The sequence below is a fragment of the Venturia canescens genome, chromosome 1 (assembly GCF_019457755.1).
Source record: "Venturia canescens isolate UGA chromosome 1, ASM1945775v1, whole genome shotgun sequence".
NCBI lineage: Eukaryota > Metazoa > Arthropoda > Insecta > Hymenoptera > Ichneumonidae > Venturia > Venturia canescens.
In genome coordinates, this window is record NC_057421.1 from 20,560,052 (window position 1) to 20,704,230 (window position 144,179).

The 144,179-nt window shown below is 39.1% G+C and overlaps 3 protein-coding genes and 2 long non-coding RNA genes across 8 annotated transcripts; 2 read left to right on the forward strand and 3 right to left on the reverse strand.

Annotated features, from left to right (window-relative positions):
* Positions 1-17,467: 17,467 nt before the first annotated feature.
* On the reverse strand, positions 17,468-21,871 carry LOC122419246 (uncharacterized). 2 transcript variants are annotated; one of them, XR_006262858.1, is made up of 3 exons: positions 20,564-21,871; positions 20,448-20,488; positions 17,468-20,254 (listed from the first exon to the last, which is right to left on the reverse strand). It is a non-coding gene; the product is annotated as an uncharacterized lncRNA (long non-coding RNA). The 2 variants fall into 2 exon arrangements; XR_006262857.1 differs by having other exon boundaries at positions 20,448-21,871.
* Positions 21,872-22,693: 822 nt separating this feature from the next.
* Bsg (immunoglobulin domain-containing protein Bsg) lies at positions 22,694-73,243 on the forward strand. 2 transcript variants are annotated; one of them, XM_043433652.1, is made up of 5 exons: positions 22,694-23,274; positions 32,380-32,637; positions 65,347-65,607; positions 66,257-66,701; positions 71,494-73,243. In XM_043433652.1, exons 1-5 carry the CDS (start codon positions 23,202-23,204, stop codon positions 71,537-71,539), a joined length of 1,083 nt encoding a protein of 360 aa, XP_043289587.1. In that variant the 5' UTR covers positions 22,694-23,201; the 3' UTR covers positions 71,540-73,243. The 2 variants fall into 2 exon arrangements, with proteins under 2 accessions (XP_043289587.1, XP_043289588.1); XM_043433653.1 differs by lacking the exon at positions 32,380-32,637 and having other exon boundaries at positions 22,732-23,274.
* On the forward strand, positions 66,712-69,687 carry LOC122419248 (uncharacterized). The gene is made up of 2 exons (XR_006262859.1): positions 66,712-68,704; positions 68,814-69,687. It is a non-coding gene; the product is annotated as an uncharacterized lncRNA (long non-coding RNA).
* Positions 73,244-74,698: 1,455 nt separating the features above from the next.
* Positions 74,699-114,163, reverse strand: nahoda. 2 transcript variants are annotated; one of them, XR_006262856.1, is made up of 17 exons: positions 113,773-114,163; positions 109,424-110,073; positions 98,098-98,168; positions 90,503-90,600; positions 90,102-90,225; positions 89,767-89,998; positions 87,648-88,220; positions 87,449-87,493; positions 85,462-86,001; positions 84,379-84,822; positions 83,870-84,012; positions 83,507-83,584; positions 83,049-83,391; positions 80,412-80,810; positions 79,532-79,704; positions 78,140-78,473; positions 77,124-77,258 (listed from the first exon to the last, which is right to left on the reverse strand). XR_006262856.1 is itself a non-coding variant. In XM_043433651.1 (16 exons), the coding sequence occupies exons 2-16, from the start codon at positions 109,578-109,580 to the stop codon at positions 76,692-76,694; spliced, it is 3,987 nt and encodes a 1,328-aa protein (XP_043289586.1). In that variant the 5' UTR covers positions 109,581-110,073; positions 113,773-114,163; the 3' UTR covers positions 74,699-76,691. The 2 variants fall into 2 exon arrangements, 1 of the variants encoding a protein (XP_043289586.1); XM_043433651.1 differs by lacking the exon at positions 78,140-78,473 and having other exon boundaries at positions 74,699-77,258.
* A 23,966-nt stretch (positions 114,164-138,129) lies between these two features.
* LOC122419142 (uncharacterized) lies at positions 138,130-143,121 on the reverse strand. The gene is made up of 3 exons (XM_043433446.1): positions 142,815-143,121; positions 142,004-142,144; positions 138,130-138,705 (listed from the first exon to the last, which is right to left on the reverse strand). Exons 1-3 carry the CDS (start codon positions 143,064-143,066, stop codon positions 138,295-138,297), a joined length of 804 nt encoding a protein of 267 aa, XP_043289381.1. The 5' UTR covers positions 143,067-143,121; the 3' UTR covers positions 138,130-138,294.
* Positions 143,122-144,179: the final 1,058 nt, after the last annotated feature.

The window sequence follows — 144,179 nt, forward strand, 5'->3', positions numbered from 1 at the left end:
GAACGGTATACGAGCGAATAGCGTTGGAGATTTGAACAATCGTGTCATTGGTCATTCATCGTTAATCAAACGTAGTAAATCGGAGAATAGACGATGACAAACGAATTATGAGGATGACGTCTGGGTAAAACCCCTGCAGCCGGAAAGCTATTCCCAAATAAGGCTCCTTCGATGGATTTATGGAAAATATTTGATTTAAAATGATCGAGAAAAGCGCAAAATTCCATTAATGGTCTTCTATATTTAAAGAAGTTCGTATTTTTATTTTATCCCCGTGTCAACGAGGTTGTGATAAAGTTTATTGATCATGCATATTACGTTATGTACGTTTAGCAATAAAAAGCGAACGAGTTACCACCAATGTTGTTAAAATGAAGCAGTTTTCCTTCAAGGAACTTCATAATTTCTGAAATCCAATAAAAATTTGATTAAGATTCAGTGATTAAGTTGAAGAAATTATGAAAATTGATCTGGAGCACGACTAAACTCACACGAGAAGAGACTTTCTGCGAGACTCTTGTGAGACGATGATGTATTGGTCTTGCTCCAGTTTAAAAATTTGAGAATTTATTGATGAGACATAACTATAGAATTGAGGTAATCGATATGATGCTTTTGAGGAAGAATTTCATTACGAGATTCATTTAATTCGAAAAAAACACGAGCGAGCAATCAAATAGAGAATAGAGCTTATCACACACAAATACAATAAGATTGCTCCAATATAAATGTGAATAATAAAGAAAGGATTAAGTAAATGGAAAAATGTGATGCATTAACTCATCATCATCACTCGTTCATTCGACCACACAGATGTAAATTTCATGACGTCAAGAAACATTGTCATTCTTTCAGAGTTTAAGTACAATTTTTAGGGTGAAGACGTAATTACAACACATTTTCACCGTTCGTCGGAGAAAAATTGTCTCCAAATGAACAAACTTCTTCACTTCGTTTGTTCCTTTTTTTTCTCGCTTCTATCTATATTTTTCTTCCGAATTAGTCAAAGGCAGTGTGACTATCTTCACTGTCAACACCAATCGATAATGTTAATGATCAATTCGAAGAATGAACCATTTATCAAAAAACAAGTTTCTTTATTTTATAACATCTTGTAAAAAAATGTTTTTTTTTTTTTTTTTTAATAAAAATAATATCGCTGAAAACTATATAAATTACCGGCTAAGCTGCCACCATCCGTGCGAAAGTTAAATAGCTGTTTCTAACTTTTTCGTTCAACATATCTTTTGATAAATAAAGAAAAGTACAAAGTCATTCTCATAATTAATTCGTCTGAAAGCTTGCACTGGAGAAAAGATAAAAAATATTTTACAGTTGAACACTTTACGAGGTTTTTACATTCCGAAAATCCCCTCGATCGCTTGGCCAGTAGAGGAGTAGATATTTAAATAAAACAACACTAGACTCGCGCACTATCTCTCTAATTAAATATCAAAACTGACGTCAATGAGCTTCGTTGCTATTAATCCAAATGGAACTCGATTCTGGCACTATCGCTATAATTATTCCATGACCCAATGCCACGACCTGCATATAACCCTTCACTCTAGAAGCAGCAAGTCAAAATCATTCAGAAATATTATAGATCAGCTGTCACATCCATGCATGAATGACAGTTTCAATATCAAAAGCTCCAGCAGCGGCTCGACGGCGAAGATGAAAAACGAAAAATAGAGGAAAAAACAAGCCAGTGAAAATCCTGCCGTACTTTTATACACTCGAGAGTCAAGGTTTTGACTTTCTTATTTTTTTAACCACTCTTACGAATGTATAGGGTCGAGTGAAGAATCTAACTGGACAGGCTCCTTTTTAATTACTTTTTTCTGCCCAGTCAGCCTTTCTGCTAGTCAATCCATCAGGCAAAAGTCAAGATATTAGAATTCGTGGATTAAAGTCGGCTCTTTTCGGATTTCTCCGTTTCAATTTGAGAGAAAAATGATGGAAAAAAAAATTTTTTTGGCGACGAATTAATTGGAAATGATTTTCAAGATACTCTAAACTACAGAATACGGAGGCATGGCTTTCTGGAGAAAAAGAATGTGACACGTGAACTCTCAACATTTTCCGAAACTGCAAATTTCGATGAAGACTCTCGATTTTTTCGAAAAAATTAAAAAACGATTGGAATCGCGGTGCATGGATAAAACCTGACTTGTAGCGACTGCGTCTCTGGCTTATTCGGACAGCTTTCGAAATTCACTTCTCTCGAGTCTCTACCGCGACTCTCAATCGTAAATTGTACGGGTCTCGGTGAGCGAGCTTTTTGAATCAACGTCACAACCCTTTTTAATTGCGTGTCAGGATGATACGAAGAGAAAAGAGAAGGGAGCTGAAAGAGACAAAAGGCTATTCGTCGCAACGAACAGAATACTTTTTTCTGGAGCATGCAAGTACAGCGAACTGCGAGTGAAAAGCTTCACCCTATAGAAATGCGATGTGAAAAAAGACGCGAAGTTGAGTGGAAGCTATTCGTGTTCGAAATATGCGCATACGCTTATTCATTTTCCGCATGTTCCCCAATCACGTTTGCGAAAGTCACTTCTTTTTATTCAGAATGTCCTTTGAAGGTCTCAAAGTTTTTGTGGTTCGAGTTTACTTCCTCCGTGATTAGGAATCTCATTATTTTCGCAATTCTGAGCATCCATTGTCACGAGCAGTTCGATCTTTCTCGGTGAACGTTTTACTTTTTGTTCCTTATCATTTTCTCTGTCTCTCCCTTCATTTCCGGGCTGAACATCTGCTGGTGTTTGCGCAACACTTGGGTACAATCTCTGCGATTGTGTACACGTGGCTTGGAAAATCTTAATCTCGATACACCAAGAAGGGGCGACCTATGTATGTAGATCAGTAGGAGTTTCATTATCCCAGTGGGCTGGAGTGAACGACACAAACAAGCACCGAACTTAGCTCGAGCATCAGAGGAGAGTGAGAAACGAAAAAAAGTGAGATGCGAACTGCCACTATATCTCTCTGGCTAGGAAATTCTTCAAAAGGAAATAAAAGAGGGGAAACGAAAGCTAGGATAAAAGGCAAGAAGCCAAGTGATGAAAACCCGGTTGGCACATAATGAGAATATTCGCGAGGTGCAAAGCGCACAATAAGGCTTTGAAGCTCTATGATATGCTTGTTATAGTAGTTCGAATAAGGAGCTATGTATACGGCTCGTTAGGGTTGAAGATCAGTTAAAATGACCAAACAATATAAATGAGAATGAACGGAAATATCTAACCAAGGTTGCACATAAAGAAAACAAAATGCTTTCATTACGAGAAGAAAAGAACAATGGCCGTGTAAAGATGTCTGCTTCGTCTCGCGAATACGTTGTTCACGAAAACATAATTATTCCTTCAATGGCTAAAATTAACAACAAACGATGGACAAAAAAAGGAAAAATCCTAAACTGGAGTAGCGAGCACGCACACACAACCTTTTTTACCTCTAATTTGATCTTTTTCGCTAGGTTGCTGATAGAACGAGTCGAAACATGTGGGTCAAACATAACTTTTGTACCAGAAGCTCAGTGAGTACGATAATTTGAAATATGCTCACATTGAAAGTGAGGACCGGTTGGTATCTTCCCACCATGAGTGCGAGAGAGACGACTGCAAATTCCGCAATTGCAATTTCGCGACAAGGTTTCATTGATTACAAAAATACCCTACCAGCCCTTTTTGCCATAATCCTGCGTGGGTTCACAAATCTTTTTTTTGTGCTCGGTCAAACTGGGTCGGAGAATTTCGATTTGAAAAATTCAAGATGAAGATGAGGGCTGATGCAAACTCTTGACCACAGAATTCCCAGTAGAAAACTCCTTAAGGTTACCAGAGAAGGAAAATTATGATTCGTGTAAGTGATAATCCATGTAAAATAATTTCATTCGGGACCAGAATAAGGTCAGCGAGCTTTTTACTCAGCAGACGTTACAATATCCGCAGCAAGAGTTAACAAGCTGATGATCGGTTGGTTGGAACCTCCAAGAAGTTTGTCACATAAAATCGTATGATCGTGAAAAATGACTCTGTCGATAGATTCCTCTCCGGTTATTAGTGCATTCACTCTTTTGTTTGAAACGACCTACAAGCAACTTAGATATCGAAATTGAATTCACTATCTTAGAGCATGCTTTACATTGTCCCTGTTTGCGTACTCAACGAAAATTCGATATTCGAATAGTGGTTGATGGAAAATTCACTCCCCAGTGAATTGCAGTCTCGGATTCTACTCGCGTTTTCCATCTATCCCACTGTATTAGTTTGCTTCAGTTAAAGCCTTGCTACGTTCGTATATAGGACGATAGAACTGCCTGTAACTCTGCTTCAGTCCTTTGAATATTCACCGTTTCACTGATGGAATTCCAGTGCGGGGCCCACAGTGAGTGAGACCTCGCAAGAGGCTTTAAGGACGGGGATTGATTGGTCTTCCTAGGGATGTGTTTATCCCGCCAGGTAACGGCTTATACTGTTCTCTCCTCGTTAACATCATTCGGCAGACACGATAGTGCCGCGACCCTTCCGATGCGGCGGCCCCCCGCCGTAGCAGGGCACAGCGAACTCCCACACCTCTTGTACAGTCGACCATCGCACCGGATGTAATAACTAAAGCAGTTTAACGCTTACGCTTTATTGAGGCGCATAATACACTTCTGTGTAAGCCCTGCCGTATACGTCGAGATCAGAACCTCTGACAGTGAAACGTTTACCGATAACGACTCGTGCCATGTACAGAACATTCATAAGATACGATTATCGTCCATATTCAAGACTTTCGAAAATTCCACCGACAAAAACTTCCGAGTTTGCCACATAAATAGTTGAACGGGAATATCAACGCGGTATCAGCTCCAGAACTTTCAATATTTTTCCTAGTATCTCTGACTTTATTTACAGATATTGATAAAAACGAGTTTACTTTTGAGGTATTCACATTTTCGGTAACTGCAAATGAGCTATCGCGGAAGCATACATTAGTTTAAAATACACAATTCAGGGTTGAGAGGCCATAAGAGATTTTGCTCGATAATTCTCGTATTCAGATTCATTCGATATCAACCGGTATGAAAACCAGCGTTCCTGCGGAACTCGGCAAATAGAAACTCAGCGAATGAAATATAACAGTTTATTCAAAACAGCGAGGATTAATGTGGCTGTTGGAGAACCCTTCCAAAACCGTGCGTTATTTTTTTTCCATCAACTTTGCGCAATGAAAATACCAAAAGTTGAAGGTTGCTGCTGTTGTTGCAAGGGTAGTTATACGCGTGCTTGATTTTCTCCACGTGAATTTGAGGAAATTCGTTTCATTTTATTATTTATATTTCTTTCTGCGACTGAATCGTTTTGCTACCTTGGGTTTATGATAGGCACTACAATATAAAGAGTAGAAGGAAAAACTGCCAAATTAAGGAAGATTTATGGCTTTCCTCGTAGTTTTTCTAATAATTTTCTTTTATTATTTCCACAGTAGGAAGGTCAGGAAGATGGGAACAACGAACACAGGTGGCCACTTTTATATTTGTATGTTAAGAGCACATAACCTTGCCCTGCTGCCGACGTCTTACATCGCAATAGAAAAATGTCCGGCACTAGGTATCCTGTTTCTTCACAGAAAATTTCTTATGCCCTGTGCAAAAATGACAATGAAAAGAACTGTGGAAACATCGCATAATAATGAATTGTTTTCTTCATTTTGGGTTGGGATAAGAATTCAAAAAAACATTCATTTTCGAAAAATAAAATCCTCCGCGCGGCGAAATCCTTCCTGAAAACTTGGCTGCACAGTAAGATTTCCCGATGTTTCCGGACATCAATTCGAGTATCGTTCCAGCAATATCGAGATCGGAAGTGAATCGGGAATAAATTTTCCAGTAGCGCGAAACTTGGAAGTGCCACCGTGAGCAGTGGAGTTATCGCAGAGTTTGCTCCTCTTGATCCTATACAATTGGACTCTGGTTTATGAAATTCCGGATCGTGAAAACAGCTCACTTCATCTGGATTTGTGCGGACGTGCAGACCATTTTTTATCTGAAGTATGCACCATGGGATTTCAGTCTTTGTGTAAACTAATCGTTGATAACTACTAATCCGAAATATGCACAACGGGATTCCACCCCTTTAGTTGCACCCTAAATAATCGATATCTGCTGTTTGGATATTGAAATCGACAATCAGCGACCATTATTTAGATAACGAAATTGTGTTCATTGATACGTGAACATGTCATCAGAACAAGCTCCCTGCTACGGGATTTCGCCATGATTCAGTCACCCGCTGATGTTTTTTTATCCCTTTGTAAATTATTACTGATTGGAAGAAGCACGTTTCCCAGTAAATGGAGTTTTGTTCATTTTCACAAATTCTATGGAACGAAAAATATACCAAACGGCTCTAATAATTGTCATTGGAGGGTCATCTGTAACTCTCCCATCGTGATATATAGAAACAGGGCTGCTCATATGTACCATGAATACGCGTGTGTCAACAACATCAGTGAAAAACTGAGTTATGTGTCGACAAGTAGTTCTTCACGCTGTCCCATCCATCCACGTGATGGAATTGACTGAAGATTGTCAACATCACAAATTTTTATCGTTGACGTGTAAAAATATGGTCACCGGAGTACAAAATTACTGGGGGCGATGAGGGATATAAAATGTCATGAATCAGTGTCATAACGATTTTGAAGTGTTATGCGATCTTCTGGTTTCACTGTTTTCAATCCTGCTTGCTAAACAGAAAGCCAATTTATCGTATCTTCCATTTTCGCAACATCGTCATAAAGTTTCATCGTGTACGAATAATTTGTTTGCAAGTACACAGTAGATTTTCAGATTCTGTGGATGTAACATTAGCGAATGAAGTTTAATGAAAATACAGCAATCGAATCAGTACCGAAAGAGTAATCAGAGTAAATTTGTTCTGAATAACTAAGTTATGATTTAAGGGTTATTACAAGTTGACTTTTCAATGTTATTGCTACTCCGCAGTTGAAACGGAGTTAACTTTCTCTCGCTTTGGTTCTAACGTGCCTGAACGTCATGAACTGAAGGCGAATGTTTTGAGAAATGAGCCTCTTTTTGAATTTTTTACAAGAAAATTCGTTTTTTCAAAACAAAATAAAATTTCAGTTCTACGTGGAATATTATTAAAAAAATATGTGCATTGCATGTTAGACTCGGAATATCATTGCCCCAAAGTAATTAAAAATATTCGAGGAAACCTTAGCGCGTAATGAGCAGCTTGCGTGTTGGTTTGGTCGAGAATAATCAAAAGATTAGTTTCCCCGTTTGTAGTTTTATCCTCGTTGGAGTGGACATTTATTTTATGCAGTAAAATTAATGCTAGCTGAGGAAATAAAGGAGTGCAATGACCTTCGATGAGAAGAGGGATCTCGCAAGAAGGATTTTTGTAAAATTATTTACTTATTTTTTGTCAGTATACTCCAGAGCTTTTTCACGACTGTGATGCAATGGGAGGACGAATAATTTAATCACTGATTTGAAATCGATTTATTCAGAGAGCCAGTGGAAACGGCATTGCATCTAATAAAGCACTGGATACATAAAACGTTGTATACTGAAACTGTTTTGCTGAGCAGATGATCATTATCACCGGTAATTAATGAGTTATGAGGTTGGAGTAGATAATGTCGAATTGCCCGCACAATTTCGAGCGGTGTGACCCAGCACTTTGGCCACTTTGTTTGCGAATGAAACAAAACCGTTTTAAAACTCGTATAGAACAGTGACCGGCAGATGCTCCGAGCTCCAAAGCTGATCAAAGTTCTTTTCAACAGGAAACGTTGAATTCTCTCAATGCCACAAAAATAGTTCCCAACCGAGCGTAGCTTCCGACCTACAAAGCCGCCTCAAACGAATTGAGAGCGATTTGTAAATAAAATGCTTGCTCGGTGCAGTTCTATTAGCATGGGTCGACAGAGAAAGTTTCATTGTACCAGAATCGTTACGCCGCTTTAGACTAAAGCAGTGCTCATTAGTGCCATAGCAAATTTCCTTTGATTTCCAAGAATATTATGATCAATCGAGTGTCCACAGAATCCGTGTGACGAATAATTTCGTCAAGGGAGTATCATCGTAAACATTTGAGATGACTCGAGATCCTTGCTGCCGCATTTGCTTTTGATGTTCCAGTAACGTTGCCCGCCGACGCTGGAGACGCTTCCGCATCTCAAGATATGGCTCATATTTCCTTGTATAACTGGAATACCTTAAATTTGTCAATAGCTCAACGTTGGAGCGTTGCGACGTCGTATTTGAATAGGACTGAGCCACTTATATTATGTAATAGTAGAACACGCTTGATAGCTCGCTACAGGACTTGTTTATCGTTGCATCATCCGACACAGAGTGTGTGGTAGCCTCGACACGGTTCTATCGGGAAGCCCAAACGTATGAGGAACGGAGATTCAATCAGTATTACACAGTAATTGTTTGTCGAATACACCGGTAGCTATAACGTCGCTATTTGTCAGCAAATGAAGAAAGGTGGGCAAGTAACCATTATCCCCGTTATTGAGAGCACCTGTGTTACAACAGCACTAGTGTGGACCGACTCGTGAGCACCGCAAACGAATTAAAATTAATCATATCGAAAGCTCATGAAAACCAATGTTTCGACTCGAATTATGCAGTTGATGGCAAGTGACGACAGCAGGCTTTTCTCTACAATTTTTCCGTCACTTGCACTCCCTGATTTAAGGTATTTGTACCTTAAAATAAAAGGCCAATGCCTAGACATTGGCATACATAAAAACAGCTTTTCGAAAAAGGAACAGGATGTCGATTTGCGTGCTTCCAAAGAGCAGCAAAACGAAATGAAAAATATGACAATCACGTGGTTGAGAAATGGTGAATTTAAGCCACTTATATTTAGCCACGATTAACTAGCTCGGTTGTATTATTCGTAAAGTCCCATTGTGGATGATTAAATGGAGTCTGAAACGTTGAACCAAATGCTCACTTCAACTAAAATCCTCCAATTGCTTTGCGCTACTTTTTGCCACGATTCCTCCTCCTATCTCGTTACAAACGCGTTACAGTGGTTATACGTCAGTTCTCATCAGGTTGTAATTAATTTTTTCGAATGGTCTATACGTCAGTTTTTCAATGATGGCATCACGTGCTTCCTCATTCTTTATGTAGCATGGTTTTTGTGACACTGCGGTGATGCTCTCGTGGGAATAGCAACTATACCACGACACTGCAAAAACCGAATAGCAGGACACTGATTGCTTGATTTTTCTTCTTCAAATGAACGAGTTCTTTCGTAAAGCGAACATTTAAATCAAGAAAAAACGAGGGGAGAAACTGAAAGCAGAGGAACGACTGATGCAGAATGGAAGAGACACTGCAAAGGCGATGGTAAATTCGTGGACTCATTGCCAAAGTTTTTTCTCGTTATTCCAAGCGTGCAACACTCATCAAAGCTAATAATTATCTTTCACTAGCCAATCGGACATCCAACCACGTAACGCTTCAACATTGTAAAGCTAAACTGTGCGAATCTACTTTTAACGTATTTTGTGACACTCGCGAAGCTCGGGTGCTTCAGAGGCATATTCCCAAACATCATGCCACTCAGATATTTACCTACTGCTCTCGAGCCTCTCTCTCTTATTCAGTTGATGAACACACTCATAGATACGTACACTTTTGTATCAACGTTAGTCTACTAGAACTGCGATACGAGTGAGTAGTGAAGAGGGCGAGTCACTGAAATGAAACTTCTTTATTTTCTCGCTGGTGAATTGCACACGAGGATTTACTGCACCCAGTGCTAAAGTACATAGAGCACCCGGGACACGTACTACGTGTCCACTGTACGTATGTGAATTTCGTGTGTGCGGAAGTGGAAAATCCGTCGACGAGCTCAACTCTCACGGCAAGGGACGGGAAAACTCGAAAGAGCTGCTCGAAACTAGAGCCGAGCACTCGTGCGTGATGAATTGAGAATTTAGCGTAGTGCAGGGAGAAAGAAAGCAAAAGAGGAATAGACATTGAAAGTGACGGAAAGAGACAGGGGGAGAGAGAGAGAGAGAGAGAGAGAGAGAGAGAAAAAACGTGAAGTGTACATTTGAACATGAGCGGTAGAGAGCACGTGTGCGAATTTTTTTATGTATCTTCCCATGTGAGCCGAGAATGACGACGCCTCTTTTACATTTTAATGGTCAAACCTTATTTCCCTTTTACTGACAAATTTTTAAATACTGCACCGCATGATTCAATTCGAGACGAAGTAGCACTATGGCTCCAAACTTCAAAGCCTGTTTTTGTACCACACAGAATTTTCACATTCACAACTAGAATACGAGATGGACAAATTTATTATCCCTACACTCCAATTCAATTGGGTGTAAAGCCATTGCAAAGTGGCCCTTGTTAACCCTCCGGCGCGCAGTCGACGCTTTGCCGCCACTCGATTCCACTCAACGTGCAGAGGACATTTGTGCCCCATCTATTTTTCCTCTATTCACAAGCTGTGTTGAGAAAAATCTCTGAAAGTTCCTCATGCAGATGCCATTCGGACTATTCCATAAACCCTCAAATTCCAAATGTTACCATGAGACTCACGAATGTCGATGAAAGTTCACTGTGTTCTAAGACAATTCAATCGAAATGGGTATATACATAAAATAGAAGGGTTAAGTTAAAATTGGAATTGTAAAGAACTGTGTGAATGGATGGAAAAGTCATTCAAAGCCGTTGAAAATGCGGGTGAAATTTGAGCGCACTCACCATTTGACAAATTAGGCGCCTAATTGCTTACTTGCTTCTCTCAAACCTTTGACTCGAAATTAACTTGGCTGTATAACGGAACACGCTATGACGTTATGCGTCGGGTCAAGAGAAAGGTACAGGTAGCAAAGCGAAGATGAAAAGCGCGGAGTGAGAGAGCCCCGGTTAGATCAAAGGGAGGAAAGCGACCGGGACCGTGAATTATATATGAACGTAGAAAAACTTTCGTTGTATAAGTTCTATAGTTTACAAAGTTGGAAAACATTTCTAAACTCGAACTCGACCAGCAGTATTGACACGAGGGTACTTGAAATTATTATCCTAGAATAACTAGAGGCATTCACTGTGATGTGTTCGAGTTCAACGATCCGAATTTATACAATTTTCGTTTCATCGAACCTTCGAAATGGTTCATTACGCCAGTAAAGCATACGATATTGAAGTGATTTTAGACAATTTTTCTCAGGACTGTAACTTTCACGATCTGCAACGTTCCACGATAATTCGATATTGTTCGTTAGAAAAGAAAAAAAGAGTGCAAAGTTTTTACAGTTAGTATTCATTTGCATAAAAGAAATATTGCGGAAAACTATTTTGGAGAAATCGAAAAAATCTTAATTTTTTACGACTTTTGTTAACTTCCTGAAAAATAGTGTCGCGTTCATTCGATGAAATAGGTTATTTTAAATAACTTAATCGTATCAATTGTTTTGAGGTTTTAAATACCATTGAGTGGAAAAGTTTGGATTAATTGAAATCGGGCATCTGGGAACGTTTCAACAGAGAAAATTGAATGGGATATGATCCTTATATTAATACTCTGCTCAGCAACTCTCAGCTCATAATAATTTTTAATCAGTTCCGTTTATTCAACACAAGCACCGATTAAACATAATTGGAACATACATATCCGAATTATCCATGAATGGATTGAAAAGAATGAAATAACTTTTAATGAAAATTGCTACAAATTGCGAGTATGCTGCGACGAAACAATTCGAGAATTATGTTCGACTTGCATATAGATTTTCGAAAAATCGAATGTTACTGAAACTAAATAATTACGAATGCATAGAGTCGCTGTCGATAAAATAGTGCTTAACACCCTGCTGAATACGGATACAAATATTGGTAATCGAATTATTCGTATGAAAGAGTCGTATATCTGCTCACGTAGAACGTACAACAGTTGCGATCAGATGTATTCGTGGAAAACGCACATTATACGGATCTGTGGTTGAGATAGATATGGGGAGGGAAAAAAGAATGAAAGAAGTGAATGCGAGGGGGAGAGAGATGGAGAAAATCGAGTTAGCGTAGAAAGAGCGAAGGTGCGAGTAACAACGACGCTCGTTTCGTTTCGAGAAAAATCTCTCGTGTCTTTTTTTCGCTGATGTTCTCTCGTGGGTACAAGATCGGCAGAATCTGTACTATGTCTATGTTTAAATGGGTGAGTTCGTGTTTTGTTCTCGTATGTTCTTCTTTTCTGCGCCAGGATTCTCAGTGAGACAAAGAGAGAGGTGAAAAAAGAATGAAAAGTAAAAGAAATAAAGGGGGAGGGCGAGAGGGAGAGAGAGAAGCGGGAGTGAGGCGGTTCGCGGGACATCGCGACGCCGTAACACCGGGCGTCGTGGCGCCGCACCGCCACTACTGGATGGTCGTTCTACCAGCATCCGGGCGTCGCACGTCTCCGTTTTCGTATCCTTCTCCTCCCCACCTAGATATATCGATTGCCCCTTCTCCCCCACTCACCCTGTTTCCCATATTCTCATCTCTCTTCCCACGTCTTCTCCTCCCACTTATACATTTTATGTACACGTAAGTACACACAGACTAACACCAGCATGAACTCGTGTACAGAAGGCGAGGGTAGCGTACTCCTCATTTTAATATTATACAGGGTCGATGACTCCACTGACACATCATGTTTCGTGTCTTCGGTGAGAATCGAAAACGGCAATTGCATTTCCACGTCCTTAAACAGGACTCGTGGATAAAATGTACTACGTCATGTTTGCAAACAATTAACAACTTTGTTTCTTCCGTATATTAAGTTACTGCGAATGTTTTTTTACATGGCTAATTAACAGGTTTGCTTTTTCCAGGCTTCTTTTTGCTCCAACCACATTTCGAGAACCAAATGTTCAACAGCAAGTTAACGCGTCGCTACTCCTTTCGAAAATTTGTAATAAAAAAGTATACTCCGGATGTAACGAATTGTCATTTTTAACTGGATAGGTTTTTCTCTACTTTTATGGTACAATTTCATTCAGTGGAAAGTAGGGAAACAGAGTTCTTAAATGTTATTCTCATATAAAAGACATTACAAAAAAATTAAACAACTTGATACATTGAATTGTGAAAACTACTTGCTTCAAAATATTCCCCTTACGCACTAACGAATTTTGGCACAACGCAAATTAGCCGGTCGCCATTTATTTCCTTTCGAAATAAAAAACTACTGATACAGCTTCAAAGATGAAGATGCATGTCTTTGCTGTAACGATGAAAAAATAGAATCAGTGAGACACATACTATCCGAATGTACGTTACGTCAGAATCAACGCGATAAATACCTTTCAGGTATAAAATTTGAATATCCGTCAGGACCTGAATTACTGCTAACAGAATATATCAAAATCTTATTTGCCTATGTATCCCTAAGCTGTAAAAACAGGACATTTGTGCTGGGGTACTAAAAGTTAAACTGCAAGTAAGCCGAGAATCAAAGTACAAATGTATTTTTATTTTTGTTAATTTTTAATCGTAATCGTAAGCTTAACCCTAATCACTCACTTGGGGTCTAAACGACCCCATTTGTTTTGTGTAGTTCTAACGTTTTCCAGCAAGCGACACTGTAGAATATTGTGCAACACTGTGCAACACAATGTCGTATGGTGCCCGTGCTATTTCCCTGTTGTTGGAACGCATTGTGTAACACAGTGTTGCTCTGTGACGCTTGCTGAAAAATGTTCCTAAATAAGTGTGAGTGATTAGGATTAAGCTAATATAAAACAAAATATGTAAAACATTGGAAAAATGTGATAGAACCTCTTAGTGTGTAACTGTGTCGTATAATTTGGGAATTTGTAGTAGGCTAAACGCCTTAATGCAAATAACCTCATTGCATTACAGTTCTTAAATATTTCTATTCTCACATAGACGTCCATGTCCGGCCTCTGTATTCGGTTACAGTAAACAAACAGTTCGTTACAGAACTCTCAACAATATTGTCAAATTAACACTTGCTTAAAAAGTAGAATCGTCTGCGAGATATTTTAAATGAGAATGACGATGAATCGCAAAACTGCAGATCCACTATTGTGACCAGCTAACTTGTGCAGGTCGTCAAACTCCTTTTTTTCTCTCTCTCTCTCTCTTTCTGTACATGTATAAATTTGTAAACAAATGTACTACAAATAGTTGAGAAAGCTAATAAACATCAATCAATCGATAAATCAATAAAATCACAAGATTCTCTCCTCTGTATTGGCAGAAAATCGTAGGGAAAATATTACTTTTTTTATAGTGAAAAAATAAACACAAAAAGTTTGCTAGCGTTGGGAAAATATGTCATGAATTCATTGATGAATTATAAATCTAGCCTTCGTGATCGTTACGTAGCACACGTTTGCTAATTGGGAAGGGCTCGGCATTAAGAAAAAAGAAAAAATCATCGCTTCATATTTATTTCTGCTTTGATTGCATGTTTTAACGCGTTGTCGAGGTTTCGATATTTCGTTTAATTAATTACTCTCGTTTCTGCGGTTTAATATATGCCCTTGCTTTCAGGGTCATTTCCTTTAATTTCACCGCAGTCGAATCAATTTGGAACTAACTCATTTTCCTCTGTGCGACAAAGCAATTTTGTATTATCAGTGAAATAATATATAATTTTCAATACTACAAGATTGCTTTTCGATTATAATTATGATGATAAAAATGCTTCGCGTGAGCAGGAAGAACATCGATCGTTTTCAAAATTAATAAAATGTCCTAAATTCTAAACAGCCGAGGGTATTTTTGACATTTTATCCAGAGATGTGACAGCGTCTCGAGACCGGGTACTAAAATATAATAAAATCATAAACTTCGTCACAAAAATAATAAAAATGTTCTACGATCAAATCCAAAATTTCTACTCCTAAGAGAGGGTAGTTTTTGAAAAAAAAATCGTAATGTCTTCTCGAGCGTCCCGTTAAGGTTATTCACTCATCCATCTCAATAATTTGTATTTTCAGTTTGAGAAAAAAGCGTGAAAAATCTTTGACACAGTCACAATTCGATTATTATCACTAATTTCTCCGATAAATTCGGTACACATGGAATAACACAAATCGAGCTTATTCACACTGGACGTGCGTATTACCAACGCGCGAAATTAACTTTTTCCTTGTTCCTTACGAATTCGGCTCTCCACTCATTTTTTTGTTCACCAGAAAGTGAGAGTAAGCCGCGCACTGAAATTCTCCAATCCATCTCTCATTTTAATCCGCGTAAAAAACTTACAAAACAGTGTTATTTACACTCCATAAGTGACCGCTACACGTAGATCAATAAAAAAAAGTTTTCGGGAGTTCTAGTCCCATATGGGGCCGAGCGTGGCCTACGGCAAAACTTTTTCGACGGCTGCTACCCGAAAACTAAAGCGGCGATCGTCCGACGTTGGAGAGCCACTTCCAAGGAGAGGTCCGAAGCTTACCCAGTCAACCGGATGCCTCAATTGGACAACGAAAACCCACAGTTTTCTAACTTGAAAGTGGAGAGTGAAGTCGTTCGGAGTTGGTGCGTGACCAGCGAGGGTCGCGGTTGCAAAAACCCATGCGTCCGGACACACCATTTTCGTCTTCATTCAATTTTCACAACTAAATTGTTGAGTGGCAGAGAGCGCATGGGTTCGGGTAAAATTCGCATGATTTGCGCGAGGCATAAGCACAACGGTACACAAAAATAAAATGGAATTTGTGTAGCTTGGAGCGAATGTGGCAACGTTGCTTTCCTACGACGTCTGCTCTCGTGCATACACGTTTGTATCTGTTCACTTAGCCTGAATACCTATCAAAAGTTCAGACGTGGCGGTAGAGTTTGTTTGAATTAGCTTGCTCGGATCCTCCAAGATTGCGATCCAACCGAAAGCCAAAAGGGGCGAAGAAACGAAGCAAAATACATCGAGGAATATCGTGTATGCGAAATTTTATGATTTCATCGTTCAATACTGATTCGCCTCGAGCAGGAAACAATGGCGGAAAAAAATACTCAATCACGATTCAAGCAGCATTTATAAATGAGCCAAATGAGATGAAAATTTCACATCCAAAATTCATATCAAGCCAATTTATCCAATATTCGTGACGCATCAAATTATCGAAGTGAATCTTGTAACGTGAATAATAATATGAAAAATAACACGGACCACAGCCGGGTTTTGAATGAATATTAACTGGAAATCAGGGGTGGGGTTCAATATGTCGAATAACTGAATTGTAGAACGGTCGATATTTCGAAATTTAAAAAGTTGTGATATCAGTTTGGAGAAAAATAAGTAATTCGAAATTCTTATTCCCGATCGACTATTCAGCAGATTGCGTGTTTAATCAAAAATTCCTTCTTTGAATTCGTGTTTACCCAAAAATATATATTTCAATAGTTTTCATTTCGAATGCAATTTTAACAGACCATCCGAATGTCAAAAGTTCATATTTTCGAATTCAAAATGGAGAGTAATTATTTTACAGACAGACTAGAATATAGAGTAGCAAAAAATCGAAAGTAAATTTTTCGAGCCTATAAAACTTACGTAAAATAAATAAAAGCCTATAAAACATATGCGGAATAGCGATAGCTCGAAAAGGCGATGTTTAAAATTAGAGATCACCGGTCTGAGTAAGTGAGTGAGTGAGACGCGTGTATTTGGAGCTCCACTGCATTTATTTATTTTGATCGATCGACTTTCTAACGTTTCGCTATTTTGACTGTTTGACTTTTTGGTGTTTCAGTATTTCAACCTCAGTTATATTTGGTCTTTCGTTATTATATTTTCAAAATTGTGAATTTTCACAGTATCGCTGACTGTAGTAATTTATGAATCGAAAGAGTGATAGTCGAATTTTCGAAAAATCGATACTTTAGTCATCGTCCATATTATCATTCGAAGTTTATAAACTCAAAATTTTAGTCATTCCAACATTTGATCCCCACCCGAAATCAGGTTTCGTCGAAATATTGTAATATTTGTTGCACGCGTACATTCAACAAAGAACCCTCGTATAGCCAACAAAATTTCGATTGTTTCAACCCAGTTTCATTTCGAAATAACGAAATTCCGTTTTAATATACGGAATTTCGTGAGCATAACGAAGTATAAATACGTTCAACAAATCATTTGTATCAATATTTCAACCAAATTCGGTTTCCAATGTGTTATGCCAATGGTTGCACTTGCATCCGTTCTATTCGATAAGAATTAGTTTAGGAAAGCGTTCTCCCGCTTTTGTATCTGGTCCGCAAAAGTAGCCGTGAGTGATACACATTTGTGTTAAGGTAGATATTTTATAAGCTTGCGAATTTGGCCTCAAACACTCCTTCAACTTGGTACGATCTCGAGAGACGTAGTCGACAAGAGTCGAAGTTCAGAACGAGCAAAACTTGTAAATGTTTCATGAGTAGATTAAGAAAAAAATAAAAATAAATTGAATTTTGTTAATTTTAAAAAGAATCGAGTGAATTTTTATTTTATAATAAAAACACGTAACATGACAGTACACATCAAACGAACTGCCAAAGAGCTTTATTGCAAAATCGACCCCACGGAGCTGTGGATCAGTCTTTCGATTTTTCAATGTTTTCACCCATCGAGCTGACGATGGAATAACACTCTTAATGCATTCTTAACATATTAGAACTTGTAATTTAAACACCTTTACTTGAAATGCCGAGGGTGAACGTGAGAGAGAAAATGGACGTGTGCCCACAGGCACATAGACACGTACTCGGATAGCAGAGATTGTAAAACTGTTATCTCTGGCATGATTTTTGGAATAATTTTCTCGGAAACTAAACGAAGAGGCATGGAGCCACGTCGAACATGTATGGAGCACACACAGAATCAAAGGAAACTCTCTGGCATGCATTACTGCCGAATATTATGATAAGCAAAGTTTGCCATGCGGCAATGAAAAAAGAACGAGAGCGTTTTTTTGTTCAGTCCGTCGAGCGTAAAATCCGTAGCCCTGTGAAACGATGTGGTAACGAGCATAAAGAAAATCAAAATTTTAAAAAGAACATGCGAGAGCTCCGAGCGTACGAAGGAAAAATTATCCCTTCGAGCACTCCCACGGAGCATCGAAGGTTTGCCAGTTTTTAAAGTATATCTGTACGTGGATTCGTATGAAAAAACGGTCTCTTCGAATTTACGAGGAGTCGACGCTGCTCCTCAACGTATCGGACACTTTGACAAATTGATTCCTCACATCACACATCTCCCATCCACCCTGCTCTTCCCATCGAAGCCCTACACCGTCACGTTCGTATACAGATATGTACGTTTCCTACAAAAGTCTATTTTCTCGTTTCATGCCCGTTGTGCATCGCCTCGTTCCAAGCGCGATATTCCCCTCGATAAAGTCCTAGAGTCCCGTCTTTCTCGCATGCGACACATGTAACGTTACGATGCATGAAGCTCGCTCGCGCTGCACTAGGCAAGATTGAGCGAATGAAACATTGGCAAATTGAATTCTCTAACGCGTCCTGAAATAGACGAAGATCTGGCAACTTTTCAATTTTCTTTGCCCTTTACATAAACGAAAAGCTTCATTCTTTTCGAGAACCGGCGTGTATTGTATTGCACGAAAACTTCACACGAACGCTTTCGGAATTTACGTCATTCTGAAGTCACAGCTGTGCCTCTCCCCGAACGAACTTGACCACATATTTCTGCGCTAAATTTCTCATTCATTCAAAATTCTCTCAAGCTTCGAGGGACCAATTTGCTTGAATCTCGAATTTATGCTGTAGAACAGCTTTCTTTCGGTGCACTTCTCGATACGTTACGAATTCTTCGAATTTACTTGGAAACGCACACTTTTTCGATCGAGTCAAGATTCTCCAGTTTCAAGTAAGAATTTACTGTCGTGGAGCAAAACTGCTAACAATTTTGATTGGGAAACCGTTCGACTTCGCGCTGTATTTCCAGGAAAGTGTTTTGTACGTTTCTGAATATCATTGCAAGAAAATGTTTCGCTGTCTCTTTACTTTTCTTAAGTTTTCTATTTCCTTTTCTTGATATTTTCGCTCGTGTACTTCACTGCTCCATATATTTTTCACGAAACTTAAAAATTCTTGATTCATACGCACTTTTCAGGGATCAAAAGTACGAAAAATATATGAATTTTATCAAAATTATACACTCGACGAATATTCTCAATCCGCTTATAATTTCATTGGTTATTTGCTGGAAATATTTAACCAATGAAAAAGAGTTTAGAGAAGTTTAAAAAAGCACTGTAGAAGTGGAAATAATTTTCTGGATTGAGGCCACAAGAAATTCTAGTGGAATGAAAAAAAAACCAGTTTTTTAAGGGGCTTTTCTACAGATTTGTCCACGCAACATGCGTGCACCTTTTTTACGACTAAAATATATGCGTTCCACGAAAAAATGTTCTATACAAAAGTTGCATGGTTTAAAAGGTTCTTTTGGTGCATTTATTTTTTTTATAGACGCCTCGAAGATTTGGAGGTCAACTTTGTTTCGTCAAATGAAAGCTATATTTTTTATAGCTTTATATTCTAAAATATCGAATTCTGAGTAAAAAAGTATAGACCTTCATTAGCCCCAAAGTTGATAGCTAACGAGTAATTTAACTTTATTGCTCTGAGTCATGAATCACGAAAAAAAGATTCCGATAATGGAGAATAAAGAAATGCCAGCCCACTTTTTCCATCGTTGTACGCCCGGCTTGTATCTGCGTCGAAAATATTCAATTTGGGTGATTCGTTTTGCTTTGAGTGACCAGTTCGTACCTTTGAGTACGGCGAGCACAGACACTCGGGTGAGGAGCTTTTCAACTGTGATGCAATGAAGCAGCTGCTGGTGCACCCTGGTTACAGGGAAGCATCGACCGCGTAGCGTGAACCTTTCACGGAAGACGACGAAAGTCGTAGACCGACTATAGTTAAGAACAGTGAGGTAATTTGCGAGTATGGATTTATGGGAGCTCGGGGTCTCGAGTCTCTCAACCGTAGTAGAAAGAGGTGGAAAATTTTGAAATTTTTATTCCTCGTTGGCCGGGTCTCGAATCCGAAGCTGCGACATCGTACGACGAGCTTTGCCGAGTTGATCAGTCGCTTTCCATCAAATTGAAAAGTATCGATCTTTCGAAATACTCAGGCACTTCGAAAGCTGTCAAGGGCCGTCCATATCTGCCCGAAATACATTCGTCAGCTGATACTCATCGGGGAGATAATTTTCAGGTCTCGTTTCTGGATGCCCTGCAATTGAACATTAAAAGATCGTTAGAAGGCGTTAGAATGACGTTTCGGAACGTTCGTACACTCATTTTCGTAGAGGCTGTTTTAAAAACGCGTTTTTACCATCGCCCTGTCATCAGCTCTAACGAAAATAGCGCAATGGAAGCTCGAGAAAAAAAAAGCGAATAAACTGAAAGCGTGCACATTAATTTACCCGCATTTTATGACCTCCGCCAAATGACTTCGTTCATGAAACTGAAAACAAAATGAGAACGCTGCTTCGTTCGCACACCGAGCATTGGGACGGAAGCAAAATAATTAAGTACGTACTACAATTGGAACGCTCTAGGAATTTATGTGTCATTACGTCCCCTTCGAGCAAAGAATATCCCCCGCGTGCAGGCTATAAAATTTACTTTAGAGCTGAAGTCACGGCCAGCGCCATCGCTCGGTGATTCTCGATAACAATCGACGCAAGCTTCAACTCTAATCGAAATATTAACGCAGATAACGGAGCCCAAAACATGAGTTCCCACCCAACTGTAAGCCTCTGAACGTCGTATGAGAATCGTAAAGCGACTGACAAATGAAACGTCAAAAACAACGAATTTTAGTTACAGAAAATACAAAAGTTCGGGGGACTCGTACGAAGAATAACGAAAAAAAAATCTATTTCTAACCACGAGTAAAATATCGGTAGCATGACAGTTCGTTCAACAAAATAATGGCTCGAGTGCAATTATTTCTGAAAATGGGCAACGTCAACAAAAAATTTACTGGTTCGACTTGAACGGGAAATCACATTCGCATTATTCGATGAATTACTGATCGAAAGTTGGCTCAAGATGTTTACGGATATTTGCATACGTTTGTGTATGACACGAAACAAACGCCTTGTGGCGCCGGAGTCGCTCGAAGCCGCGCATGACTGAGGCCTCTCGTCGTAGTTTTCCTCTCGGCTTGCGCACTTTTCGTGTTTTACGTAAGATTCACGTGATACCCGCCAGATCCGCAGGGACGTGTGCTACGACAATGAGCCCTGTGTGCAATATTGACAATTCTTTCCCGCGCGGTATTGAAGCGTGTAAATTGTTGTTTCGATTTGTGCAACGGCAGATACAATTTTAGAATGGACTGCGATTGTAGGCAGCTGTTTGTTATATTTGATGATTAATATTTTTTCAAACGCTCAATTTGTTCGATCCTTCGTGAGGAATCTCCAAAATCTGTTTATTTGAAACATCGTGAACTTAATCGTACTCAAGATAACCGCGTGTGAAGCATATAAAATAAGAGACGAATTCACAAGCAATTTTTTGAACGTTATTGCGTTTATGCGTGAACACGAAAATTGCATTACGGAAATTGGTTTTAGTCGATTTCGTATTAAAGAAGATAAAAATTCGTAAAAGTTTGAAATTTCATATTTGTATTCATTCGGTGGCGATATTTTTGAGGACGATTGATGAACGATAACGAAAATATAATATCATAACCTGTTCCGATGTATTGAATTTCTTACCTAATTACATCAACGTTTTCTCGGTTAATTTACCAAAGAAATCGTAGCTCACATCATGTTTATAGGTGTCGACAAAGTTTATGATTTCAAGGTTCATTCTATACTCGTAAATTATTTCTGATTTACTTATCTGTAAAGTATATTTATGGACAAGAAGAAAAACTGAAGGAACAGATGACGCGCTTGCGCGCGTCGGTTGCTCAAGCGGACGACGCCCGAAGCTGTGAATTCCACGTTCCACTTGAAAATTTAATTCCTCTTGTTTCACTCGTCAGGACTCCATGCTCGAAAAATAAATCGCGAACAAATTGCGTTATCACAAATTGAAGTTAAAGCGAGTGGCAAGATAAAGAAATGTTGATTACATAGAGAACACTAAAGATAATAATAAATAAAAAAAATGATATCGAAGACATAAAATCGCACCGAAGAGCAGAAAATCTGTCGGCCATTTAACGTACATCGTTCCTGTGTTCGTGTTATTTTAACCACTCTGTGTATGTGTGTGAGTGTTTTGTGTTTTATGGAAACACATACAACGGCGAAAAAACTCGAGAAAGGGCGAGATAGACAAGGAGAGAGAAATATTGAGATAAGAGAATAGTAAAAATCGAGTTATAGAAAAGAAAAAAATTCGGGAGGCTTGGAAGTGGAATATCTGATGGTCTTTTGTTATTCGTTGAAAAAATGCAACAATAATACGCTCGAAATACACATATATAAGGATAGAGATATTTGTCGACTTTTATCTCGTTTTGGCTGAACACAACTGCGGCATAAATAACAATCGAACCGTATTACATTTCGATAAGAATATAGAAAATTTGATGTCATAGAACGATAACAAATTTTTTGTTCGTAGTAGTGTCGTATAAAACACCTAATTGATAGCGAATGAGCATTAGTGGGGTTAGGATCGTGCGAAAGCGAGAGCACTGAAAGGCGAGTGAGAACGAATGATAGCGAATGACGTATAGCGGCGACTCTGCGGGGGGAGAAAAAGAAAGAGCGAGAGAGAGAGAGAGAGAGCAAAGAGCTCGTGCCGAAGTCCCAGTGAGCCTCAACGGGTCTCTAATATCCACACGGGTGAAAAGATCGTCCAAGTCGACTTCGTATAATCTCGCATTTAACGGAAACTCGAGGCGCCCGAAACAAATCGATTCTAGTCCCTTTTTTTTCTTCGTTTGTCCCATTTTCATCGTGAGTTCGTGAAATTTTTCTCGAGTGTCGTGTATTTTAGTGTACGTGTGTTTATTGTGCGAAGTTTGAGAAACAAAGAGGCTGAGTTTCAAGTCCACTCACAACGAGAACAGTGGAATAAGAAAAAAAACACGATTTTGGTCAGACACAGTAACGAAAGAGAGAGCGAGAGAAAGAGAGATACATACAGATAGAGAAGAAAATAAAGGTTCGCAAAGACCTTCGGGAGTATACGAAGAAGCCGAGATGGAGAGCCAGGCCGCTTTCGTACTCGTCGCTTTTCTATATTTAGCGAGCCCCCTTGCCACCGTCCAGGCAGGTGAGTCCAAAGAAAAATGTTATACCAAGAAAACCTGCCTTTTTTCCTTTCCGTATTCTTCGAGTACCATTATGTATGCTGTATTTTCCTGCCTCGCGATTTTCCAACCTCTTCCTCCGCTCGATTTCCTTCGTGAGGAAAAACGATGAAAAAATAAGCTCAAGGCCACGAAAGATTTCGAAGAAAAAATGCTGCAGCGACCATTGGAAAAAGGTTATGGCCGTTCTGACTCATCGTCGACGTATTGGCGTTGAGGTCTCACTCCTTTGCAATAAATTTTCTCATTTTGCCTTTTTCTTAACATTCTTTAACATTGGACAAAACAATTTTTTCCTTCAGTATCTAGGATTCTCATTTAAAATATTTACACCGAAATTGTAGCATCTATAACCTTAATCCCCGTAGTGCAGATCAAAATTCATTTCACAAATGATTGTTCCATCATTGTTGCAATTTTAAAAGGTGATTTAGAGTTTTGGAATCTGAGCACTCTTTTCAAACATCAAATCAGGCTGTTTACAATGCTTAGAGTCAGTGCCATACTTCAAATGATCTTGTGAACCTTTCAAGCGAACAAAGAACAGTGTTTTATTCCCAAATAAGAATAAGTGTTTATAAATTAATATAGATGCTGCTTTTAACACATTGATAATGTTGACGTTTCGAAAATGAACACAAACTCATGGGAAAATGTATCTGGGATATGAAATTGGAGGTTAAGGGAGCAATTGAATTACAAAATTGTTGAAACGGAAGCGGCTAAGTTTCATTAATTAAGACAAATGGTTGATGACGTAGAGGAGATGTTATTGACATAGTGAACAAGACTTGACCATTTAAATGCCTGACGCCGGAGGGCGTGCTGTTACGATTGAAGGAAAATTTCTTTCGTTCAGTGATCCAAGGTTTCCTTCGTAATGTTCCCCTCAGCTACTTTTCTGCAACTAGATACAATCTTTTTCAAAGACTTTGAAATATATTGCACAAATTACTATTGACAAGTGCATAAAAAAAGCTCACTACAGGAAAAGTTGGGGCAGTATTTTGAAAAAGAATGTCGATTTGTAGTTTGAGGCGTTAATCATTGACCGTGTCGCATAGAAAAAGAAGCTACTTCCATGTGGCTAATTATAATTTCTTAAAAAAGTGATATCGGGTTGTAAAGTTTGCAATTTCGTGCCAACCTCTTCAATTGACTTTACATTGATTTCACGGAAGTACCAGTTGTTGAATTCTGTCGACGAAGCATCCGACGCTCGCAAATACAGTTTGTGCTAACGTACTTCCTCGATACAGTTCAAAATTCTTTTTTCCAAGGCATAATTCACGTAATGATTTTTCACTAAAAGTAGAAGAGAAGGACCGAGAGAACAAATCTGAGGCGCTCTCAAAATTTGGAATCGACATAATTTTCTCTCGCATTTGATTGTTGTATCTTGTAAAAATATTTCGAATTACCATGGCTGATTGACCAGGTATAAATTTCAGGCTGTATTGAATAAAGAATGGAAATTTTACTGCTGTCAAATTTTCTTTTCTGGTGTACGCTGAGCCACGAGCCGCTTTCAGAAATTGCTGGGCGACAAATCACAGATTCAATACTGAATAATGTTTTATTGATTTTAGAGTCAGTCAAATAGAGTCCGATAAGTGTATTTAATACAAAATCAATACAACGGACATGTGACTCTCCTGCATCTATTTTTTTGTTGGATTTGTACTAAGAAAATAGCAATCCATGGCAAAACGCTGATAACGGTTATGAAAAACTTTATCATTATTCCTTGAACATTTGCTGTAACAGTGAATAATTTTAAATGTTTATTGACCTCTTCAAAATTTCTGGGGACACTGATAATTTCATTTAGTTTGTCTAAATCGTGAGTGTGGGTTCACTGCTCAAGAATGTTTGGCCTACAAAACAAAATGTAAAAAAATACGAAGAGTTGAGTTCTAAAAATGGTTGATTGTTTGAAAACACGTACGAAATAATAATTTCCGTGAATTTAGCTCAGTTGTAAAGGTTCATTTGTAACGATATACGAAAGTTGATAGTTCTGTGTTTTGAGAACACGTGCTGTAGATAAAGTCGCACCTCGTGACTGTCAGTCGAGCTATAAATGATAGTAATAACAATAATGTCGAAATCTCATACTAAATTCTCTAGTGTTCAGAGTTATGAGAAACCGGAAGATATTTCGAAGCTACAGTCCCGTACGAAAGTTTCATCGATGGATGGTGGAGAGTTTTCGAGTAGTTTCAGGTCAAGTGTAAAAATGTTGCCATTTACTTTAAATTTACACAGAAATTTCTTCGAGTCTTACAAATGGATGGGCTCTTTGAATTTAGAGTCGAGTGTCTCAACGATTTTTATGAAATAAACTATCAAAGAATTTAACGAAATAATGTTAAAAATTTGTTTGAACCTGTGTTCAATGCTTAAGAAATTGGTGAACATAATTAATCAATTATTGACTCAATTATCGAAAAAACCATCAAATTCTTCGCCCGTCGACAAACTTTTCGTTGCAAGTTTTCTACAGCAGTCGGTAAAGTTGGAATTTTCCTTGAAACCGATGGAGTTATACCGAAACTTTGAAAATGAAGCTCTCTATGACAAGCGAACAATTTTAATGGATTCTACGTAATGTAAATGCTTTTATCAAATTTTATCTCAAGTACAGTTATCTCGTAAATAGAACATTCGGCGATGGCACAATCCTTCAAATTTCGTTTCGTCGAAAGGGATTTCTCGATCTTGATGGATTCGTGGAAATTTTTATTTCATTTTTCTATTAATCAATGCCCTTAAAAATCACCATTACTCAATAGTTGAGTGATTTATACTTCATAATAAATTACAATTTTAATATTAAAACAATCCAATGGTCGCAGCTGTTATCATATGAACAAAAAAGTAAAATAAAATATTTAACGTCGAACATTCTGATAAATATCGTATATTGGAAAATATTAATGTTTTTACGATCGTTATTTCCACTCCACGAATTCTTCTCGTCTCCTTTTCATTATTGCTGACCAAATATTCCTGCAAAACCCACAAATCTGCTTCATCGTTATGAAATATTTAACGTGTATCCATTTTTCCTGTAAATCCCCGTAATAATCCAGACATTATGCTGACAGTTTTAATAAATCCTGCATGACGCTGAAGTTTGCAACGTTGGAGTCCAACGAAATGATCTAAAAAACCCTCCAATAATTTCAGTAATTCTCTAATTTCGTTCTCTGCCGAATTAGCAATTCGTAGTTTTTCAACCTGTATCTTTACTTGGTGAAATAAAAAATTGGTGAATTACAAATGTTTTTTTCGTTCATTCCGTTGTACTCCAACGTTGCGAACTTCAGCGTCGTTCCAGTTCCAGCTCATGTAATTACCAAGGTATTTTCCCCCTTTTCCATTGCTTTTTCCAATGACTATTTTCTTTTCAATTAAAAAATAAAAATTCTTCGTTTTCATTTTCATTTTCATTTGTGTCAATTAACTTTGTGTTGCACGCTTTTGTTTGTACAAATTTTCGTGTAATATCGTGCTCGGTCTTCCACAACTGACTGAAAACGTTTCGACGGAAAGAGAAATTTTCGTTACGTTATTTACCCGGAATCGCCGATTATTTCTGGTTTTTTGTTTCTTTTTTTTTCTTTTTTTTTCTTTTTTTTTCCAATAATCCCCGGTATATATTCATGTAGATATTTGAAAGGAAGCTAAAAGTGGGAAACCGAACATCGTGAAAATGAGAAGAACTCTCTCGTTCGCTTATTCTCGTATGGAATTTCTGGGCCAGATAGAATTCGTTCGTTTTATAATCTAATCAACATCGGGGGCAGCCTTCCTTTCCAGACAAACACGTTACTTGACATTGTGTGAGTGTCGCTCGCGTGTTCTTGTATGTGTGTTGACTGTGTGGCTTCGTGTGTTTTAATGGGTTCTAGGAGGTATTAGAAAACCACGTGGTTCTGGTACAACGCACAAGTCGTTCAACATCAAATCGATCTATTTTCGAAGCTTGCATATCCTCTGGGACTTCGTGTCTAATTTTGTCGATCTGTGAGACTCTCAAAGCTCCTTATTTCATTTGCCCTAAATATTGCTTCGAAGACATTGAGATTTCTGTTCTTCTTTTTTTTTTTTTTTTTTTTTCATTTTTTTTTTTTCATTTTGAAAATGCTTCCGGACGGACTCTGCGTCGATAACTACGACGAATTCGGCTTTTTTGCGATCGTTTTTTCACAAGTACACGAAAGAAGAAACAGAACCGGGAAGGTAAAAATGATGTTACTTAACCTTCTGTACATCGAAATAAAAGTAAAGAACGATTTTTTATAGCGAACGAGTGTGATACTCGATAGACTAAAAACTGAATGTAAAAATGGACGTTTAGAGGAGAAACGTGACACTAAAAAGGAGAAACCATTCGACACGACGGAGGTCAGAATTTCATGGCTTTGGCATGGAGTGCCCCATAAATAGGTAGAAGTACCCACGGGTCGATATTTACAACAGAGAGATTTCTTCCAAGCCCTCACCTTCGACGCTAATCGATAGTGTCAACTTGCGTTCTATCGAATGCCAAACATTTTCTCTCCGCGGTAACGAAATCTGTGAAAGTTCGTTGAACGAATTTACGATAAAATCAATAAAAATCGAGTTAGCTTGCGTCCGCGATCTTTCATGGCAGAAACGTCGTAATATTTTTTCATCCCTGGGAAATCCGTTTGAGAAAATATGCTTATTTTCTACGCCAAGGGTCGCGTCGTGGTCTTGGATATTTTCACGCTCTTTTCATCACTGCTTTCATTTCACTGGTCGTCGATTTTATTTGATCAACCGTTGAAACGCGGCTGTTTTCTTCAATGCGTCGACCCAGTTCTCTCTCCTTTGTACCAGTACAATCGATTACAGAGCTGCGAGAAAATAATCGTATAATTGTTCTCCCACTATAAATTCCTCTCCCGGTCACGAGCGCACAGCAAGAGAGAGAGAGAGAGAGAGAGAGAGAGAGAGAGAGAGAGAGAATGAGCCACGTTGAAGGAAACCTTCATCGAGTACAAAGTCTCAAGCCGAGGCCCACGTGACTCGTGAGAGAGCTCGTTGGATAGACAGATGGATAAAGAACATAATTGTCGTCATTTTGAAATGTCCGCTATAGTTATCTCGTTTGACACGTTACAACGGAGCTAATGGTTGTTGCGTTCGTCATCAAGCGTGTACTTTTGTGTCGTCCGTCACTCTCTTAATTTGTTTCTGTACCCTGCGATATTGTTTGTGTAGTTTGAAAAAAATATAAGTACAGTCGAATCTAAAAATTGGAAGAAATTTCAAAAATGACTTTTCTTCCAGAATCATTATTTTTTTGAAGATTATCGACCCTTTCACGATGCATTTTCTCACTCATAGAGACTCAAAACGTGAAAAAAAATGATTATGTCACGTAAGCACGAGTTGAAAGTTTTCCGACATTCGCAATTATGCTATTTCGTGTGCGACGTCATCGAACTCCAAAGTGATTGAGAAACCTTTGAAACTGAAGATTCAAATTGATGTTGCCTCTAATAAAAAATCGGTCAGCTCACCGATCAAGCCACAAATCTCGATTCCGATTGATCAGCTCGGTCTTAAATGGCTCACGACTTCGAGCCCTTGTTTTTCAATCGAAGAAATTGCAAACCGAAAGAAATGATGATTGCAAACCAGAGTTTTGGCAAGATAATCTCATTTTTGAAAATCCCTACTTTTGGAGATCGAAATCCAGTTTTTCGTTAGTCCGCGTTATAAAATTTCAGATTGCAGAAGAATCTTGCTCTATTGGGGCGTGTTTGTGTGTGCGTGGATGGATATTTAAATGTCAAAGTCGTTTGTCATCGTCGTGATCCGTTCGAAGTTTGTATTCAATGGTCCATTGATGTGCCACGCGATTCGGTTGAGCAAAGTGACGTTTCGATCGCGAAGAAAAATTATTTTTCCAAATGTTTCTGCTGCACTGTGAATTTTCTCGGTGGCGAATGAAGTTAATCGACGAATAAAAAACTAGCAACACAAAACGATATAAAATAATAAGAATAAATTTAAATGAAGAAAACGACAGTGAAAAAGATCGTTGAAAATATAATTATTTCTCCAAGTTCAAAATAATTGGAGTGCTGAACGTCTGAGCTCAATTTAATCGTGGCGAACAAATTGTATTCGTAATGAAAGTCTTCGCGAATCTGCATAACATCTGCGTTGGTAATTTGGTTAAACAATTGTTCGTGTGCTGTACGATCTTCGCTCTTTTTTCCTGAGCAGGGGCGGCGTCGTGAGCTTTTCACCTCGTTCAAACTTTTCGACCAGAACATTCGCGAAGCTCCCTCTTCTCGGAGGAGAAAACATTTATTGACCGTCGTTAGCGATTTTTTCTTGCTCCCTTGGCATTACTCGTTGATGGTTATTTCTCGTTTTTTCCCCCTTTTCTTTTCTTTTTTTTTTTTTAATTATTTTTTTTTATTTTCCTTTTCGTCGGAACGCGCCGACTCGAGAGTCTCACGACCTCGAATCGATCGACTTATTATTCGACAAGCCCTTGCGTGTTGGGAGGGGCCGCGTACAATGTTATATATATATATAACTATGTAATCGTATGTATGGGATATTTAACGACAAATTGACGTAACCCTGACTGAAGCTACGGCTAATTCGAATTTTAGAAAGTCACTTTAACTTACTCGTTTATAAAAGGCTCTCAAGTTTTATATCGCGTCACACTTTTTTGTCAAATCTTTTCAAATACGGATCGCTCCGATGGTTTCGAATTAAAACCTGCTCCGTGTTATAATAATTATTTGAAAAAATCTCTATTGGATGCACACGCATCATGATCTTGGTATCCGAGTGACAATAATACACTGGCAATTAGTAAGCAACGTAACTCGTTTTACTTGCCATATTCATTTAATGAATATTTCAGCCTCGTTTCTTGTACGACGCAATTGCAACTATGATCGACTATAATGTAATAGGGAAGACGATACGATCGAGGATACGATTTTGTTTTATTTACCGCCGAGACAAATCACGTACGTCATTTTTCTGTAAATATTTATTGGAAAAAAAATTATTTTCGTTTTTACGTATATTTTCATTGAACATTCCCACTCCCCGAGCCCTTTAGCCCCCCGTAATGCTGAGCTTTGAATATTAAACAGTTTGGTGCGCCAGAAACGAAGGAATTTTCGTAATTCTCATTTGGAGGAATATTTTTATTTCTCTCTGTCATAAAACGATTATTACTTTTTTTTTTACATTTTCATTTGGGCCGTACTGGCATAATAATGTAACAGAGATAAACGATTGAGATTGAGCTGACTTTGACCGGTTGTGTGGACAAAGATTGGCGTCGTTTTATCGAATAATTCGAAGCTAAGAATAAAGAGTTTATTGATTCATGCGACTCTTGAATCAGGTTTCCTGAATTCTTGTTTCGAAGGCTTCGTGAATTGTTGTCTGTGCTGATGATTCTCAACACGAGTATAAATTTGCGTAAAAGTGAATGAATATGAAGCAACGGAGCTGAAAACGTTCTTTTTTTTTTTATTATTTTTTTTTATTAATGCCCCTGCTGATTTGCAGTATTTTACGTTTTGTACATTTTTTCGTAATTCATGTTCTGTAAAGTACTGCAAATTACTATGCTTCTCCGTTCCTATCTACGCTTCTGGACGTACTACTAAAAAAAAAAACTCTTTAATATCACATTTCGCATGCTCTTTGACGCGGTTTTTTTATGCTATACCGCCGAATACAAGCGTTTGTTATGACATTTTTCTCGCCCTTTTCTAACATCTCATATAAAGTTTTAAAAACGTCGAAAAACATGAAAATTTAACAATACGAAAGTAATTCTAAAGCAACTCAGAGAAGCATTAAGGGGTTGCATCTAGTTAGTGGCGGAAAAAAGGTGTGTTTTTGTGATTTTTTTTTTGGAAAATGATTGCAGGTTTCGAACTGTTTTTTTTTCTTCATAATAAAGGGTATATTTTTGATTATGTTTCGTAATTTTTTTATTGTAAAAAGGTCACAAATATAGCAGACATAATATGTATCCCGAAGCGCTGTTAAAAAAAGACGTTCCGCAGTGACCACTGTAACTTTTCCACCGATCATTTGAAATCAAAAAACCAAATGAATCAAGTTTTTGTATTGTATCATCTAGTCTTTGATGGAAGGATTTGAAAAATGATCAATTTTTGAAAAAATGGTTGGCGATCGAAAGTAAAAGTCTAGATTTCCGGTCGAAAAATTACTTCATTTTCCTTGATATAAAAAAAAAAAAGTATGTATCGAAAAAAAAATCCTTCGATCAAGGACTGCCTACTGATATTAAAAAAAGTATGCAAAATTTCAAGTAAACCGGTTCACTCGCTTTTTAGATATCGCGGTCACCCCGGTTTCCTTTATACCTGGGTGGCGCGGGCCACAGACCGTAAACAGTAAAAATGGCCGTAACTCGCTCAATTTTGAACGGATTGACATAAAATTTTCAGAGAATATTGTTGAAATGTTATACTTTAAGAATCCGTGGGAAACGAAAAGCCAATTTTTTCGAAAATTCTGACTAGACGTAACCCCTTAAAGAAATTGCCTTCGCCGAATTGGATTGAGGATTTTAAATGAAAATAAATGTCTACAAATCCAACGAGACGACTCACATGTAGGAAAAATGCTCGCTAATACCTCGATCTAATCTCCGCTAATTTATACTTAATCTAAGAATTCAACCAAAAGATCATCCGAGAACGAAATCTTTTTCGTATCTTCTTTTTGCTCATTTTTTGCTCCGCTTTTCTCCATCTTGCTTTTTTCTACATTTGCTGTACATATATACATACATTCGTATGTATATGCCTCGCATTAAAGGCTCTACGTGAGCCATTTTTCTCTCAATCTTTCGCCTGTACATTTCGTACATCCGCTTGCGTCCAAGGTGCCAGATAAATAACGAATAAAAAGATATTTGTTAAAATAAGGAAAAATGTAATAATTTTATTCGACGAAAGACCTTAACATCATCATCAACAACAAAAAAAACCTTGTTTTCGATGACAAAGTGCGTTACACGGGACCAACAAGCGTTAATGAGGGCCAACCATGGACCATCGAATGCACCGGTCACAAACTAGGTGAAAAATTCAACTGGACAAGAAACGGTGTACGCCTCGAAGTATCGAATAGTGAACTATCCGCACTTAGCAAACTAGACAAGGGACTGAGCCAACTCATTACCGAACACGCCATCGATATACACGAAGGATACTACAAATGCATATCCGGCGGCAACGAGTCGTTTCATCTCACAGTTAAAAGCGGTTCGTAGTAGATCAAGCAAAAACAATATTATTCAAAAGTATCTATTGCGAGATCCGAGTACGTTAGCTTTATTTTTATCTATCGAATAATATTCTCCTTTCATTTTATAAAGCTCGGTTGTCGATTATTTAGTATGTTTAATATCCCAATTTAAATTTTTTCGATATAATATTTATTATTACGTTCAATACTCCGAAATTTGAGTTCCTTCGTTCATAGATCGTGGAGTATCGAACCTTTTATTTCTTTCATATTAGACTGTACGTAAATTTGGAATGCCTTACGATTGACCATTTGTTTTACGATCACTGTATTTCTGGAGAAATCACAATTGTAGATGACGTTGAAGTTTGCAACGTTGGAGTCCAACGAAATGACTGAAAAAAAACCTCCGATAATTTCAGTGATTCTCCAATTTCGTTCTCTGACGAATTTTCAATTCGTAGTTTTTCAAGCTGCACCGATACTTCGTGAAGTGAAAAATTGGTCAATTGAAAATGTTTTTTTTTGTTCATTTCGTTGAACTCCAACGTTGCAAACTTATTCAGCGTCGTAATTGTAGAATTGTTTGAATGATTTTTTGTGAGGAGATTATTTGGCGTATAAAAACTGTTGATATTTGAAATTTGAATGAATTTTGTAAGAAATTAATAATATGTAGGAAAAAATGACCTGGAGAGTATATATTTCCAATGGTGTACTCGAATAAATTTAGATATTTTGTGGTGGATTTGATGCGTGAGGAGTAATGATTGATTTGTTTGAAAACTGTAAACATCAAATTTTATCCTTGATGCTGTAGATTTCGGAAAAGCAAAAACTTGGAGAAATTAGCGATCCAAGCCTAACTTATGTGCGCGAAAACGCGTTGAATATCCTTCAAATACAGTTTGTTTTATTTCAGCATCGTTTTTTTTTAAGTTTACTGACAATTTTTTCGTTTACTATTTCCATAGCTGCGTGCATAGTTTGTGGAGAAAAAAGTCAAAGAAATCATTTGAAGCGCAGGGGTTGTAAGATAAATCGTCAAAGTTATTTAAGCAAACTTTCTTTTCTCATTCAGATTGTATATCTTTTTTCTTCGACTCTTCTTTTCAAATGATGCAAAATCTGCTGCAATTTTATTTCCTACTTTCCTGTCGTCTTGCTCTCTTTTTCTCCGTCTTGTTTTCTCTTACTCTCTCACCTTAAAGCCTGCCGAGTTTATCGCTATTACACACAAATGCCTACGTAGCAGACTCCGAAGTTGCCCATTTTCTCTTAGCCTGCTGCTTGCTCCAGTTTTGTGAATTGCAGACCTGGCTACTTTGGTATTCGAGCTCCGATGATACATAGACATACACACGAAGAGACCAGCTCTCATTGTTACGACCTGAACAATACTATGTATACACAATATCCATGTGACATTACAATGCCACATGAAGATAACTGTATACATCAATCGTGAGAAATCGTAAGGGCGTACATTCGATTTATCCCAGAGTTAAATTTCCTCTCCGTTGAGCCCTTTCGTTGCAATCCACATTCAAACGTATATGACGTATGTACGGAGATCTGCTCCATACAACGTACGTTCGAGACTGTCTCGATGTATTTGGGGCATGTATGTAAATAGGAAAAATGCACGCGACATCGAGCATTGTTTGAAGCAATGGATTTGTTTTTATTATTTTCAATTTTAGTGTTTGTGATTACAATAAATTACACAAATTGTTTTTAATTCTTTTTTTTATATGCATCATTTTTTAAATTGAGTTCTCAAGGTGTTTGTAATGCTTACGATTAACCTGGAGACGAAAAATTATCTCATGGTCTTCGGTATGCAAAAACAACGTTTATTTGGGAGTTATTCGATTTGAGTGAAATTCGATAGTAAGTCCCGATCCTGTGGGCTTTCGTCGTCGCAATTCAGCGAGTTTATCTTTTGGGCATTTAAGGGAGACCGGGGCTAGTTGGCCAACGGGACAAATTGACTAATAAACATTCAAACTAAAAAATCCAGGAATGTAAACTTACGCCCGGTTGATATAATCGTTCATTGTAACCTCTTTTCCATTCATGTGTCCCAACGCGTCGGAGCGACACATTGTTTAAGAACAGTGAAAAATTTTCATAAATCCGGGTACAAAACCAAATTTTGACGTCAATCTCCTGCTGCCTCGAATTTTTTCCAATTATTACAATGATCCTCTACGTAAAAGTTCAAATATTGAACTATAATTGTGCACAGTATTTTTTTTCTATTATTGCTATAATTTGCCGGTAGAATGTTTTGTTGCTAAAAAAAAGCAGTGTGGGGTAAGTAGGCCAACAGTGGTACGGGGTTGGCTAGCACATGTGTCGACACGTGTACATGAGTGCTTTAAATGGGTCCACTCAAGGTATGCCAGTAAAAATATGATATTCTATGTGTGTAAAAACTGCGATTCTGATTTTGATGACTAGGATGAGGATCAAATATTCCTTTTTCTCTCACACTTATGGACAAAAATGATCTTTACATTCACCACGACGCTGAAGTTTCCAACGTTGGAGTCCAACGAAATGAACGAAAAAAACGTTTGTAATTCACCAATTTTTTATTTCACGAATCGTTGGTGCAGCTTGAAAAACTACGAATCGCAAATTTGGCCGGGAACAAAATAGAAGAATTACTGGAATTATTGGAGAGTTTTTTCGATCATTTCGTTGGACTCCAACGTTGGAAACTTCAACGTCATACATTCACTTGTGTCAACATTTTTTATTCGTTGTTCGAATCATCAAATAAATAATATTGATAACTATCCGTTTTTACTAATTTCACTAATACGTATTGATTATTTATTAGGTAAAAATAGCACCATAGTCAACTTGCCCTAATGCTTGTGTCAACTTGCCCCGACGGTGCTGGGGTCGGTTGACACAAAAACGGTTCGTCAAAAAAGCAATTCCATAACTCGTTTCGTTATGACGCTGAAGTTTCCAACGTTGGAGTCCAACGAAATGATCGAAAAAAACTCTCCAATAATTCCAGTAATTCTCCTATTTTGTTCCCTGCCAAATTTGCGATTCGCTGTTTTTCAAGCTGCACCAACGATTCGTGAAATAAAAAATTGGTGAATTTCAAACGTTTTTTTCATTCATTTCGTTGGACTCCAACGTTGGAAACTTCAGCGTTGTCGTTTCGTTTTAAATATAAAAATTCAAATTTTCATGTGAGACGGAGGGAGGTTGCTTCTATCCGAAACTACCATTTGGTTTTTGAAATCGTTTTTAGTTCTTTGTTCCGAACAAGCGGTAATTTAAAAAGTTGGCCAATCAGCCCCAATGTCCCCTAAATATATTTTCTAATTTTTCTCTCACATATTTTCGGTTCTGATACAATTTTTAGCGCTCTGTGGCCGGTTGACACGAGCTCTGATAACTTCATAGTTTTTTGTATGTTTGTCGTCAGCCTTAAGATCGTAAATTTTATGGTGGTTGAATTGGAATTACTTAACTAAAAAACAACGCTCTAGAGCCGTGGTGCGAGGATTTTATCAGTTGATTCTTTCATTATTATTCAACGGAAAGTTTTTTCTTTTTCAACGTTTGTGTGAAAATTCAATACACTGCTGTTTTCCTCGAACACATGCGGTTTTTTTGTTCATTCAATTTAATTACGCACGAAGTGAATTAAAAGTGAACAGTTTACTGTTCCGGTGTAATAATAAACGGGAGACGATGTGACATACTTGGGATTCTCATTGGGCAAAGTGTAAATCTTAATAACAGTCAAATGAAATCTACTCTCTAAATTCCACATTCGAAATGATGCTTCCTTTTGTATTGCTGCCACCGTAATTTTCATTTTTAATTCTCTCCACGTAACACGGTGAAATGTATTCATGCACAATTCTTCGAGGACTATTCGCGTGATCTAAAACATTTGTTTTTATAGTTCAGTCCATTGGTTAAAAATATATTCGTTCTAAAGTTCGAGATCAGGGGTCCACTTCGCAACGATCAAACAAATTGGCTCTACAAAGTCTCATTCGCTTTGTATAATAAGATTCTTTGTATTTGATTGTAGAAATTTACATTCGAAATTCTTCCAGAGAACATGTAAACTTCCTCTTATGTAGTAACTTTGTCTCGGTGCTGTAACATCGAAGGAAGCTTGCTCCATAACTTTTACGGAGGAATATTCAATTCAAATTTTCAGAGTAAACTAAAAAAATTCTGCTCCAAACGATAATAGTAATTTGAATACTTTTCAATGACTCGAAATCAAGCCAGGTAAAGTTGATGAAAAAAAATGTTTTATGCTCCACTCGTTTTTTGTTGTTTCTTTAGAATTTTTTTTTCCATAAATTGAAAAAAAATTGTTAATCAGAGGACGATTTAAAGTGTCCATGCCCTCGGATATTGCGTTCATTCTTGAAAGGAAAAAAAATATTCGGAACGATCATTTTTGCAAATAAAAATTCCATTTCATAAGTTTATTTTGTTCAGAGAAAGATTGTCGTTTCGTTAGTCATTGTTCGGTGCCTGCGTGTGTTTTCAACGAGCAATAATCACACATTCCGGTTGAATATAACAATCATAAAAGAGATTCGCATTTACAGAAGGTATTATAGGAGAATTAAGAGTGAAACATTTAACATTACTGCCAATGTTTTTTGACGAATCCGAAATGCGTGTAAAGAACAATAACGATATTCCGCTTGTCCAGAGATAAAATAATCGAAGCATGTCGACATTCGGTAGCATTGTCGACATGAAAAATAGAGGAAAAATAAAAATTGTTTACAGACGAACGATTTACGATGAGTCGAATTCAATGCACGCATGCATTTTTGTACGACAACGAACGATATTTTTGGAATAATTTAGCTTTTTGTTTGTACAAATAAAAGGAACGGTTGAGTGGGAAAAATGGGGCGAAATTTCTCGTAGGTATGCACACGTATTCCCACTAGCTATGTGTAACGAGCTGAATCCAATGATGTCGTATTTCCGATGCTCCGTTCTCGTGGACGCACAACCCTTGGTTAACCAGCATCGTCGATTGTTCTACCCATTTCCCTCTCTCATACTTGAACATATGCACAATACCAAATACATGTTACTTCGTCCGTATATGAATACACCAGCGAGCTCGATATACAAGCTTCTATGCATTTTCCAGCCTCTTATGCCACGTATACTGCATTGGCATTTTTACAGGGTGAGCCACAAAGATTGTTGATATTTTGAAAATCTTCGAATTCGGACGACACGAGAGAAAACATTCCTCAGAAATTTTCCGGTTTTTTTATTCCGTCTTTTAACATTTCGTTTTCAATCAAATATTTTATGTACTTTTTATGTGAAATCGATAGCTTTGAAATGCAATATTTTTCCAATGTCAAAATTAGATTCGATGCAACACACTTTTTCGAATTTCTCCTAACGAAGGAAATTGTTCATGATAAAGTGACGTTCGGTGGATATTTGATGTTTAAAATTCTATAAAACTGAACGAAGATTCGAATAAGATACGACAAGAATCATATATTTGAAAAGAAAGAATTGTTTTCACCTCCTTGTCGAGGTCCAAGATTGACACAACTCTGAGATGTTTGCTCCGAAATGATTCATTTATGAGATAAAATGCAGTGAAAAGTGGAACAACGTTCGAGAATATAATACCGGAATTCTAAGGTATTATCTTGCAAACTCATTTCGAAACCTTATTGAAAAGAGAAACAAAAATTGTTGATCATTTTCCAAATATGCGAGAATATATTCCATAAATTCGAGCAATTTTTCTAGATTTTTTTTCGCTGTCGATAACTTTCCTACATTTTTATTCATTAAAATTTTTTAAACCTTCAGAGAAATAATAAAACCAAGCAATTTTCGTTTTTATAATCTGTCAAAAGTTTGTCAAATTTTTTAAAAAACGATTTTGTCATGGCACCAAAATTTCGAATATTGCAAAAATCCTCAGTCATAAAAAAACTAAAGTTCTGTTTGAATGAACAGAATTTTGGTACCAGGGACTGGAAACTTTCGTTTAATACAACCAAAAAAATATTTTATTATATCAACGAATGATTATGCCTGAAATTATTGTGCTACCCTGTATACATTTTTAGCTTTACATATCCCAGACGAATATATAGATGTGTTTGATAAATGTATTCCATGGATACGTAATTACTTAGCTATGAATTTTCCGGCCGTTCCCAGTTTCACATATGTATGAATATACACACGTATTTTCATACATGAATGCGTAAATAGTGTAAAGCATGACGTTATACCGTCTGGGAATGAATGACGTTTTTATTTTCGTTTCTGCTTCGAAAAAAGGGAAAAAAGTTTTTCTTTTTTTTTCATCCTCGCACTGTCTTTCGTTATTACGCCATTTTTTCTCCTTTCCACCTCAGCGTAGACGCCTGTGAGTACCATAAAAGAGTCTTCCGAAAGCTCTCGTCGGAGATCTCTCGGCTGTTCTTTTACGAGGCGAGTTTTCTTCCTCCCTTTCGTTTTATTCTCTTTAGTTTGAGTCTTTTTCTTCTCTCTTTTCTCATGTTTAGCCCTCTCGAAGTCTTTATCTCGATCTAGTTTCCTTCCTCGTTAGTTCTTTTTTCTTTTCCCTTCACCACTGAAAACTGTAATTTCCGTGGCTAAATTGTACATCGCCCAGGAAAACTCTGTATGCATGAATACACATTAAGATTCTCTCTGTATCGGTATAAATATATCCGGAAGTAGCGTTACTTTTTTCGTGCTTTTATAAACGTACATATTTTTCCATTTTATTATACCGCCTTCTTATTTTTGAAATATTTTTTTCTTCACTCGCTTTATCACTCGCTTTATTACTATCTTTAGGAGATTTCGACACTCTGAAGTGATATCAGTTCTTACTGAAACCCTCGGATTTATCGATCGTTCTTCGATTAGATTAGCATTCCGACGATATGTGATGGTTTTCGACTCTCTCTTTACGCCTATTTTTTCTCCCCTGTGATTTTGAGCACTCTCGTGTGCACACGAGAACTTTTATCGTCCATAATAATCTCGACGTACTCGTTATTAATCCTCCTACTTATTGTATGTGCAAGCTGATGGATCGTTTTATTGTCCACTATTCTATCACGTCGGTCTGATAATATCGAAGTGATTTTTCATTTATTTTTTTGGTTCAAAGAATTTTCAGCTGTACTTCAAGAATTGGAGATCAGAATGACGCTGAAGTTTGCAACGTTCGAGTCCAACGAAATGATTTTAAAAAACGCTTCAATAATTTCATAAATTCTTTAATTACGTCCCCTGTCAAATTTACAATTCGTAGTTTTTCAACCCTGCCCCGATGTTTCGTGAAATAAAGAATTGGTGAATTACAAATCTTCTTTTCGTTCATCTCGTTGGGCTCCAACGTTGCAAACTTCATAGTCGTAGATCAGACGAATTGTGGTCGGTTATCAATCACCTTTTTACAGCTGCTTGAAAGTGATTAGTAACGGCTGAACGTCGAAAAATGTGTGAAAAAGATTCTATCGTTTCTTGGTGTCACGAAATAATGAAACATTATGGAGCGATATTTTAAAAGTACTATTTGAAAATACATAATGAGAGTCTAGACCGACAGGACAATAAGAGTAAAAATACACGGACCCACAACGTATTTCAAAGCGCTGTGATTCATTGTGAAAATATCGATCGTAGTAGCGACTCGTCTTCGACATGATGGCATACGTTAAAGTTGTTATGTCTCATTTGTAGCGGGGAGTAATTAAAAAATTTGAGTATATTTGGAAAATCAATAGCATGTTCTAATAACACAATTACATGAATGCGGGTGTTCTTTCGAGCTCAAATCATCGTGGAATTCATTTGAACTTGCGTCCAAACGGATCGAAAATTTCGAGATTTCTCGTCTGGAGAATCGGTAAAGAGGGCGTGAAGACTTGAAAAGGCGAAAAGGAAAAAAACATGATACGATTTGGGCCAAACAAATGGAACGATCGAATAGAAATTTTCTTCACAACTGCTTTTCTAAAATGCTTTTCCACAACTGATAACAGAAATGTTTCGAACTCACTCGCCCAATTCGTCGAACGCTCGAATTCAATTTGCACACGTAGCCGAAATATTGAAAGAAAAAAAAACTAGTAGAAAAATTTTTGCTATGAATGGCCTTGGAATTTGGAATCGTGAAATATTTTTGAAAGCAATCCTGGTTCGTACTCAATTATTCGAGAGTAATTTTAGATTACACAGTCCCTCAATAATTCGTGACCTCTTGACTCGATTGAACGGTTTGATTTTTTGTGATGAAACATTTCGACCGAGTCCAGACACGAAATACTGTGGAACAGGAACTTCGTTTTTCCAATAATTTAGGCGTCGATTTCTCGGCATGCTGGTATGACGCTGAAGTTTGCAACGTTGGAGTCCAACGAAATGAACGAATAAAAAAATTGTAACTCTCGAATGTTTCATTTCACAGACACTCGTGCAGGTTTCTTCAAAACTACGAATCGCATATTAGTGAAGTAACAAAATAGGAGAATTGAAAATGGTTTTTTCCGCGTTCGTTTCGTTGGACTCCAACGTTGCAAATTTCAGCGTTACATGCCGCTTGGTTTTTTTGAACATTTTCTACATTAAATCAGGTATTTCAACTTCGGAAATATCCTTATTTTCCATCGATAGATTTTCCATTTTCCCAAAAACCTTCGTTCTCAAGTCTGCTACGATGAAACGTTATTCTGTACTTCGAGGTTGTTTTAGCGGTTGCATTTTTTTGTAAGGTAAAACGAAGAAGGAAAAACGGCTGAAATATTCGAATGGCTAAGCTCGAGGGAAAGCTCTCGAGCCCAAACATCGTCCCAGTTCTAGAATTTGAGGAGTGTCCAATTTTCTGCTCAAACCTGAAAACAGAAAACTAGATCTGAGCTGGGAAACGTGACAATGAACGAAAGAGAATTGCAGCGTGGAATATGCATTGTTTCTCGTTCGAGATAAATATCACATTTGGCAATTATTTTTCCTCTTTTTATTTTCGGTTTTTGTGTTGTGCGCCCGGTACAAGCCATCCGGAGGCGAAACCTCAGGGCGTACCAGGCTGGTAACGAAGAAAGAAAGGGAAAGAATAGCACCACGAGGCGAGAGAGAGAGAGAGAGAGAGAGAGAGAGAGACAGAGACAGAAAGACAGCCAGAGAAAGGACAGAAATGGAGTTAAATTTCAGCAAAACCCGGATCTCGTGGGCGAGCAGGGTGCGACTAGGCGAATGAGGAAATGGAAAGGAGGCTTTCGGGGATATGTAGTGAGAGCAAGAGCCGAGAAGAGAGGTCACCGTTAAGTGTCTCTTCCAGCTCGCAGCTTTACCACACATACACACACACACATATACATTTTCATACTTTCAGATCTGTGTATCTATATACGTATAAATATATAACTAGTGGGTCATATTTTACTCGAAAATGGAAGGATTAGAGAGATTTATGGTGGATCGTCCGAGAGCTCCCTGTGATAGTTCGCTCTCTCTCTCTCTCTCTTTCTCTCTCCTCCTCCTCCTCCTCCTCCTCTTCCTCAGCTTTTTCCACTTTGCATCCTCCCTGCGGTCTGTGGCGTCACGATATAGCGTTACCGAAAAAGTGAGATTCGTTTCCTCGAGGTCCGTTACACTACGTCGACGTGCATATATCGCGATAGAAAACGCGAAAGGAACAAGCAGTGCTGGAGTCCAGTATAAACCTAGAAATTCAGAGAAAGCGAGGAGGAGGAGGAGAAGGAGGGCGAGGGGGGGGGGGGGGGGGGGGGTAAGGGTTGAGTGGTGAGTGGAAGAAAGAGCCAGCCCTCACCATTATCTCGTTATCTCTCGGTGGATGATGGTACCAGACTCAAACGATTGCCTGACCTCTTCTCACTGGAGCACTAATATGGCGCCAGAGGCAGATCGAACATGGACCAACACACTTCAACAGTTTTCAATGGATTATAAACTGTGTGAGGGTGCATGTGCAGGTACGAAGACGGACGCTTTAGTTCGAGCGTTTGATAAAACAGGAAGATTCTCTTCGTACTCTTCTCCCCCTTTCATGTTCTGTCTCGATTCGTTGAAATTTGAAAGGGAAAAGGAAATCTCTTGAGACTCTCTCCCGACGAGCTAAGGGTCTTCATCCTTTTTCGCTTGAATCCACGCCCATCTCCTCACTGAATTTACCCATTTTCACGAAATTGTGAATTAGCCGAAGTTCGCACAAGTTTTTACGACGATGTGAGAGAATTTTTAAGCCGGCTCTACTCGCTTCATTTCTTCCACTCACTTCTCATCATTTACTGCTACAACGTACTGCTTTACATACACTTACACATCCAACGATCGGTGCAATTGGAAGATTACGCATTTATCTTCACCGACTAACGCTCCGGAAACTTCTGGATTTCTTAGAGTCTCCCAAAACTCACTCACTTGAAGCCCCCTCGAAACTTCACGCGTTGGTAGACGTTAATGCCACCCTCAAGTCTGCTCGCATATATACCGATCCCAGAGAATCTCTTTCTGAAGCAACTCGGTAGCGAATTTGGAAGAAAAATAAAAGCGGTGAAAAAATTATTGGAAAAACACGATCGATAGAAGCCAACAAGTGAGAAAATTATTGCTTCGGTGAATGACGAATGATTACGCTGAACTCGTTTTCGAGTAATTTCGCTGGATAATATACCACCGTCTATTGAACTATAAGATGATATTTCTCTGGCCGTGACGACCGTTCGTCATATTTTTTCATTGCGATCATTGCTCGTCGTGTCTTTTTAGCTGGCACAAAAAACTAAATTTTTGTGTTTTGCGTTCGAGGATGAGCTTGGTTATGAAAAGAGTTTCAAAGGCTGAGGAAAAAAGGCAAACTTCAAAAACTCAAGAGGTCACGAAACAAAAAAAATAATAATGTGGAAATAAAAGAGTGAAGAGTCCTTCAACTTTTCTCTAAAGTCGGTCGAAACTCCAACGATATTGAATTTTCATGGATTTTTTTAACCGTCGTTCGCACTGTTAACTGTTATTATTTATACTCTGATAAGTAACAACAAAAGTGGTTGGACGTGATTTCCGGCAGGTGGCCGTAAAAAAGTTTCGAAATATGAAAAACATGTTGGCGAAGTAAAGAGAGTTGAGCAGCGCGGAAGAGGATAGAGGAGGAATAGAAAGGGTAAAAACGAGAGGAGAGAAAAAAATGTGAAAACAAATCCACGGAGAAATATGACGAAGCTAAAGGTGAGAGGGAACGAGAGAGGGAAGAGAAGAGGTTTGTTAGCGTGCGAACTTGGTGAACAGTGGCAGCAATTCGCGAACTGTTTACTTCGATTCGCCGCTCCCGGGCTACTGCAACGTCAGGTGGCAATAAATTATGGTAGAAAATTAAAACCGTTAAATCCATCCTCCATCCTGTGTGCACTATTTCGTTTATTTTCAGCCATGAAAACGGGAAGGCACACTCAGATTATAGACAGGATTTCGCACCGAGACTCGACAATAACAGACCGAGAATAATACACTTTTATTAACTTCTAATGATGTATGACACAAAAAGTCATTTCCCTGCTGATTTTAGTGTCATAATTGGCAAAAAACTCTCGGACTAGTGGATCGAATAATTGTCGATAAAAAAATTGCTCTATAGTTTCTCATTCACGAGTTCAAATAAATTTAAAAGCCTCGACTTTCCTTGGGGGGGAAGAGCGAATAAGTACAATTGTTTGCTCCTTTATGTACCACGATCTATCACTTTATCTGTTCGTTCAAAAATATCTGACATTGAAAAATAGATGCTGCGAGCGATATCTGTAGCTCGTGCGAAATAATTTCTCAAACTGATTACTCAGTTGACACATCGAATAAAAATTGGAATGATTGACGAGGAGTGAAAATCGTTTTGAAAATCACTCGCCGAGGACGATTTTGTGAAATACTTTTATGACAGACACAAAAATCACTTTTCTATTAACTCGAACACGGTAGGACTGACAAGAAATTCTGATTTTCCAAACTCCGAGCTTCCACAGCTGACGACTTTTTCATGAACAAGATTCCCTTCTATTTCTATACTCGCAATAACGAGTATTCGTGAGACTTTGATAGAGTTAAAACAGCATTTTCTGTAGCGATCAATAAAGTATCAATTTTTGAGAGTATCGACAAAGCTTTTTCAACAGAGTTCTGAAAAAAAAGATGAAAAGGTGTTGAAGGTTTGGAAAAAGAAAGATGGAAGAAATATGACAACAAAAACTCGTTATACAGTCGCAATTCATTTTGTCGGTGCACCGGGTGAAAATTGCCTCGCGTAAAATTAAACGTATCAGGCGAGACGCAGTAGCTGCTCGATCGAGTGTACCCGGCTCGTTCATGAAAAGCCTTTCACTCGAGGAAGGGCTTGTAAATTAAAGCTTTCAAGAACGGAAAAGAGAGATGAGTAAGAGGAAAATATTATCGGCTGGGGCTCCGCATGTATACCCGGAGAGTAGATTCGATCAAAGTTTTCTCCCGGAAAAGTCCGTTGTGGGAAATAACGATCCTGTTGACAGCAAGATCCTGAACAAAAGCAAGTGCGCGTTAAACTTAGCGAGAGTCTTTTTGAATAAACGAACAAAAAAGTTGCACGTTGAGTAAAAAAAACGGTGTAAATTTGAGGAGTTTCTTGAAACAACAAATTAGTGTGTGGACTGTGTGGATTGGCGTTTTATGTGGGGCATTATTGTACACGAAGCGCCTGTGTATGTGCTTTATGTAGTTTGACGTCGTGGGCTTCCCATCCCCGAGCTTGTCTGGCCAAAACAATTTCATTTTCTTTTTTTTTCGTTGCTACCGACCACATACCATCCTCTCATCGCGACCGAGTCCCGTGTATGCGTTATATCCGCTGGTCGTTCCTCCTGGCCCGTGTGTGCCTCCGTATACGTGTTTGTGTATGGTGCTCGTGCGAAGCTCTCAACGTCGCCCCAAGGGCTGTAAATTACCGTGGCAAAATTAAATTCTGCGAGGCAAGTTTCGGTTAAATACAGTATAAGCGAGAGAGAGAGCAGGAGATGAGATAGAGGGGCAAGCGATTTTGAGTACGTGTGTGTTACGTACGCGCATAAACGTCCGCTCGTGAGTTCGAGAGAGAAAATAGGATAAAAATATGAAGGAAAGCAGCCTCGCGTACATCCGCGCGTCGCGAAATACACAAAGTGTGCCAGCTTGCGCCGCTGGAAGGGTTGCTACATACGTTTCCTCGTTTTATCTTTCTTTCTCGGATTTTTACCCTCACGCCGCGAGGGCAAGGAATGACTGCACGGAAATCCGGATAGAAACGCTTGGAAGCTGCCATCCCCGCGTCACAGCGAGAAACTAAAAATAATCAGGCTTTGCGCGAGTGCGTTTGCGTGCGTATCACTGTGTATATAAACGCATCCAGCATGTGGGCCAGCACTGACCATTTTTTAATCAAGATTTACGCTCCTGAATATAAACACATTAAAATACCGTTTCGAGGCTTCTCCAAAATTCTCTCAGTCTCGTCGTTTCATCTTATTAATGGATACTCGGAAAGAAAACCTGCTCAATCGACTCGTTGCATAGGGCGGAATCATTTTTTTGATCTCGCTAAACAATCCAGCGCTTGGTCGGCTAATTTGTTTATCCGATTGCAGAACATTTAATCGTCGCAAAACAGTGTTTTTCAAGTTACTCAATAAGTTGAGCGTTTTTCCCAAGCACGAGACTGAATCGTTAATTATTACCCCTCAATTATTCGCTCTTCATCGCCTGCTCCTCGGTCCCTTATACTTGATTGATTTCACTCGATCTATTTCTCCTCCATCTATGTGTGAGCGCCGCGCAAGCTCTATATAGAGGTGATTAGTGGATCAGTCTAAATTGCTACGCGCCAGCGAATCCGCTGGTTCGTTGGAAACGTAGTTAACTAATCGCAAGAAAAGCGAGGGAGCAGAGAGAGAGGGAGAGAGAGACGAGCCAATGTGAGTGTGAAAGACGAAGATTGTGGAAGTTAAGTTGAGAAGCGAAGGCTGAGGGATGGCGACCAGTCGACTGTGAATTAGTTTACGAGCGACGACGATATTCCTCGGACTCTAATTAATCAGGCATTCGTTTGTGTCGATTCATGAACCTGCAAATTTTTCTTTTTTCAATGTTGATTCGTTTTTTTCTGGTACACCGTTATGAAACTAAGGAAATTGGATTTAGTCGGCGCAGACAGAAAAAGTATCAGCTTCGAATAGATCGCGATGAGCGTCAAAAATGTTCTCAATATTTCGAGTACACGCGTTCCAATAAATCCTACACTTGTCACTTTTCGACGAGACATTATTTTTAATGTTATAGAATAATTCAAATAAGAACTCGAAGAACAATTTTTAATGTTGTTTGATGAAAACAATTCTAATCTTTTTTTTTATGGATTTGATTTTACGTCACATCCGCTTTTCTCTCGATTTTATTCTATCTCTCCCGCGATCTGTTGGTCTCCATGGTAACCAAACGTCATTCATCTCTATTACATACATATATAGTTTTAGAAAATTTCAAGTGTTCGTTGAAGTCCTATCGGAAAAAAAATGGTAACGAACTTCCTCGTTAGGTTGACTAACGAGCTGTCCATTAAATTTTCATCATTTTTTATTTCCCTGACACATTTATTGGATTCATTTAGAAATTCAGAGAATGAAAAAAAAAAAAATTTTTTTTAAAACAAATTTCATTATATACTACAACAACATACTGTGCTTTCGTAATTGTGTCTATTCAAAAAACCAAGCGCTGCTACGATTTAATTGCTGTCACTTTTAACTCGTTTCTCTTTCGCTCCGTCGGTTTGGATAGCCTCGAAGCATAAGATAAATGGTTATTTTTAATTGAATTATTTTGCGAATCGTTATTTTTGTCTATAAATTTAAAAGCATTGTCAAAACGAGCATTGGACACGACCGATCGACCGAATAATAGTATCGACATTGTGAATTAACTGTGGGACAACCTTATCATCGTGATTAAAGTGAAATTGAGGGATATTCAAACGTCACTTCGATTTTCGTTCGTAATCACAAGTTGGAAGAAGTTTCTTCGCGTTTTCTTGTCTATCACTTCAACAGGAAGGAATAAAAAATTCTTTGAAATCGCCACGATAAACAGTCCAGTCAACTTTGCGGCGCGCTAGAGGTCGTAATTTTGGTCGAAAATAAAAAATAAAAAAGCTGAATTGTAGGTCTGAACGCGCTCTACGTGTTGGATAATAAACATGTTTTCGATATCCAGCACGAGAAAAGAGAATATAGCAAAAAACTAATTCCACTACCTAAATTTTTGACTTTTTCGATCTATATCTCAATAACCATGTACGATAGGTAAAAAATGTATGGGACTTCAATTGTAGAGCGTAAACAGACCAACAAAAAAGTATCCTATCAAAATTTTCGTATCTCAACGGAGAACCGAGTTATTGTAAGAAAACTGAACATAACCCTTTTTCAAGATGGCGAAAATGCACATCGGACGTCCTGGTCGTCAATTTCAACTTAAGCTTTTCTAGCCCCCTCCTCCCCCACGTCATATCCAAAATTTAGCCTTCTCGGTCCACTTGCATTTCCAAATGTATATAATGACTGGACTAAAAATCCTTCTAGAATACCAAAATTACGGTTCAATGTTGCATGACGTTGACGATGTTTTTCAGCAGTCCAAGCATCTTCAGATAACAGTGAACGAGGAATGTTTATCATTTATCGAGAAAAGATATCGATCTTCGCTTTTTTCTGCTGCTACAATGTCATTATACTATAGGTGTGCTGATATTCTGTATGATCGTATCGAATGAAACTTGTTCATGGAATTTCATGATTTGAATTTGAAAAGTAATTTAAAAGAAAACGAAGGTTATTCGGTGTTCTCGATCCGACCTCACCTTTTTCGTCTTGAAGTGAATATATCAATCGTATTTTTTTCTCTTCTCTCTTTCACCTCTTTGCCTTCTTCATCTCACTTCCTTCTTCCTCCGGTATTTTCTCTGGTTCGCAAAGTAGTGAAAACTATGTGACCTGTCTCGCGTGCCAAGAATAACTGGACAGTTGATGTACTCGTGGAAGAGCGTGACCGGAGAATCGAAATTCGCCGCACACTGAATTTCGACCATCAGAACCGAGAAATCTTCATGTCGAGTTCGTTTTCGTACCATCGACCACACAGTTCACTCGAGCTTGCTCTCCCTCCTTCTCTCCGCCTCCGCCCTCCCTCCGCTCGTACTTTAAACAGAGTAAAAAGGTCGTGGATCACTGTCGTTCGATCAGGAGGACGTACTGGCAAGCTTGAGTCTGCGTAGGGATCCGGTTCCCGGAGAAAACGTGGATGCAAGTCCCACGACCGGTTTATCTTCCTCCTGGAAGAAGTTCTCTATACACGTTTCTTCTTCTTCTTTTTACCTCTCTCTTTTTAATTCCTCCTTTTTGAACTGTCGTTCTTCTCGGTTTGAGGCAAAAGTCGATATGAAATCCCAAATAGATTGAGGTCTCGACTGAACTTTGGAGAAAACCAATTTATCCTTGTGACAGAGAGAAGAAAAAACCCCCGGTACAATTGATAATTCTGTTATACGCCTGAAGTTAGTCTTTTACACAATCTTCTCGATGTATCTTTAGCTCGGATCCGAGGCAAAAACCAGGCTCGGACGTTCAGAGCGAAAGACAAAAAAGATAAGAGAGTATGATTCATTGGGTTACATGAATCATTACGTTTCTTTCGGAGCTTCTATCCTCCGAAGTAAGGTCTCACGGGTTTTCTCTATTAGGCATTAGGTCTCTCCGTCTAGCTTTCGCTCGCTCCGTTTTCCACAGGCTTGAAAAAAGTATCTGGTTACGCTCACCATCACGAACGAATACGTATATATCCAATTGTTATATCACATGGATGTGTATATGTATAAATTGAGCACGTGCAAGAACAGTTTGACTTCTATATGCACAGGGCCAGGGGAGGGGGGGCTCGGGAGTGCCTGACCCTTTGCCAGATCTCGATAGTCGAAGCGAACAGCCAGAAACTCGACCGCACCGAGATCGATAGCCACGACGTTGTACGTGCGGTCGGAGGTCAAATCAGAAACTCTCGCCGTGACTGCTCTGTACACAAAACATATGTATCAAACTCGAAATTTCCACTGATAGCTCACCCGTCTTTGCAAATCTCCGATTGTCCTTCCATCATCGAGCCTTTGGTAGCCACCGATCGATCGAGCCTGATGGAGACTCCTCTATTTCCGGCACAATCACATTTTAACTGTGCCGGGATCCCTCCCCGTGTCCACAGGCAAACTATTGCCATTGGGGGATACTTTTTTTTATTGGAGATAATGAAGACTATTCATGAGACAGGACGAGGACGGGGATTGCAATATTGAAATTATTGGAGGCTGGACTTGCTCTATTGATTATTATTATTATTATAATGCGGATAATCAATTGTTCTCCACTCCAATCTAACGCTCAATTGAAACGTTGGTTGTCGGTAGGACTGGAGCAAAGTCCTCGTGTCTCACGTCGTATATAAGCAGCTTTTCATCGTACTTGTAAAACAGCATAACCTGCGTTAGTCACTTGGCTAAAATGATGCTGAATTTTGCAACGCTGGAGTCCAACGAAATGGTGTAAAAAAACCTCCAATAATTCTAACCATTCTCCAATTTCGTTCCCTGCCGAATTTGCAATTCGTAGTTTTTCAAGCTCCACCGATACTTCGTGAAATAAACAATTGGTGTATTAGAAATGTTATTTTCGTTCGTTTCGTTGGATTCCAACGCTGCAAGCGTCGTTTGGCTAAATCGTTTTCTATGTTCCGAAGAAAATCTGAAGACTTGGCTTAATAACATGGAGCGTTACGAGTATCTGGGTCAACCCATCTCATAATTTATGAGGCATCAAGTGCACTTCCGCGCTCTTGATTTACGCTGCTGCATCTCACGAGAGAATTTGCGCAGCACAATCACAGGAACAAAACCTGGAGCTTTAACATTGAAACGAAAGTAATACCTACTTCAATATACACCCCGCGTGAACGGGGAAGAATTGCGCGGCGGCACAGACTCTGTGTATTTATAGAAAATAAGAATGGGGAAAAGGAACTTCAAAGCCCCTTGAACAGTTACAAAAGTATGCATACAGTTACCACTGCACTGGGTGCTGTTTTTCACATGGATATGTATGTAAGCTGCGAGAATGAGGAAAGGAGTTAGAGCGACAGCAAGGGAAAGAAGGAAACGGATGAAAAAAGGGCATAAACAAAAACGGAGAGAAGGTGAAACAAATGGAGAACAGAGTTTTGCATTATTCCAGTTGCCAAAGTCCGACATTAGCCTCTCTCTTTTTCCCCACTCGATCCCTTTGTTTCTCGTCCTCTCGCGCACACTTGCCTATTTCGTGCACTTGTCTTGTTACTCCAACGAGCTTTTTACCCATTACCACCGATGGAAAAATTCGCTCAAGGGCTCAGTGCGGAAGAGATCCCCGGTGCACTTGCGCTAAAGTTTTTTTCACCCTCTTCGAGCGTGTCCGCCACAGCTTCTTAATCCAGAAATCCTCGTGAGTTCTCTTCGCGTATTTCTCCTCGTGGGACATTTGTTTTTTTTCCCCGTCCCCTCCCCTTCCTCCCTGTTCGCGTTGGGTCTATCTTGCTTCCGTCTTCCATATTCCGACTGGTGCGTTCTCAGCTTTTGTGGAGTGGAAGAGCGCACCGGGCGTACGAGTTTTCCATTGAAGCTCAGAAAACTGAGTTGTTTTCGTACTCGTATCTCTCGCTTCTCGTAATTGCCGATTCAGGAAAGTTTTGCGACCGCATTCTTGCGGCCTCCGGATTTTTTTCTATAGCTCCACAGCTCTTCCTTCGTTTCAATTTTTTTCTCCTTTTCTCTTCATTTCCGTTTCTCTTCCTTTTTATTTTTTTTCATCGCCTCTGCTCGCTGTGCATTTTACCGTGGACGTTTTTCTTTTATCGTTTTGCTTCGAGCGGCATGAACGAATAGAAAAGTTTTTTTAAGAAAAACTTTTTAAGACGAATGTATTAAGTCGACGGTTTGGTTGGCTTGTATAATTTTCTCTGAATCTTGCAGTCTACTCAAGTCTCTTTATTACTCCGGGTGTTTTCGTCATTTCGCTATTCTCACCTCATCGATCGAGGGGGCCCTCGATACATCGCTGCTCTTCTTGGGTTATTTGTCTCGTGGAAGAGCGTCGAGGTGACTCGAAGCCCGCTATATCGCTAAGGGTTTTCATAAACTCGAATCTCCGGAGCTTTCGGTATTTCACTATTCGGAATCGAGCACGAAAATGAACCGCGCAAATAGCCGATCGTATATACATGTATTCATCGATATCTGAAGCAAACTTGTCATCAAAAAGAGAAGAGGATCTTTCTGAGCGTACCCTTTTATACACACAGGCTCTGATGCTCCCCGCTCTGCGGCACACGTAACTGACTTGTTTGCTTCGTCTGCTTCGCTCCTCCTTCTTTCTCCTCTTCCCGTATCGGTTTGCTTGATTGCCGATTCAGAGAACTTTCTCGGTGCACTTGTGGACCGTACTAAACAGCCATGTGCTCATATATGACTGATTTATATAATACTTGTACCTCAACTTTATATGGGTATAAAATGAGGACTTGGGCAATGGTGTGCCAAGCAATTCGCTTCTGACTCTCGGCACGGTGGAAGGAAACTTTGATTTCTCCCACTCCCACGACGCGTATTTCTCTTCCGTGAATTCCCCAACTTTCGAATTCGCGAAATAGCCGACGGCGCGGAAATTGAACTGATGTTTTATTCAAATGATGAAAATGAAGTCAAAAATGACCATGTTTCAGTTTATTTAGGGTTACGTAACAAGTTCGATAATTAGAAAAAACTGTCGAATGAATTACGATCGTTAGGATTTTACAGAAACAGGTCTCCAGACCCAAATTGGTTTTGACAACAATTTTTTTATATCATCGACGTCAATTGATCTTCGATTTTCGGAGGCGGATATTTCTAGGAAGTTGATTGTACCTAGGCTTTTATAAATAAAAAAAGATTGAATATAAACAATCGTCGATTAGAGCAGAATGCACGTGCAAGCTTCTTAGCTGGAAAACTTGTGATAAAATATGACAGATGTAGTGACTAAAAAATTGTTCCCCCGAGCGAAAATGCATTAAAACTTTGGTTCGCGGTGCATTTTGACTCTGCAGTTTGTCAGATCGAACGTACGAAATGTCATAATTCGCAGCGCAGAGTGAGGTGTAAGGAAAGATAGTTGAAGGAACCGCAGCAAATTTACATTTATATTTTAACCAGTACGAAGAAATAATACGCAGTGGATTTTAATTTGGAGGTGGGGAGCCAGCGCACAGTTTCGCGGACCTTTCGAGGGCGATATGGCTCGAGAGATTTTCCCTGGAACGCGGCGGTTGCCAACTGAGGCTACCCACGGACCATGAGATTTCGTGGCAGTGCGGAGCGGGATAATAATATATATGGAAATGTCCTCGCACACAGTTCCATGTAACGTTACTAACGGACTCGCATACACGCTGACAAAAACGTTCATTTCCAACACACGGTAGGTACAGGCTAGATGCAATACGAGAGATCCCCTCACTTTTATCTATATTACTCCCTATGACACATGACTCGATCTGGACATTACCGACGTATAACTATGGACGCGTCTGAACTTTCTTTCATGCACGAAGGCGAGATGGATGTTCCAACGTAATGTGTATAGGAACTATTAAGCGGTGGATGCGTCCAACGATACAAATAAAGTATCACGCTGCTTGTACATACAAAAGTGATACTTTATTGTAGCTCCAAATGCACGAGAAAAAATGCCCACGTACGAAAGAAGGATAGACGGAGACAGGAAGACAAAAAACCGGGAGAGAGGAACGAGCGGAGTATGAGCGAGAAAATCGCGTGCGGCAGTATAAATTTTCATGATTCACTTTGGTTTTATCCGCTGTACGAAGAGCGAGGATCATGCAAATGTTAACGTCCCCCAAATAAATCAAGATATCCCACCGGAATAGGAAGCATCCGCAGATCGATTTGTTACTTCGCGCTGTCTTTTCGTGAAAACTCTGGGACTGAGTTTGCAACTAAGGGGAGTCAAGCTCTTGAGTACGAGCCGAAGAATCGTGTCTTGGAAGATCGTCACGTCTCAGCCTCCGCCGCGGGATCATTCCGGATCTCGGACACCTTTGTCCAATGAACTTGCCCAAGCAGGACCCTCGTCGTCTCATTTCTAACCGCGAAAAAACTGCGCGCTGTCACCGTGTCAAGATGATCTTATGCCATGTGCCATCTTTCCTAACGGTCGATCAATCACTCGAAAAAGCTGAACCGCCTCGGAATTCAACGGCGTTACAGCCACGCAACAAACTGCTCACACCCAGCATCCAATCGCCCCAATAGCTCCATTTTCCAGCGTCAAATACCCAGCACGGTAAACGTGACGTTTATGGATAATATAGGATGCCTGAGGAACTCCCCAGGTGAAGAGGTACGAGCACCTTCGAACCGGTGGCAAATGACCCGCATAGCATCGGACATCCACGACAGAGGTTTCGACCTCGAAGTAGCCCCTAGTTTTGGCTCCTCTTCTCGCTCTGATGAGGGCGCCAGCGCTCTCTTCGTTCTCTGCATAACATACAATTCTCACATGCATCATCAATATATACACGAACGTGTAGCCACATACGCGTTGAAGCTCGCATGTATACGCACATAGCTTGATACACCACGGTTGAGAATAACGCCTGCAGAGCGTGCCAGCGACTCGCGACCTGGGGACACAGTTGAGTTATACACGCTGAATGCAAATTGCATCGTACGTCCGTTACTGTGGATTGAGAGAACGAGGCAAAAGAGGAGGAGGAGGTACGGGGAACCGAGGTATACGTGATAGGCGCTCCGTTAGGTGGCTACCGTGGAACGACGCGTCAACGCCCCCGAATATTCATTAGTAGATCCTTCTCGCACCCTCGTTCGACTCCCACTATAATGATATACATGTAAATGTTCGCTCGCTCTCTTGCTCCAACGCTTTTTCTCTAATCTCATTCGCACGCGTTCGAATTAGCGCGGACCTGCGCAACTTGACGAGTGGCAAATGAAAATTGCGACGCTTCGACTCGTATAAATTTTCCAATTATTTCGCGACTTCAATTCGTGCAAATTTAAACCGCTTGACGGAATGTGCCGAACTAACATTTTTTAAAGCTCATTCGGAGCGTCTACTGCAGCGGAATTGCTGGTCATTACTCGATAATCATTCCACGCGATTCGATCGAATTTCAAACATTCGAATTTTCGGACCGGGATGCCACAACCATTTGGTGAGGAATCACGTTTTTCAGTATAGCGTCACGCGAGCCTGTCCCAGCACGTAGCTCCGATATCAAATCTCGCTTTCGTTTAATTCGGAATTCATGAAGCTCATTGCGAAACGGATATCGAGTGTCCGTATACCGTTGACGCAAAAAATAATCGACGCATTCACACGCCAAAAAAGGGCCTTCAATTTGTTCTACGAATACATGAAATACGGAAATGAAATCTAAGTTAATCGAAATCGAAAGCTTAATACCTTAATCTCAGGTGCTGACTGCCGGCCATTGGAAATTGTTTTTCGCTGCATTTATCAAGAGCACCCCTCGTCACTCCAACTTTGTTTGTATACTCGTTCGCGAGGTTTCATTACAATGATTCGATTTCAACGAATCCTTTTTCCACGCGCGATTTTTCAACTTCGTATTTCGATCTGCGAAACTCCAGGTGTTTGGTCAGGATGGTATACACAAACTAGAACAATTGTTCATCAATGTTTTTTATTGTGTTTCTTTTTTTCGTCTCGACTGTCTCGAATTGGTTGACTAAACAGGAATTTCGGAGTGCGTTCTTCCGCGTTGATTAAGCGATTTCCCGAGCAACCGAGCACAAATCCTGTTTCGATATAGACGACCGCAAAAATTGCTTTTTCTCGCTTTTTCCCCAGTCCCCACCCCCTGCTGCCGCCCATTGGCAGTGTGTGTCTCACAAACGTTTTCGTCTATTTCACTCCATTTATGGGCTGCAGTACTAGAACGGCTTTATCGTTTTTCGCTCGTAAAAGCCGGGTGTGCAGAGAATTCCGATATCCTCTTACCCTTTTTAGCTGGCGCCTTCAAGTAACCCTATATATGTATAGAAAAACAGATCGAAAATCCACGGGGCGTGTTATGTTTCCCGTAGTATTTACAGAACGAAGAATGAGGCTATTCGTTGGGCAGACAAGTACGATAGAAAACGTTGAGGAAGGATATCGCCGAGAGCCCAAATATGTCGGGCATTTGGCATTCGTATGTGTCGAGTCGTGAGGGAAAGTATTGCAAAGTTCATTTAATTGATTTTCATCTCCATCACGTAGAATTTCATTCCTCAAAGATTCTTCTGTCCTCTCATTCGAAAAAAAACTTCCCCGAATACGATTAATTAATCGTATTCGCCCCAATTTTGAAAAAGTGAATATGAACAGTCGACAGCGTCAGGAGGCTGCAATCGTCGATGTCCGTGCGTCGAATCGAGAGGCAAGATTTTTCTTCCGTGCCGTCTCGATGACGTTCGTCTCATCTCCGAGTTACTGGATTACCGAGGACGGCCTATGCGAAGTCTGTAAGTTGCGCGCGATCCCGTTCGAAATTGCCGGACGGTTCTCTCGCTTTACGAGGTTGACCCGTAACCCGAGGCTCGAAAATCTAGAATGCGAATCTGCGGCAATAAACCGTTTTTTCTGTACTTTTTTGTCGAACACAATCCCCCTCACTCTGCGCTCGTCTCTGTCGCGCGTATAAATGCCTACAGGTATATGGGACAGTCTTCTTCGGTGTACATGGTCAACAGTACCGCGGGGACGATTCTCATCGTTTATCGACATCCCCTGATCCTCATCCTGCCTCTCTTTCCTGCTCCCAATTCCTCTGCGTGTATATCGGCTGTGTGTATAAACTGGCGTGTTTGCTGAAGAGAAAAGGGGAAATCCCCGTATCGGTTGGCAATGTCCATCGCATTTTCTCTCCTCGTATCGGGCATGGCCTACATATCGGCCGACTTATCGTTCAGCCTACGTTGCCATATACCCCTTCTGGCATGTCTGGCGAGCGAAAAATCACGCGAGTCTGTTTTATTTCACGAAACTCGCGCTAGAGCCTTTCCTGCGCAATTTCAAGGCATCTGCCCTTATTGCGGTCTAATTGAGGGTGTGGAAAGTAAAGACGCGAAATGGACGTTGATGCTACTCGGAGCCACGCTCTTGGCAAAAGTTACGCAACAATTTTTCTCTTTCCTGCAACAATGAATCATCCAATTTATATATCCATCTGCAGGCACCAATTAACCAGAAAACTATTCATTCGAAATGCTTGCGCATGTGAACTTTTCCGGTTACGTAATTCGCCGCGTCTGCGACGCCCCGTGCCAGCTGATATCGCCCGCAATCAGCTCGTTATTTCCCGGATTATACGCGCTACGTTGCTATCAAATGCAAATAAAAATCTGCGATGTACGCAACCTTAAAAAATCATTGATGCGCGCGCGCGCGCGCGCGCGTGGTACACTCGATATGTGCGTGCGAATAGGCGTTAATGCTAAGGAAACAATTGTCTCGTGCTTGGATAACGCGATTACGTGACGAGGCAAATTCCATCGCTAACGCGCCTCGCATTATCCTGCGCAGCAACATCGAAGCTCCCCGGTACACATTGATACAATCTGTTGTGAAGCCTCTCATCAGGTGCTCGACGAGCTTGTCGAACTGCTTCGTCCCACGAATCCAATTCCAAAGTAACTCGAATTATTTCATCCGAGCCGTTGCGTCGTTCGTTTTAATTCATAGCGGCATTAAATCGAGTTTACAATAATCCGGCGCCGATAATCAAAGTCCGCACGGAGCGAGTATCGACGAAAAATAAAATCACGGTTCACAGCGCTTGCCACGCTCAACCCCTGAGACGACACTGCCATGAAATGGACCTGCGTCTGCAATATTTGTAATAAATGTGCGTATCAACGAATATGTAAAAATAGCGAAAAATACTGATCAATTTAGTGAAACGGGAACCGACACTCGATCGCTGCAGCTCTCGGAGATTTGGTCTCCAGAGCTTCCGCACAGTGACCAACGAAAAATGGAACTTTCTCCCAACACTTTTCATCGCAATTTCCGTTCGTTCGAGCGCTTCGCTTTTACAAAGCCTGAAACACTGTTTCGTCATTCGTATGCGATCGACGTACGACTTGAACGCCTCGGGAGGACGATTTCCATCATGCTGGTGCGTTCCTCTGGTCCTCGTATATGGCCCATCGCATTGCAGCTGCGGAGAACAATTTTATCTTATAAAACCACAATTTCGAATGATAATATGAGAAATTTTGAAAACTAGGTAGAACATTGAGATACTACTTTCGAAACGGAAGTTCTCAGTCCATTTTCGAGCAGCGTTTCAATTCTTCAATGCCCACAATGCAGGAGAATGAAATTTGGAGAAAAATCCTCCTCGGCGTCTATACGTTTATGTACATTGAGTTGGTAAATCCCAGTATAATGGAAGCGAAGATAAGAAGAACAGTGCAGGCAGCACACACAAAGGTCTTCTAATCCGTATTTCAATCTTGTGGACGAGAGTGAAGAATAAGATTTGCTTAAGGGGGAAAACGTGCGAAATGGAATGTACGTAAATAGATATACGTGCACGAATCCGGAGGCTGGTGTTCTCTTGGATAACAAGAAACGTAGAGCGAAGCACTGTAGTCAACGAGGGATACCGTGGAGAGAACGACAGTGGAAATTCTTGCAGCTCCGTGAGTCGGGAGCTGGTGCAAATTTGGACGACTATTTCAATAGATTTTTGATCTTGGGAGCATTTGTCAGGTAGAATTTCTCCGTGGCATTAATGGAACGAGCCATCGTCTCAGAGGCCGGGAACACTTTAATTGAAACTCGCGGGCTTTGCAATTTTTTCTTCACCAAATTGTGAGTGTGATTAATCCTTGCTGTCAAATTCTCCCTCATTTGTGATTATTGAGATACACATCGATTGAGAGAAACGCGAAACAATGGACACGTGATCGGTCGAACGTTCTCGATGTCAGAAGCGTTTTATCCGGCAGATAAATCTGGAATTAAAGGCGCGAATGAATGAGAGAGTAGCCGCGTGAAAATGTGAAAACAAGTAAGCGGATCAGATTTATTGTCTGATACGAATTTCCTCCATCTCTTTAGCATAAAACAGCTGGAGAGAAATCGAGTTTTGTGCTGTGATATCGATCGTACACCGCAAGACCTCCCGGCGCCTTTCTTCCAAATTTTCTTATTTTCTCTCTCGGTTTCCTTTCGCTATCTGTCTTTCGTTCTCTTGCGCCTCGTTCTCGTGCAATTCTGCGACTCCCTTGGTGTTTCAGACCCTAACAGCGCACTCCGGGAACAAGAACAGCCAGTTCTCTTTTCCACATTTTTCCCCCTCTCCCCCCCACCGCTTCTCGTACTTTCCTTTTTTCCGCGATTTCACTCCCGATACTCTATATCTTCTGACTTCATTTTTGTCCCCGTCCCACTCTACCTTTGTCCCAAGCGTTCCGCAAGCTCTTCCCCGTCTCCCAACCCCCGCCCGACATTTCCGGTTTCATTGCCAAGAATGGAACAAATTGTCCGTGTGGCTTTATAGCCAAAACGCCGCTACATATTCCCTCGCCCATTCCCATCTTATACATGCTCCCTGATCCTCCTCTATATTTATAGATGGTACTTTGGGGGTAGAAAAAAGCATGAGGAAAAGTTTCCCCTACGATTTCTCAACGTCTCAGCGTCGGTGACTCGTCTCGTCTCGTTATCGAATAAATTGTACAACTTGGACGATTCGAGGCGATGTTAGATCATCGGGAAATTCTTCATTTCACATCTCATGCGAATGCCCGTCTTTGTCCCCGGAAAGGAGTAAAACGAGCATTTTTTAAGCGAATTTTCGAATAGATTAAAAAAACTTGACAAAAGTTCATATGGCCCATTAAAGTCGACTTTCGCATTAAAAGTTTATCGCACGCAATCCATTATGAAGTGACTGTACATTCGCGCCGTATAATAAGCCGTTACGTCATTTGAGAGTCGGGAATTTTTCATAGAAATGCGCGACGGAGAGAGTATATTAAAATATCAGCGGCGTATTATCATATATTATTCGAAGTATTTTCGGCAGGCCGTGCGCGCGTCTCCCGCCCATTTTCATCGTTCCTTCTTCTATCTGGCCGGCATTCTTTCTCGGACACACACACACACACACACACACTGGGGACCGCACACAAATATTCCAACATTCAGGAAGCTCGAAAGCGACTCTCTTCGTCTGAGTTATGAGAGGAAACCTCGGCAAAGACGACGAAGAGTCGGCGATATAGTGATAGAAAAAGAGCCTTTCAGAGCACAAGCTGAGAGGATACATGACCGTTTTTCTCAAGCCTTCTTTCCTCTCCCCCTCTCTTATTCGGCCTCGTACTCAGAGCGAGAGAGATGAAAATGTAGACGAAAATTCGCGACACTTGCCTTTTCTTTTTACCCTCTGTCTTTTCCTACAGCATATCTTATGCATGCGAGATACACGTCTATCCATGCATCGTAGGATCAACTCTTCTTACCTTCGTACCTATATGCGACTCCCCACCGCGGGGCGATGATGCACCGCAAAAGTTCACTTTCTATCCTCGATCAGGTAGCAGACCTCCTCAACTAGATGTACATGCATATTCTACATGGCCATATACGTATCTACCTATTTAACCTCCCACGCAAACGTATATTTATATAAGTACGTATACCTGAATTTACATATGCCCCCTAGTTATATATCTACACGTACATATACGTAGGGACAACGTTTTACAAAGTATATGAAGAAAAATGAGGACTGATATGGATTGGCTGAAACTTTGCCTTCCTTCCATGGAATCCACTCACGAATTCCTTGCTATGTTCCCCACATATCTCACATAACCTTTTCGAGGACAAGCTGCAGGCAGCATTTCGTCGCTAATACACCCCCCTTTTCCCTTTCCACATTCTCCCACTCGCACTGCCGAGTGAGAAGTGCTGCACCGTATACGGCTTTTGACCTCTCTTCCTCTTTCTCGTTTTCTCTCGATTTATTACAATTTCGGCAATCTAGCACAGACACGCAATATATTTATATACATATATCTAGACGTGTATGTGTGTGTGTGTGTGTGTGTGGGCAAGTACAGAGAACGAGAGAGCAAACCTATATGTATTATCATACGACCCAAACTTTATTCCATTTTGGGGAGTAGTGGCCAAGTGGATGCTCTCTTCGTGTCGGCAACCGAAACCCAACCATCGTCATCCTCCTCCTGTGCCCCCTAATAGACGCATCTATAATGCAAACGACCTTCTACCTCAGCCAGACCTTCCATCCCAGAAGCGCCATCTACTTTAACTTTAATAGGAGAAATGCTCTTGCTCCACCAACATTCTGGCGTCGAGTTTGCCCCGAAAATTTCGTCGTTTCGACTGAAACGATGGAAAATAAGGGAAAAGTTGAGCTGCAAGAGTTTTCCTCCTCGTGTCCAACTCTCCCTCCGACTTCTACTTCTCTGTCAACGACGCATTTAGTAAATTGATATGGGTTCAAATGAGGTATGGGACGTGTTACAGTGAACGACTGGTTAAGAAATTTTGCTTCTACGAGTCACTTCCGTAGTTCAATTATTCGGATGGATCATGCTTGAAAATTGTGAACGACGCTGACGTTTGCGACGTTGGAGCCCAACGAAATGATTCGAAAAAAATCCTCCAATGATTCCAGTCGTTCTCCAATTTCGTTTCCTGCCGAATTTGCTATTTTTAGCCTCTCAACTCACGCCGATACTTCGTGAAATGAAAAATTGGTGAATTACGAATGGTTTGAACCCAATGGAAAATCGTCGCTGTTTTCACTGATACTTATTTCCATCAACTTTTGCTCGACGAATTTTTTTTTCTTGGTTTCTTACCGAGGCTACGAGAGGAAGACATTTCCTTGCGGTTGTAACTTGACAAATTGTATATTCTGTCACTTGCATATCGAAACATCTTCGGCCACGAGTAGAGTGAAAACTGCGAGTAAACATTTGTTTCCTATTTGTCTTTCTTCGTTCTTTCTTTTTGCCGAGCTCGCTGAGTTGAATTTACTTTTTGTAACAGTTGAGCTTTCCTATTTACTCGCTCGAGAGTAGCAAGTGCACGAGTCAATTTCTCATTTTCTTTTTTTTTCTTTTTTTTTTTTTTTTGTTAGAACAAAAATGAAGCACTGCGTTGGCAGCGGTTCTCTCGCATGTTTTTTCCTCGATTGTCTTCTATCCGAGATGCATCAGAGAAAGCAAACAGAACGCGCAAAGGTGGTGGTAAGATACGAGAGAAGGCGAGAGTCGAGGGAAGAAAAAAAACAGCGAAAGGGCCGTGAGCGGTAGACAATCTTTTTTAACGATGTTTCCAACGTCGAAGCGAATGTTACAGAGATCAAATGAACAGTAAACAAATTCGCGAATTGCCTGCTCCGCGCGACCGAGTTTTGCGTATAATCTCAACTTATCTGTACCAAATACAAGTTTTCTCACTCCGTCTTCTTCTCTTTCTCTCTCACCTTAGCGCGCGCGCGCGCGCGCGGACGAAACTTTAATTGAAAAACTCGTCGGTAAACGAAACCAGAGGGAGAGACGAGCAAATCGTGTCTATACAGATTGAAAATTTGCGAGAGCCTGAAAGCGCGTTTGGTCCACAAAGTTCAACAGATGAAAGAATTAATTCCTCGCTTTTCCAAGCGCACTTTGCGTAGCTTCAGCCTAAATCTCTCATCCTCGCACCGCACATTTCATTCGAGTAATACACTTCAACGAAAACTCGCTCACACATGAAAGGCCTCCCCCCGGTGGTGGGGGCCCTTCTCGTTATTTCTGTGTTCTCAAGAAGAAAAAGCATTTCATTCCACGATAGAATATATTTTTACATGCACAAATTTGTTTTCTCTTGTTTGTGCAAATTCGCGCCTCTGCCGGCGCGCGCACACACAAAACGCTGCTAGAAAATATTTTCATGAGTACGGTAAAGGGCGAGCGCGGGAAAAAAAGCAAGAGAAAGCCCCGGGGGTCAACATGCATGCGTTTGCGCGGAGCTTTTATAGCGGCATGTTATAAACACACTTCACGAATTTTCGCGGTATATAATTTTATTTTTTTTCTCCCCTCTCCGTTCTCGATTGTTCGCTAGTGCACGATTCTCACGCCGAAGAGACCTTTTCGCGAGGTCATAAAAATTCTTGTAACTCTCTGGAGGGTGTTTCGGGCTCGTGAAACGCGTACTGTTCTTTATTTTTCAAGTTGCAGCGAAAAAACGAAACGAAAAAATGAAAAAAAAAAAAAAAAAAAAAAAAAACGGAGCTGGAAGAGCGAACTGGGGCATAATAAAGAGGGAACAACGAAAGCGCACTGAGACGCTAGATAAAGGAAAGCAGGTGAAAGATGTCAGTAAAATAGAGCGTTCAACGCTTCCTCGTAACGCCGCGCCAGTATTCCGTTGGTAACCCCCCCGATGTATGGGAATGAAAGAAGAGGCCCCTTGAATTTCCCAAAAATGAGATTTTTTATTCGCGAGATAACACAAAAGTTTCATTGTCTATCCGTTTCGCTTGCAGTCTCCTCATTAAGATCGAGGTTATATGCTGCCCAGAGATCCATGAAAAAAGAGCGAGTCTTTATCGTTACTTTTTTAATGCCCTCCGCGCAGTCGTATTTGTCGTCTGATCACGAGTGTTTAATTTCGTTGTCTGGTTACGTCCTCGTGTCCAGCTCTCTCTTCGCTCTTCAGCCCCATTTCACTCTATCGCTCCATAAAAATGGCAAAAACAAACGATCCACCGAAAACTCCGAGCGGCTAAATGCAGCCGGTAATTACCGAGTGTAATTTGCCGGGAATTTTCGTTTAATTATACCGGGCGAGTAACAGGCTTGTACATCGTTTTCTTCCTGCCCGCGCTCCTTATTTTTCTTGCTGGCCCATCTTTTTGCGTTATGTAGTTGCTGCGGAGCCCAGGCAAACGAGACACACAATGCAGAAGGGTGACTCCAGTCTCGAGGAGAACGAGACGGAAAAATCTCGCTGCTAGAGCCAACACTTGCAAAAAGAAGATGGATTATACCCCGAGAAATGCAGCCTGAATTGAGATACTCCCAGAGAGATTGTCCAGTCTCGAGACTTTATAGACACGTACACATAGACATTTTACATCTTATTTAGTCTCATATATTCCCATTTGCGTCTCCGATGTGGATATAGGAAACCTTAGAGATGAAACCAAGTGTGTTTGAACCGGAAGCATCATTTTACTTTCAATACATCTCAATTGAAATATAAATGATGGTATGTTTCGAAGTGCTCTCGATATGATCGATGACGGTTCATTTTATTGCAAGTTATACGCTACGAAATACGTTATCGAATAGACCGATTTTGGGGCAATGTCAAACTCTCTTAGCCGCATGGTTAAATGATGGACTTTTATGACGCTGAAGTTTGCGACGTCGGAGTCCAACGAAATGATGGAAGGAATTCTCCAATTCTGTTACCTGCTTAATCTGCAGTTCGTAGTTTTTCAGTCTTCACCATAATGATGCGTGAAATAAATAGTTGGCGAATAACAAATGTTCGTTAATTTCGAGTTGGACTCGAACGTTGCAAACTTCAGCGTCGTGGACGTTTTTCAATTTTTATGTTAAAAATGGTGAAAAAACTTGATTGAAAATACACAATTATTTGATTTTTATGAGTCGTTGCATCGGTCTCATGCTGGTATCACGAGTTTGAGGAAATCGCGGTAGAAAATTGAAAAAATATACGAAATTATAACAGGATGCAATACCAGTAAAGAGGTTAGCCAGAAAAAAGAACTTTTGTGTCAAGCTTCCTTGTCATTTCATCTCGTGCTTGAACGCTTGGTCATTAGTTTCCTTAGAAAAGCAGCTCTGATAATCTCTCACCGAATAATCAGAAGCACAAGAGTGTGAATAATGCACGAGTCTTGACAATCACAAATGGTTCGCATTCGCATCAACTCGAACAACTGTGTAGAGATGTAAAAAAAAACAGGGAAAGAGCTCTCATCCAGCACGCCTTCCGACTTGCCTTTGTCTTTGGCCAATGTCGCGGGTCGCAAACGCGCGCAAAGGTGACAAAGACAGAGAGAAGTTTTTTTGTATTTTACTCAGCGATTCCTCAGCTATAGTAATTAAATGGGAAATACGGCATTGTCAGAACCAAAGACATCCGCACTGGGGTGAAAGAAACGGGTTTCCACGGGGTAAAGTGACGCGTGCATAAATAAATTGCTACGGCTTCCTTGTTATTTCACTTAATCTACATTCCGGACGTTCGTTCCTTTAACTTAGCATGAAATAATTCTACCTTGAGCGATGAAAAAAATTGCAGTACCAGCGTCGAATGTATTTTAATTGATTACTACGGATGTACAAAGGCTCGGTAATATTGTCGAGTGGAATCGCTCTCGCAATGGCATGTTTCTAAATTTTTAGTATTTTCGTTATTTTCTCATTTTCATTACTTATTTTCGTATTCCAATATTTATTTCAACAGTGACGAAAATCAAAGTTCTTGTGCCCAAAAAAAGTCTCATTCTCGAATGCGAAAATCGCACTGCCGCTGACAAGAGTGTTGAATGGCAAAAAGAAGGAGTCGACGTTCGTACCGCTTTCGATAGCAAAGAAGATCTCGTTAAAGTTTTCGAGAACGGCAGCCTCGCTATTCATCACAAAGAGAACGAGGAATCCATATTTGGCAATTACACTTGCAACACGACCTCGTCCGGTAACGTCTCCGCTCGCTATCGAGTTGTTCGTAAGTAACTTTCATTGATTTTCATTGAGCACTTGTTTAAATAAAAATTTTCAAATAATTTTCTACTCGTAAGAAAAACTACTGATTTGTTGAAAACCTTGGAAACTAAGTCAACAACTTTTCCATTCGTTTTATTTCATTGCTCATCATTTCTGACATAAATCAGCGCCCTAAAAAATGTTGTGGAGTTTCCAGGATTATCAATATTCAAACACAAAAATTATCTTCAACGATAAAGAATAAGTTTAAGAATTTCATAAATACTATTTTTATACCAAAAATGTTTTTCCACTGTGCAAAAGAATATTATGAAAGATCACTCTATTTTTCGAGTCTGAATTTACGCGAGTTTCCAAGAATAAATATTTCACTTGCCTCATAGAATTCTGGGACGACATCTTATGAAAAATTCCAACAAGATACTTTATAGTCGAAATTTTTCCAAGTATATATTTCTTCATGAGAATGTGACTTTACGGAATCAAGCGCAATACGAATTTTATTTATTCTTTTTACAATAAAATAACGAAAAGCTTTTTTGTTGAATTTAAAAGAAGAAAAGTGCGATGAAAGAAGAAATGAGAGCGACACTGTTTGGGAATAAAGCAAAAGTACGACCGTGAAATAATTTTGCTTTTTTTATTTACAGCGAAACCGATCGCGACGCTCGGCGTATCCGTGAGCGTTGTCGAGGGTGAGAAGCTCCAAGTAACATGCATCGGAAAACTATTGCCTGGGGTCAAGATAACCTGGACGTTTGCCGGTAAAACTTACAACACGAGTGAAGGTCGAGTGCAATTGGTCCGCGATGAAGAGAGAGGAATAAACCGTGGTAAACTCGTTGTCGATAATATCGAAATGAGCGATGAGGGTAATGTGACATGTGCCGCTGCTTACGATTGGTCCGATCCTGAAATGGATCATCGAACATCTGCGACCACTCTTCTCAGGGTCAAGGACAAGCTGGCCGCACTCTGGCCATTTTTGGGAATATGCGCAGAGGTTGTCGTACTTTGCGCAATTATATTGATTTACGAGAAGAAACGTAACAAGGCTGAACTCGAGGAATCCGACACCGATCAGAGCCCTGATACGTGAGTTTATTTCATTTTCAATATTATTCGTTACCGTTTCATTTTTAAATGTATCTCTCATCGATCGTCGTGTCACGCATCCTTCTTCCTCGATTTCCTGAGATCGTTGCCTTTTGTACCATGCAAATAACCATAGTTTTTTATTCAATTTTTACTGTGCTTTTAACATTTCCATACTTTTGTATGTTGATTGTTTTTTTTTTTTTTTTTTTTTTATTGATCTCCTGCTAAGAAATATGGACTTGTCACTAAATTATAAAGTACAAAATCCAAGTTTTGAACCTTACGATCTTCATTTTTTAATAACTTTTGTTTCGGTTAGGTAAAAAAAATACAATCGATCGTACAAGAAAGAACTTTATTTATTTAATGAACAATATTAAATTGATGTGCTCATGGAGGAGCAGCCGGAGACAAACTGTCAACACTGTTGAAGCCATATATAAATATGTATAATTACTTCAACACGACTTCATAAAAAACGCGAAGCTTCAATCTCAAGAATTTTATTCGTTAAACATGCACACGAAATAAATTCGCTGTGCGAACGACGCAATTATTATTCAAGCTAGTCCAGAGAATGTTGATTTTCCTCATTTCTGCGAAGTAATGTCTCAAAATAAAATCTAAAACCTTTTTAAAAAGTTAGTAGTCGTTAAATTTCACTCAAGTTAGCGAAACCCTCTTCTTGACATGAGCAATTGGAAGTTCAGTACAAGTCGTCGACACAGCTTCCAGCTCCTGCAAACTAAAATAATGAAGCTTTCAGCGAATATCTCTCATCTTTTAAATAAAATATCGCTCATAGACAGCCAGTTAAAAGTTTGTGAAGAGTGCTGAGAAAAATCTCGAAGGCATTTTAAATACCATTTCGCCACCCAAGAACATGAATAAATTAGCAAAGTAAATAGCTTTCGAAAGGTAGATAATCCAGCTCTATTTCTTTTGTTTGAAAATTCGAAAAACATTCGATGCATCATTTGGAGACTTTTTCGTTTGAATTTTTCGAAACTTCTCGATGAGTCAAGCTCAAGGCCAAAAAATAGAGGAAACAATATAACAATGAAAAATTCCAACAGAAACGGACTGAAGCTGGATTAATATTCTCCCGAAATGCATTGATTCGAATCGCGCATGTACACTAGCGACAAAATGTTATTGAAAATAGCCCCGAGACTTTTCCAATATTGTTCTGCAGTTTTCCACCAATATTTCATATAATTTTCTATATTCCTAGAATGAATTGTGTTTGTGATTGAAGAGAAAAAAAAACAGTAACGGGTGGTTCAGTTTCTGGAAATTATCATTCACATATTTGATGTCACGAAATTTCCAAGAATGCTATAACTTTTCCTCTCGCTTTCCCTCTCTTTCTCTCTCCCGGCCTAATTTTTACTCACGTCGCCTTCGCCTCGGTAAAGTCTTTTTGACATAATTAAAAGCGGGATGTAATTAACTTTGCGTGACAACGTCTAAAGCTTCATTTTATAGTGAAAATTCGCTGCGAAGAATTTTTCATTCAAAGTGAAATTCTTGTTGGCGTAAAATGAATTCCAACTCTCATTCATACACTTCCGAGAGAAAACAATATTATAAGTAGAAAATATGACGGTGCAATAATTCTGCATCGGAGTTTCTTTTTTCCTCTCCACATTTCCATCTGGTTGGAGCACAGAACGGATTTGTTGAAGAATCGAAACTCAGATTCGTTGTATGTGCCACTGCGCGGCCCGCTCCCACCCTCGGACCTTCCGGTGCGTCCTCCGGTAACTCCACCACGATCCCTGAGTCCCGTGTACAAGACAGTGCAATTTCGTTCACCTTCGAGAGAACCACGACGTGATTCCCCCATGAGATCCGCACCACCCTCGAGCATCAGCGTCGAAAACGTGACTGTTACATAAGATAACACAACGCAGGAATAAACGAGAAACGAACTGGTCAGGCGAAAATAACGAAGCGCGGGTTTGAGTGATGGAAAAAGCATTGGAAAGCCCCGGGAGGTAAACATTGAATTTCCCATACCATCGCTAGCTCTCGCAAAGGATAAGCTCCAATCAACTCAATTTTTCATTCCAAATGAATATTGTCCGAGTCACTTTTTCTCTGCAGCCATCGCGCGTCATCAAGCAACCCGCTATTGGCAGCCCTCCCATAGCAAATTTCAACGATGGCGCGATGACGCACGATTCATCACGAATGAACCGAGAATCTTGTCAAAATGACCCTCCCAAAACGAACCGATCCACTTCTGTGAAGAATGAGCAATCATTTCCCACCGAATTCAAAAGCCCCTCGAGCTTTCAACCCTCATATTTCAAGATCAACTGGAGAAATTTTCCGATAGCGATAATATGGAACTGAAAATCTATCTCCCACTTGCACATCATCGGCGGTACGCGTTGAAAGTATCACCTCATTTCTTTAAGAGTTCCAAAAGCCCCGATAGCTCCTTTCATTGTGTGATAAAATGGAGATTTACTGATAGATTAGACAAGTCTCATCATCAGAAGCTGTTACGTGCCCAGAAAAAAGCCCATGTCGAAAAAACTTGGTGATGAAAACATGTCACGATCGTAAAATCGATAAATTGACACTCATCGAAGTAGAAACGAAATCGAACGTTGAATCTTGTTTTTTAAAAACCCTCGAGGATTACGAGGTGCCAGTAAAATTCAATTTTTCCCGTTAGCGAAGCGCGAAGGAAACGATGTAATAAGAGAAATAATGTCAACGAACGCGACTTGACGTTGAATTTTTTTAATATCCGATGTTCGATCGAGTAAAAGGTTCCAAGTGTCGCGAGAACGGATTACCAAGAGTGAAGTAGAATTGCAGATGGGGAGCCCTTGAACAGATATTGCATTTTTAGAACTCGAGAAATAGAGAAGTGACAAAGATTTAAAAAAAATAAAATAAAATTAAAAAAAAAAAACGAGAGATGAAGGAAAGAAAAAGAGAGATTTTGATGCTCACTCGAGCGTGGCATGTGAGGCAATCAGAAGAAAAGTGAGTACTTTTTTCTATCTTCTCGTATATATTTATTATCCTTTATGTATATGTATACATTTACGTATGTATACGCATCCCATTTCGTTTCTCATCATCTCGTTCTGGGGAACGAAAAAAAAAGAAAAAACTATAACCCACGGTACTGAATATTGATGAGGATGGACGGAGTCGCGCTGCAATTCCGTACTCACCATTGCTGAGCAGCGAGAAAAGTCTCTTTTCTCTCTGTCTCCCTCTCTTGCTCCTCCCCTTCTGTACTGGCTTCGCGTTGCATGATAATGCTCCGGCTCGTTTACGTTAAAGTGGGCTAGAAAAGTCCGTTCCGCAGTTGAAATTGTCACCTACAGTGAAAAGCTTAAGAGAGTAAGGGAAAGGTGACGAACAACGAACGAGGATGCAAAATGAGGTTGGACAACTTTACGAGCGACGAGTCTCGTTCTCCTTTTGAAGATTTTTATCCGCAATTCATATAATACATATATATATTTTCCTTTCTTTTCACTCCGACGTTTCTTTCGTTCGCAGAAGATACATGGTAGCTACGCGCTTCAACAATGTTCAAATACTGTCAATGTTACATCTCCGTTCATATCATTCGCATTGAATAAGTTTTTTCGGAATAAGTTTCTTGAAGGGACAAAAAAAATTCTTTACTAATGAATCGTCGGTGATGAATCGCTTTGAGTTCTGAACTCATTTCTGTATCGACATGTTTCCTTTAAAAACACCATTTTGTGGTGGTTCGTATCCTTGATAACCGTCGTGATCGTTTATATTTAAAGTAGTTCGGCTGTTCCATGACTAGTCAATTTTGCAACTACTTTATGTTGATTAATTTGAAGTCTAAATTATTAATAATAAAATTAATAAACACTCACATTGAGAATATTTTTATCATAAGAATGTAATAAAATGCTTTAAAAATATCATAAAAAATAAAATTTATACTTTAACTTGACTAGTTAATGATTGAGTCGGTACCGGTGACACTCGAAATACACATAACCTCGGGAACACTTTTATTGTGCGAAAGGAAGTTTATATCGGTGCAGTGGCACCAAGAAAAAGAAATCTAGACGAATGAAAGCACGTGAGTCAGTCTCAAAAATAAATTTGACGAAATTCCCGCGATTCCCGAATTTGCCCGAAGTTCAATCAGCGTTGGACCAGCAGTCCAACGTAACGACTGACCTCCGCTTTCGACACATCAAAAACTAAAGTTTTTTTAAAGGAACGGAATCTGTGATAAATTTTCTTCGCGATATAAACTTTTCCGAAGCTCGAACACCGCTTTTTCACAATTAATATTATTGTGAGTTCTCCCATAGAGTACCGTGTTAAAAACTCAAAATTGTAAATGAAACAATTCAAAATTTTGCCCAGTAAGGAGGCCCTGGAACTGTGCTTATCGTTATCAGGGTAAACTATCATTTGCTGCAAAAAAGTGGATCTTTACCGTACTTTATTGAACGACCGAACTACTTAAACGTTCTGCTGATTTTCCTTACTCGCTTCTATTGGTAGGAACCAAGCACTTTCCGCATTTCCAAAAGTCCTGCTTTTCATTTTTTTCCCTTCGTGATTTCTGGAGTACGAAGAGCATGAAGATTTAACGGAGCGCAACGAAAAGTCCTGCCTCAAATCCTTGCTGTGAATTCCTTCGCACATGTGACTATTCCCTCCATTCGTATCACGAGAGAGATATGTACATGCAAAAAAAATAAGCAATAAGAAGAATCTACGAATTATGAATTATTCATGTATATATTTTCCACTTTAGCAAGCCGACGCCCAACAAGGATTCGGACGTAAGGCAACGAAAATGAATCCTCGAAGACGATTAAAAAAATATTTCGAGGACGAATTTCGACCTGCAGCGATTACGAAGCAGCATTATAAAATAATTATTGAACCTCTGAGACGGAGCTTGATCGTTGCATTATATTAATCATTGAAAATGAAAACCGAAAAGAAAGTCATTGTCACAAAACGCGGGGGTCAAATTTGATTTCCCAAACGAGAATCAGTGGCGAACGAAAAAAAAAAAAACAAACAAACAAAACAAATTAGAAGACATTTTTGATTACGTCGCTCATCGCGTTCTCGATCCCATCCCCTCAAGAATTCGCTTATCCAATATTATTCTATAAATCCTTCTCCGACGATAATTTACCGAGACATCGTCCGACAGAAATATTAAATAATAAAAGAGAGAGAAAAAAAACACGCCTTCTCCTGTTACCCTAAGTCAACGAATCACAGATCGTCGTCGTGACAAAAATTCAAACAATAAACGGATTATAACTCGAAAACATTGTTAGTGCAAAGTCATTTTAGATACGTTACGAAAGAGTGTGAAATGCATGGTAGAGGAAAGTTTAAAAGAAAAACATGGAGATAAGCGAATACGAGAAAGATCAAACGGAAAGATTTCTCCAAACGATCTAAACAGGGCCTTGCTTGTACATCTATCTTGTAATTTCGACGATCGTTTCCAGTTTTCATCCACGAAAACGGAAGTAAAAACTTATTGAGCCACTAGAAGCGTACCGTTAAACATCTTTCGTCTCGATCATGGCTATTTTTTTTCTACTCCCATCGACGTCATATTATGACGTTTATGGTGATGACCGATGATTCACGGCTAGATATGTTTTCAACGAAACGAAGATCAAGCAATGTAATGATGGCGTCATCACCTATGACTATAAAATATTACCATCACTAATGCTGATGTCATTGTTACTACGATAATAGTTATTATTGTCATGATTATTATAATTATTATTAATATTATTATTATTACGTATTGTTACGAAAGAACTATTATTAATTAATATTAAGAATTAATCATTTATTATTATTATTATGATTATTATTATTATTACGACTCGCGGTATTATTGTTAAGCCTACGATAAATATTATTGATCACCATTACGATTACGGTTATTACTCACGACGAAAAAAAAAATATATATATTATTAGCCAATTTCGCGACGTTGGCCAGTCGGTTATTGAAAATTTCAAATTACAAGTTAATCATAGCGTACCCTCGAACTTTCTCGTATTATATTAAAAATCAAACAAATAATAATAAAAATGTTTCAAAAAAAAAACAAACACAAAATACTGTTTTAAATAGTGTAATATTGTGCATCGTGCTCCGATTAAACTTCCACGCTGGACTTTGATGATTACCTGCACCCTGTGAGACCACGGATATTATAGAGAGGTACGATTCATACGGATTTGTAATGAATGTGTTTGAATTACAAGAAACTAAAATCATTCGATTTTGTGTTCAGCGTTTTTAGTGCCATTATTATTGTTATTATTATTATTATTATTATTATTATTATTATTATTATTATTATTATTATTATATTGTTATTTTTATTTTCTTTATGAAAAATTACTCATTTTTTAAATGTATTTCAGTTTATGATTTGACAAATTAATCGCTGTTAATATTGTTTAGCATATCAGTGACACGTGAATGTAAAATAAATCTGCCTTTGATCCGTGTATTTTTCATTCAGTTTTATGTAAAATGAAACTGCTCTTGTTTTTTTTATTATTAAAATCAAACAACAATGATTTACTGTCTCCTGATTTTACGTCAGCGACGAGTTATTTTGAAAAATGTAATGCTTGCAAGAATATTTGCTTCATAGGAAAACCAGCTGGTTTTGTGTTGGGACAACTTGAAAAATTACAAACGCACCAAGAGATCGGCTGTGTAGTTCGCTATGGAAAAGCAGTTACTTTCCAAGTGAATAAGCTGATAGAAATAAACGTCAGCATGTTTATGTTCGTCAGACTTCAAAGACTTTATGTCTATGCAAAAATATATTTGAAAATTATTAAAACACTCAAGTTACATTACATCAGTCCAATGAATTAACGACCATTTAAATATTGAACGATGCTCACGTTGTTTTTTTAATTAAACTTTCTGACGTATGAATTTCTTTGCAAGCAAGTCGATTTTCTACGTACCAGTTGAGGCACGACGCGACTCGGTGTACTGCTTCCATGAAACCCAGCAAATTTTCATAGCTGAAAGGTTATGGGATGAAGAAGATGGAAAGGAAAATGGATGCGTCCAAATAATTAACGTTTCCATCATCTATAAAGAAAAGTAACTTTTCAATATGATTTTCGTTTTCCACATATGGAAATGCATTATTGAATAGAGCTTCGACGCTTTTTGTAATCACGATATTTCCAATTTTCGAAAAATTCTGTCATCGACTTCTTATTGCGTATTTCAACAGAATTTCCCATTGGGAAATAGGTACGTCAGCGAATTTCCGTTTCGATTTAAGAGGTCTACCCTAATTAGACAGGGACAAAAAAAAGATTATTTTTACGAAAAATTTTTCCCGGTATAAATTATAAATATCGATATAAAAAGTGTTAGACCTAAAAAACACACTTTAAGATACGCAAAAAAAATTTATTATATTTATTTTACTTAGTTTTCGTACAGAAAAATGGAGGAAAAGACAGGTCCGAAAAAAATGGGTGCGCGCTGTTGATAAAATCTCCGGAATGGATGATCGAAGAAAAAAATGGTTTGAGAGTCGATATTTAAATAGCTATAGCGCATATATGCTTTTTAATTTTTTCAAAAATCACAAAATAGCGGCCATTTGACCAAAAAAACTACGAAAAAGCACGTTTCGTCGTTTTTTGCAAAAAAACAATAGCCCCGCCGCTCAAAATTTCAAAATTCATATGACATGCGCTATCGCTATAGTCATAAAGAACACGTGGTAAAATTTTGGTAAGGATCGGTGGAATGCCGTAAGTACACTTGGACTGCTCAGATCTTTATAAAATTTTAGTATGATACTTTGAAATATATATACTTCCGAAAAATGCAATAATAAAAATCGATTTTTTGAAAATTCTAATTAGAGTAGACCCCTTAAACTCTTCTCATTCATCCGTTGGATACTAGGAAAAAATTCAATTGCTTACAAATAATTCGTTTATTAAAAGCGCGTACATTTTTTCACGCCATTTTTTTACAACGTTTCTCGTACGCACTCGTATTCTTTCTCTCTTATCTACATCATATAAATCTTCGACGCGTTATACAAATTAATTACAAAAGGGTAACTTATATAAATAGCACAAATATGTATATATATATTTTACTTTATCATATGAATTTGTTTTTCCGATATTCTTATGTGAATAAGGAGTATAAAATTAGGTACTCGGTACTCGGAAGTGTGGCGATAGAGCGTGAGCGAAGGAGACGAGCGAGCGCGACTTCTCCATACGCAAGTATGACGTGCATAAAGAGAAGTGATTTCCAGCAATTTTTAATTTCTCTTTTCTTTCAAATCATTCGTTCGATGCATGTCGACAATGTGTGAGGGGAGAAAAATAAAATAATTAAAGTAAGAATAAAACAATAACAAGAAAAAACAAAAAAATATGTTTTGCTCTTTGGTCCTGAGCGCGATCAGCGCGACTCGATCTTCGGGATCGGGGTATAATACGTATTATAAAATATGGGAAAACCGCGTCCCGGAAATAAAACTACGATAGAAATGCATTGATTGGGTTGGGTGAAAAAAAATCCGTAACAACGAAAGCTCGAAAGAATTCAGCAAGGAAAAACCTGCCAACATATTTCGATACTCACGGACTTGAAGATTTTATTTTGCAAGCATCGCAGATTTATTTGCTTCATTTTCATGTGACGCAACCGTATTAACCATAATTCATTTGAAGGATCATATCGATCAGCGAGATCGTTAATGAACAGGCAGTTTTTTATCTTATTTTTTTCTCCCAAGTTAGAGTAACTTCAAGTTAAATTTGAACCATCGTATTACAAGGAGAGGGAGATACAAAAAATGCCAATTTAATTTTCACCGTTGCAACTGAAAGACACGAAATTTGATTCGTCACAAGTTCGATCGTTAATCATAATTATTTCATGATACATCGCTAAAAATGAAAGCTTCCATTGAAGTCATCACTCCTCTGTGAATGTGGTAAGCGCAATAGCCTGTGATCAGAATTATTCTTCATATTGATAAAAAAAAGCGACTGAAACTTTGAGATCAGTACACGAGACGATATCGGAGAAAAATGAATTATAAAATTTTTCGTAGTTTCCATCCCGTTGAAATATTCGGTTCGCCATCGGTATGAAGCAAAATATGAAATTGAGTTATAAAAATTTGATTGAAAAAAAAAAAAAAATGAACGGTGCGGTACTTTTTTTCGTGGTCGCAAAAATATTCGGTGCGTTCGCTCACCTCCCCGATGAAAATATCCGATAAAAAATAATCACGCTCATAAGTATTTTTCGATCGCCCAATATTAAAGAGGGTCTCATTATTTACAATTAAAAACGACTAATAACGATTTTTTTTCTTCTGTCCTTTCGTTTCGTCGGTTCTGAACTTTGAGTTCGAAGAGCCCCGAGAAGTTGGTATATGAATATTGTGTATCATGTTTGGTGACGGATGAGCAAAGACACATTCAGCCTTTCGCCTCCGTACCCGTGGCCTTTCCACTGGCAATTTTCGTCGTGAATTTAACGCATTTTATCGTGAACCAAAAGCACGAAATGCTGCAGCAAAAAAACAACGTTATCACGACGAAATTCAGCACCGTAATTCTTCAGCGGCTGTTCTTTCCCTGCTCTCAATAAAATGCTTGCGAGTGGTCTCGCAACATCCGGCAATCCATTCAAACACGATGGTTATTGCAGCAAATCACCTGTCGGATGTATCGATTAAAAAAGTCTCATTATTTACAGTGTCATTTGAGTTGGGCGATTTGTCTCACGGCTTTACAAACACTTCGTTACGTTCTAAACGCGAGCTCCGTCTCGCCGTTGAAGTTCCTCCTGCTTACAGAAGAAAAACTGATGATGAAGTATTATACTTTTGTTATTTTTTCTCTTTTTCAATGATCCACGAAAAAGAACAGGGTAACAATGACTTATTTGGGTTTTTGATTGCCGTAATCGACGTAAACTCTAACGACCTCGCCACTGTACTTTCTCTGACTTGGCATGAAGTAAAAATCTGGTTGTTGGGACGATGTCGATTGGCCACCGGTGCCGTTACTCGTGCTACCATTTCCCGGTGTTTTGAAACGATTGTTACGACGGTCCTGCGTGTAATAGCCCGGCTGGGGTGGTGGGGCCGATTGTCGTGAACCAGGTGCACGTGGCAGACTGTACGTTGCACGCGGCGACGTCATTTGATGCTGTTGATGACTGTGATGGTGGTGGTGATGATGATTATTGTGACCATTCGTGTGCTGGTGCAACCTGTGCGTCTCTCCCGGATTCGAAGATAAAGCCGCCACAGCACTTGCCGACGTCCGAGGCGACGCTGCAGATGCCATTGCACCGCCGTTATCAGTCATGTCCCTCGAACGTGGCAAACTCGAGACCGGAGGCGGCGGCGCTTTTTCCTCAGTCTCAAATGCCTCGAATGCGAAATTTGTATTCGCACCCGAGGAATAGTCACGCCAAGCGTTGTTCGCTATCAGTCTGTCCTGCTGCAAATCAAATTTTAAAATTCAGTTACTTTGGCCTCACAAACCGCCGTGACGGTGTGAAACCTTCGAGAACACTTTTAGTCTCCGGGGTTTCAAAGTCCAGTACAGTTCCGAGTCGGAAAGTTTCTAGTACTAGATTCGACAGAACTCTTCTTGATGAGTCATTGATATCGTTGAAGTTCGGTGTCCACTTTCACCGTACATGCTGTCAAAACGGTTAGAATCACAGAAAAAACGCATGGGACTTGTTTTGTAGAGCATGAAATTTCTCGCGACCGCGTCATGGACGTGGCTCTTCAGTCTCCAATAGTTCAGTCTTGAAAACGTACAGCCTTAATTCTGCGAGTTATTTTCTAGACTAAAATTGATTTTTTAAAACTGTTCGAGTAAATCGAGTGTGCAGCTCCATCAGGTTCAACGATCAATGACTCGGAAGAAATTTCCGTTGCTACAGTTCCAGTTTCTGTTGTTACGTCTCAACTTCATTATACATTTTGACTTCTTCACCTGGAATCTTAAACCTGAAAAAATTCTTGGAGCAAATTGCAAGTGTCATGCATACGGCACTTTTTTCAACAAGAATTCAATTCTCATTTCAAACTTCAGATTTGCCTCGAACTAGAAAATCCTCAAGAACATCAATCGAGTAATAATTCAAAAGCAATAAAAGAAAAAATGAGTTACTTCGTTTCTCATCATTTTTAGATAACACACAAGCGAAAGAGTAGCACAATCTGTGAGAAATTCCAAATGCCAAGAAGATGAAAAAGATACGTAAATGTTGAAAGTCGAACACAGCAGAAGTGATCAGGTAGAGTAACTAAATCGTGCGAAAGTGTTAGTAGAAAGCTGAGAAAGGAAACGGATCGTGTGAACTCTACCTCGAACAACTCGAAGCATAGCTGCTAAATGTTCTTCCGTAGAATGATGGTGTTAAGGGAGTGGGAAATGAGGTTGCTAGGGCTACCAGTTGGGCGAGGGTCGATGCATATTTGGGGGTGCGTGTTGATGAGGTCGATGTTGTTGTTGTCCTTGATAATTCTGATGTCTCTGTCCATGTTGCTGATGTTGTGATTGCTGTTGTTGTTGTTGATGATGATGGTGATGATGTTGGTGATTATTCTGATCGTTTTGACGGTGATACCGATTCGCGTTCGTACGATGTATCGGGTTGACCGAGGCGGGAGAAGATACCAAAGGCAGCGAGTAAACCCTCTATAGGTCCGACAAACCATTGCAGAGTATGTAGTCGTAGGAGAGGCGCGCGCGCGGGTCATGCAACAACAAGCAAAGCAATGAAAGGTAGTTTAATGCCCTACTTTAAATGAACGAAAAAAAATGAGAAAAAGGAATGTCAAGCATCGTCCTCTCCCGGACTGAAGGATACCGAAAAACTTCATTTCGCGGTAACGACTAATTGTAAGCTTCGATAGGATCGAACGGATATGCAATTGCGTTGTATCGATTGACAGTGATAGAAATAAAATGTCCCAACTCGGTTCGATTGTTGAAATATTATTTATCAATTCGTGCCTAAGACAATGTTCAATGAAAAATTAAATAATTCTATGAAGATTTCAATCGACTCGAACTCAGCCATGGTTTTCAATTATTTGTCCAACACCTCAAGTACAAAAGCGCTCCTATATTTTCTCGAATGGAAGTTTCATCGCTAGAACTCGGTACAAAAGTAAAGAAAAGTTTTCTTACGACAAAAATCATCAATTTCGTTTATCACACGAAAAACTCTGTGATTCACCGATCAAACAATTGAAAAAATACTCGCACCTTTTTTGCTTCTCGTTTGGTCCTGATATTTCGAGATTTTATCAAAATTTATGACAAAATAATAATTGAAATGCAGCACGTTTCCCAATCACACAATAAATTGCGTCCGTTTATGCATTTCCTCGCAGAGTCGATCATCATAAATATAGGTCTCAGTATTGTTTTAAATGGTGAAAGTCAGGGGGAATTGGCGGGGGGTGGGGGGGGGGGGGTAGATGGGCACGTGGTTAATAAGGATGAAGGACTAATGCATACACACACAGATAAATAGCGATAGGATAGTGAAAAATAGCGTAGCCATAGAGAGAAGATGCAAAAAAGATGAAGAAAAAAAGAAAATGTTCTGCGTTATTTTTTGCTCCTTGTTATTCGGAAAATCTCACACGATTGCGCCAGCGTCCATCGAATGGCATCCGCTCGAACGTGCGAGCTCGATAAACGTTTATTCTTAGAAAATTAATAATTCATCTTCAACAGTCGTTTACCTTGGTTGTTCGTTTTCTCGTTGCCCTGTAGAGCGTGCAACTCGCTTGTAGCAATGCCAGGGCTACCAACGCAGCTACACAGCCAACCACGATGTAAAGCTTCGTCGAACCAAGCAATAAATCCATAGAACTTTGTCTCGTACCCTCATCGTCGTCGAACGATACATCGTTCGCTGTAAATATAGAGCAATCGAACGTTACTGCAAGAAATTCCTTCAGAAAAAAAAACGAGGAAAAAAAATAATAATTTTAGAAAAGAATTTTCGAGGACGGTATTCAGGTAACGAATCAAAGTCTCTTTCGACCTCGTGATTGAATTTTCTTTTACTTTTTATGGGCGAGTGCGATCGTACAATAGAAAAATGTTGTGCTGTGGGAACGGAACATGAAAGAGAAGACGTATTCGAAATGCGATGTGTTCACATTGTAAAAAGCAATGATAAAAAGAACAACTCTTGAAAAATAATTGAAAGTGAAGAAAAATAAAATATGAAGAGAAGCGACAGTTTTGTTCGTGAACCCCGAAAAACGAAATCGTTTTTAAAAAGAAATATTGTAATTCGTTTGAAATTGAATTTGAAAATAAAGAATTTCGAATTCATTATATCCGATCCTATACGAGAAAATGAATAATTGGTCAGATGTATAAACTTCAGTGTTTTTCTCCATTAATATTTTATAACATGGAAAAACGTGGGAAAATCAGGTCCTGAAAAGCATCATCAGTTAAACATCGCATTTCCAGGATTTCAAATGTTTGATTCTCTAGTTTTGGCAATCATTAACTGGAATATGAAATTTTTAAATTGTTTTTCCAAGAGTTTATGAGACGGGGAGTGAATAATTGCCTGTTTTAATGAGAATATGGAAAATATCTTACACAAGGGAGCTCTGACGACGAGGTATTGAGGATCGACGGTCAAAGACCCTACTCTTCCAGTGACAAGCGCTTCCTTCAAGGCTCCTTCAGCAACAGCCACTGTATCAGCTGGTCTCAAAGCCCGTCCTTTCATCTCGTTCTTGTCCAATATGAGATTCATCTTCGCGATGACTCCATCATTCCCATTTCTTTGCAACTCGTTGAGTCTTATGTTATAATAACCCGGCAACTTTGCCAACGTTGGACCAAAATTGTCTGATATGGTATTCGAGATGATCTCGAAATCGGGCGTTCCGGGCTGGGGTGCCTCGAAACCGTCGCCCAAATTCACTAGTTTCACTTCAACGTCGTAGTACACTCTTGGCGGTGCGGGGGTCACAGGACCGTCCTCGTCCTCTTCTGTTAAATCATGGATTTCATTTATAAACCAGCATTCAACATCGAATGAATATTCAAAAATTAATCACGATCCTTTGTACTCAAAGGAAATCGAAAGTTATACTTGCAGTGTGAAATACAGGAATGTTTGCAATTTGTGCAATGCGATGTGTGAATTTAGATGAAAAAAGAATGAAATTCTTTGTGAAATACGAGCGATTTCGTTTTTATTAAAAACTGACTTCTTTGCATTGCAAACATTCCAAACATTCAAGCTTTGTGCTTCGTTTCGATTGCTGAAACGGTAATTTATACTTTCCCATTCTGTCCGTGTATGAATTTCACGAGTTATTTCGGCTCAATCCCTTTATTCCAATGCCATTACACAAAGTTCATCATTCCATCCCTTTTATCTCTGCCTACGCGAGCAAAAAGCCGAGAATTATGCGTTCGATCACGATCAACTGATTTCGAAAATATTCCAGAGTCGAATAATTGCGAAGATAACAAAAAATCTGTTGGCCCAATTTCGATCGTAAATTATTTCACCACGAGACGATGTTACAGGCTATAGCTCAATTCAATCGGTGAATATTCCCTGATTCCGATTGACAGTCAGTCTCTCATGCACGGAGATAATTAAACGGTAATATTTAGCGTGAAATTCACTGTAAAATTTACCGTGATATATCTGACTGCGGGGACAAGTTAACGAAAAATATTTATTCCAGTAACGCCCTGTGAAATTTTCAATATTTTGTCGAATTTTCAGTTTTACAATAGTAAATATTGCAGATAGTTAAATTTACGGTACATATACTAAAATTTACAAAACGTTTAGTGAATTTTACGGTGCATCAGGGTCAAATGTCTTTGCCCGAGCGTATGTATCGATCACTCGTTTTTGAATTTTGTAGCACACTGAAACGGTTATTTACATACTTTAACAAAGGGCTGAGCATTTTAAAAAATGGGGAAATGAGCCGATGTAGCTGGAGCTGAATATTATTTTTTATATGAAAGTTCAATTTCTTTCCCATAATAATATCACGAATGGCAGCTCGTCATCGTAATATCGTGACTGGACGGTAATTTTTCAAATTTAATTTTCTCCGCGTGGCAGGTTTCAATTCTAATTATGTCAAATTGAATTCGTTTCTGACTATAAGTCGCGAAAGGGGAAGAACTGCAGTAGCAAACGAGAAACCATTCTTCAGACGTTACGAGAAAAGGCACTTGGTTTTATTGAAACTGAAGAAAATTTATTCTATCACGAAAAATAACATGAGGCGATTGATAGCACACGCGAAGAGCGCGTTTGAACCGCCCAGTAACGCATGGGATTGCAGGTTTGTTATTGGTTCTCCGGCATTCGAATTAGAGCGTGGGGATAGCGCGTCTCCCGTACGAGAGCTCGATCACAATATGACTGTTTTCAGCCTCGACCGAATTGACGTTTGGAATTCATGTATTCGAGAATCCGTAAGCGCGAGAGTAATCAAGGAGTCATCGAGGTGGGTAGGCAAAAAAGGAAGCGGAAAAAATGGCTTCAAAGGTAAATTCACGAATGAAAAAGCCTAGTAAATTGATGACAGAAAAAGAGGGCTCCAAAAATACCAGCCGTATAAAGTCCATGCCTCATATTCATGACAATTGATCGTTGTTTTTCGAATGCTTTTTTCATTTCGCTTGCCTTAAAGCGCGTGGAATTGTTTGTCGAATTCATTCACATGGAATTTGAATTAAAATTTTTCAATATTCACTTTATTCGGTGCAAAAAGTCTTAAAATTCTTTGCTCAGGTTCAATTTCAACTTTGTAATAAAGCGTTTATTCGCTCTTTTTTTGCTATGTACAGACAATTTTTTACTATCAGTTACATCATTCATAATAACAATTCGTGAATCGATGAGTTCGAGTAGGCAAGAGTTCGATAAAAAATTTTGACAAACGTTACTCAAAAAAGAATCCTAGCCTCCTCGATCAAAACGATCGATTTCATTTAGGACCCCGCACCCACTAGCCGAATATTCCAAAGCTCACGTCATTCCTAATTTTCGTCGTTCAGACACTTTTTTGTCGATTTGAATATGAATCCTCTCAAATCAGAAAGATGTTCTCTTAATTATGATTTTGTTTGCAAAGCTGGCAGATTTTTTTGGTCAATTCTTTCAAAATGTTTGTCGAGAAGTGATAAAACAATCTCTCAGATTTTGACTCGATGGTAAAGATTTGTTGGGTTCTTAATCAATGAACGTACCTTCAACCCCGCATGACTGGATGCAAATTCTTTCCGAAGAAACGATGGGTGTTGCTTCGTGTTTACGGATCTTTTTGTTGACAGGATTGAAGGCGCCCCCCTTAACAGGGAACATCATGTAGAGACAATGATCGTCCGTGAAGGATAAATCTCGATTGTCCTTGGTGACTCGCTTTCTCGAGAATCTGAGTGTCGTAGCACCATTCTCGGTTCTACCGCTCGCGTTATAAATATCTTGTGACGGATCTAACAGCGGAGCATTGTAGCCACTCATCCAAGTGTCCATTACAAATGCTCGGCCACTAGTTTTATCGACCCATCCGAGGACCGCGTCGGTTTGTGTCTACGAATGAAAACGTCAAAGAAAGCGGTTAGTTTAATTTGACGTGGAGTTTGAAAGAACTTTCAACGAAACTGAGCGTTGAGGAGTTTCCGAATAATTACGATTGAGCACTTGCCATTTTCTCGTCGTCCGAGAATCCCACGCCTGTCCAACTGTTCGTGTGTGTTGTGATTATCGTAAAGGACATTTGATCCTGGGAACAAATGGATAACGAATTTTTTCTCATATTTAAAATCGCTAAAAACTTATTATTTTCGTTTGCTTGAATCGTATGCTATTTGTACAACATCGATTTGCTTGCTTGTGACGAATGAAAGTTTGCCCCGCGGTGTTTCATGGACGCACGACCAGATTAACCGTCATGGGGAAGAGAAAGCGAGGGGTATACGATCCTCGAAGACGGCTCTCTTCTCAAGTAAGGAAGATAAACACAGAGGGAGAGAAAAAGAGAGGAACAGAGTGAAAAAAAACGTTTTACCTTCTTCGTTTTGTAGGTCCACTTGATGTAGTACTCGCAGGTACCGTTTTCGATCGAGCAATGCCTCGGATGTCTCCATTCACCTCCGCATCCGCCACCCTGAAGAATCGTGTGACCGCCGAACTCTTCCTTGTTTTTCTCATCTGGAATACCATCAATCATGTCATTTTCGTTCGTGTGTTTTTTCAGCTGGATGCGTATCGGGGCCAATGTTTGGATCGAGTGATTGCAGATCTGCCGATAACGTTGAGTCTTCTTGCATACGAAAAGTGATAAGGAGCAGTCACACTAACTGATTCGAGTTACTCATTTACAAATTTCTGCAATCAACATTGAGAATCTAAACATGCAATGTTCTAAAAATCATCAAATACCTCAGTAAAATGGTCTGAAAATATTTGATTTCAGACCTTCCCTACAGGCAATGATGTCGAAACTTGGAAGGAGGACTCCAAGAAATTCGTAAGCGATACGAAGAAAATAGAAGAAAAAACTCAAAGTGTACTCACCGTAGAAATTGAACGAGGCAACTCCTCGTTGCGATCGATGTCCATGGTACTTCAACTCGTCAACTTTATAAAATTCTTTGACACTAACTTTGCCCTTTTCAACGCCACTCAGCGGAATGTGAACGTATTTCCCGGGTTCCTGGCCCTTGGCCCATATAACCTGCATGTCACCGTCCATTATCTCATGATCGGTGAGTTCGTTGGATGATAATTTCTTCCTGAATACGATCGTAGTGACGTTGTTTTTCTCGAATCCCATTGCGGCTGTAAGACTGTCCTTTCCGCCCCAGAATGCATCAGCGCGTGGTGTCGATCGATCTCTCGTGTAGTAATCACCGATCCTGTGAGTGTTTCCACGAGCCATGCCGATCACCATATCCGTACAATCCATAGGATTGAAATCGTGCTTCGGAGTGTACTTGTGTACAACGGGCCTCGCAGGCGCTACATTTGTTTTTTGTGTCGTTCATCGTGATGGTGAAAAAATGAAGGAGAAAAAGAAAGAAATACAGAGATTAGTGATGAATACACTGGGGGAATACGGGGGGAAGTAAAACGTTTGTGTCTCGAATGGAGTGCCTCGGGTCTAACTATGTGTTAATGTGTTTTTCTTCCTTATGAGAGATACGTGGAAGATTTGACTTTTTTTCTCATAATGTCTTGATTAGTTTCGTCTCTGATATTCCTTGTACGTCGATGATGAACTACTTTAGTGTTTTTGCCAATTAAATTTCATGAAATATCGTGCTAGAAAATATTATACGTTATGATACACTATTTTATACGGATATACTAGGGTGATACTTGTGGTGTTATGATGATAATGATGATTGCGGAGATGATACTGATGATGTATACATTTATGGGAGTATTACAATGTTATATGTACTTTAATATACTAATAGTACTGTAACTGTACATGTGTGCGTGTCTTGTCTACGACTACTTTTATTCTACTGTATATTGTCATGCATACTTTCTAATGAAGAGCGTCTCAGTGCAGACGCTTTGTTACGAGCCTTCTCTCTTCGGCTTTTTCTTTCTTTTCGTTATTTTTTCTCTCTTCATTGATTAAATCGTTACCTTTCGTAGCTCCCGCCTTGGTGCTAGGCTCCGCTTCCAGGTTTGCTTGGTTGGAAGTAGGTTCCGGTTCTGAATTTGGCTCGGGATGGGAATTTGGTTCTGGCTCAGATTTTGGCTCAGGCTCTGACTTCGGTTCAGGCTCGGATTGAGGCTCGGGTTCGGATTGAGGCTCAGGCTCGGATTTTGGCTCGGGCTCGGATTTTGGCTCGGGCTCGGATTTTGGCTCGGGCTCGGATTTAGGCTCGGGTTCGGATTTTGGCTCGGGCTCGGATTTTGGCTCGGGTTCGGATTTTGGCTCGGGTTCAGATTTTGGCTCGGGTTCGGAATTTGGTTCGGGTTCCGATTTAGGCTCGGGTTCGGATTTTGGTTCGGGCTCGGATTTTGGTTCAGGTTCGGATTTCGGTTCAGGTTCGGATTTCGGTTCGGGCTCAGAACTCGGTTCTGGTTCGGGCTCGGATTTAGGTTCAGGTTCGGACTTTGGTTCGGGCTCGGAACTCGGTTCTGGTTCAGTTTTTGGCTCAGGCTCGCTGCTGGGCTCTCCTGTGCAACAAAGCAACAACGACATGCAAACTATTTTTAAACCAACACCTTGTGCGAATTACCAATGGGCGGGCTGGCCAGGGAGGGCTCAATAATTAATCTTACACGCCAAGTATCATTTGGGATAACAGCAATTTCACGTCACTCTTGTTTATTCTCTATTCACTCTTGATTATTATTTCAATAGCCACCAAATTTGTAATTGCTTGGGATATAGGGGCTAGTGGATTTATCAACGAATTATCATACACTACTTCCATTTGCAAGGAACTCCAAGGAATCGTTACACTAAAAACAACCTTCAAATCCATTTCTACATATTTATATTATGCTTATATACGAATATTTAAGTCTAATATAAAATCTATGGAAAACTACTGTACAATACTGCAAGGAATCGTGACGTTGAATTATACGAATTGTCAAGATCTCGATAAGAGTAGTCCGAACGTGCGTAAGATCCAACGAGTACGTAGTTTATGGTCAAAGGCAATAAGAATAATTCTTCCAACGAATAACTGATTTAGCAAGAGCACGTGAATTATGGATCGAGCTTAGAAAGCGCTCTCTCCTTTAATTCTTTTGCGACGATGAAATATACAGAAAAGCATCTATCGCATTCAAAGTTCGTGTTAAATGTTTTCCAAAATACAAAAAAAATCGCCTGTTGAAGAAAAAATATTTTTGTAACTGCAGACCAAAAAATAATACGAAAATGTTCGACACGGTTCAACTCTTTTGATAAAGTTTTTAAGCAAATCTTTGAAGCAACAAGGACAAAAACGAGCTTGAGTGATGGCAAAATATAACGCGCACAATCCCCCTAGACAAAGTTATTCAGGAATCCTTAAATGTCCGAAGCAAGGGGCAAAGTCACGTTTATATACTTGAAAATACTTCTCTCTCTCGAGATCTTTCGCTATCCGCACAGGGAATATCATAACTCTGTAACTCGGAAAACAAGTAAACGAGCACGTCGTCACCGGAGAAGGAAGAGAGAGAATCTCGTGGACGTACAGACGCGCATAAAAACAAATCTCCTGAATGAACGTGCGGTTCAAAATTCCCTCGAATAAGCGTCAGAAAATATGTTTACAAATACTTCGCACATTGAAGTTTCCTCGAGTTATTTTGATCTGAGATCTAGAAAATCCGGGATCAAAAAATATTTTTTATTCTTTTTCTTCATTCCTCTGTAAATAAATAAAAAAATATTTGGAACCGGAGCGTATAAAATTAAAAAAAATTGATTTCACATATTCCTGCTCGTAATTTTCGACAAACATTGATTTCTTTCGAAACGTGGTTTTCCAGTAGTCGATATTCTTTCTAAAGGTCGTTCGACAATTCGTAAATGCTTCTATAAAAATTTTTTGTTTTTTTTTTTTCGTAGAACAAGATTGAGCAATTATTTTTATCGTGGGATTCAAATATTCTCAGGTCTTACCTGTCGGCCTGGGTGGCGCTGGTCCGGGTGACCTTCTCTTTCGACCTGCGCAACATACACAAAAAGGATGGTCACGTAAATTAATTTCATCGGAATTGAGTAACTTCGTTCGTTCCTCCGTTTCGAAATACGGATTGTTCGAATAGTCCTGCGTGTACTTATACTTTGTAACATGTAAGATTGAATGGTGGCGAGTCACCTTGCTTCGCGCTGACTTGATAGGTAACGCTCGTCTGTACAGTAACATCAGTGCCAATACGTTGAGTCACCGGCGATGAATCGAAATTTGGCTTCGCCGAGCGTCTCTTAGCTCCGGAAGTTCTGAACGGTTCGGAGCTCGGATCCGACGCTGTTTTTCCTCGATGTTCCGGTTCAGGTTCCGGACTATTTTTCCTCGATGGATTCACCTGTCTCGAAGTAGGTTCGGGTGACGAACCCGCAGCTTCCGGTTCTGGCTCGGGAGCAGGATCCTCGTTTCCGAGTCGTTCTGATTTCGGTTCCGGTTCAGGCTCCGACGTTGGCTCCGATTTGGGCTCCGGAATTGGCAGCGGCTCCGGACTCGTGGGATCATGCAATTCCGGAAAGGCTCGACACGCTGGTGTCAAACTCGTCGGGCGCCAACCAATACCAACCCACGATGTTCCGTTCACGACCATTATACCCTCCAACTCTTTAACGTCGTGCAATATTCGCCAGTAAAATGTAAAATCGTCCGAGAAACGTTTCATCGTGTAACCGTCGAAATCAATTTCCATTGTCTTTACCGGAGATCCTTCGAGAATGAGAAAACAGAAATTGGATAGCTGTTATCGTGGCTGATCTTTCGAATCCAATGAATCTCGTTCGAAACACCGCAAAGAAGAATAACGTAATTGGGAAAGATTCATTCTATCTACGTCTACCTTCGAGGATTTTTTTTTCATCCGAACGAAACAATTACTATCCGTTTGCTGAAATTTAACCATTCATTCGACTATGAATTATTTCATCATTTTTCTCTGTAGAAGATAAACCTCAAACGAAATAAATCAACTTTGAAACGCGTGTGTATGGAAACAATAAAAAAAAAAAAAAAAAGAACACTCTAAAATACTCGTCCTCATCACAAAATTTGAATACCCTGAAAATCAAACTTTTTATTTTAACAATTTTGATGTTTATTTGACGGAAATTATTTGAATAACTTACTTCGAAAGTACAAACATCGAGGACACGATTCGCACTTTATCATTGAAAAATAATATGATAAGGCTTCCGAATCGTGGATTTAAAAAGGACGGACCTCAAAAGTTGCTACTTTTTTGTTTCATTTTCCAAAAACCCAATAAACAAAGAGTTTTAGCCTAATTTTAATGGCACCGTTGAAAAGAGCGACCTCAAAAATAGTCGACGAATTTTTTCAATGACGTTTTCATAGTGAATAATCCCCTAGAAAAGGAAACATGCGAATGGTGTCTTGGGCGTTAAGACTTATATAAACTTGTGATGGGCGGAAACATGGAAAATTTTTTTATTATATTTTCTTTCAGTACAATGTCTGAAGAATATTCTCACCAAATTTCATAAAGATCGGAGCATTAGATTCGTCGCTATTTCAACCGATCGTCAGATGCGCGCGGTCGTCTAATATTTGAGTCTTTAAACGCGATTATCTCAGAATCATCTTTTTTGAAAAATACCTTTACGGTGAACACGATTACTAAAAACTATTAATCCGATCCGTACCAAATTTATACCACTTATTTTTTATAATAGTAGCTGGGGCCTGGGCGAAGGGTTTCGTACTTTGTTGGAAAAAAAATTGTAACAAAAAAACCGAAAATTAAGCACCTCAAAAAATGAATTTCTTGTCAAAACTGTCGGCATTTCTTTATAAATCAAAATTCTCACAAATCCTTTGTCCAGGCCCAATAAGCTGGACAATATTATAACAAATACGTGGTATAAATTTGGTATAGATCGGATTAATAGTTTTTTAGTTATCATGCCCACATCCAAAAATTGTACAAGCCCACGAACATATGTAGTAATGAATGTCGTTCACAAATTTTCAATAAACATTTATATTTTTGTCGAAAAAAAAAATGAAGAAAATCACGTTTTTTTGCCCGCCGCAAGTGTATATAAAGCCTTGAAGAGCTAAATTAAATAGTAACTAGAGTCTCATTCACTCAAAAAAAATTCTCACTCTGACTCGTATACAAAAATTTGACACTAAGCTCTCGATATTTCGAGCACGAATTCCAATCTCGTTTCAGCTACAAAATAAATTGCAATTTGACATTGCTAAAGCATTGCATTCATAAATTTTAACTCACGTTTATTGCAACCTTGGCCGTACCATCCAACATTACAATAGCAGTGTTTCGTTGGTGCGGTTGTGCCATGATTATCGACGCAAACGCCCTGGGTGCCACAGTCCGAATCGACGAGACAATCTTCACGAAATTCGCACTTCGCTCCATGGTAAAATCGGTTGCAGGAGCACCTTCCTAGCAGATAACGACCGTGACCACTGCAGTTTTCTCTGTAGACTTTTCTCTCCAAGATCTAAATGACGAAGAAAACAAAAAATTGCAATTAATTCAAAAAATTTAAACGACCAAATTGCCAATCTTTAGTCGAACGTTTCGTTCGCAAAACGCCAACTTACATCGATGTCGGCGCACGACCAAAACCTGTAACTCGTGCCCCACTCCGTAGCCTGGCGTAACAGTCGCACAGTGCAGTTGATGCAGGTGAAATTTTGTGGCAACTCGACTGGATAACTCTGTGCACTGAGGACAAGGACGTATTAAATATCGTTACTTTGATTTTCATTGGAAATAATTCGTTCTAGTGAATCAAAGGTCAAATCACCGAAGCGTTTCGTCTGTGAGGTATTAATTCAAGGACGTTTTTTCATCCGGAAATTTGATAATCTCGAAATAATACTAATGAGTACTATAACTATAATTCTATGTTATGCTTAACACTATAATAAAGCACTAATTATAAGTAAATGAAAATAAACTAATGGCGTTTACGATGAATATAATTAAATGATGAACTAACGTTGCGTCATCCTCAACGAATTCGCTCTGCTTCGTCACGGGAGTAAGATCCACGAGCGGCCTCTCCAGAGCGTCCAGAATTTGTAGTCGGAAGCCTCCCTGTTGACAGATTTTCAAAAAAAAAAAAGTTTTGTGTACAGATTCAAAAATCTCGATCGCCACGCATCTTGGCGATCAAATTTCAGCAAATTTCAGTTTTCTGCTGCGGTTCATTTAACGCGTAAATTCCTCATCGCGGTACGTACTTCTATTGCTATAAATTTATTACGGTAAAACTGCGGTTCACTCGCTGGGAGAGACCGAGCTATGCTGCTTTCTCCCGGATTCTTTTACGCCTTCTTTCAGAGTCGTACTCTCGCATACCTATCGCTGTCGGTGGGAGCTCGTATCGGTGCACTTTTACTCACTTGCTTCTAAACATTCTAGGAAAATAAGCGGGTTCACCGGTGCTCCAGAGGCCGGAAACTAAGGCTCGTAAATACAGTTTTTCGTCAACGTGGATCTTCGTGTGAAAGTTTTGAGCACTGTTTCGAGAATTGGTCAAAAAAATACAATTTTTCTATTGCAGTTTGAACGCATACCACGAAGCCTCCACAGGCCTCTGCGTTTTTTGGAAAATCCAAATTTTTTTTATCCCTCGGCATCTCTTAATTTCAATGAAAAGCTCACGGAGCTATATCTGTGGCGTAAGCTCCCCACAAGAATATTACCAACTGAAATACCTTTCTCCCACAAGTATTTGTTTTGCTGGTCAAGCGTGTTATGTGGAAAGGCGCGGTTTAGCCTGAAAGCTTTTAAATGCAACGATTTATCGTCGCTCCGAACAATGGTAGGAATGCGTGCGCCGAAGGATGCGAATTCCCATAAAAATGTTGTACAGCAAAAATATCAATTCATATTTCTTCCGTATTTGTCCACTGTCAAATTCTTTTTTTCACATTTCGTAGTGCGAAAAAACCTCCTAAAATATAGGATCACCGCATCTCCGTTGAAATATATCGAAGCCTGGCTGAGAAACTTTATTTTCGGAGTTAGAAACAGGAATTTTAAATCCTGAATCGATTCCATTTCCATACAAATCACCAATAAAACTAGAACGTTGTTGAACGCGATGAAGCCTGGGGGCTCGACTTTCCCAGACGGATATCCAGGGAGAATTAATGAAACAATTTGAATCGAGATCATTAATATATTGACGAACCAGAGATAAATGGAATGAAAGGACCTCGAAGCACGCGCAGCCTCTTGGAAAAAATATTTTTCAATTATAAAACCAAGCATTATTAAAAGCAAATTATATCTTAAATTCCTCAGACGTCCTTGAAGTTTCGAAGACGATGTTGCACAGTGAAAGCTTATCACGAATACGTTTCTAATCTTCTCTATGTTAATTTTCAAGACGAAATGGAATGTGTACTTATTCGTCAGCAGGCAGTGTACACGGTCCATAGTTGGTACGTGTCCCACTCATTTGTACCTCACGGCTGTGGCAAATACTCGTATATACATCTGACGAGATGAGAGTTAAAATCACGTGTTTGTTTGAGAGCGTACAGTTACGGTATCAGGTGAAACGCAGGGAATGTGAAATGTGAATGAAGTCTGTGAATCTGTGCCTCGAGCTGTTCAAATGGGGTCTCGTGTAGCAGGTTTTCTGCTTACACCACTATCGTTCTCGCATCGTGTTTATTATCATTATTATCCGACGAAATGCACGCATCGATTAATTCTCAATCTTACGAGATCCTCGCTCCAAGATCTCTGATATGTGCGTCAGTAAAATATATTCAGGAAGTCTCGAGTTACCGAACGTGTACGACCGAGCAAGTTTCGTCGATGAAAAACTCATTCGATATCTTCGTCTCCGTATAAACAAGAGTTTGTTTTTTCGATAAGTATTTCACGAGTACGCATATGCATGACGTAATGCAGGGATGATCCATGGGAATGAACATCGGCTATTTATTTCACCGCGCCGGGTTGACCGGAGTTTGCTCGAGAGAAAGCAGCAGTGACGAATCTCCACTGCTGTTAGCCCCATGAAACGAGAAGCACAAGACTCGTACCGTATCTCATCGAAACAGGTGCGTCATATAAATCGTGAGACTCGCACGTGAATAACTTGTGGCAACTCGATATAGAACCTCTTCGAGTTGTGTGTACGTGTATGTGTATAATATACGTAAAGTAACTCTACGTGCGTCCAAGTGCGCTTTGTATGGGCGATTCTTGACGAACTTAACTTTGTTGTTTTTATCACCTTTCGCAGCTTCTTTCACGAAGGCTCAGTGGATTAGGACGACGTCAAAATTTATGTAGAAATATTATTAACGAAGGCTCGAGAAGTGAGAGGTTCTTGCGAACTGCGGATTCTCGAGGTTAAGGGGTCTACTCTAATTAAAGGCCTGAAAAATACACTCTTGAAATTCACAAAAAAATTTTTTTATATTTATTTTACTCACTTTTCGTACAGAAATATGGAGGAGAAGACAGCTCCAAAAAAGACGGGTGTGCGCTGTTGATTTTAGTATGATACTTTGAAATATATGTATACTTTCGAAAAATGCAATAAAAAAATGGATTTTTGAAAATTGTAATTAGGGTGACCCCTTAAAACGATGAATTTATTCTCGTATTCTCAGGACTGAGCGTTAGGTGCTATGGGAGAAGGAATATTGTTGAAGATTTGCATATTGGAAGCTCTAGGTCACTGCGCGGTAAAATATCAATCATTTTGCCAGGAGATAAAAAAATACGTGTCAGCAAATGCGTCAAGCCTCCGGGAAAAATTCTCGGATACCCGGAACTCGCTAAGAAACGATATAACTTATATACTACATATAAAACACAGAGATCGCGCGCGAAGAATGTACGAATAACGGAGAGAGTTCGCGATAATAGCCATGAAACTTCAGCATTCCTGTTGGATGAGCACCTCTTGGGATGCTTGAGAAAAAAATTCAAGCGGAATAAAAAAATACGAGTGGATGATTGGCTTGTATTTACCTTGTAATCATGGTCAATATCTCTAATGCCAATTAGTCTTTAAAATAAATTGATCATTTGATTACTGCTGTTTCAATCGTGATTCTTTGGTAGAACGAATTTCCGGCAGCAGGTTTTTAAATGTTTATTGCACCGGTCAAAAATTGTGAGCTTCATCAAAGTTGAATGTTTGTGACGACGCGATCCCTCGCGATAGGGAAACGCTTCTAATTGGCTACGTATTTTTTCTTAAGCCTTCAGCGTCGCGGTTTACAGTTTTCAATAAACGAGAATAATTCTCTCAAGTTACGACTCCGTGGCAACGGTTCTTATGTCCATTTTCGTCGGTACGCACCTGTTGTGTCATAAATAAAAATCTTTTCGCTTATGCTTCGACAAATTTACACAAAATGAGCCGTCTTTTAAGACCAAATTTTAAAGGCTCCTGTCTTTTTTCGAGCGTCCCGTATTACTTTTTCGGCCCCGCTTTTATGCGTGCCTCTAAATTCTCTTTATACCGATCTGAGGAATAAAAATCATGCAAATTATCAGGGCTGTCTTCCCTTTTTTTTTAAGGGTAAAAAAATACAATCCCGCAGAATCATGACAGAGAAAACGTTTCAATTAAACGCTTCTTTTATTCATAAAACAGTCAAATTTATAAAAAAACGTCAAAACTCACGAAAAATGTATGAATAACCATTTTTTTGTTTTCACGTGCAACGAATCTGTGTGAATATTGCACAGTGATGACACCTGCAATCGAGCCGTTATTCAAAATTGACGAAGCTCGACCTCCGCCCCCCTTCGCTGCCCATTCCCGCGCGGCCCCGCGAAACAACCCGAATATTTTCATAAAATTTTGATTTCTATTAATTTTATCAATCGCACCTGTCATCACCGATGAAATTGCTCAATCCATGGATTATTTTTTTACGAGCTATAGGACACTCCCAGCGGCTCGAGAGGCGCGCAAGATCTTATCGACATCATATGGAAACGCGTGAACGTGATCGGTAAAATGAATCGCGTTGAACTCCTGCGTAGGGTGCTGAAGAGCTAGAGGGAAGAGCGATATTCTCGCTGGAAGAAGACATCGAAGATTCTCTTTATCCCTATAGTGGTTGTTGGTGGATTTCTCAACGGGTGGCACATTGCCTCGCATACGAGGTCATAACGGACCTCAGGGGCTTATTCTCGTCGAGGTTCCCGAGCACGAATCCGATAAATGTCCACGTGTCATCGCCGCCCCTCTTGCATATATATTTTTAAACACGTGACGGAGGCAGCCTCGTTTCTCATGCCGTATAACTCTTCGGGATATTGATACTTGGAGCGCTTTTTATGGGACTGGAATAGAAAAAAATTGAGTAGGAAATTGTTGTTTCGTAGTGAACGACAAATATTTTTCATAAATTGTTCTTCCATTGAGGGCTAATTGACTCACAATTTTTCCAGCTATCGAATAATTCTGGGGGTGCTTTTCTCACGGGATCATTGTATTTTGAGTGTGGAAATGAAGAAATTTGAATTTACAGGATCGTCATTGCACCCCACCTCGTAATGATGGATATTCGACTTTTTCAGCATCGGAGCAGTGAACCGATTAAGCGTAACGCACAAATTCAAATTTTCTTTCCTATACAGAGAAGACGGAATTTTATGTTTCCAATTTAAGAGCTGTCTCAGAGATTGATCGATTCCGCACGAAGCGAAAGCCAATTTTTTATTGTCTTCCCAGTGTTGTATAAACAGGCGTTGGATTTAAGCGAGCGAAAGACTCGCGCGGAGGGCATTTGCGCCTTCGGGACCATTGGCATTAACATTCTTCGCGGTCGATTCGCGGAGTGCCGCACCTGATGGCACGCACGACGTGACACGAAGAATGCGAGAAAATTCAAGCTGAATGAGGCACATTTTCTGACGATGATTGAGCCGATAATTTGTAAACGCAATGATGAGAGTTGTACCCGCGGCCAACTCTATACGAATCAAAAGAAAATTCATGTGATAGCGCTATATAGTGATTACTTATTATTTCGTCATCCTCGTAAGCGCTGAATCATTATTCTTCGATCTTTATCACTTCTATCGTACATTACTTCGTCGTACACGCTTGCCCAGCCATTTCGAACGCTACGAAAGGTTACTCACAGCTCAACAATACGAGTTATTAACCTCAATGTTAATTTACCGGTTAAATTATTTATCTCGTAACGTGACGTTATCTGCGAGTTCAAGAGGGCCTGAAAATAGTCACATTTAATCCAAGGTCTCGGATGGGAGTTCAACAAACCATTCCCAGTTTCACGGCAAACTTTTTATTGACACTTCGACCTTGTCAACGATTATACAAATTCAATAAAAAGGATTTATAATTTGAGAAAGTCACTCGTTTCCGTCAGGCCGTCACAATATTTTCGCACTCAACCTTTAGCAGAATTCGATTTCAAAACTCATTCCCAATATTTCTGGAATGATATTCTCTGCCGTTACTCATGAATAACGTTCACAGTTTTGCAATAAACATTTATTTTCTTGTCGAAGAAAAATGAAGAAAACACGTTTTTTCGCCCTTTCCAAATGTATGGAGGGCCTTAAAACGTATTTGTGCTCAGACCGCCTCGTTCGAGCTTAAAAAGTTAAAGAAAACACTGCAAATAAGTAAGCTGATAGTGAAATCATCGAAAAAGATCGATTCTTATTTGCACGAGGAGACAATTGTCACGAAATTACTTTTTTTTGAGGCAAGTTTTTTCACTGATATTTCATTTAGTGCTCGTAGCTCTTGAGCGGTTTGAAACCTTTCACAGTCTTCGGGTACTATATTTGTACTGATGCAGTGTCTGTGAGTTTACGATGCAATGAACGTATATTCGTCGTCACGTATATTTATTTATGTGTATAAGAGTTTGTGTGTGCGTATGCGTTGCAATGCTGAACGGTGCGATAGTTACCAATCCTAAGCAATATAACCCGACCCTCCCAATACATAAGCATAGCCATGTGCCATACATACGTTTGCTAAATACCGAAGGCTTCTTTCGTGAATAATTCAACGCGTGCTGCCTTGAGAAGAAAACGCGTGTAGGCCGTCCGGTTTCTGTGCCCGTAGAACGTCGCTCCTCGTTTATTTGTTTCTCTCTTTTGCTATGCTAGCTAGATCGTTGCCTTTTGTCCTCTTGTCTCATTCCCTCGTTTTCTCTCTCTTTCTCTCATTTTGTCGCAGCATTCGATGAGAGACTTACTGAGTGTGTCGCAAACGCAGGCTTCGCCATAAAAATCCATAGAAAGTCACGCCTATGAGTATATCTATAGCTGTGCGCAGAATTGTCTATCGACGAATGCTCGAATCCAATTTGTTTCTGGCAAAAGTAAGTTGGGCCACTTGAACGAATGCATTTTCTTCACGATTTACTCAAACTGCTGTTTTCGCCTATTGTTATTATTTACTTGAAAAAAAGCCAACATGCTTCTGTATCTTTAAAAACCTCTAAGTTCAAAGTGCACATTTTTTTGCTGCTCGTCCAATCGGAAGAGATAAAACCGCGGCCCATTTTTCCCTTTTTCTGTATGATCTGAGCCTCGTTCGTTCCGATCGATCGAATAATGTGGAAAATATTGAGTTGAAAAAATCGAGAATTATGGGTTGAGACTTTTGCACTTTTGAGAAAAGTTTTAGGTCATTAAGATCAAATTTATTCCTTTAACGAAAATTATTCTCATAATTTTTCTTACGTTTAGTGCTTTTTTAATGACTCGAATAAATTGCAACTTTTTTTTCTACTGAAATGCATCCGAATCGTGTTTATATTATCATGTATGAATATTTGCCACACGGTCAAAAATGATGACGAGCCGTGGTCGATCAGCTCCACAAGTTTGTCGAGTTTCCATCTGCTTTACAAGCTTTTCCAAGCGTACGTTCGAAGATTGATAAAAATCGTGAAGCAACAGGTGCACGATCGATCAATGAAATCCTATTTCATTCAAAACTTGTTATCGCAACAGGATCGACGTCGAAAGGAGCGAAACGATGGTGACATTACAGTTTCAATAATACATGAGAAGTGTCGCCCTTCACACCATTCTCTCTAAGCCCCTGCACTCGTCCAGTCTGACCGCATTTTCATTAGCCAATCGCCCCGTACAAAATGACTGGCCGCTCTTGAACTTATTTCGCTTTTATTATTCGCTAACGAACTGCAGCGATCGATAATTGGACAAAAAATCGACAACGCGAATGCTACCTTTGCAAGTTGTCATGGCCAGTGGGAAGTGTCAATGTAGAAACATTCGGCGAAGTCGAAAAATTGATTTAGGTGACAAGCGATCATTTCGAGGTGTCCCTGTTTCCTTCAATTTCAATGAAACTGGGAATTTCAAATGGAAAGAAGCGAATTTCGGAATGAGTTTGGTCAACAACGGTTTATTCGAAGCTCCAACCAATAAATTTTTCCTGTCACCATTGTTTTCATCAACGCCCTGGACTCTTGTGTTCAATGCAAAAAAATCGGGTACCAAAAAAACTATTTTTTTAATCTCGAAATTCTCTCGCAAATTTTCAGCCGAAATTGTCACAATTCGTTATTTTCATTGGTAAATACTCACCTCGTGAGGGTAAGCCAAATGCCAGGATACGTTGAATTTACTTCCCGAAAGAAACGAAGTTTTAACATCTCCTGCAACATAAACAAAATTCTTCATGTCAATCGCAATACATGGTCCGACAAAACATGTAAATTTAAATCAAACTTTATAACCTCGAGACCGAGTTTCCCCAAAATAAAAATCCTCGCGAACTCATAATTTTTGGAAAAAACATTTTTCAGTTGGTTATCTAAATTTAAAATGTTATCCTAAATCGCAGAAAAAGGTAATTAAATTTCTGAGTTAACTAAGCATATAATTTTTTCTCTTATCATCATGGGCGATTACATTAATTCAACTCGTATGAGAAGAGAGAAATATACAAACAAAGAAATATGCGTGAGTATAAAAAGTGCTTCACTTTTCCACATCAACGTTGCCCCGTTACGAGAGGGCATAATCTCATTTCCTTCTCACCGATAATTTCTCCTGATTCACTTTCTTTTTTGTTACAACGAATATCGTCGAGCACGTTTGATCTATGTACATAAATAATTTCATGACGTGCATACCTTTTCGCTTGCGAGGTCTGTACCCGACCATTTTGCAGCAAATATTCCAATAAAAAATAATCAAATTACGAAATATTTAATGAGAAATGCAACAAATTGTATGAAATTAAACGAACTATTATTGGACAAATTTCCTGAAACATGTGGTCACGGTTTATGGAAAATATCAAATTTTTCCACATTTCCGATCGGGAAGCCAATGTCCGTGATAGTTAAATTGAAAGTATTAAAACTGCATGGCGTTCGAATAATGTATTAACAGCGTTCACTCCAATTAAGAGCTGCGACGAACTCGCGAGCGTCGTTTATAACAAAATCAAGTAACCAAATTGAACTTTAGCAGAAATTATTGGTATATTGGCTATTATTATTAATATTATTAATTATTATTAATTATTGGCTATATTATCGTAGAATTCACATTTCGATAAATCTTTGGAAAAAATTCGTGGGTGTGGAATTTTGGAAAATTGTGTGCACATTATTTCGGGTCTGTCGAATATGATTAAATACAAACAAGTTTGATTCCAGTTTCATCGAGGGGTAATTTAGCAAAGGCCTCAATTAATAACAAAACACGCGTGGAAAGAATGGTTAAACAGCGAGAGCGAGTTGACGTTGCCGCACGGTTAATATTTCATTATATGCGTAATTGTGATAGGAAACCGTGGAGAAACTTATGAAAAGTTTTATTCATAACATTCCAACCTCGTTTGGGGTAAACTTAAACGTCCGAGTTTGCATTAAACTCTGTTGTGAACGTGTGCAGTTGATACTCCTTTAAAACGTAGTTTTCCTCTGTCGAGATATGGATTATATACGAAGAAGAAAGAGAAATAAGTAAAGATAGAGGTACTTTGAGAATTGGATAAAGTCTTGCAACAGCCCGGACTAACAACGTGGAATTTCAACTTTCGGAGATACGTGAACAACGCGCCAAGTCTTGATACAGTTTCGGAGCACGCGCGCACTCCTCAACAGTCTTGTTTATAATTGCTTTCGTAGTTGAAACTCTCGACTCGTCGATCTCCACTCCAGATCTTCGTAATATCGTAGATATATCATTGCGATACACCCATTTCTGATTTTTTGTATATATACATAGATCTGAGTGCGAGATCATTTTCTTGAATTATTATAATATTACGCGTGCATTTCTCGGAGCATTATTATAATTTATAGTTACATGTGCAGCCTCTATTACGAGGCATCTCGTTTCTCTACATTTCACTTATTTAATATATCTTTTCATACATGCCATTCTAATAGCACTCGAAATGGGGTGGGGATAAAATGTTAGAATGAGACTAATAATTCGAACAGCTAAAATCTCGAGTTTATAAACCTCGAATGATAATATGGAGACAGGTCAATTCGACTAGAGCTTTGAATGTCGAAAATAAATAAAGTAGAAACTTCAAAGTTCGAAGCAAAATATCGATTTTCCGAAAATTTGACTATCACTCTTTCGATTCATAAATTACTACAATCAGCAATACTGTGAATATTCACTATTTCGAAAATATAATAACGAAAGACTAAATATTGCTGAGGTTGAAAAACTGAAACACCGAAAAGTCGATCAGTCAAAATGGCAAAACGCTAGAAAGTCGATTGATCGAAATAAAGAAACGCAATTGAGCTCAAAATACACGCATCTCAATCACTCACTTACTCACACTGGTGATCTCCAATTTCAAACATCGCCATTTTAACTTTCGCCTGTTCGAGCCATCGCTATTCCGCATATCTAAGTTTTATAGGCTCGAAAAATTCACTTTCGATTTTTTGCCACTCTATATTCTGGTCTGTCTATAAAACAACTGCACTCGATTTTGAGTTCGAAAATATGAACTTTTGACATTATTCGTATGGTCTGTAAAAATTGCATTCGAAACCCAAACTATCGAAATATATTTTCGAGTATATAAGTACGAATTCAAAGAAGGAATATTCGATTAAGCACGTAATCTGCTAAATAGTCGATCGGGAATAAGAATTTCGAATTACTTATTTTTCTCCAATCTTATATCACAAATTTTTTAATTTCGAAATATCAACCGTTCTACAATTTGGTTGTTCGACATATTTTATCTCACCCCTCGAAATGTAAAATTATTTCAGAACTTCGACTACCATTCTTGATTCCTTAATGAGATTAAAGCGTTGTTACTTCAGGATAAAACTAAATTTTCCAGCATATTTGCATTTCTCAATAAACTTCCGGTTGTAGAGAGCTTTCGAGGATCTTTTTTTTACTGCAAATACGAGATTCGAGGACGAAGAAATTTTAATTAACTCCATCAAAAACACCCCCATCGTGGTATTACTCCACGGTTTGTTGACACTAGTAAAAGCATTTAAAATTTGTTTCATTTCTTAATGCAATTTTTCCTAATAAAATGGAAAAGTCAGGATTTCCTCGTTCGAGTTAAACTACCTCTTTTTGGGTTCCATTTCTCAACGAATCGTAGATCATCACCAAAATTATGGTGTTTAATGAATGCAAATATTTCAAAGTCAGAATGACTGTAATCATATTATTTACGAGTTTATGTTTAACATAATAAGCAGCACCTGGAACCGTACGTAAAAAAAAAAAAAACGAGCAAAAACAGTTGAACCGAAAAGATAAACTTGGACAAGAAAACCATTAAAGATGCAAATGGTTCCGATTTTTCTCTGAATATAAATGGTACTAATAGACCATAAAAAAAATGGAATATTCATCAGTTCAAATAACCAAAGACACCGGTCAAGTTTGCACGGGACATTGTATGAATAAGCGAGGAAAAAATCGACTTAATTTCCGCTGAAATAATTCGGTAATTCGAACGTTCTTTTTTTACTTTCCACTTTCTTTTCGAAAACTTGGCCACACGGTCTTGTGTCACCGAGTGACTTCTTCGATGATACGTAACGCGAGAGAGTCACTCGCGATCTCTCTGTGAAATCGTGCCACGGCCTTTGCTCTGGTGCGAGAGACGTATAAATACACCACGCACCTGTTTGTATTCCAGCTTCTTCCGACCAGTTCTCGAAATCGAGCAACGCATCATGCAGAAGCATTAAGGAGGAACGACTCTCTCGTTTACCAGCCGATGAACGTTTTCATCTTGGATAAAAGGTCGACCATTTGTCGGGACAATTAATAGCTACCGATGAAAAAGAACGATTTTAAGGCGACGCGCATCTCTCGTTGTAGAAAGCGCGCTCATGCGCACACGAGCCTTTCGATACACGCGAATCCGCAGCGTGTTTACGGGGAATCGCTATAATCACAGGACAAAATTTATTGGGAGAGAAGAAAGGAAAAGTGGAGAACGCAATTGAGGATGATGCGATAGAAATAGCGAGCATTTTCTGTCGATTCATGTAATTAAAGAACCGTGAAATCTGTGAACATTCAAGATTTACAAACGCATATTACTCACGGCTTTCGACCCGACTCTGTTCGAATATCGAGAACTTATGTTTTATACCGGAGTGTGTATGTACAGATACATGAAAATCCATAGCAATAAAATAAAATCCGGAAGTCAAAGGAACGAGTGCTGAGACGATCGGCGATCGTTCCGTTCGGCGGTTCTTTACACTTTCTGCACTCGCGTTGCTTCGAGCCCCATTTTATCTCATCACGAAACAGTACAATATACAGTGCAATAGAGCTCCGAGCTACTAAATAGCCATAACATTGTCTACGTATATATATACAGAGACTGTGTTAGAATTTCCTCAAGTGTTTCCCTCTTTCTCAGTTTTTCTCATGCCGCGTACTGATGTTCCGAGGAGAAAGAGCTCGTGTAATCAAACTCTCTCACGGTCTCGCTCTGTTCGTCTCGAAAACGAATTCGTTGCCCCCTCTCTGCCTGCTTTTTCTACATAATCGAGATTTTCAAATTTATCGAGCAATGAAAGTAAGAGGGATTGGAAGTCTGCTGAAGCATTTGCGATTTTTACTGCTAAATGTGCGAGAAATAATTTTGATTTTCCGTAATGCCCGGCCTTCGTGCTTGTTTCGTACTGTGTAGCAACGGAGATTAAGGAGCCAGCTAATTCTTAAGGTTTCGCAGAAATGGCGATCCCTCGAGTTAAACTCGATTCTTGCGTTTTATTGTTTTAGCCAAACGAGTTTCTCTCACTTCTTCGAAACGTTGAATTCGATTAAACGCATATTCCCGTTTGTTCTGAATTCGAAGGGAATCAAAAAAGTCATCGGCCCTCTTCTCATCGTTGAATCGCCACTCGAATACGACGCTGAACTCTGCGACGTTCGAGTCCAACGAACGAAAATAACATTTGTAATTCACCAAATTTTATTTCACGAAGTATCGGTGCAGCAGGTTAAAAAACTACGAATTGCAAATTCGACGGGGAACAAAATTGCAGAATTACTGGAATTATTGGAGGGTTTTTTACATCATTTCGTTGGACTCCAACGTTACAAACTTCAGCATCAACACACTCGAATCCACTTTCCTACATGAAAAAAGTAAAATACCCATAATTATCAGGATGATTTATTGTGTATATTAATTTCGACCCTCGTAATTGCCACCGTCGAATCACGAAAATGCAGTCCCTAATATATTAACCCAACCATATTTAATGGTACTCAACACATTTTTTCGACCCCCAGAAAAAAGTGAAGCGTCGAGCACCGCTGTATTTATCAAAAGCTCCAAAGTTTCGTTAATTTCAATGCTCCCTGAAACCTTAAACTTCCAGTTGCTAATGCATGCAACGCTATCTCTCGAAAACTTGGACTCGGGTGTCGATCCTCTCCATTCATCATACCTTTGGATTAAGGAATCAAGGAGATATTTCAAGCAAAACGTAATCTTTTAACAAGCACTCGATAAAAGTCATAAAAACTGTTGAGTTTCCGGTGATGAGGCAAGAAAGACTTGAATAACGAACTGTCGAGAAACGGTAAAGAAAAGGGAATGGAAATTTAATGCTCGATCATTTAAAAAACCTCAGTAGCTACTTCCATAGTGGCCTCATAAATCATCTGTCATGACGAAATCTCCGATACTCTCCCACACTCCTCTTTTCCTGTATGAAAAACTTTTCGATTTGTGGTGAAAAAAAGAAACTGCGAACTTGCTCCTCCGCACCCTGTCTGGGTCTCATACGAGCAAGGAGAAAAAAAGCAGACATTAATTAATTAATTGGAGGCTTTCGTGCACGTCTGCGCTAATGACAGTAGCATAACAGATGAAAAAGAAAAAAACAAAAAAAACAGTAGGAGAAGACTGATATCACGATGCATTTCATCGTTTATAACACACATTACACAGTCCTCGGGCGATATCATGTAGCACCGGGGATTGCGTGCTCAGACTCACGCATATATCCCGGATCGCGAAAAACTCGTGTGGGTGTAAAAGAACGCTCTTTTGCAGAGAAGAATCCACGCGGGAGAATCTCGTTGAAAAAAATATGCCGTAATGCGAGCGGCTGCCTTTCCCTCCAGCTTTTTCCTCCGTGAGACGTTTTTTATTTATTATTATTCTCGTGCATATTCCCATTTTTTTCGCTATTCCATTTATCCAACCTTCCGTCAAGAACCCCACGGGGAGATCACGTGTCAGAGAAGCGTCTACGAGAACCCTCCTCTCGCTCGTGCTGCTATTTCCTCGCTAACTGATCGTACTCTCTCCCTTTTTTTTCTTTTATTCTTCCTTCTTCTTTGCCTCTAGTTCGCTCTGCCTACGGACATCATTTTTAACGCGCGATGCTCTTCTCTCCTCTGCGTGCTGCGAACGCCCTTCTGTTCCTTTTGTTTTTCCCGCAACTTTATTCTGTACCTGCGCGTACCCTTGGGACTTACCGAGAATTCCCACTATAACGTGGGGACCCTGACCCTGGACAATTGGGTGAATCGGAACGAGGTTTTTCGATCCAATGAATCAAGAGTTTTTGCCAAGATTTCGGGACCCTCTTTATTCCAGTAGATTTTTAAGGGATCTACCTTAATTAGACGAGCAAAAAAAGACTATTTTCATGATTTTTTTTTTTTGATCGGTATAAATTATAAATATGGATAAAAAAATTGTTGGGCCTGAAAAATACGCTCTTAAAATACACAAAAATTTTTTTTTTATGTTTATTTTACTCAGTTTTCGTCCAGAAAAATCGAGGAGAAGACAGGTCCAAAATCAATGGGCGTGCGCTGCTGATAAAATCTCTAGAATGGATGATCGGAGAAAAACATGGCTTTAGATTCGATAGGTAATAGCTACCGCTATCATACGCTTTTTGATTTTTTCAAAAATGACAAATTTTTCATCGGTTTATGCAAAACAAAAATAGTTTCGCTCAAAATTTCAAAATTCGTATCACATGCGCTGCAGCTATAGTCCGAAAGAACACGTGGTAAAATTTTGGTAAGAATCGGTTCAATAGCTTCGAGGATTTTATCAACGAACAGTCCAAAAACGTAATTTTGAGAAAAACGCGTTTAAACAAAGGCAGGTACGCGGTACACCGCATTGGACGGTGCGTATTAGCGCACTCAGGCAGCCAAATAAACGTCGTTCAAAAGTATACTTGGAATGCACGATTTTTTGAAAACTCTTTAAAGGTGCCATTTTTTTTCCTCTCAAAACTATTTTTATCGAATCCGCCGTTATTTCTACAGGAATTTCGTGGCGTAACTCAATAAATACTTGCCTGCACCACTTTTTTCATAATTCCCTAAAGAATATTTTCAAAAACCAAGTACTTTGGAGTTTGAAGGTACGCAGCAATATTTTTTTCTTGTATGTGGAAATTGATGTTTATGATTGAGTCAAACTATTAAAATCACCGTCATAAAAGAGCCGAGCTACAAAATTCCATCGTCAGGTGCGGCTGACCTCTCAAGGAAATATCAACTCCGTCTCGCTCTTGCTTCAACACCGATCAATTCTTCCTTCTTTAGCATATTCTACTCGTGCTCCCATGCATGTGAATAAGAATATTCGAGCTGCGTACAGTAACAGCTTCACTGCTAACATGATCGTAAAACAAACACTATCCCGAGCATAAAGCAAACATCTTTACGTCAGTTTTCTCGCCATTATGCCCTTCAGCTCTCGATCTTCAACTCCGGCAGCATTGATTTTTAAAAAATATCTCACCGATTCCAGAAACCTTTCAAACAAGTGGAAAACTTTAAAAAGGATTTTTTCATTATTCAACACACGTATTTGGAGTCTCGAGATTCCGGTGCACAGGAAACCCTGGCAGAACAGATTTCTTCAAACTGGCCGATGCAATTGCACAAATATCCTTTGCACTCGACGTCACCTCGGAGTAGTAACGACGCTGGTATAACCCTGGAGCTCCATATAATAATCTACGAGGTGACTCCCCAGTACTCAGGTGCATTCACCTGGCGAATGGAATATATTCACGACATTACGAGACTGTATGCACGCGTTACGGAGGAGCTTTGAGCTTTGAAAAGTTTCAAGTGCGTGTTATCCTAGGCTAAAATCAAGATCGATATCGAACTTTGCTATTTTTACGTCTCGTTCCATCTCGGCGGTATATCGATTAATAAAACTACACGTTGCTAACGACCCAAAAGTGCCTTCGAGTCTTCGGTTAACCTTAAAACCACGATAAACTTCCATTCGATCTTCTAAAACATAAATAACAGCGTATGTGCATAAAAAAATGATGCGCACAAAGAAATTTGGTATCGCCTCATCGAAAGAGGCTGGATTCAGAAAAATATCCGAGCCATAAACTTCGCATTACAGCATGGCCCAAACGATGCAAGAATAACTTAGGAGCGTACTCTCGTTGTACGTACTTTTCGTATCGCACACAATAACACGTTTTATATGTACCCGCGGGAAAATGTGTGCGCCTACATACACAACTCTAAAACGGTGAAAGTCTCGTCGGCTTCATCGTGAGTCTGACGGTGAACACAGTCCAACGTCTCAGGGCTTCTATACAACGCTATCCCCCCCTGCGCACCGCATATACAATAAACTTGGGTTATACCTTATTACTGGGTACGCTATTCGTTCGTTCGAGAACTCAAGGAGCCACCACAGCAATCCGGCCAAAGAGAGATGGAGAGACATCGAGTTTTAATGTCGTTTTCCCATAGTATAAAGTCGGAGAGTTGTGAGTGTCTCGCGAACGTTACTTCGTCATTTATGTGCACGTATATATAATACACACGTAAAACGCAAGATCAAGACGCAAGTCTTGAAAAACAACTCTCTTTTACTCTCCGAGTTGTTCACGAGAAAGATCCAAACTACCGCGAAATAAGAAGCGAACGAGTAAAAATATAATAACAAAAAACACACTCGGTCCGAGCATCTTTGGTCGAGAGCGACTCACTATTTCCCAGTGAAGAAAATAATAGAGCAATTATCATGTTTTGTATCCCTCGGTGTTTTATTCTGCGTCCTTGTTTTCCCGAACTCCGTATACACCACCGACTTTTCCGTTTCACATTGCATCGAAAGTAGGCGGATTATTTTCGGTGCACTTCTGTCATTGCGGAATTAGGTCATCGAAAATTATGAAGCAGAGAATTCGGTGAAATTGTGCAGCTGAAAGAACCGATATTCGCCGTCGAATATTCGGAACTTTCGGAGCATCACTGTGTCGATACCTCAATCGAGTGTTGAACGTCAGTTCGGGAAATTGAGGATTTGGAATTCTGCAAACTCCATGATGGTTGGGGGCCTGTTTTTCATTTTCAGTTATTGAGAGTTAATCATTGGCTGGCAAGCCATAAAATGTTCGCTTGTGCCGCGCTGGAATGAGCCATGAAAATGCACCGAAAATGTTGACGAGAAAACATCCGGACCCCTATTTTTTCAAACACTCGTCACTTTCTAACGCTCGACTAAACTTTCCGTCCAAATATCTTCACGAGAAGGTCGAGTAGTGGGAAAAAATTTCTTCTACTGCGACTGCGGAATGAGGTGTCTCGAAGGATCGTTGAAAATTATTGTTTTTTTGGATCCCCTACCTTTGCGTTGATATTTTCGAGTCACTCGACGAGAATAATCGTAGATTTTTCTGGGAATTTCGAATTATCGAGGTCCCCTCGCATTAGTCGAGGGAATCCTCCGAAAGGAGGCGATTGAATTATATTTTATAACTTTGATACGGAGATTGAGTGAAAGAAACTCGTTTCGAAGCTCCACTCGATGGAAGAAATCTTATTTCAAATTTAAAACGGACAAAATTTTCGTCTCCAAGTGGACCAAAATTCCCCGCGACAACAGATCGAGGCAACCGGTTTGACGAAGAATTTTATAGTCCAATATCCACATTCTATATTGTGTCTTATTTTAATGCCACTATATGTTGAATAGAATTGACACTTTTTTGGTGTCTTTCGTTCTTCGAAACTAATTTGATTTCCTACACTTTGAATCATCTTTTATTTTTCAACGTCATTCCTTTGTTTTCCTCATTTCAAGGATGTTCGTCGTAAAACTTTAGTCGAAATAATTAAAAGTATTTTCCGGTATGCGCGTTTTTACTGATGACCATGAAGCTTCCGCCTAGTCGCCTCTGTGTGTCATTTTAGTGTAGAGAAATACCGCATCGCATTAACTTCATTTTTAAAGCGGAGAGAAATAAGGGAAGGCGGCGAGAAGAATGCGCACGGAAAACTTGTCGGCCTGCAGCATTTCTTCGCTCGGAATTCGGTCACGCAAAGTCTTTTAACAGGAGGCTGGAGAGCTGTAAAAAGGCAATATTCATATGCGCAGGGTGACTCGATTATACGTATAGGAAAGCCATAAAAAACAGATGAAACCGTAAACGTATATTTTCTTGAATAACATGAAACAAAGTAGCATAGTTCATCGATTATCGATAACGGGATGTTCAGTAACGCGTAATTTTTTTTATTAAAATTTTTCTGATACCTAAACATGAAAAAATATGAAGAATTTATCAAACGTTAAAATAAAAACAGTTTTTCGAACACGATGTAAAACTGCGTTTGAGACAAACAGCCTGTAACGAATCATTGTAGAATCCACCAGTGTCAACAGTGTTGCGCGTACTACTTGGGGGATTCAGAATCTCTCAATACAAAAAGCCCACAAAACTTGCACATTAAATAAAAATGAAATGAGCTTCGTTAGTGTGTCTATTAGGGTGATGCAAAAAAAATCGATATTTTGTTCTCTCGGAGCTCCAACGGAAATCGTTAGTACATAAAAAAAAAGTAATTTTCCCAAAATTTCGGATTTAAAAAAAAAAAATTTAGAGGCTGCTCAAACCACTTTTCGATATTTTTCTGTTTTTTTTTCTCAAAAATCGCGAAGCAAAAATTTTTTTTCTGTTCTCATAGCAGAAAGTGTTAGTGCTCCATGGAATTATAAATCTAATCAAATTTTTTCACTCTCAGAAAAAATTTCTCATAATTCTCATAATTTATAGCTAAACTTACAGAAAAAAAGAAATAAATTATGCGAGGTAGCCTTAAATTTTTTTTGAGAATAACAAAATTTCATTAGATTTGTGAGTCCATGAAGGACCAATATTTTCTGATACGAGACCAAAAAAAAACATGTTGCTTCGCGATTTTTGTGAAAAAAAAAAAAAAAACAGGAAAATATCGAAAAGTGGTTTGAGCACTATCTAAAAATTTTTCTAAAAATCTGAAATTTTGGGAAAATGACTTTTTTTTTATGTACTAACGATTTCCGTTAGAGCTCCAAGAAAAAAAAAGATATCGATTTTTTTTTGCATCACTCTAGTGTCTATAATGAAAAGAAGAATGACGAACAAACCTCGAGGCATGCCGCATGGTCCTGGCGTTCTCGAGCTATCGAGGAAGTCGAGATCGTACTTCCGGGCTCGTGGAAACGTGAGTGCTACGTGGCCAAAGCTCTCCTCGATTAGTATCAGCGCCAGCACCAACCACAGCAATCTTCCCCGTTGTATCATCGTGTGTCCGCTGGAATTCGATCGTGTTTGCGCGGTTTTAACTTCTCGATAGGAAGAGAAGGAGATGTCGAGAGCCACCGCCTTTTCCTCGTTGTACCGTTAAACGCAAACCACAAACCGCGTGCCGATCGTTCCAACGTTCACGAGTAAACACGCACACGCACGTACACATACGAATTAATAATTTCACGGGCTAACACACACCGAACGTCTCGGGATATAAGGATGAAAAATAAACGAATTCCTTGATGTCCACTTATCTCGCTTTCGACTATTTTCCCGATCGTCGAACCCTGCGCATTCCGAACTCTTTTCCAAATTCAAATATTTCACGTGCGTGACGACTCCTGAGAATTCGACCTTGTTGCTGATAATCCCCACGGATCTGTACGCTCCTCTTCTGCTTCTTTCCTTCCTCCTTCGTGCCTCCTGTCCGTGAGAGACTCCCAACGAAATCCTCCGATACGTCCGTTCCCGAGGTACAGCGTGATTTCTAGCACCAAACACAAACCAATTTCCTTTAATCGTTAAATTATAAATGCCCGCGCGAATATCATCGTTATTTTCTCATCCGTTTCACTCCACATCAATTATTCTGAGCCCTCACAAATCCCTGATATCTCTACGATGCGAAATTCCAGTAGAATTTATGTACAACCTGCACGTCCCTGGAATGTAATCGAACTATTCAAATGTGCCTATGATTCTAACATTTAGAGAATTCGACTAGCGTTTTCGGGCCTCGCCACCCAAAAATCAAAGACGAACGCCGAGGATCCCATTCCTCGCAAAGATCGCCCATTAAGGAGTTTCGGTACATGCGAATAAATGTTAAAAAATTAACAAAATTTGGTAACAACGTTCTTTAACATAAAGTAAACTCCAAAAGCATCATTTTTTTCAACATTTTCTTCTACATAGTTATCGAGTAATTAAGCATTAAAGCATGAGTTAAAATAAGATCACGAAATTAAAATAATCAGAATTTGACAAAATTTGGTGATAACATTCTTTGGCATCAAGTAAACAAACACAATTTTTTTCAATTTTTTTACCACATGGTTATCGAACAATTGAGCGTTAAATCAAAGTTCTTATGCACGAGATGTGCAACTATATATGTAAACTCTACGCTTATACACGTGAACTTTAGTATTCAATTACTCGAGAGCTATGTGGTAGAAAAATCTAAAAAAAATTATATTGTCTTATATATTTTTAAAGAACACATTTACCAAATTTGATTAAATTTATAAAATTATGGATTTTTTGAAATTTTTTGTTCTCAACATGGCTTAGCACGACAACATTGTATCAACTGTACCGAAACTCTTTAAAAAAGTCGTCGAAAGTCTTTTCCATTTGTATAATTCAATCGATATTCATCGCAGATACCTGTTCGTACTCCTTGAACGGTATCAAAACATTTTTATGAGACATTCGATCTGCTCTACAAAACGCTAAACAATATCGATCTTGTTTCCTTGTACATGATTTGTCTACTTGCTTCGCTATATTTGAAATCGTTTGATATCGATAAAAAATATTTATGTAGTCTCCGCAGTAGAAATGAACTGGTCCAATGAATTTTGCAGTAGTTTTCTCAAGTCTTTTTCACATAGTTCTTGCTGCACAAGTTTGCAGATTGGATTGAGTGAGATTGAATGTTGTACGGTGCTGAAAACGATTCGGGATTCCAAGTTTACGTCGAGAAATTGTCAAACAGACCGCGAATTAGAATATTTTTTAACAGTTTTCGATCGTAATTATGAATGAACGGTTAGCGTTGTAGCTTCGCCATGTGATTTACCGTTGTACGAGTTATGCGATACTCAAAACTGTACTAAATATCTTGATTACCATCGCAACCGGTGCGATCGATATTTTACGAGCGTACAGTAACAGAGTGCAAGAATTTTATTGCCCACACGCATCAAGCGCTCTCGTTAAGTTTCACTTGTCGATCAAACCTCGAGTAAAATCACGTGTACGCGCTACTCGTTCACATGCTTAAGCTTTCGAGCCTTATTTCGTGCCGATTGGCCAATCAAAGACCGCGAGTTTCTCGCATTTCCGTGCTTCATCGCGCACCGCGTTTGAAAATATTTTCCATGCCGCCCCGCCAACAGGATTGGACGCACATTTATTCTCCACTTTTAATACTGAGGCACAGCGAACGCTTTTACTTTCCCCTTAATTTTCACTAAAATATCATTCCCGCCAACTTTCATCCCGGACCTTTTCTTCGACGATCGAATATTCTACTGCTTTTTCGATCATTTGGCAAACGATGATCGAAAAGAAAGGAGCCAATCAAACTACGGATAATGTGGAACGAAGCGAATCGTATTATCGTTCGATTATCATTGTCGTTGACAATTTTCACGTCACAAATTCCTGGAAGTTTCCCTTTCTCAATGTCTAAACAATAATAGCTCGGATCTAAAAGATAATTGCTTGTAATTTACCGGTTAATGGCAATATTCAAGTCTTTGAAAAGCTGAAGAAAGTATCCATAACGATGAATACTCAAACGATACGAACTTATACAAAAAAATGTCAATTCAAGATTGCAAAATCGATTTCCTCGCAGCTTCTCGAAATGGGGGAGAGCAAAAACTGCACGATTTTACCGCGCCCTCAACTCTGTCAGTCGTCCGGAATACGGTCATGGCATACGCCAAATTCTCAGCAAATATCGTGCTAAAATAGTTTTGCATGAGTTCCTCCGCAGATTTATATTTTGATCGTCAGTAGACAAAAAATTCTTCATTGCACGGAGATAATTAAACGGTAATATTTTGCGTGAAATTCGCTGTAAAATTTACCGTTATATATTTGACTGCAGGGACAAGTTAACGAAAAATATTCATTCCTGTAACGCACTGTAAAATTTCAAAGATTTTGAGAAATTTTCAGTTTTATAACAGCAAATATTGCAGATAGGACGTCAAAATTAACTAAATACTCCAGTTAAAGTTCCTCCTTGGAACAATAAATATTATTTAATTTATAGGAAAATTCAATTTTTCTCTCATAATAATATCATGAACTGCAGCTCGTCGCCGCACTGTCGTTACTCACGGTAATTTTTCAAATTTTATTCTCTCCGTGTGTAACAGTTCGAAAACGTGGATTCGAATGCCAAGGACGAAGTTTCCCTCCATTCCCCGTATAAGATATTCTCAGACACACGCACACACAAAAGAACGAGTGAAATCCATGGTTTGTATACACCATCGATGAAACGTTCAAGAAGTTTGTACTTTCAAATAGCTAAGCAGCTCGCTTTGTCGCGATCTTTTCCGCGGATCTACGAACTCCCGATGGACTCGAAACCTTAATATTATACAGCCATATCAAGGTGCAAAGCAAAATAAAAGGAAACTTTTTATTTCGAATTATTGAATGATAAGATTCCATCAAAAATCTTTCACTAACTACATTCCCAAAAAAATCTGTTCTTTGGAAGCATTTGAACGATTTGGTTATCGAATCAGATTGGCGACTTTATTCACAGTATAAAAAAACATGAGATAAGACTAAAGAACCCGAGAACTTTGGATTTCATTGATTCGTTATTTCAAACATGTGGAATTCTATAACAGAGCCATTTCATAGTTGTGTTTACAACTTGGATGTTTATATTTTGAAACAAACAGCCACAAGATGAGTCTAAATTTTCATCACAAAAATTGCTGCACTCCTTGAATTTGGAGGCAATGAGAGTTCTCTCTTGAATCTTTTTTCCACCTGCATCAAATCGGTTCTTCGAATTCGCGAACATTATCGATTTACTACGGACTGAACTGAACCGAGGATACAAATTGATCATCCTAAAGAAAAAGTTTTCATAGGCCGTTCGCTTACTTCGGTGTGCCCGCGTGTCGATCATTGAAGTCTCTCGATCGTTTCACACGTTTAAACTACTTTAGCACTGCATTGATGCCACAAGATAAAACAAAGTTAATTAAAAACGTGAATTCATCTTTCTGTAAACGTCTGTCGACGATCTCTCAAATTCTATCAAATTCTGGTTGTCTGACAAAAACCGGTAAATCGAACGAATCTTTTCCTGCCTCAATGTTGTCTTCCAGTAATCAATTCCCTCCGCTTGTCTATGAATTTTAATAAACATATGAACAGCAACGACTTTTATCAAGTACTGGAATAATGAATATACGCAAATTACCTGATTTCAACTGCGCAGAATAAGGTTCGATGTGCAGGTTTTTAAATCCACGTTAACAAGTGTCATTCACACGATGCACCAAAACAAAACGTCACTCGAGCGCATAGCTCAAACACACAAAGATAAGAAAGCTCAGAAAGTATTGAAAATTATAATTTCATTGATGTCAACGAAAGAAATGGACTCTGTGATACGACGATTGAGAATTGAGTATATGCGTAGGGGGGTCCAGGCAGCGGCGAGCTGGTATCAGGACGCGGCCATTTTGGTAGCAGCTGCTGCCTTCGTGAGAGCCTTCGCGTTATTGCTCTTCGCCACGGCTTTCTACAGCGATACTTTTTAGTAATGTACAATCGTCGAAGCCACACGAGGAAGACGATGACGTGACGGAGTCAAGTCACGGACTGACTTGTGTTCTCGCGAGCAAACGAGCTCCGGAGACTCGCTCTCTCTCTCTCTCGCTCTTTTCCTCTCTCGTGGCTGCTGCTTGGTTACCTCGCCGTTGAAAAGTCGCCCCCGTTCGTACCTATACCACTTTACTATAGTCTACCAGGTAGGTGTACACGGGACATTCCGTTTTAGATCGAAATCCTTCGCGATTCGAAACGCGATTGGACTACACTGTCATCCCGATATTAAGGTATTGCTTTCAGAAATCCGAATATTCTACAAATAACTGATTTTTAATTGCTGTCAAGTCAAAGTGCATGCGAATAAATTGGCGAAGTTTCAGGCCAGGTTATCGAACATTTAACGAATAATTAAAACTTCAAGAGGAATACCTTAAAAACCTTTCGTTTCTTTATTTCAATTATTATTTTTCCATCTATTTTGATAGGTCATAAAAGATCATTCGATCGAACGAACTGATATGATGGTTTTCTTATTTTCATTTTATTTTTCCACCAAACACTTCCAAGAAACAGTTTGGACCAAACTAAAAATTCAGTTCTCACAGAAAATACATTATTAAATATATAGTAAAACAGATTATTTTACACAGAAAAGAGATTTATGAGCTGCTCTTGACAACAGCCGAATTCATCGGAAACCTTTAGAAACGCACATTATCTTAAGGTCTTTATTCATTTTTTCATTTCCACCGATATGTATGAATTGACAACGCAAATAAATGAAGATTCAACAAAAAAAAAACATTCATAACTGAGATAAAAATATTGTTGAAAAATCAGTATCGATCTCAAAGAAATATTTGACCACACGAAGATATTCGAGGCACATTCTTTTGATATATTTTGACTCTTCGTAAATCCTCGACAGAAACACAACATTTTTTCGATTGTTGACTCCCAAAACTTTTTCTTAGTTTCAATATTTATGAAAAAATGTATTTTCAAATTCTTATGGAAACCACGAAAAGTGCTAAGAAAAAGTGCATTGACAATGATAAAAGTTGTTTTCTCATAATAACTTGGGATTGTTGAGAAAAGTTGAAGAGATTCTGACATTGGTAGAATGTTGTGAAAACGCAGCTGCATTAATTGGATAATGGTGCATTTGGAATGGAAAGTCTCATATGCATATTTTGTATAGATGTCTATCCTGTATCTGAGGAAAGGAGCGAAGGTGCACGCGGTTCCTTCACTGTATACAGGCATAGTGGGCTTCCTCCCACCATCGTTGTAGCTCTGCTCACCTGCGTACGTTCTCGCGATCCCCACTTCTGTTTTTTTCTTTTTCGTTGTTTTTTAATTTTTTTCTCTCCTTCCTCTTCTTCTCGAATCTTTCAGCTTTTTCCACTCAAAGTGTCAGGCCTGTCTCGCACCTCCTCTTGCTTTTGTCTCAGTCTCTCCCCTCCGGCGCGAGATTTTATTTGCGTGCATATCTCTGTTTACGTAGGTAAAAAGCCCAGATGCGAAATTCGTTTCAACAGCCCCAGCGCTATGACCGCGAGGTTTCTGTATAAATGTGCAGCAATTATGATTAAAAGAACCTGCAAATTTTCCTCACCCACCTCAGGAAATTATTTTATGCAAAGAAATATTGTTTGCCCATCCACCTTGTGACGCTGACCCACTTGCTCGCTGTTTTTCAAGTCTTCGTCTCGCTCCTCGTCAGCACAAACTTACACACCTTAGTCGCGCTCTAATCACAGTGCTAACTGTTTTGCTAACGCGCGTATTTGCCGAAAAAAATAACTTACACGCGTGCGGTGATGGACGAGTTTTTAGCTTCAGTGTGCTTTTGCGCAGTCACTTTTTTCTTGAGCAATTAATATTTCCTCGACCAATTTCAACGTATCAATTTCCAACGATGAATGAGCGTGGATTCTCGTCCCGTGACTCGAATCTGACACTCTAAATTCTTGACGAACGAAACCGAATTGCTTTCAACGTTGCTCATATTTCCGTGAAAAAAGACGATAATTCGTTTCGGCTGCTCAACATTTCATTGCAGATTTTAACCCGTAGACACCACACTGGTGCAAATTTGCACCCACGAAAATTTCAAGTGTTTAGAACTTCAAAATTCCTTTCTTCAATTTCGACATTTTTCTATAGTAAAACTTGATTTTTCAATTTTTTCAATCATTCCAATGGATTACTAAGGAATTTTTACCCCTAAAAAGTCTCGTAAGATTAATTCCATGCATTCATGAGTGGAATATAAAAAGTTTTGGAAAGTCGAAGTGCAAATTTGCACCAGTGTCGTGAGTGTGTGACCTCAAAGGGAGTCTACTAACATCGCGACTGATTAATTCATCAATATTTTATGGAGACGTCAAATAAATTGGTTCCTTCAAAACCGTTTGCATTCCAAAGATTTTATTATTGAAAATTCATCGTTCGATAGAAAGAGAATCGGAATTCTTTAGCAACCCGGACTATTTTATTGCACACGTAGAGATTTGTAAGAGCGCCCATTTCTGTTCCGATTGAGTTCTTCGGGTCATTGTACGACGTCGGCAAACGGCGCAGATGGAAAACGTGGCATGGATGCGAATAATATAATCAAAAAATTCCGATCTATAATCTATGTACGTTTTACGTTACATGCATGAAGCGCAGGTAAGGTAGGCGGCGGCGGCGGCGGCGTCGTGTAAGAACGAGGTGCGAACGAGGTGCTCATCGTGCTGGCGTTCCAACACTGATCGTTTATCGTCTCGACGCTTTTTCCATACCACGTGAAATTGCCGGATACCAGTCTCTTTACCAACTTTGAGATAACTCGGATCAATTAAAGCAGTTGACTCGGTGTTCAAGCTCACGATAGATTCGTACCGAGTGATTCTCAAAAAATCTTTTTCAAAATCGATTAAACAGAATCAACGAAAATTTCGGAGAGAAAAATAAACGAGTGAAATATTTTGAAATAATCATGAATAAAGTGAATGTGAATTTTGTGTTTTTCATCATAATGTATACCAACGGAATAATATGCATAATTAAAGGTGCAATCCGGGAGGACGTGACTGTGTCAGTAGCAGCAGACCTGCTACCATTGCTTGTCGGTGTCGTGCCCAACGACAAGAGGACTGAAGATTACAAAAATGTGGACCGGATGCAGGGAACACTGGGTCGAAATGGTTCTTTTCGAACAAACTTTTTATGCGACCTGTAATCAGTAATAAAAACTAAAAAATTAAGACTGCTAAAAACTTTGTTAAAATAGGTGACGATTTATCGATCTCTGAATTTTTCTTATTTGAGTAACGAAACAATTGATAACTCACTCGTTCCAATTGCTTGTACAATAGAATTGGCAAGAATGAATACATTGAGCATTTGAAGGGATAAAAAATGGTGGAAATTCGTTCATTTACGTGCTCACTCAAGAGCGATGAGAAGTTTTTATACCGTCACCCAATCAATCTAATATTCACCTGAGATGGTACAAAGAATATACTTTTTCGAGTGCTCAAGTTTTAATATGAATGCATGAGATTTGAAATAAATGAAATTATAAAGAAGTAGAACTGAAGGTTGTTCGACTAATCATGAGACGGTGATAAAGCTTATTGTGACGTGATAATTATTATTTCGAATATGACGCTCACAGGAAAGATAAAAAATCATTCTGGAAATTTGAATGTCGAGATAAAAATCGTCGACCTTCCTCATATACGAATGAATGAAAATTGTAATATGGACGATGTTACGCGAGCGCGGCGATCGTGGCACTGACATCACGATCTCGATTCGCAATCGGTTTTGCTCCCCTCCACAATTTACATTGGAATCTCAGTACAGATGGTCGCTACGAGATCGGAATGGAAAGTCGGACGTTCTTGCGAAAAATGTGCGCAAACAGAGCGACGATATAGGATCGGTGTCACAAGAAACGACCAAGTTTACTTTTTTATGTTACTTTTTACATAACGCACGAATGCAGTACGTCGCATATTATTATTCTCGTGCTGTTTTGTAATTACAATAAAACGTCAATTTGTTATTCCATTAAGGCACGAGCATCGAAGCCTTGAGACGACGATCATTTTCCCCGTGGATTCTCACATTTAGAATTTTATGATTGGAAGAAAAACTACTGCGCTTTAAAAAAATCGATTTTTTTGAAACTTATTTTCAAAAATGTGCACAACGAAACAGTAATTTTTTTCGAATCAAACGGAATGTGCAGTGATAAATAAAGCTACCGGTGGAGTGAACGAAATTATAGAACTCCGCATTGTTACCCCCGGCGATTTATAAAATCGAGCATAAACTCAATATTCATAGATTCACGAATGAATTTGTAATATAAATTCGGTATATTAATGAATAGTTTTATTGAAAAACGTCGTTGACCTATCGAAATCGGAGAGCTGTGCACGATTGAAAATTCCCATGGGCATGCATACAGACCAACCGAAGAATTTTCATTTACGAAATCGTCGAGCTATCCTTCCAACGTATATGTACACACACGCAGTGATTCTCATAATGGTTTTGTACGAAAGAAATTGAAATGCTAATGGACACATACTTATATTATTAGGGCAGGAGAGTGACTCTTCTCGCAATTTATACAGCGAATTTTCTTACCTATAGATATACTGCATCCATGTAAATGTACGTGTAAGTGCAGGAGGAGGGAGCAAAGCGAGTTGGGTAAGAGAATCGAAGAGTTGGAACGAAAATTGTCCACGTTGAGGTTGCTCGAGCGTGCTGCTCTCGAGCTTACTTACACTTACACGTATCCTGTACGTACCACGTCGAAATGTGTGTATTTACTATGTGTGCCATGACATGTGCTGCATCCAGCGCAAGCACATAGGTATGTTCCTCTTACAACACCCATGGCTCGCCAAGATTGGAATGGTTGAAAATCTTAGTGGGAGAAACTGGGAGAGAGAAATGATTGTAAGGTAGTATGAACCGCGACACAAACACCTACCACGTACGTGCACACATGAATAACGAACGATACAAACGCATAACACAGTTGATGAACGATACGTACCGTGCACGTTCCAGAAGAGTGAGGCCAGCGGATGCGTTTTTCCAACTGTTGTCAATTTAGTTTAACGGACCTTGCTATACACTCAGAGGAGACAATCGAATTAGTTGCAAACTGTATTTATAATTGATAACGCGTTTCGAGTGGTAACCACGTGCTGCAGTAATCGGATTACTGCTTTACCTTTCAATATTTTTATAACACAGGTACGAATTAACGGGTCTAATTAGATGGGCAAAAACTGCGAAACGGCACGTTTATTTATATCGTTTTTTGCAAAAAAAAATAGTTCCGCTCGAAATTTCAAAATTCGTATGATACGCGTTATGAAGTCATGAAGAACATGTCGAGGAAAATGTGGTAAAATTTTGGTAAGGATCGGTTAAATAGTTTCGGAGATTTTATCAACGAGCCGTTCAAAAACTTAATTTTGAAAAAAAAAACGTTTTTACACAAAGGCAGATACGCGGTATCGCAAACGTCGCCCAAAAGTACACTCGGAGGGCTCGGATCTTTATAAAATTTTAGTATGATACTTTGAAATATGTATACTTTCGAAAAATGCAATAATAAAAAATCGATTTTGTGAAAATTCTAATTAGAGTAGACCCCTTAAAGAGCTTATCTGTCAAAAAGAATATTTTCATTCACTGAAAGAGTTTCCTTGCATTATGCAAACGTGTCTCCGCTACATTGCATCGAAACTTTTAACTACTGGACCATTCCACGCCCATCTCTTCAACCGTTGATCGAATAAATTGCACAATTGCTGTCTGATTTACCGAGTATTTCGTATATTTGTTGATCCTCTCATTTTGGAAGAAGTCTGTTGAGAGCAGAGGAACGCTCATGCGTAATTTCGATCATGAAATAATAACGACTCGTCTCTTCGGTATTAGACACTCTAAATGAGAATGTGTTAATTTTATGTCGTAGGTCATTTACACCGATGAAAGAGGAAGACAAGCAGATGAAAAGCCAGGAGTTATCTACCACTTGACGATCGTCCTCCACCTACATAATCATAACAATTTTAATAGCATTACCGTCTCGGAATCACCGTGTCACAAGAGTAGATAGAGGCCAGAATGTATACTAAAACGTTCGAGACCAACGAGAATTACTCTCATCGTCGTTCGACGACGTCGACATTGTCGATTCTCTAGCGTTTCGTTTCCACACTCGAGTTCCCTCATCGTTCTCTCGAGAACCCTCACTTTTCCTTTCTCACCCTCGCTTCGTCCTCTAGTTCGGCAATTACTATCCGCTGATTTCCGACGTTTGTACTCAGGATACTTCGATCGGTTGAACCAGCGCGCCTCACTTAATCGGCACAGAAAATTATAAATTTATTCCATTCAGTGAAACCCTCCGGTACTGATCCTATCTCAATGCTTCGAGCTCCCGTTATCGGGACAACTCTCATTTCATGTGTCCAAGCTAATAAAAATCCAGATGCAACCATCCATATAAATAGTTGCTCTACGAATACGAACTTCGTTCGAGATAATCATTTGAATAGAAATAAATTCAAAATCCCCTCTCTTTAAAAATAAATTGTGTTTCGTTAAAAGCCTTTATCATTCTCACCTTTGTGTTGCCCTTCGTTGTATTCAATAAAATATATGTAGCAGATTCAACATAACGTAAATTTTATTAGATCAATCGTACTCGCGTGTTTTTTCTTTCGCCCGGTTCCGTTGTCATGAATACAGAAAAAATACGAAAAAACAGTCTGTCATCACATCGAGTCGCTCGAGAATGGATGTTTTTCATCTTTTATTTCCCGACTTTAATATCAAAGAGAAATTGATAATTATTGAGATGATGGTGTCGTGATCGATTTATTCTGAAAAAAAAAAAACTATCGAAAAAAAATGTACTGTTTTCGGGTACCGAAAATATCAAGTTATTTTTCAACAAAATTGAAATTGAATCAATATATCAGGTAATTGATTTCTATCAATTGGTTGATTGTGATTTTTTTTCATCTGATATTCGTACAATAAGTGTGTTATTTCAATGCACACTTTACTAAATAGTGAAGGCCGCGGATTTATTTTATTGATAACTAAAAAACCGAATCGGTTAAGCATGGTTTTTCTCGCAAATTGGGACCAGTTGGTCGATGATTTTTTATAAGAGGCCAGTTATGGCCGCAGATAATTTTTTAATCTATTCATGATTAGACGAGTATAAATTTTCTGTTTCTTAAGGATTACTGATTGTTTTATATCTTTCATCATGTGAGAAGATTCATTTTGTTCATCACTCGGCCATAGTCTGCTGTAGACAAATATCAGTTCTTTGAAAAAACACGAACTTTCATTCAAGAAGTTATTATACACCCTCCCTCTCGTCGAGCGGTTTTTAAACGAGTGCAGGCAATCTCGTGAATTGAAACATGAGTCAAGAAACATCCAAGTCGGTACAAAACGGTTTGCTCTAGAAGCACAGAAGTTTGTAAACAGCTCTGTAAATAGTTTCAAAAGGTTCGAAAATCATGCACGACATGTCCATGAAAATGGTAGTTCTAGTAGTCGCTCTGGTTTACTTTTGTCCGGAGAATTGGGGGAGGAGTTTCTTTCAAGCTTTTTATTCAACACAACGTTTCTGTATAGTAATTCGGCTCGTTTCGAACGCAAGAAAATTGAAACAAGTTCAAAGAAATCGAGATCGTTTTGTAGGTTTGTACAGTCCTCACGAAACTGAGTCCAAATAAACAAGGCAGATTCAATGTGAACAAAATCGAATCTCAATCGCGTTTCGAATGTAATGAAAAAATGTTTAAGAGCATTGGTATGCAGTGGGAGTTCACCTAAAACCAGGCTGTAGCAGTCTCATAAGCTTCTAACACGTTCAATCGTCGATGGCTCGGTTACACACCCGAGGAATAACGATACTACCGGCGCAGGAGTCTATAATTTAGTCCGTCCGGTAAGAAGCACGAAGATTGATGGTATTGAGTGCGGTGGTCCACGTATTTTATGTACGAGACCAATCTTCGAGTCACCTCTCGAAAATATTAAAGCCGGGATCTAAGACTAAGAGCAATCCGCTCATGGGCCCTTCCCATCGACCTCAATGTCAATCTGTCTTATGATTGTGGCGGTCTCGAACAAAGCATAATGGAGCGACGCTTATAAAGTAGCTTCGAAATACCGGTTCAGATAAGCTGGCAAACGAACTCCCGGAAGTAATTCCAAGTGGATAAAGCAAAAGTCAAAAATCTCAATCGCAAGGATCTATTTGAATAATTTACTTTGAAATTAGACTTAAGGGGGAATATCGGTGTGACAGACTGGAAAATGAGATATTTTTTGGGATTTTTTTTTAAACACGGCTCGATCAAATTGTTTGAAATGTTGTGTATTGATTATTGTAGTAATGAAGTATGAGCGGTCGTAAAATAGCATCTCAAAAAAAACTCTCCGACGATTGACAGTACCACAGCAAGCATCTGAAATAAAAAATTCAAAAATATTATTAAATTATAATAGTACAGGTATCGCAGCATCGTAGGAAATTCGAAAATTTTCATTAGAAAAAAAAGGCAGCCATTAAAAAAAAAATTCGAATTTTAGAGAAGAGATTCCTTTCTGAATGAAGTCGATTGAACAAAATTTGCCAGAGTTATGCTGTCGATCAGGTCAAAAAACATGGTTTCGAGAACAACGCATTCAAGAGGATCAAATTGAATGATGTAACTTAAACATTAATTTAAAACAAGTTCTTACCGATTAGTCTGCTATCTCTGGACCATACAGAAGCTCTTTTGCTCCCAAGCTCTTTTTTTCTGCACACTAATATTCCCCCCTAAAACATGCTTCACGATTGTTTCCATTGAATTATAAAATTCCAACATTCTAACACGTAAAAAGCACTTTCGGAGGTTTGCATCCAAGATTTTTCTTTCGAAGGTTAACCAATCCGATTTTCCGCCGATTAAGATTTTATCTTCCCTCCCCATAATCCGACAACCAAACACTCCAAACAGTAGAATTATCGAAGTGTGCGTACTCGATTTCCGGACGCTCGAAATTTCGAGGCTCAACGAGCCGAATCGAATGTATAAAGTAGCCTCATCGTGAGGAGACAGAAAGACAGAATGAGAGAACGCCAAGACACCCTGACAGAACTGAAAGGAGGATAGAGGCAGAGAGAGAGAGAGAGAGAGAGAGAGGACGAAGCACACAAGGGAAATCGAATGATGCGCCAGATTAAGTGGCGTTATAAACGGCTGCTGAGACCAATACACAGGCCCTTTATCTGGCTTTGAGATAGACGTGTACATAGCCTCAGTCCTCTCATGAAATTGTACTGACGGATTATATATGACACCAGGTGAGGGAGAGAGGTCTGAAGGATGGAGGAGGAAACCTGACTGGGATGGTACTCAAAGAGCATCGGCTCTAGCGCGACAGCAGGATCTATTTTTTTAATGTAAATATTTGAGTGTATCATTCCCCAACAAAACTTTTTTTCTTCCGTTCCAAAACCTTCGGGCGATATCCAAAAATCAAATGACGAACGGGAAGCGCTGCTGAATTATTTGAAACTCTGAAAAATTGGAAATGCGAGGGGAAATATTTGTCTGGAAAATAAATAAAAACATTTCATAAGCCAGTTTTTGTGGGAAATTCGTTTTTCTACCGCCTATGAATGCCTGTCGCAACTGAAATTTTTTGACACTTGTAAACAAATATTCGAGTGCATTTTTATGAGAGAGGGTAAGCTTGTCGAATTGATGAAAATTGAAATTTATTTTATATTGTAAGCACAACGACTGGAGCCATGGGAACGTTTTTGCAGTCGATTTCGATCTGCTATGTTTGGGCTTTCGAGAATCTGAACGCAAAACAAGAGACTCCAAGACCCTCAAGTACTAGTTTCTGTGTCAAATAAAATGTATTACTCTTCAGAATCCACTTTGAAAAAAAATCAGTTAGTAATATGAGTTTACTTTGGGGGCGCAGCTCAAACTTTTCGCAGAAAATAAAATGTTCTCACTCGTGGAACGTCACAATATACGAAAGGAGACTCGAGGATACCAACAACATAAAGGAAACTTTGATAATTGAATGGAAAATTATCTATCTCGGTAATGAACCGAGATTCATTACTCGATCGTACTTTATAGCGAGGAGAAAAACAAGGAATTATGTCACGCGTGAATTTGCAGCGTAAGCCGAAGTACGTTCACACGAGTACGAGTGTAATCCATCGCACTCACCTCCGGCTTGTTTCATTCGTTCGTTTCCATTATCTCAAAAAACTGACTAAAAATCGGAACTTTTTTCAGCGCGACATCGCAGCGACGTGATTTTTTAAAAAATTCATCACACTCGTGGAGTTTAAACCCGAAAAATGGTTGAAAAGCTCTCATATTCGAGAGCTCATGATTTCATTTGCATTTTGAAAAAAGGTTATTATTCGGCAGCAAAACGCGAAAAAAAGAGACATTTTTCAGAGACTCCGTCGATTTTTCTCCAATAATAAATCATCAATTTGTTTCCCTAAAAAATGTGGAAAATTTTCCATTAAAACATTTTAGTCTGCGACCAAATTTGCTGTTTACAACTCCAAATATGAATCGCCCGTTCGGATTCAGCGGTCCTTTGGCACTCGAAATGCACAAACGTAATCGTGACATCGAAATTTTCTCCCAACGAAGAGCCCGCCGGGCTACTTCGGATCGGAGCGTACACAACTGAACCACTCGAATTTGTGCATCGTCGCACCGCCCGCTTACAAAGTGCGTTTATATTACTGTTCCAAAATCGGAATCACTCGACAGACAAAGCCGCTACGAATCGTAGTATCTCAATTATAACGTGAGTACCCGGGATCAGAGTTCACAGACAAAGTTGCCTATTATACGCGTATGCCAGGGTTAATTCAATTAATTATAAGGTTCATACGAACGATGAACCGTTCTATCTAATCTCACCTTAGGGAATACTCTCGAGAGGGTGAGCAAGATAGACTGCTTCAGGCATTAATAACCCTTTGCCTCGGACACTCCCTGTGGTGAAATTCCCTTGAGCTACAGAGACATACGCACATGCACACTGTATATGTATATATAGGGTCGTAGAAATTCGCGACCACGTTCAATTCGCCAAGAGCGAATATGCAATTAAATAGTCGTTAAGGGGTCCCCTTTGTTTCACGAATACCAAATGTTCGAGATACTTGTTTTTCCAACTAATTTTATAATCCTCGAACAAATTGCAGACTAGCCAACTGGAATACTTGGGAATGTAATAGGAGAGTGATCGGCACGTCGATTCTTTAACAGCGTTTGATGGATTTTTTCTTAATTTTTATTTTCCCAAGTGCAATCGAGGCTGTTATCGAGTCTTTTGCTACGGTCGCGCATGAATTCACGCGATTGAATGTCCACTTATCTCGCGTTTTTCACAAAGCACAGAGATTTTGTTTTTTTGTTTAGAGTTAAATTAAATTTTCTCGATCTGGATTGATCGACTGTCAATTAAGGGCTCATGTACACTTGTGATGAGCGGGAAATCGAATTTCTTTTTATTTCTATCCTTCAAGTACAACGTCTGAAGAATATTCTCACCAAATTTCATAAAGATCGGAAGATTAGATTCGTAGCTATGGGTATTTCAAGCAACCGCTTGGTGCGCGCGGTCGTCTAATACTTGAATCTTTAAACGCAAAAGAAATCAAGAAAATGACGTTTTTTGCCCGCTGCAAGTGTACATGAGGCCTTAACCTGAAAACTTCCAAGATTCTTCGTGACGTTTTGATTCCAATTCCCCAATAACATAAAAAGTTAGATAAAAGAGTGTTATTGGATGAAATTGAAATATTATTTGTTGCAAGTGGTGTTCTCCTGGCTACTGGTACGCGTGAGAATGTCCACACACTTGAGAGCGCGTGAAAAAATTCTTGTTTCATCCAATATGGAAGCCTAAATAAATTCGATCGAATCATCAAAAAACAACGACTGGACTCATCAATTTTGAAGAACTCCAAATTTAGGTATTGTTCAATCAGATTCGAAGAACTTCGAAGTTAGTGGACAAGTGGATATTGAGACCATTAATCGTCCCAAGACGCGACGAAAATGAATGGCATTTTAGCTCGAAGCTTTTAATGGAACGTACACGAGTCTACAAAACACTGAGCGTACGTGAAGTGCATCGAAAAAAATGTTCCTTCTGTAGTGCTCGATGAGCCTGATGCTGTAATATTTTTCGCCGGTCACCCGTACGTATTCGGAGGAGCGAAGCGAGTTCGCGAACACCGAATATTTTTCGCTCGCTTCGAGCTTTAAATTTCTTGCTTATTCGGCATCAAACTGGCAATATTGTGCGTGCGTTGCGAAACTCGATAATATCGTGCGTTGCTAGCGATGATAAAAGGTCGAAATTAGGAGGCGTTCGCAGGCCTTTTGAAATTGTGTTGCACGATGAATTGGAGAAATATTGAAAAAATTTATCAGCAGCTGAATAACACGAGTTTAGATTCCCATTTCTCTTAATGTTATTCGACGCGCAATAAATACGCTCGCTGAGAAACAGAATAAAAATCGTATTTGAAGCGTTCATCGAAAATTTGATTTGGCAGGCAATTTTGGATCGCCGGTAAACAAATTCAAACTGAAAGAATAACCGCACATTGCACATACGTTGGTGTGAACTCGCTTCACTTCTTGCGCAACTGACCCCGTTCACACTATACTACTTCAATTTCCACCTGGTAATCGCACATTTCGCGCGCCATTGAGAGAGCAAAAAAGAATGAGATGAAATGGAGTGAAAGAGGGATAAAAAAAGCGAGATTTATCGTGAAGTAAAAATCACGAGTACACAGGTAGAGAAGGAGAAAAGAACGGTCAACTCTTCCGCGTTTTAACTTCGTAAAAGAGTTTTTTGTGCATACAACACTTGTGATTTTTTACCTCCAAGTTATTTCAACGCACGCTCTTATTCCAACGTGAAAACTTCTCATCGCACCACACGTTCATCTTGATCAAAGCGCGAGCATTACATCAGTGCTTTGAGGATTTATTAAGCCATTAATAATGGCAATCATGAATGCTAATTGTAATTCTTACTATTAAATTGAATTGTCGCATTTAAACTCATAAAATAGTTAACAGTGTTCTTCAATCATCGAATTTTCATTGTAATATTCATTTATGATCATATTTTCGTATTGAATCACGAAATAACAATGTTTGTCCCAACCAAAATATTCGATACTGGCAACAAAATAACTCTGAAACGGAACGAAAGAATTTGTAAATGCTAAAAAAAATCATTGTTCGAACCAATGAAGTTTTAGATCAACAAATTTTTTAATAGAATGAAATATAATCGGAACGAACTTGGAGACATTCAATTAATATTCAGTAGATTTGATGATTGACATTCGAACGAATATTTGTGGTTGTTAAATATGGAGATAGATTCGAATATTCATTTTTCTTGATTGATGAACAATATTTATGATTCTTCCATCTATCTGAAAAGATTGAAATTCAAGTTAATTTTATATTAAAATTAAAACCAGAAATCAAAATAAACAGTTGTTTATTTCGAATAAATCATAGATTCATGACAACGAGTAAACATTAGAATTCGACATCCAGCAAGGTCTCACAAAATCGCCGTATGAACTCGAACTAGAATTTTGTGAGATTACTAACCAGAGCAGACGTATTAATCGTGTTTTGATCTTTTTGCAGATGAATAAGTTGATGTCGTGATCTTATTTCCTCTAGATTTTTTGATGGAATAAAAATTGAGCAACCAAACAAAAGAAGCATCAAACTATTTTTCACTTATTTCTAGTTTCTTATTTTAGTAAAGCATCAATTGGAAACCGGCAATATTCGCACTAGAAAACAAACGTCGGCTATATAATAAATCACGTGAACATTTGAACATTTTGAACAGTGATAAAAAAAGATAACTGAAAAGTATGCGTAAGTAGATAAATAATATCAATTTGTATACGAAAAAACTTGGCTTTAGTTATTCCTGCAACGAATCTTTAAGGAATTTCTTTGATTTTGTTCAGCGAATAAAGTCATTTGCTACTGGAAAAAAAAATTGCTGAAACTACGTTATTTCCGTGCACCGAAATGGTTCCATGAATGACCGAAGCTCAACGAAAATTGCAAACAGTAATTTAGGATTGAAAGTCTGTTGCAGAAATTTTTCAATAATTTTGACGCAGTAGCAGTTTCCGATAGTCATGCAGTTTCGGAGAATTCTTCACTAACGATTGTAATAAAATAATAGACTACGTTGCCGCTCAACTGAGTAAGATAATTTCAGGGAAAGACTTCGAAAATTTGTCTTCCAGCAATAAAGACCCGGTAGAAAAATGTCTCCTCGCACAAAAATGTCGGAGTTTTCGAGCCCTCAAAACCACTTTAACGAGGCAAGGTATTCGATAATTAAATGAGATCATAAAATGCTCAGCTCACGGAACTGACTCGGGAATTTGTGGTGCACTTAATCAGGCAAGAAACGCGAATGAAACTTTTGTCGAAATCTTCCAGTCGTGCATCGTACGTTCATTCAGTACGAAATAATATCATTTTAAAAATGTCGAAGCCACGAAACCTAAGAAGCTATAAAGATTCTGTCACCCGAGTGCTTCCTTCGATGCGGTGAGTCACGCGTGCGTCCGGTATCCGGTGAATTTTCTTAGCATTCAGTTTTGCTCGCTCGCTACCTTTTAGAGCACGTTTAAAATGTTTACTGCATACCGTCAGAAGAAGCGGAAACGTAGGAAATCATCCGAGGAAGAATTTGTCTATTTGAAATTTAAAAAAAATTAAAAAAAACAAAAACAAAAAACGTAGTGGCCACTGAATCGGGACGGTAAATACACGAAGGTCCTGAAGCGTAATCGTAAAATTGTCGTTTTTCCAGGCATAAAATAAATCCCATAAAAATGTCGTTAAAAAACCTATCCAGAGCGAGGCTGTAAAAAAATGTTCTCCCCAAGGAGGTGAATAGATTCTCCGTAGGAAATGCAAATTGGACTCTTGTTCATAATATGTATATACCGCTGTATATCTACGGAACGAAAGATACTGCATCAATGCAAAACCACGGGAAGGTAGGACGTAGAAAATAGTGAGAGAGCTGTGACTCAACTCGGCTACATATTCTCCCGTCTAATTATTATTACGAGTGCTGTACAGAAAGAGAGAATGGGACGCTAGGATCACCGATAAATTTCATAAACAATGCCGCGTAGATTAACTTTTCCTGCCTCGTGAAAATTCTTCACGCAGAGGACGTTCTACGCTCAATCGCCAGATTCTTCGCTCGTAATCTTCACTTCAATTCGCCTCCTAACGTTTCATGGGACGATTACGAAACGAAATGTCTCTTCAGAAACCGGTCCAATGCCGTCCCTAAAAAGTTGGAATCATTGACATTTTTAACTGGAAAAAAAAAGATTATCCGAAGTCAATGACCACGAATTAACTTCCACTGTAATGGGAAATTCATTAGAATAGAGAATTCTTCGAAGAAATTAATCGGAAGCATTTTCCTGAATGCTTTGGGAATTGATCAGAAGGGACGTTCTTTTTCTCCGGCCTCCCCAGAACAGTCCATACATTTGTGTTGATGTTTATAAAAATGTAAATAAAAATACAGGACTGAAGAGTGTATACGTATGTTCGCAACAATTTTTCGCAATCTCTCGCTCACCCTTACGTAACGTATAAATATAACTCTCGACGCGTTATAATCTCAACGTGCACAACATAATCAGGAGACTTTGATGCCATGGAAAATAAAGAAGAAAAAAAAGCAGAAGAATCGTCTCAGTGTAATTATCACGAGTGAAGATAATTGAATAACCAACCACGGAACTTTGAACACAATTTTATTCATTGCGGCTGCGAAGGCTTTTATTATTCTTTTGGTATATAGAAAAAGAAATATAAAAGGCAGGAGGTTTCGATGCGCTTAAGCATCCACGTCACGTTGCAACTTTTCGATAAAGGCTTCCCGGTGAATCATCGCGTGTATCCGCTTATACATCCGAAACGTGCCACACTGTTTAGCAACTTTTTTTCTCCTCAATAACATTACTTCGCTGTCAATTGTTCGTGGGTAGTGTTTCGAAAAAATTGTGGGTTGACTAAATTGAGGCGTGATGAATCTGCGGTGAGAAGAAAAAGCAATCGTTGGTGACGAGAGAACGATTGCTCAAAACGATTGAATGCTTTGACGGTTTTGATGAATGAAGTGTCTCTTGAGCTCATTAGCATTCATTGTTTGAGGCAAAAACCTCCCAATCGTGTCGAATTTCGACTGGAAACAGTGGCAGTTCCAAAAATATCGTGAACCAACACTTCAATGCTTCTTTAAGTTGAAAAACAAAAAAATTTGCTTCCAGCTTCTGTATAATGAAATATTGGATTATAATATCAATCAATGATCATCCTGGTCTCTAGAAAAACAAAAAATATTGACTCTTCAAACAAATAACTCGATAATTAATTTCGTTGGTAAAAAAAAAATGGGATTATTCACAGCGTTGAAAATTTTTGGTCCAAACCTTTCAAAACGTCTTTACAATTCCTCGGGGAAATTGAAGCTGAATTCGAACGATAAAAGTAGAGCAAAGCCTCGGGCAGATTTTCGTGCGAAGGGAAATGGGGATGGGAAATGATGAAAAGACCCGGTCAAAAGGAGCGAGGGAGAGGAAGCGAAAATCTCTTGTGACATCGTGTCATCGTGATACCGGAAACTGAGCACACGGACGAATGAAAATTCCCCCTTCCTGTTTCTCTTTTATACAATTTATAAATACTTTTCTGTACAACGCTCTTCTTGTGCCATTGTCCCTAACGGGGGGATTGCTTTCACCAAGTTTCCGTTCGGTTTAAGAGGAAAAACAACCGTCTCGGATATCCCTCGTTCAAACTCTCGAAATGGCCACTCTTTTTTCTCACTTCTGCCCACCGATCCTTACCTACGATTGAAGAAAACCAGAATAACTCGATGGGAAAGTTCAAGCGAGAAGCAACCAGTACAAAATCTTTCATGCAACCAGAAAAAGTCTCAAGAAGGAGAAAGATTAAGAAAACAACAATTTGTCCCAGAGGCGTATTGCACGTGGCGTGCATTCCGGACCAACGCTGACGAAAAATGCATACACATACGACCTTTCGCCCCTCCCTTAATTTCCACGAGATTGGAATCTAAATATATGTCAATATTTTCTCATTTCCTTCGAACTTCTATCTGTAGAATTCTTCTTTTTCGATCGAGGGACATCGAGGTGCCTGCTGAGCGTCTTCGACGCCAGGGGGCAGCGCACGCGATCAATTGTGAGCACCGAGGCTGATAAAATTTTGGTGAAAAAAAAACATTCTGTTTTGATATTATCTGAGAAAAATCAAGCCCTTAAATTCTTCCACGATATTACACGATAGGCTCGAAGCAGTTAATCAAACTTTTTACCATTCGACGATACAACGGAGTTTACCATTGCCGGATATTTCGTTCCCTGCTTCCAAGTCTTTACACAGAGGGCATCGCGGTACTGGTAGGAAAATGAGTTTTTGGACACACTCTCCAAAGCAAAAATCGTACAATTTTTATGATATGATTCAATCAAAAGATGAGAAATAGAGAAAAAACTGAATGTAGATCCAAAGTGTTGGAAGAAAAATTCACGTAAACTTTCAAGTTTTTCTCACTATTTACGAAAACGATTTTGTTTTTCAAAGTGCTCTACTAATTGAGCTAATTTTACCTGAATTAACGGGTATTTCGATATCACATCGACTAAACGAGAATGTGAACGACGAAAACAGACGTTAATAACGCGAAAACAGTTGAGTAATGTAACATAAACGAAAATAATGGTTTATTGAAACTTTGAACTTTAGGTGAAGGCGTAAACACGTGAAATATTGAAGCCAATATTCGCCACAAAATCCCCAATCAATTCAGGTTGACCACTCATGGTAAAGTTGTTGGGCACGTGAAGCCATAACTACCGGTTAATACGACGAGGAAAGTTCGTGCGGTTGTTTTTGCATAGGCATCGTCGAAGTCATAATAGCTCGGGCACGAACGGCAATAACGTACCGTGCTTCGAGTCCTTTCAGCGCAGTAACTTTATACAACACACTGTTTTGTGTTAACTTTGGAATCCTCGTTTGTGGTTTTTCAATATATAACTCATTTGACGTAACGAAACACATGCAGGCAGAATATTCTCAACCTGAAAAGACCAAAGTCGTTCTCGAAGACAGGCCGTTATATAATTCTCCATAATTCAATCCTCGTCCTCGAGTCACACTGTCGAGGCAATTGCGAAGTTGTCAATCTCCCACGACAAACAAAAAACAACAAAAAAAAAAAACAACGAGAATCGGTTACGCAAGTGTCCGATTAGCGGAGTTTCCATTTTGCACGAGATCGATATTTCATTGGTTAGATTTCATGCACGCCGAACAATCGCCGTTTATTTGTAAACTCATCAGAGTTCGCTTCAATGATGAAGAAAAGCATATTTCAATGATGGAAAAACGCCCAGAGTTGAGAGATTCTGAATGGAAATATTCGCCGAAATTTCGTCTGAGCTAGAAGGAAATGGGCGAAGATTTCATCAAGCCTCATCCTGCTTAGTTGGATTTTTTTTCCATAATAAAAACGTTCATAAGCTCGAACAAATTATCCTTTTTTCATTTTTGTTTGTAAAAGAGAAAACTCTCTTAAACCGACATTCTCGTCGCTGTCTCGTTAGGAAAACCGAATCATCTCATCGAAACTTTCACCATTTTGTTTTTCATCTTATTCGTCTAAATAAATCGTGGCCAGTGAAACAATGATAAAAAAATCAATTGATCCAGAGCGAAATGAAAGAAACCCGAGAACCCGACAAGCAACAACATGAGACAAGTTACAAAAGTGGAGACAAATTATGACATCGCGATCCCACTGGCACGCGTCCGCTCGAATATTTATCGTTTCCCAAAGCTTATTGAGTTTTCCATGAATAAAAAGTGTACAACGCGAAACGAGAAATTTCGCGATGTTCATTCTGCGCAGTGATTTTTCCGAGCACTTTTTCCGTTGCTCCGCGTACACCAGCGGAAATTACGGGATACCGGGCGGCGTTATCGCGCGAAACGGAGGAAAGAAAAATGGTCTTGGGAGATAAGGACACACGTGTTCAGACGACGACACGACACGACGACATCGTCGACGACGACGACGACGATTACTGTGCATACGAAACTTTGTAAGTGTGTGTCAAATACTGACTAACACAACGGCATAGCTCAGGCTGTTCAGCAAGTAAAATCACTTGGTTGGAGCCTTTTGTGCATCACAGATTTATGAAGACGTACGTACAATGAAGAAACTCGGGGAAGATACATCGACGAGATTTTGTTTGTCGAGTACGCGTGTACTCGCCCAAAGTATGATTTTGTTGCAAGATATTTATCGCAAAAGTTACCTTCGGTCGCGCTCGTATCTATTTTGCACCGAGGAAAAAATCAGCCGCGAGACTCTACCGTACTAAAGGTGCAGCAATTCTTATCTCAAAAAAAACCACGCAGCTCTGATAATGAGAAAAATAAATGATAAAGACTACTTAAATTCTTATTTTTGTAGAATCGTCACAGCCAATCTCGCGATACTACGAATCTCATTTGTACTGTTCACTTGAAGAAACTTGAGCTCTGTGCCAAAGTCATGAAGAACAAACAACGAGAATCTGAAAAGACCTCGTTCCTTGTGGAAAATTTTTACTGTCTTGAGCTGAACATTTGTTGACGATCACCAAGAAAATAAAAAGTTTCGTTTTTTAGGGGAGGATGAGAGATTCATTTTGGACAGAAAATCTTCATTTTGACTTGCGAATGACACGTGGAAAAAACTATGAAGACTTTTATCACGGTCTTGACATTTGGATTAATCGAATGCTGAAGAATTGATTAGACCCTCGTGGATACGGTTGAAGCTAATGCATATGGAAGAAAGTCCCACTAAAACTGAGATCTCTAGCCTAGAACTTTTAGAATTTCGGGGAAACCGGGGCTGGTTGCGGCCAACTTTTCAAACTATTGCTTGTAAACAAGGAACTAAAGACGATTTCAAAAACCAAATGGTTGTTTCGAATAGAAGCAACCTTCCTCTATCTCAAATGAAAATTTGAATTTTTTCATTTAAAACGAAATGAGTTATTGAATCTCTTATTTGACGAATCGTTATTGTGCCAATCAACCCCACGATCGGGGCAAGCTGACACAAGCATTAGGGCAAGTTGACTATGGTGCTATTTTTACCTGATAATCAATACGTATTAGTGAAATTAATAAAAACGGATAGTTATCAATATTATTTATTCGATGATTCGACCAATGAACACAAAGTGTTGACACAAGTGAATGTAAAGATCATTTTTGTCCATAAGTGTGAGAGTGAGGAATATTTGATCCTCATCTTCGTCATTAAAATCAGAATTGCAGTTTTTACACACATAGAATATTATATTTTTACTGGCACACCTCGAGTGGGCCCATTTAGAGCACTCGTGTACGTCGACATGTGTTAACCAGCCCCATACCACTGTTGGCCTACTTACTCCATACTGCTTTTTTTAGCAACAAAACGTTCTACCAGCAAATTATAGCGATAGTTGAGAAAAATACAATGCACCATTATTGTTCAATATGTGAACATTCATGTAGGGAATTATTCCAATAATTGGAAAAAAAATCGATGCAGCAGGAGATAAATAAGATTGACGTAAAAATTTGGTTTTGTACCTGGATTTGTGGAAATTCTTCACTGTTCCTAAACGACGTGTCGCTCCGATGCGTTGGGACACATGAACGAGAAAGAGGTTACAATGAACAATTGTATCAACCGGACTTAAGCTTACACTCCCTAGTTTGGATAATATTATTTATTAGTCAACCTTCTCCAGTCTCCCCTAGCTTAAACTTCGATTACTCGACGAAGCAAGACGCGGTTTGGATTTTAGCAAAATCAGCTCGCAAGTGTGCCAAGGACAAAGACTGATCCAGCGACACGGATTCGAGAAGCGTCCGTGTTTTACCGGTGGATTCATAGACGACGAATTTATTCTATTTCGTTGTTTTTTGTCAATTGAGTTCTGTCCTCTCGTCGTTGCTGGACCGTCTCAGTTCATTTGCCATAAATCTTTCGTAGACATTTTTTGCTTCGTCTCTCAACTTCGTTCTCTCTCCTCCTTCGGTCCATCAAGCGAGGCGAGCACGCGTACGCGCAGCCACGAGATAACGAAAATCCTCGTCGTAAAAGTCAGTAAGAAAAAAAAGGATTCGTAATGGAGTTTCTGGGTCCATGCAGGACAGAGTAAACTTAACGATTTCGCGTATACGATGGATTGAGTATGATACTCATTTCTGTCTCGACAACGATGATCCTCCACGTTCCTTTATACCAAGGAAAAATAAATAATGGACAACTCTTCGTCGAGTCCCACCACAAAATCCATCGAGCCAAGACAATAGAGGTTGTATATATAAAACGAAGAGAAAGTTCACTCAGTTTATTCCGCCTCTCTTCTCGCCAGGAATTATATTTCGGAGAATCTCCTCACGACTTTTTTCAACTTCGCGAGGGAGCGTTCAATCCGTTTACTATAAAAACAAAAGCGGAAAAATTCGAAGAGCCAATTCCGCTAAATTTAGTGTCGAAACTAGGCTCAAAATGTCGCTTTTCCTGTGGCTCATCTAATCATTAAACTTTCAATTTTATTCCTTCATTTTGATCGAAGAAACCTCGTCAACGGTCCTCGGTTCACCCAATATCTCATTAGCAAATACCTTAAATATTCGAGATTTAAAAAAAAATTTAGCGATTCTTCCTTCTGGAATCCTCCTGGAATAATTGGACGTTCAATGGTCATGAATCCCGCCCTCCAGAGACCGTGATTCCAGAAAAATCAAGTAGCGCTCCGGAGGTTTCTTCGACCGAGTATTTTTCTCTTTCCGCTGCTCATTACTATTCATCCTGCGTTATATATCCTGCAGCGATAAACGAGGCAATAAAATCATAAATAAACCGGCGTCTCTTTCGTCTCGTGGTACGCTCGTCTTATCGTCCAGACCGCAAGGCGAGTCGCAAAATAGATACGTGACTAGTGTTACAAAACCACAATGCCCATAACGCCACTCGAGAACTTCCATTTATATAGCGTACACCCATGACTGTAGTTATGTTCGAGAGTATTCGTGCGTGCGTGTACAAAGTATATACGATCTCGGGGAATAAGATTTCTAGAGGACTAGCTCGTTTCCGCACAACTCGCTGCTTCCGCTTCGTAGACGTTTCCTCCTTAAATCCTTACTCTCAATCTACGATTGAAGCCTTTTAACAAGGGTTAATAATACTCTGAACATCCTACTTTTGAGATAGTCCGCGTTGCATGAATTTTTATAAAATTCGATCCTTCACGTGAGATTTGCAGCACCTCAAGCATTGAATAGCATCAAATTTAGGGAAGATCACACGAATTTAATGGAAATCGAAAATTCCAACTTTTAGAGGTGAAATTTTGAAATATGCTAGAAATGTACAGCGTGCATCTATTCCTGAAATTATTATAGGATCTACCGGCTAGTTGTCGAGAAAACAATCAGCGAAAATCACATTTTTTTAAAGCTTCAACATGGGCTCTTGTGGCAGGCATACTTCCTGTGCGACCATTTGGATTCAATGAAATAGGATCCTCCCAACTTTAGAGAGCCGACAACGAGAATAAGAAAATAGAATGTTTTCAAAATGGAAAAAGAAAAACACTTATTTGAGGTTAACGAGTAAAAAAAACTGGTTTAAAATATGGATATGCTTACGCATATAAATAGAAATTGAGTGGGAAAGTGTTTTAGCCACGATCATTATATTAAAAATTTATCAATCTCAACAAATAAATTACACATAATTTGAATAATTGCGAAAATAAATTTCAATCGTTTCTTTGATCATGAAAAGAGCAAAAAGGTTCAGTTGCTTTTTTGAATCACAAGTATCGCATGATCTTCCTTAATAATGTGACTCAATGGCGTCGACAATATATTCAGATTGAACACTATGTACAGTCGTTCAAATAAAATTTTGCGCGATTGCCGAACTAACTTGAGCATTGTTCGGAAAGCTCGATGTCATCGTCGCTATACAAAAACCTTGGAAACTGCCATACATCAAATTCCTGCGTGACACCAAAATAAAGAAAAATAAATAAAAATGAAAAAGCAGATTTACATTACGTGAATCCGGGTAGATCAAATCATTGTTTCTTTTCTTCCTTCTCCTTTCTGCTCCTTCTTCTTTTTCTTCTTATCTTTCTCTATCTGCTTCTCTAATTCCCTTTTGTCTATATACTTTGCAAGCTCGAACGTTGATACGTGCAGGTGAGCTAACACTCTTAGATGGGGTTCCCCGAGATCCGAGTATGCAACCAAAATCCTCTTTGCTGTGGCATCTATTTTCTCACGAATTCCTTCAATGATATGCAAACGAAGTCGCTCGGCGTGTTCCAGGCGTGATAAGCCACGTTCCTGTCTTATCAAATTCTTGCCTACCTGCACGCCTTTTGCCTACGTAAACTTGGACGTTTTACACACAACTTCGACTTCTTTTTTCTTCAAAAGATTTTGGAGACTTACTCCTTCGGAATTCTCAATTAAACTCAGAAAATTGGACATTTCTGTTGACTCACGTATCTCCGTTTCCCATCGATGTTGATTGTCAACTATTTTATAATTTCCACTACTGTGTCGAAGGATTCGAAAATTGTATCCCCAAATCATCATTTTACGAAAACTTTTTCATAAATCAGCCAAAGTAACTACATCATTTCGTCAAAATAACTGATTTCAACATTAGTTTTCAATAAAAAAAGTATCGCATGAAGATGTAATTAGAAAAATTGCTCTTTATTAATTATCAAAGACGATAGAACATGTGCTTAAAGTTATTTCATTATTTACTTACATTTTTTATACAGAGTTTTTTTTAACTAGGAAGTAAAAAACTATAGCAAGGATTTTGGACCCAGTTGAACTGTGGGGGTTCTGTGATTTCACTTTACGTCGGATGAAGACTGCATGGAAGTGGATTTCGGCTGTGAAATTATTTTAAATGAAGTAGATTTGACGGAACCTGTGAAAGAGGTTGGACCGAAAGTGTTTGACGAAGCTGAGGTATGAGACGATGGAGATGGAGAAACGGTTATGCAAGAGTCAGGAAGCAATCGATTCATTTTTCCATAAAATATCACGTCCGATATGAGCTTCTGTGCAATTGTCAACTGCGTTCTCTCTAATCCTTTCAGTTGATAACCTATTGACTTCCCAATGACTTCCCATTCACTTTGGTCGGCGTTATTGATTTTCTCGTCCGTCTCGACGCTTGCTTTCGCGGCTTTTGGATGCTGTGTTCTTTGCTTCTTTGCTGGTGGGGGCTCGATCAGAACTGAGGCTTTGCTATTCTCCTGAAATGAATTTACAATGAATTCATTTTTATCAAGCTCACAGTGATACCAACGCGATTTTAAAAAAGTAGAAAAAACCTAGAAAATTATGAGTTAGCGTTCTCATTCATCGACAGACAATTGTCATCCATGAAATTCACAAAAACTCGCCCAACCGGAATCCTCATCGACCTCCACTAAGAAATTTCTTCCTGTCAATTAATCAGTCGTCGCGTTTCCGAGGTACCAGCAGAACCCAAGCTGAAAACCATCGAACTATCTTGTGATTTTACACCCGAAGTTACAGCAGTATCAACCGTGTATGCCAGCAATTTTCAATGGAGAAACTGTACAATCTTCGGGACTGAATTATTCGTGAAAATGTGAACTATTATCAACATTATTCGCTGACCACGTCACATTCAGTTCGTGGCATTAAAGTTATGGTAAATAGCCGACCTGGCAGCACGTTCAGAATTTACTGCAGCTCCGTTTCTCCTGTTCAGAGAACCGAGGCAGTTGCTTGTTCATCATTAAGGTAGGAGTCGCGCGACAATCGATATTAGACGAACTCGTGATTTTTAAATTATACCATTTTTACGTGATAAACTTTCATATGGCTAAAGGATTTAATAGGTTACCGAAAATTATATCAAGAAATTTACGATCAAAAATAGAAATATAACACGGCATCGTATGAGAAACCCATCCCGCCAACACTATGATTGCAGAATTCATTTCCTTATCGATTAGATATAGTTTATGATAAAATTGCTCCTCATAGATTATATTATAAAGATTATAATGTGACCATAAAAATATAGGGCCATCGACTAATTCGAAGAGAATTTTAAAAATAATCTCGATGAAAACTCAGAAAATGGAAGGAGATCGACTGCCATGAAGTGGCTCGATATACTTGGCAACGTTAAGAATGTATACATATATATATACTTTTCGTGATAGCCGGCGAGTTTGGAGGCTAGGATATCTCTCGACTGTCAGGTGAGAAGAGAACCGATATATATATGTATATATTGAAAAACCGGGTCAAATAAGCAATCATAAGATATTTTTAATCATAAATTATTAAATATGATCTTGTATAAATTTAGACGAATCCAGTTTAAATTGCCCCAAGATTTATTCAATACAGAAAACCTTTCTTATAACCTATTTTATTTCGACGATTAATAAATAGTCATTTGACCATAGAGTCGCGCGACTCTTACCTTAAAAGTTCCATGGTGAACGATTTACCGTTTAATTCGCATTTCAATAGAAACGTTTGTCTCAATATTCGTAATTGTCTGCGTATATTTTGTGAAAGATAAATTAGCATGAACGGTGTGCTCAGCGAAGTAGTATAGCACTCTGAAAACAAAATCTGCAAAAGTCAAGTTTTTCTGGATGTTGAAAACATACCGAAGACCGATAACGTCGCAGAATGTTTTATTTTCTCATCAAGTGCACGCAACGAAAGCTCACTTCAAGCTCACCTTTCAACTAGTTCGGTTCGTCATTTTATTATATTTTTCCACGTTCGAAACTAAAGATTTTTCAATAAGTATGCGGCGTAACTTTCAACAGAAGTTCCAAAATTGTCATTTCAAGCACGGAGAAAACGAGGCCGAAAATTCTAGAGCAATGCCCACAACTTTTATTCAAAAGACTCAACAGTGTTTTTCTCTTTAAGCATAATAAAAAATGTTTTCGGACACTTCAAATGTTTCTATTGTAAAGTATGCTCGGGCAAGCCTCAAAAAAACTATACGTATGGTAAAATGTTACACGTATACAGTGTATATTCCAGTATTTATCATAGAATTGTACTATACTGACAGTCAAAATTTGTGATTTGCAATACTTTTACACTTATCAGTAAGTGCTAGTCTGACATGACGAATAACACTGGAAAACAAGACGAGATATATTTCTCACGTGCATCACTTTTTGCTATCCACATAAAGCTGTTTAAAATTTAAGAGAGGAGAAATAGCAAAATTCAAAAAATACTATATGCTGTTTGTAATCGGGGCCTAAATAGTTCGAAAATTCTTGAAAAATAATATATTCCTCAGTATACGAAACGAATTCGTTTTCTCCGTGATGCTGCATATTAAAAGAGTAATCAACCTCGTGAAACGTAGGACCTCCAATGTCCACGACCTTTGTCCGCATTCCGGAGAAGAATTTTCATAACTCACTTGCATGGACCGTTAGATCACCGCTTTTCCTGATACCGTGAATCTTTCATGATACTTGAAATATGCCGTTTGACCACCGCTGTCAACAACTATTCCGACGACGAGACTAGACAGAGCACCGCTATCGAGCAACTCTTTCTTCCGTTGTCGATATTCCCGCATGCGTTACGCTGTCGCTTTTTCCCTTTCGCAATGTCTCGCCTAACTCGAATCGCACTAGATCCGAAACAGGGTCGGCCGCTGAGGTTCCACTCATTTCGTAGATCAATTCCAAATTGACAAAATTTTTAACTCCTCAATTTCGACAACGGTTCGAAAGGACTTTCCGTGAGCATACAAGTCATCGACAGAAGCTGCTACGAGCCACGAAAATCGAATCGAAAACGTCACCGACCTCATAATTTTTCTTTTTCCAAAAACTCTCTCGTTCCATATCAATCCAAAACGTTTCTTGCGACATATCCCAAAATGGGTGTGCCTTACCGAAGAATTTTCACTTGAAAAATAATCCATTCGGTCTCTTCGAAAACTGTCGATATTTCTCCCATTATATGCCTCCATCCCCTGCTAAATTTTCGAAATGAATTCGATGGTCAGTCCCTTCAATTTCAATGCTTGCCATTATTACTGCATAGCTCATCTTTTTCAAGAAACTTTCGAGCTCGTTTATCTTTACGAACGTATAAAACTCGAGTTAGACAACGAACTACAGAACTACAGAACTATTGAAGCAGCCGTTATTCGAGCCTGGCCTAATTCATGGATTAACACCTGCCACTCGCTTCTCCCTTTCTCCCTCCCTCTCTCTCTCTCTCTCTCTCTCTCTCGTTCTCGTCGGTATTATTCATATCGTCATTACGAAATTCACCTTTCTTGAAAGTGAGAGTATTGTATTTTATGTATAAAAGGACGAACAATACGAGCTTTGTTGACCGTGCGACCAACTGCTCGCACTTGGAATACTCAGGAACATTGTAATTATTTGAAATCTTAAGTCGGTACGTGCGAAAGAGCTTAACATTTGGTTTTTCGGGGCGGGGAAAAAGCGAAGAATTTTTGAAAATTTCTGTATCGCAATCGACGTGAATATTTTCCATATTGTGAATACTTACTTCCTCAAAACTCTCGCAGGAATCTGCACACTGGAGGCTGTGCTCGTTCTTTTCATTTAGAAATGAAAGTAAGTCAAAGTACCACAGAGTTGGTACGTAAACGTCCTTCCCAACTGAATCCGATTGCATTGAGGCTTCGACCTGAAATTTGAAAATATTTCTTTGAGCGCGAAAATGAATTTGGTGCCGGCACATTATTCATTCAGACAAGAAAAGTGATTGAAGATAACCAAAATCCCCAATACCGACGAGCAAAGTAGTTTCCAGTGAGTAGTTAATTTCGTGGATAAAAATCTTGTAACGCGAAAAGTTCTGGAAATGAAATGAAAAAAAAGTTATTCTGGTTTAAGGAGTTGTTCATCGTCTCTCTTCCTACCCGACGTACTGCACGAGCTCAACCTTCCAACGTCAATATTTTAAGCAAACGTCTATCAGTTCGAGTCAAAAATAGTACAAAACGTGGCTCTACGTCAGTGGAAAGTAAACATTTTCTTACTTTATACTTTTTATTGTGATAAAAAAATTCGTCATTACTGAATGGAAAATTTAATATCGAGTTTCGAATGCGTCGCGAAATGGTCATCAGCTGACGCGATATTGCTTTGCTCCATAAACGCGAATCCTACATCGGAAGCTAAAGTCAAATTCAACGTTACCTACGAAGCCAGCCGATAACCGTATTTTTTGGGCTGAGAAGAGCGTAAAAAATAAATGATAGAAATTAGATTTCCTGTGTTGGGAAATATACTTTTTATTGAGTAATCCACACTGTGGATAAAAAAGCCTTGAAAATAAATGAAATTGAATTTACCTTTTTCAATTCTCGATTCCGAGCCGTGCGCAGGTTTTCAATTTTCTTTTTAAAACTTTGCATGTTGACGTCCGGATCAATCCGTTTGTATTTTCGAAGCAGGGTTTCCATGGATCGATTACGATTATAGGGATTCCTGTAATCAGCGTGCGATGGATTCCACAGGTGCGGCATTTTTCGATAATCTTCTATGATTTCGCGCCACACTTGTTTTTCGTAAGCCTTCATTAGCGAGCTTGTTATTTTTTCCATACAACGTTACCGTCACGACGGCTGCTTGAAACTGTACCAAATCGGACCGACCGCATGCAGACGACCCGACTCACAGAGCGCCCTGCCCAAAGGAGCGTAGTGGGGAGTCGGGGAATCCCGCAGTCGACCCGACCAGCCGTCTGATCGATAATAATCATAGTGCGAGCTCACTTGCCGGAGCAGAGGTTCGCCTCGCAGAGTGAGCAGGGTCCCTGAAAATCGGACGGTTGTGTAGCGGACGAAGTAACTGCGGAGCGGACGCACACGTGCGTTCAGTTGGCAGTGGAACTAAAAACACATTTATATTTTTATGATTTATAAATAAGAAACTTTCCGGGGTATCGATTTGATATTTTCAGTAAAGCTAACGATGGCAGTAGAACTTTCGTAAAGTGGGAGTGATGCAAATGAGTTTTTGGAACGATTTTTTGCCCTTTTTTTAAATAATTTAATGAAATTTTGATGAAAATCATTTAATATGTCAAAATGTCTTCATAAATGTTTGCTGTGTCGTTTGAAGTGTCAGAAACATCTACGAATAATGTCAAATTTTTGACTGCTCAATATTACCCACAGTTTTTGTTTTTCCGTTTTTTTTTCTACTCTCTGCGTGTTGTAAACTAATAATTACGTTTAAAAAATGTAAAGAAATAAAATTTCGGTTTTTGCACACACTTTCTAATAAAACGATTTCGTTAACGGTCTACGTTTATTTTTGCGTAATTTTCGACAAAACTAAAATACATAATATTTTTTCATTGAGAGAAACCCTTTTTAGATAGCTGGAAATTTCAGAGGTTTTTGAAATTCGATTCGTTCATAATTACATTTCTAACACTAATATTGTTGCAATTATTTTTTGTTCTTACTTTTTTATTCTTATTACAGATTTGATTGATTCTTTTCTATTGAATTTCGTGACAGAGTTTCCATTTCTTTTTCTATACATTATTAATTATTTTTCTTCCTTTAAATTTCCTTATTTTTGTATTCTGCACTGAGAAAAAAGACAAGGTTTATTCAATACCAATTGATGTTATTGGATGAGTTTTCTTCATTTGACTGCAACGTTTTCGGTGATAACGAATCTGCAGTTTGATCTGAAACTTTATT

What these genes read in the sequence shown, in the direction of transcription:
- Bsg (XM_043433652.1), top strand. Translation starts at nt 23,202, where the DNA reads ATGGAGAGCCAGGCCGCTTTCGTACTCGTCGCTTTTCTATATTTAGCG. An exon ending in TCATCTCACAGTTAAAAGCG is followed by an intron (nt 32,638 to 65,346) that starts GTTCGTAGTAGA and finishes TTATTTCAACAG; the next exon opens with TGACGAAAATCAAAGTTCTT. An exon ending in ACCGATCAGAGCCCTGATAC is followed by an intron (nt 66,702 to 71,493) that starts GTGAGTTTATTT and finishes TTTCCACTTTAG; the next exon opens with CAAGCCGACGCCCAACAAGG.
- LOC122419142 (XM_043433446.1), bottom strand. Translation starts at nt 143,066, where the DNA reads ATGGAAAAAATAACAAGCTCGCTAATGAAGGCTTACGAAAAACAAGTG. An exon ending in GGAATCGAGAATTGAAAAAG is followed by an intron (nt 142,145 to 142,814) that starts GTAAATTCAATT and finishes TTCAAATTTCAG; the next exon opens with GTCGAAGCCTCAATGCAATC. An exon ending in CCTGCGAGAGTTTTGAGGAA is followed by an intron (nt 138,706 to 142,003) that starts GTAAGTATTCAC and finishes AATTCATTTCAG; the next exon opens with GAGAATAGCAAAGCCTCAGT.
- nahoda (XM_043433651.1), bottom strand. Translation starts at nt 109,580, where the DNA reads ATGATACAACGGGGAAGATTGCTGTGGTTGGTGCTGGCGCTGATACTA. An exon ending in AGCGCCACCCAGGCCGACAG is followed by an intron (nt 86,002 to 87,448) that starts GTAAGACCTGAG and finishes TTTGTTGCACAG; the next exon opens with GAGAGCCCAGCAGCGAGCCT. An exon ending in CGAGAAAACGAACAACCAAG is followed by an intron (nt 77,259 to 79,531) that starts GTAAACGACTGT and finishes TTTGATTTGCAG; the next exon opens with CAGGACAGACTGATAGCGAA.